The following is a 142,025-nucleotide window of genomic DNA, read 5'->3' as shown; positions in this document are numbered from 1 at the left end:
GGGGATGCTATGAAATTCAAAGTGAGATCCTGATATCACCAGCCTCAGTCTCTCCCAAAGGGAAAAACAAAAGCAGCTTTGAAGAAGGTAAAAATGATACAGACTTTGCATATGAACCATTTAGGAAAACAGATAAATACAATGAGATTCACCTTGAAACCATTTTAGGTCATTACAGGGTCATTTTCTTCAAGCCATTTTACTCCTCTATTGTTTTTCACTAACAACCTTTTTATCTTAAAGTCTCCTAGAGATAGGGAGGTCCCAGTCGGCTGCTCCTCTACTGTACAGAGATGGGTATCTAACCAATGCTTCAAAGAGTAAGTTTCTCCTGAGGCACAGGAACTCCTTTTTCAGCAGGAACACTAACCTTTGAAACACTATGGAACCATTTAACAAATTATCATTTCAATGGACTCAGTGGAGTCCTAATGGCCTGGAAGCACAGCCCTAACCAAGGGCTAGCCACCTAGAGAAAATTCAGAGAAGGAAATCTGCCCCTATTAGAATAATGGTGAAATATAACGTATTAAATACCCTGAAGGAGAAGTGCCAGGTCAATTTCTCCACCATTTTCCTTGAACTTTCCTTTCCGGAAATAAAAAATGCTGAACATGTAGGAAGGAGAAAAAAAGTTTTAAGAAATGTTTATGCCAACTGCCTGGAGATCCAGTGGTTAGATTCTGAGCTTTCACTGCCAAGGGCACAGGTTTCATCCCTGGTTGGGGAAGTAAGATCCCACAAGCCATGTGGCACAGCCCCTTACCACCACCCCCCACCACCACCACCACAAAAAAGTCTGATAATTTATAAAATCTCTTTCAAGTCTTGGTTATAGGGTAAATTAAAATTTTTCTTTCACATTTTCCCCCAGTTTAAAGCACTTCTACTCCCTACCTCTGTCTAAATTGGTCTTCCATTAAAAAAAGAAAAAAGGCTCCCCAAGATAAAATTACTTGTAAGAAATTTGAAGATTGTGGCCACAACCTACTAGAAAATAATCACTGCCTTAGGCAGACTGTGAAATTTTGTCATGAATTGAGAGCCTCTGACCATTTTTAAGACATCTCTCTGTTCTGGGATCCTAATACTAATTTAGTAGAAACTGTTTTAGTACTAACAGATACCCAAAAATATCTCCTTAAAGCAATATGGCCTCCCCTCATTTTTTCCTTTTTTTTTTTTTTTGCTTTTGTTTTCCTTCCCCAAAGGTAATGAGTTACCCATACCAAATATTTCCATGTTGTTTGCCATCAGCCTAATCTTCATAGGAAATGCCAAGGTTTTTGCATCTCCCCCAAATATGGCAATATCCAAAAGGCTGACCAATATGTGAAGACACTTCCCAGATTCCCACAAGAACATCTGTACAAAGGCATCAATATAAAACACCAATTGTGCCCATTTTAATGAATCCAATGAAAAGCTATTTTGTGAATTGGTGCTGAATTACTAAAATAATTCTTCACTTTTTGATTTTAAAAATTTTACTTTTAATTACAGAATATTGTTAGAATAATACAGATGTAGATAGACACTAGTATAACTGTGACCAATACCAGAAGGAAAACTGTGCTACATACTTAACTTGTTCACTCACTCTCCACAATCATAGAAAACAGGCACGATGTGTTCAGGGTATGTGCAGAAGCAGCCAGACTTGGGAGCAGAAGGCATGCAGAAAGCTTTAGCAAAGAGAGACTGATGCATAACTTTACACAGAGTTCAACGCAGCAAATGGGCAACAACTGGCAGCAAGAGAGGAGATAGAGCTGGTCTGGCCCTCTGCCCTTTTAACTTTCCAACTGGAGTGTACATGTCTGGAGAGAAGGCTGGGGCACTTAGAAACCAAAAGCAGCAGAAGGAACAGGCTAGGGATAAGGTAGGAGAATAGGGAAGGAAAAGCGGGTAAAATACAGTTAGGTCATGGAGATGATGTCTTCTCTGGCCACTCTGAAGCTAATGCCCCTAGCAGCTCACAGAAACAACAGAAGTTTGATATTCATTAAAACCATCAGCAACACTGATATGGGGAAAAGACACGTTTGAGTTTAGTCATCAAGAACATGTAAGTCATTCAACAATTAAAATATGAATATCCACAGCTAGATTTTGTATAGAACAAAGAACATGCTCCCTGCCCAATTCTGTATTTAAATAGGAGTGCCAACAGAAAGATATCTACTTTGCGGATTATTTCATTGTTACGTCTGAGGTTGTGTTATTGCAAAGGATGCAGACCCGCAGGGCAGTAGGTCACAGGAAATCACTATAGTACACGACCCAGGAAAGACCACTGGCTCTTTTAACACCAAGTCCCAAAGAGTTATGGCAAAAGTTTTTCAAATGTTACAACACTCACAATAAAGCACAGTATTTGGGGCAGACTCAAAACATAATATTCCTTACTCTAGCCCCCATTCCTGGACATCGATTCCCTCCCACTCCCACCCCCAAATGCTTGGATAAGCATCAACATTCAGGATATTTAATTCCTATTTGAGCTGAGATAAGGAGAACTGACATTACTGGCTTAAATTGGGTCAACACTGACATAAACCACTTAAATTTGTAAGCTGAGAGAATGGAAATACATTCCTATCTAGGTTTATTAATTCCTTGTGACTAGGGCAAAGAGATCATTCAGTCTGAGACTACGACAATCAACCTATTTGGTAATTATCTCCAACAGACTAATACATATAAACAAGTGCTTGGTTCTATAGAGATCTTTCAGGAGAGTGCACACAAGAGCACTAGTGTTTAAATTTTTTTCATAAAGAATGAACAAAAGGACATTTCTCACATTGGAGTTATGTCAGTTTTTCTGTCACATGATCAATATCACCCAAGAGCATGCTAATTCAGTGTGAATTAAGTTTCTGCTATTGGAAAAAACAAAAGAATACACGTTTCACTGTACATACACATGCCCTTATGCAAGCTAAGATAAACACTGGGATGTGGCCCTTATCAAATCCTAGAGTTAGCAGTATAGGGAGAATTGATCTTAAAGGGTAGAGGGGAAAGAACACAGAAATAACCTGATTCCTTGGGAAGGAACTCTATGCTTCCTTCCCCAGTCAATTCCACTTGCTCCTTACACTCCACCATCACTTATGGTCCTACCTTTCCTTGAAGATTTTCCCTACAATATTCCCTACAGTGATCCCCAAAGAAAATTCATAAATTCTGATCAATGGCAATAACAACAGTGGGCATCTCTTGCTAAAATCACCACTGTTGATGAGTCCTTGGTCCCCAAATCTGTGTCTCACTTTTCCTTTCAATCTGAATCTTCAGTTAGCTTTCACAAAGAGGAAAGCTTTAAAAAAAGTTAATTAGAAACAATGAGGAGAAAAGTAATGATCATTGCCTTCACCGTGCAGAATCCTGCTCTCAGGAAGATAGAAAGATACAAATGCATGAGCAACTCAAGGAGAAAGCCCTTTGAAGGGAAGATGTGTGTGCCCAGCTACTATGATGGTGAGTGAATAGGTGTGGCAATTCAGGTAGTCTCTGGTTGTTTTGTTCCAAAGCAGCTGTGACCACCCTATCACAGTTCAACATTTCTCCTAGTATAGCTGTTTGGGTCAAGGATGGGAGAAATTACTTTGAAAGATTTACTCCATTTCCAGGCCTGAGCATTTACCAGCATTTATCACCTGGTCTTCAGATTTCCAGTTATTTGTGATTTTGATGAAATAATTCGTTAGTATTGGGTGAATACAAATCACTATTTTGGAAGAGGGAATAATATTCCCAAAGCCATGGGTCAGAATTTCAAGTGGCTTGTCTTCTGTGATGTTTTAAATGGCAACCAACAGCAAAGAAAGTCAGTATAGTAAGAGAAGCTTCAGTCTTGAGAGAGCTCTTTGATATCAAATGCAATTGTACCTTCAAATGAATCATTTCCCAGTCATAATTACAGGACTTAGTCAGTGTGCACTCTCTTATGTTTAATAAGAGCTGAGCTCCGGCTGAAACTCTTCTCACATTCTGTACATTCATAAGGCTTTTCTCCCGTATGAACTCTTTGATGTGTGATGAGGTTGGAGCTCTGGGTGAATCCTTTACCACACTGCACACACTCATAGGGTTTCTCTCCTGTGTGGGTTCTCTGGTGTTTAATCAGGTCCGACCTTTCACCAAAGCTTCGCCAACACTCATTGCACTCGTAGGGCTTCTCTCCAGTGTGAATTTTCTGGTGTGTGATGAGGTGAGAGCTCCGGCTGAAGCTTTTCCCACAGGCATTACATTCATATGGCTTTTCCCCAGTGTGGGTTCTCTGGTGCTGAACCAAGTGTGAGATGCGGCTGAAATTCTCCCCACATTCATTACAGTGGTATGGCTTTTCCCCTGTGTGAGCTCTGCGATGGCGCACGAGGTCAGAGTTCTGACTGAAATTCTTCCCACACTCATCACACTTGTAGGGTCTCTCCCCCGTGTGGACACGATAGTGTTTGATGAGATCAGATCTCTCACTGAAGCCTCGCCCGCATTCATTACATTCATAAGGCTTCTCACCTGTGTGGGTCCTCTGGTGCTGAGCTAGGTGAGAGCTCCGGCTGAAGCTTTTCCCACACTCCTCACACTCGTAGGGTTTTTCCCCACTGTGGGTCCTTTGGTGCTGGATGAGGTGAGACAGCCGGCAGAAACTCTTCCCACACTCATTACATTTGTGAGGCTTTTCTCCAGTGTGTATTGTCTGATGCTGAATGAGGTGAGAGCTTCTTCCAAAACTTTTCCCACATTCATTACAGTCATAGGGCCTCTCCCCAGTGTGTGTTCTTTGATGTTGAATAAGGTGGGAACTTCGACTGAAGCCCTTCCCACATTCATAACACTTATAGGGTCTGTCACCCGTGTGAGTTTTCTGATGCCGATTAAGGTCTGAGATCTGACTAAAGGCCTTTCCACAATGAGAACATATATGATATCGGATGCTTGTGTGGACTTCTTTGTGGACAAGCAGATCTGTAACTTGTTGGAGAGGATAGCTTACCCACTCTTCTGCCGTTAAATCTCCCCATTGTCTTTCTGATCTATCCCTGTTGTCAAAGGCCTCTTCACTTTCAGGATTTTCCTCAGTATTACCAACAGGTCTTTCAGATGCAGCCTCAAATTCTACATCTTCACTGATCTCTTGCTTTGGATTCACCTCGTTTTCACTCCTGATTTCAAAATCTGTAATAAAGGTAAAGAATATTATTGGTAAACACACACAAAAATGATCTACTGTGTGCTGGGCATTGTGCTAAGTTCTTTATGTGAATTACCTCAACCAGCTTGAGCACCAGACATCATAATGCTGCTGCTGCCGCTAAGTCGCTTCAGTTGTGTCCAACTCTGTGCGACCACAGAGACGGCAGCCCACCAGGCTCCCCCATCCCTGGGATTCTCCAGGCAAGAACACTGGAGTGGGTTGTCATTTCCTTCTCCAATGCGTGAAAGTGAAAAGTGAAAGTGAAGTTGCTCAGTCGTGTCTGACTCTTAGGGACCCCATAGACTGCAGCCACCAGGCTCCTCCGTCCATGGGATTTTCCAGGCAAGAGTACTGGAGTGGGGTGCCATTGCCTCCTCCGGGCATCATGATGATTTCTACTTTATGAATGAGAAATCCAAGGTCCACAGAAGTGGTTCACAAACGGTTACAAAGTAGTAAATGGTGAAGCTAAGATACAAATCCAGGTGTCTGATAAAAGTTAATGCTTTGTATCACTACAGTTAATGGTTCTTTATTCAAATTATATACATTCCTGGTATTTCAAAAGAAAAAAACCAGAAATAGAAAATATAAAAGATTCTAGGGACTTCCCTGGTGGTCCAGTGGTTAAGACTTCAAGCTCCTAATGCAGGGGGCCAGGGTTTGATCCCTGGTTAGGGAACTAGATCCCACATGCTGTCACTAAAACCATTTGCCACAACTAAGACCCAACACAGCCAAATAAACAAATAAATATATATATATATATAAGAAAATATAAGACTCTAAATTAGAACTTCTAAAAGCCAAGAGCCTAGATATTTTGCATGTGAATGCATGTGTGTATATATGATATGTTCTTAACTTGTCAAGTCTTCATCATTAGCATTATTTAGTATATACTAAGCACCTACTAGGGGAAAAAATGGACTTACTGGGTTAGCATGGAAAAAAACAGATTTTTATCAATCTATATCAAGTCTCAACTGACAAGAAAAATGACTGCCAAATGTTACTTGCTACTTTTCAGTGGCTTTTTTTTTGTACTTTTTTTTCTCCTGCCTCACCATGCAGCTTTTGGGATCTTAGTTCCCCAATCAGGAATTGAACCCACACCCTCTGCATTGGAAGAACACAGTCTTAAGCACTGGACTGCCAGGGAAGTCCCCCTCACTGGCCTTTTAATGTAAACAGAAGTGAGACAGTTGGAGAAGGCAAAAAAGATGCCTGGCTCAGAATACTCTTGGCATTGACTAGGTAAAGACTTTAAAAGAAAATCAGAATACACAAAGTCACTATGTATAAGAAACTTTCTACTAGTCACTACGTTTCCAAGTTGTGTCTCTTGGTACACTTTTTAGAAAGAGGTTACTAGGTATTCTGGGGGAAAAAGGTCCATGGATAAATTAGTTTGGTAAATGGTACATACAACATCCTCTTCTCAGAAATTCAAAATGCCCTGATACCAGATTATAGGTTCTGAGGAGTCTGAAGGTAAAGAAGTCTTGTAAACATTATTTAACCTATTCCCAAACTTATTTGGGCAAGAAACTTGCTTTTTTTTTTTTTTTTTTTTTGGTGTTTCCATCTTTCCAACAAGCATTCCTTGGGGTGGACAACTGACATATACATTCACATTTCTTTAAGATTCTCATTTCTTGTTTTTGTTGGATTAAGTGGAATACTTGGGTTCCTGACTACAACAGATCTGGGTAGATAGCGTCATTTCTAGCTGCATTTCTAAAGGAAGGATCCATGAAAGCTGAGACATCAGAGTGAGTCCAGGTTAAATAGGAAACCCTTCAGAGTTGCCATTTGTTTGTTAAAAGCTATGGGGATAAAGCTTTCAGAAAAAGAAATAATCCTAATGAATGGCAGATAACCTAGTGAACCATACACGGTTGCTAACTTCTGTCAATCCTAACAGGAGACAAAGTGAGTCAAAAGACTGTTTGGCTCAAGAACAGTTTATTCTAGTTGCACCCAGACAAAAGAGTATCTCAGAGAAACGACAGGTTTGCAGGCCATTAAAGAAAATTAGCTTCCCTCTTTAATAGAATTTGTGATCTCATTTAGTTCAGGATTCTCCTGGAAGAGCATCTGACACACTCAAAATCTATGATCAACTCTGAAACATCTCTAGACAACTACCTACTCTGGATAAATAAAGGACCTGAGGCAAAGCTAGGGCTCTGAAGCCAAAACAAACACAAAAAGGTGGCTTTTGCCCTCCTGTCAACCTCGGTCAGCACCCCTTCATCTTCTAGTAAAAGCACCATTTACAGGGGCATTTATAACCTGGCAAGTACCATTATGTCAGACCTGTTTGGTCAGTGATCTGTACAAACAGGCTGGAGAATGGCAAATGATTCAGGGCGCAAGAAATCTTGAGTGTTTCTAAAATGTGCAGAAACAATCTTTCATCCTAGACGGTATGACCTTGATATTCCCTCACTCAAAGATCTGCCTGAGGGCTCAGCCCAGGCCAAAATCCAATTAGGTGCTTTAAAAATCAAGTAACTAGTTTGTGTTGAAAGAGCTAAGGCATTTTTGATAGTCTCAAAAAACATGGGGTGGAGAAAGACAGAGAATTCTTACCTAATGAGACAACATTTCCATAATTCTCCTGCATAACGTCCCTGTAAATGTCCCTTTGTGTAGGGTCCAGAGGTCTCCATTCTTCGCGGGTGAGGTACATGGCCATATCTTCAAATGTCACAGGTGCCTGAAATCACACATTGCTTCCTCAATACTTGGTATCTAGGAAGTTAGTACCAATTTTTCTTCTTGAAATGAGAGACATGGCTGGAATTGTTGAGAAGGCAAAAGGCGTTAGGTCTGATATGTAGAGTCCAAAGGAGAAATAAGTAAGCAACAAAGAGATGTGGTTCAGGAGAGAGCAATTCATGAGCAGATTGCTTTGGTCCCATGGCCGGACACATGGAGCATCTACATCATTCCATACCTTTACCTACCACGTTCCTCTTTTCTTGGAGTATCTTCCTCGGGCTAGTGAAATCCTACTATTCCTTAAAACCCTGTTCAAGCACCAGCTGTTCGTCAGTGCCCGCCTCCCCGCCCCCCCCCCCCCCCGCCTCGCCTATTCCGCTGCTCTGCTCCACTCCTCCCTCCCTCACCTCAGAGAGAATACTCCCACTTATTGGTTCCCACAGCACCTTGCTCCTACAGAAAATAGTGCTTTTATCACGCTAGTCTCATGGCTAACTGGATGCATCTGTCTTCCTACAGATTGTGACCAAACAGGGAGGGCACATTCCATCCATCTTTGTCTCCCTAGTATTGAAAGGCAAACAGCAGGTGTTCAATAAATGCTTGTTTGTGGCTATACTGCCCTGATACTGGATCTCTGGAGGCAGAATGGCAAAGCAAGCGAATTACTAATCCCAGGGAATTTCCCACAGGGATTTGCAGAGCAAAGAAACGCGGGGACGAGGTGGTTAAGCATAGGCAGGGTCCAAGAAGCCACCCCCGGCTTACCTGGGACCCAGCCATGAGCAGGGTGGCTGCCATCTCGGGCTCAAGGATTCGCCTCCCAGGAGAGAGAGCAGGAAAAGCAGCTAGCAGACAGCGCTAAAGGAGGAGAAAAGCAGGGCGTGAGGCACAGAAACAGGCCCTGCCCACTCCCCAGGGCTGGAGTTCTGGCCGCCCAGGCGGGTGGGGAGGGCCCTGAACCCGGGCCGGGTCACTCTCCTCCCTGACCCTCAAACTCGACCCGCCCTCTGTGTCTCCGCCACCAAGGGGTGGAAGCTGCCAGAATTTAATAAGACAACCCCCTGGCTCGGTCCCTCCCGGACCCGGGGGTCAAGCCGACGCTCTCTCAGGGAGGAGGCTCAGCCCAGCCCACAGAACGCCTCTGCTCCTCCATGTCGAGGCTGGGCCCTTTCCGGCAGCTGCCTAGGCCAATCAGCGAGCGAAGCTCCCAAAGCGCTCTGCCAATTAGATGCCGAGTATTAGGCCCGCCTCTCCTAGCCCGGCAGAGCCCCTTTAGCGCGCCTGCGCCCGTCCCCGTGGCCTGTCGGGAGTTGGAGTTCCACTCTGTCGTACAAAGGCCAGTCAAGAGGCCAAAAGCCACGGAGGGAAAGAACAAAAGGGTGAAGAAAAAAAGCGCGTCCTCCTAGCCAGGGCGGAGTGTCTTTCACTTTCTTCTCTTGGAGAGCGCAGTCGGATTAAGCCAGAGAGGTTGCCCTGCTTCTCCTCAGACCCCTAGAAGTTTATCTTGAGTCGAGCTTAAGTTAAGCTTAACTGCGACATCGAGCCTTATACAGTACAGGTGGTGGCCTGTGTTGGGTTCCTCTGGGATTAGCTCTCATCTGACGACCCCGGCCTGAGAGGAAAGCAGCAGCCGCCCACTCCCCAGGGGAGACTCAGCGGCCGCGCTGGAACTTTGAGCTCCACCCACGCACTACATCTCCCAGCAGCCACCGCGGCATTCTCACACTGCTGTGCAGACTACAACTCCCAGGAGGCACCGCGCAGCCCGTCCGCGGGAGAGTGAGGTCCGCGGCAGGGCCCGGCTGGGTCTCGGCTCCATCGCTGTTAACCCTGTAGGGGTGTCCGACCGCGTCCTTCTAAAACGGGCTCCCCTTGAGGGGCCGGCTGAGTTAAGCCTAGCGGAGGGGAGGCAAAAGCCGAAGCGGAGTCAGAAGAGAGGGTGGGGCATAGGGTGCGTAAGGTGGAGCGAGCCGCGCCCCGGGGTTCGGAAAGTCTGTCCTTATTATCCCCGAGGGCTTGCCTGATAAAAGAGTTCCTGGCGGCCTCCCGCCTCGATGGGATCGTGGGCCTCTAACGGCCTAAGCCCAACGGGCTCTCAGGATGTTAGCAGCCCCTGACCGACTGAAGTCAGGAAGCCGAAAACCCGAATTGGGAACCAACAGACTCACCTCCTGGCCCACGAAAGATGTGTTTGGTCTCCGGCTTCAAAAGATCCAAGAGGCCTCAAAACAGATTTCAAATCCGCAGGCAGAGTTCTCTTGAGACTGCACACGTTTGGAAAGATTCTAGGAATCACCGGCAGATCCTGGATATCTTAGATCTGCAGGTAGATCTCGATCCGTAGACATGCAGGCGAAGCCCAGAGATGGTAGGCGGTTCCCAAAGACACAGAATTCCCGAAACATCAGACTGAGGCAGCTCAGGGAAACCACAGGCTCCTAGGCAGATCTCCGAGACCACAGCAGCTAGCCAAGAAATACCACCAGCAGCTAAGCTGCATTCAACTGGAGCTCTTCCGAACGGAAGGACTTGTAGCCTTCCCTTTCCCCAGCCAGGATGAGAAAATGAGACAATGGAAGCGGAGCACTAGGGAGAGCAGGCATTCTGCGCGAAGGAGAGCTCCGAGCTCGCTGTAGCCTTGGAGAGGGAAGTGATGGAAAAAGAATATAGCAGCTTATTAGGGACTCCCACCCTCTTCAAGTTATAAATATCCTCAGAACCTTGGCCACGTGCCCAGAAGCCTGTTGTCTCTAACTGTACAGGAGACTTCTCTGCCTGGGCTGGGAAAGGGGCTTTGCTTTTGTTTTGCAGATATGTCCACCCACCAAGTGACTTGAATTTTTTTCATCAAACGTGACTCTAGGCTACGCTTTTATTAGTGAGTGTCCTGCTCCCAGTGCCCAGTTATTTATGGCTAATTAATCAAGTGTTTAAAAAGAACTCAGGACCCTACCCAGCCAGGAGGCAGACTCTCCCACTCCCCACTCTACACTGCCAACTGTGAGGTAAGAAACTTTTAGATACCACAGAATTGTACCATCCCTCCCCCATCTAAAATTAATATGGGAACCACACACACAAAAAAATAGAATCGTAGAGGATCCCCAAGAGGTGGTGTCCTGAGTGGGAAGTGTGTGGGCATCAAGGTCAGACAGACCTAGGTTGGAATCCAGGCTGCGTATCCTTTGGAAAGTCATTTAATCACTCCAGGCCCACTTCCCTTTCTGGTGAAATTGGATAATCCGTACCTAAGGTGGTGGTGAGCAGTAAGATGATTTAAAGCACTCCATAGAGAGAGAGCGCTCAGATGATCATTGATATTACTATTAATCCTGCCTTTGGTGGCAGGAGACTTTCAGAAAGCCTGTGGATATTTTCACTGGCTCAGAACATCTGGGAAGTCAGAGTGGCTAGATAGCTTTGGAGATCTGCTGGTGACCTTATTATCCAGAGTGTTTCAGTGAAAATCCAGAGGGAGCTGACAGTTGAGTCAGTTTGTTGAGTTCAAGAGAACGGGCATATTGAGCCAAGTAGAGCAGAAGTATTTGGGGCTACCAAAAACCTGGCAAGGTGAGGCATCATGCTCCCAGGGAAAGCTCTGGGACAAGGAAGAGAGGTCAGCTCAGAGTTTGCAGGTTTCTAACTGGGCTGAAGGTGAGGTGAGTGCCCGAGCCCCTCGGCTCAGTTGGGGCTCCCTTTTCATCCCTTCTCTGACAGATTGCTTTGTAAACTTTCTTAGGCCTTTTCTTTCCCCTTGTTCCAGAGCTTTAAGTCCTTCTTTGTCCTCTCGCTGTCATTTCTTTTATTCCTTAGGCCTGCCTGGGGGCAGGACGACTCTCCAAGCCCAGCTTGGCTGCTTGCCTCCTCCTATGAGTAAGTGCTTTTCTTTTTTCACCTGGGACCCTCCAGAGGGTTGAGAAGAAGGGGGGCTGAGAGTGAGTGCGTTTGGTCCCCCTGGGGGGTGGGCAGTGGGAAAGGCGGGGAGGAAAGACTCTGGGTGAGGGGTTTCCGGTTGCAGCCTTCAGCTGGACTCTGAGGGTTGGGGTCACTGGAGAAGGAGATGGCTTCCTGCCCCATTGTTCAGGACTTCATTGTTTTCATGAATACTACTGTGGGTGGGTTTTCGGTAACTAACTTGGAAAGCTGTGTTCCTTCCCATTTTTCAGCATACAATCAGCGCCTACTGTGTGCAGAGGCAGCAGCACAGCCTGCCACTGGAGAAGGGGGCCAGGTGAGCAGTTTCATCAGGGTCTCCAATTTAGGCTTTTGACAATGTCTCCAAATGGGGTTTTACATTATGTCACATCCACTGATCAATCTGATCAAAAAGCCTCCTTACATATCCTGAAGCTTGTTTCTTATTAACAGACCACTGTGCCTACTGAGCACTATAAATTGTTATATCTTAATAAGTCTTGCATATATAATGTATAAATATAATATATGATTTATATAAATATATAATATAAAATAGTATATTTCTTATGTTTAATAAATCATATTTATTAATATATTTTAATAAATCATAATTATCTTGTGAGCAGCACAATTATAATTTTTTTTATTTGGAAGTATTCATCTGCTAGACATTGAAAAAGATGCCTCAATATTTGTGATCTTGTTATCTCATTTTGAAATATACCAGGAACATTAAAAAAATAAGAATCAGTGATCCGAAATCCTCTTTATCCCTGCTCAGAGCAGAGATGAAGCCTCATCTTAGCACAAGGAGCTGGGAGCGTGGGGGACACACTGAGTTACAGACGGTCACTTCAGTCCAGATGCGAGAGCACCCCAATGAGCTAACTAGTCTGCGCCAAAGAGAGACGGACTCAGAGCTTGGGGAGGTGGGTAGGGGAGGAGTCTTCACAGAGGAGGCAAAGGAGCTGGCTCGCAGAAACCAGAAACCGTAGGAGTCTTGGAGGTGGAGAACGAGGGGAGAGAAAGCATTCCAGTCTTCCAGAACAGCATGTGCGCAGTCACGGAGGCGTGAAAAGACAGAGTGTGTTTCAGAATGGTCAGGATTGGGTATGGCTGGAGGGAAGAACGTGGGGGTGGAGTGGCAGGGGAAGGAAGCAGAGCAGGCACGGTCTCTTATGTCCCTTTGCCTGCCCGCCTGTCTGCCTCTGGCTCTGACTGTGGCTCAGCAATGCTGGTGAGGAGGTGCAGATGGGATGGGGGGTGGACTGGGGTGAGCACAGCAGATTGACTCTGCAGGAGGCGAGGAGGGTGATGGGGACTGGGAAGCTCTTTCTGACCTCATGCATTTCAGCTGGTTTTCTCCTGAGACTGTCAACACTTTGAAAAAATGTAAACAATTGCATTAAAAATGTGCCACAGGCTTATTTAGTATTGTTTACTCTATTGACAGGCATCAGGGCTGATTCCACATTTACAGTGTATCTTTCTCATAGCAGCTTGGCGCTGGGAGATAGGACACTACCCCTCAGTGACTGCAAGGCTTCCGTGAGGATTACACGTGAGAACGGCTGCAAAACGCAGGGGCCCAGAGGAGGGCCCTGGCACACAGTGGCCACGATGGTTATGGGGGAAGTAAACGCATCACAGATGCTGTCTGAGGTGAAACCGTACTTCAGAATGACTCAGAGTATGCATGGGGCCCCGAGTTCAAGTCCAGATTGTGTCTCCTAGAAGCAGATTACTCTCTGAACCTTGGTTTTCTTGGTCTGTAAAACCAGTACAATAATACAATACACAGAGACATAAAGTAGAATAGGGCTTGTTAGGGATTAGGGAAGGAGGAAATGGGGAATTGTTTAATAGGTATAGAAGTTTAGTTTTGCGAAATGAAAAGTTTTGGAGATTGGCTGCACAATAGTGTGAATATTCTTGACATTACTGGACTCTATGTACACTTAAAAATGATTAAGATGGCTAATTTTTTGTTATGTGCATTTCCCCACAATTTTTTGTTTTTGCACACAACTTCATTTAAAACCCACCAGTTCTCAACCCACAAGTTTAAAAAAAAAGTATAATAATAGAAACCTAGTTTAGTGGGGTCTGAGGGTTAGTTGAGACAATATAAAGTACCGCTCTCCCACCCCCCGCCCCATATTCATACCAATAGCTAATATTCACTAACTGGGTGCTTTGTGTCAGGTGTAATTCTAATGAATGCTCACAACAACCCTATGAGCTCACTGTTACTATTTCCATCATTTTACAAATGAAGGATGAAGGCATGGCATTTACATAATGTGCCCAAGATACTCAGCTAGTAAATGCTCAATAATTAATAGATTATATTGACAGTGTCATACAAAGAAATTATCTTTGTCATGGTAGAATACAGTGTAAAAATTATTAGCATTTCATAGTACTGTAGAAATTCTGAGGAACCATAATATTTCAGCCAGGGGATCAGAGAAGACTTCGTAGAAGACATGAGCCTCGAAGAAAGCATAAGATTTGGACTGGGATGGGGGTGGGGTCAAAATAGGCAGCCACAGTTTGGAAGGTCAGTCAGATTTGCAAGAACAGGACAAATACCTCCCTTAGGCTGGCTGTAGCATAAGAGTCAGCAAGGGTGGAAGATAAACCACTAAAGACAGGCAGGCGGAGAGGAACTTTTAAAGTCAGACCAAGGACAGCTGGTGAAAATCCACTGAAAATGACTGAGGGAATGATGCTTAGAGGCATGCATGGCTCATGCAGGTAAGGTAGGGGGTGTATTTTTATTTTTATGGCCATACTGCACAGCCTGTGGGATCTTAGTTCCCTCTCCAGGGATCGAACCTGTGCCCCCTGGATTGGAAGCTCGGAGTCTTAACCTCTGGACTGCCAGGGAAGTCCGGGTAGGGAGTGTTTTGAGTTGGGAGTGTTTTGAGTTGAGTATGAGGCCTTTGCATCAATCAAAAAAAAAAAAACCACCTGAGAGAAAACGTTGATGGTGGCAGTGGAGAGAAGGATTGGGGAAGGGAGACTCTAGAACTGATAACTGATAAGATGAAGAAGACAAGGGGAGAGGGTCAAAGATGGTTCTAAGTAAGGAAACAGTTGACAAACAGAAAAGAGAAGACAGGATTTAAGAAAGAGAAGATGTGAACTCAGTTTGTGATGGACTGGACTGAGAGGGCCAGTGGGGTACTTGGAGGAGATAACCAGATAGGCACTTGGAGACTTAAGTCTCAAGCTCAAAAAAAAAGAAAAAAAGGGACCCCCAGCTCTAAGACCGAATTTGGCAGTCTGGATGAGACTACTAAGACTTTTCTATAGTATTTCAGGTTTCTGTAACGCTTGAAATCATCTAAACTGATTGTAGGATCTTGACTGTTTTTCAAGGTCTTTTGGCCCTAGCATTCCTGGTGAGCCTGTCTGTTGCTTCTGTTTCCCCTAAGGTCATCCTTCCCCTCCCCCCCCCACCCAAAGGTAGCATTCTCTGCCCCTAGGAAGCCTTCGGGGGAGGCAGAGTTAATACTAACTCCCTTGCAGCTCACACTCTCTTCATCTTCGAAATTAGGGAGGGCATGGGGTTAAACCATGCAGTCATGAAATTAAAAGACGCTTACTCCTTGGAAGAAAAGTTATGACCAACTTAGATAGCATATTCAAAAGCAGGGACATTACCGACTAAGGTCCGCCTAGTCAAGGCTATCATTTTTCCTGTGGTCATATATGGATGTGAGAGTTGGACTGTGAAGAAAGCTGAGCACCGAAGAATTGATGCTTTTGAACTGTGGTGTTGGAGAAGACTCTTCAGAGTCCCTTGGACTGCAAGGAGATCCAACGAGTCCATTCTGAAGATCAACCCTGGGATTTCTTTGGAGGGAATGATGCTGAAGCTGCAACTCCAGTACTTTGGCCACCTCATGCGAAGAGTTGACTCATTGGAAAAGACTGATGCTGGGAGGGATTGGGGGCAGGAGGAGAAAGGGACGACCGAGGATGAGATGGCTGGATGGCATCACGGACTCAATGGACATGAGTCTGAATGAACTCCGGGAGATGGTGATGAACAGGGAGGCCTGGCGTGCTGCAATTCATGGGGTCGCAAAGAGTCGGACACGACTGAGCGACTGAACTGAACTGGGGTTAAACCATGTGTTCCCGACAACAGTGAATGCAAAGCCCACGTGATAAAGAGCACAGCTTGACCAGTGTGGCTGGGGCACAGAGGGTCAAGGATTGGCCAAGGCCAGCACTGCAGGACCTTGTAGGCTCTGCCACAAGCAGTGGGAAAACATGGAGGGCTGTAAAGGGGGGTGATGGAGAAGGGGGCTGCAACATGATCAGACTTGCAGTTTCAAAAAGCCTATTCTGGTCAGTGCAGTGGAGAGCGTGAATTGGAGGGGGTCCCGAGTGGACACAGGAAGACTGGTTGGGAAGGTCCTGATGCCTGCTGACCGACAGTCTCTGAGGCCTATTCATGCTTTCCTGTGTCCTCCTGTGAACGTGGATGTGAACTGCATAGATGTGGGAACTGGAGACTTGTTGTTCTGTTGTTTACTCTGACTCATCTCCTTTGTAAACAGTAAGGTTATTCAGGGTGGAGACTCAGTTTTGTGTTTTTTCCTTTGCTGTAAATCCCTGTGACACCAGAAGCACAATGGATATTCAGATGGAGAAGTCAGTGCTGAAGATCGCCCAGGCTGCCATCTTTAAATAGCCCCAGAGTAACGTTTATTGACATTATTATGTCAATAGTGGTTGATATTTTGGTCTGCATTTTTTGTTGTTGTTTAATCCATTTTGGGGAGGGGTGATCTACTGAGTCCTTATTTTCCCAATGGGAGCTTTGACCAGGTGATTTCTGTGTCCTTTTGACATACTTCCATCATCCACTGAGTATTCCCTTGCCTGCTATTTTTTAAAAATTATGTATTAAAACAATTTATGTGTTTTTACTTTTGGCTGCACTGAGTCTTTGTTACTGTGCTCAGTCTTTCTCTAGTTGTGGTGAGTGGGGGCTACTCTTTGTTGTGGTGCGTGGGCTTTTATTTATTTATTTTGGCTGTGCTGGGTCTTCCTTGCTGCTCTGGCTTTACTTTTGGAGAGCGGGGCTCCTCTCCAGTTGCAGTGTGCGGGGTCTCCTTCTGGTGGCTTCTCTTGGTGCAGGGCCCCAGCTCTAGGGCTCCTGGGCTTCAGTAGCTGGGCACGTGGGCTCCATAGTTGTGGCGCACAGGCTTAGTTGCCCCATGGCATGTGGAATCTTCCCAAATCAGGGATCAAACCTAAGGGATCGAACCCATGTCTCCTGCATTGGCGGGGAGGTTCTTTACCACTGAGCCACGAGGGAAGCCCTCTGCTTTTGATTTCTAGACATTTGGAGGGAGGCTTAAGATATTGCAGAGAAAAGTCTAGATATCTCAACCATGACTACTCAAAGTGTGGTTGGTGGAATCACCTGGGAGCTTATTGGAAATGAAAAAAATCTCAGGATCCACCCCAGACCCACTGAATCAAAATATCTGTATTTTAGCATGATCCTCAGGGGATTCCCACCCTTATTACAGTTGAAGAAGTACCTGGGTATCTTAAGCAACATTGCTCTGCCTTCCTGCAGGTAATATCCATACCTCAGGCATGTATCACATGCCATCATCCCATCTGGTGTGGAGTCTGTGTCTGTGGGTTTCTTTCCCTGCCAGGCTGAGGGTTCCTGGAAGGTAGGGGCAGAGCACTGTGTTTGGCCCTGCATCTCTCATAGCCTCGAGCACAATGACAGGAAGCAGAAGACCAGAGTTTCAGTCTTGGATCTGATATTTATGAGCTTTGGGTATTGTATCTTCTGTGAGTGAATTTTCCATCTTCCCAAAGGACCCATCCCACATCTGACTAAAAAGCTGGAGATGGTGGCTGTACACAGTTTATTTACAGGCTTCATCTATAGGAAGAGGCGGTTGGATAGAAAGAGGAAAGTGATAATAAATTCCAGAGTGGATGATGCCAGGGCACATAAGAAACGTGAGCTGAAGTTACCCCAAAAAAGCTGCCCTGAGAGTGAGCCCCAAGGCAGATGGACATGCTATGAAGCAGGCACTAGGCCCACTCCCATTTTTAACGAGTAAGCAAATGACTCAGAGGTTAAGGGACTTGCCCAGGCTCCCAGGAGTTCCCAAGCTTCTGCATGCTCAGTCGTTAAGTGGTGTCCTACTTTTTGCGACCCCAGGGACTATAGCCTGCCAAGCTCCTCTGACAGTGGGATTTCCCAGGCAAGAATACTGGAGTGGACTGCCGTTTCCTTCTCCAGGGGATCTTCCTGACCCAGGGATCGAAGCTGTGTATCCTGCATTGGCAGGTGGATTCTTTACCACTGAGCCACCCGGGAAGCCTCTTTTTGCTTCACAAGCTCTTACGAGTTAGCTATTTCAGGAAACAAGTGTCCAGGAGGCTCAGCCCAGGGCCGCTGGAAGGCCAGGGACAGTGAGAGACTGAGACTCAGGACAGATGCACAGACCTGCTCCCAGGGCTTTTTCAGAAGCTTCCAGCTTTGCCTCAAGTTTCCTATTGGCTTAAAAAGCAAGCCAGCTTCATCGTGGGAGAAGCACAACAGGGGCCTTGTGCCCTGCAGACTTCCTCTGTAGCTCAGACCACAACAGAGCGGTGAGGAACGCATTGCCTGGGCCTGGATGTATTCCAAGGCTCAGGATCTCCCAGGGGCCGCCAAACTCAGGCACTGCTTCTTCACTCAGAAACCCTGAGCTCAAGATGATGTATGGCCTGCCTAGAGGGACCAGGTCTGGAGTCCTCAGAGCCCTGCCCCCAGATCAGCTAGGAACAGGGAAGACCAGAGCATTTGAGAAGAGATGAGGGGGGGGAAGAGATCTTCCTACACCGTGTGGAAGTCATGTCTGCCTTAGCCAAATGTGATGCCGTGTGCCAACTGTTCCGCACGTGTGACTCACAGTGGAGTGGGTAAGATCTGAGTCAGTCTGGTATTTTTCAACTCAGAAAAGGCTGAGAGGTTCAGATGTGAGGGAAGGGACTCAAAGCAAAGGTCTGCCAGCTACTGTCAAATACTGCACCTTAGCTCTGGGGCTCTGAAGTCTTGAGTTTCCGCAAGAGGTCTGTCCACATGGGCTTAGAATCACACCCCAGTTAGCCTCCCCCATTAGCCGGTGCCCATCAATGTGCTCCTGCTGTACTCTGCTCAGCTGTGTCCAACCCTTTGTGACCCCATTGACTGAAGCCCACCAGGCTCCTCTGTCTGCGGAATTTTCCAGGCAACAATACTGGAGTGGGTTGCCATTTCCTCCTCCAGCAGATCTTCCCAACCCAGGGATCGAACCCGCGTCTCCTGCAACTCCTGAATCAAAAGGGGGATTCTTTACCTACTGAGTCACCTGGGAAGCCCATCCCTATTGATAAATGATTATTAATTTGCAAAAGAATTCTCCCTCTGGTCCCTAATGCCCCATTCAGAGTTCAGCATCTCTCTTCATTTTAATTTTTATTTTTCTCCAGTTTACGAAGGGCTTGGTGGTTTCTCTCTGTTCTTCCTCACCTTGTTCACTGAAATCCCGGTTGGTGGTTCTGTCAGCAGAACTACAAAACCAAGAAGGCAACAGCGTTTTAGAACTTTCTTTGCACCACTCAAAGAGGGTAAAGGCACGTGGAGGGGATGTGAAAGGGGAGGTGGGGTCTGGAGCCACGCAGGATTGTGTTCATTCACTCAGTGTCTAACTCTGTGACCCCGTAGACTATAGCCCGCCAGGCTCCTCAGTCCATGGGATTTTTCAGGCAACACTGGAGTGGGTTGCCGTTTCCTCCTCCAGGGGATCTTCCCAGCCCAGGGATCGAACCTGCGTCTCCTGCGTTGGCAGGCAGATTCTTTACCTCTGAGCCACCTGGGAAGCCTGGAGCCACACAGACCAGTCCAGATCCCCGCCCTGTCACTATTAGTGGTGCAACCCTGAACAGATCACTCATCTGTAAAATGGGACCATAGTGCCGATCCGTGAAGAAAAAGATAATCAAGCAATGAATGGAAATTTGATGCCGGACATGTGGTGGGCTCTCAATTTATGGTCAGAAACATCACCATGATTATTACTCATAGCTTGGTTAGACAGTAGGCATCCCACAGGGCAGCGGACACTACTTCGAAATTTTGTCCGAAGCCACGTAGCTGCCACCTCTAGTGGGACCTGCCTCTCCAACTTCCAAATTCCAGTTTCTCTCTGGGAATCAGGGAGGAGGAGCTGGGTTTGGAGCATGTATAATGTCTTTTTCCCAACAGTAACACTCACAAAAGCTCCTATTTATTGAGCAGTTACTCTGGGCTAACCAGTATTAACATATATTAACTCATTTCCTCCTCATAGTTACCCTGTGAGATAAGCACCATTATAATACTTGCATTTTCACAGGGAAAGAAGCAGTTCAGACAGGTTAAATGACTCGCAAGTTCCCATAATACTAACAGGTAACAACTGAATAATAAGAATGGTGGTTTCTATGTAGCAGGCACATATATGCTCAGGACTTTTTTGTGTGGTTGTACAGGTTGTTCACAAGAGAGCCTCCCCACAGGAGCAGGTTTGGGCTGAAACTCCATCCCTGCTGTTTCCCAAGTTCTGGACCCAAGTGCAAGGCTACATCTATCTGGAGGAAGAACACCTTTCCCTAATTTGACAAAGATACCATTTAAGCTGTCAGAGGCCCTGTTAATTTTTTACATGTATTACCTTCTCTAATCCTCAAAATAGCTCTGTGGGCTATATTCCTACCCTTATTTTATGGATGAGGAAATCCAGGCCTAGAGAGTTCAGGGCACTTGGCAAAGTCACTTTGTGAGTGATAAAGCTAGGATTTGAGCCTGATACCCAAGCCCGTGCTTGAAACCAGTAGGCCATTATCCTGGCTTCACCTCTTAAGTGCTCAACAGGTGAATGAAAGAAGAAAATACATAATCATCTGACTTTTACCCTAAAAAAACATGGCAGTTCTTATGAGGCCCCAGGGCCATCAAGGCCCTTCATAAAGTCATAGAAAGGTCAATCGATCAGGAATTTGGAGCACTGTCTTTCCGTGCTCCAAACCCTGAGACTTTATGCTCGTTAACCATTTCAATAGCTAATTTCCTCATCTCAAAGTGAGAGTAATATTATGAAGAAACATTTCTCGTAGTTGCTGCAAAGCATGTGTGTGTATGTGATAGTCTTCATAATCAGCCCGGGAGAAAGGTGTTAGCATCACCCTTTAGCTCAGGGAGGTGGGTGACATGCTCAGGGTCACACAGCGAGTAGGGCAGAGTGGAGACGGAAACCAGGGCTCCTGACTCCCAGCCTCATGCTCAGTCCTTGCTAAGTACCTTACAACCTACTGGCTGCTCGGTGACCCAGACCTCACACAGCACGCATGCAAATCAGATGGCACTGGAAGGGGACGTTAATCATGTGACCACACTCGGTGGTTCAGAAGATGAGGTGGGAAAGAGCACTCCAGGAGCAGCCTTTGCTTGGCTCCCATGCCTGAAACAAAACTGCCGCTTTTGTGGGTGCTGGGGCTGCCTGGGTTACAGCCTGGGGTAATGTAAGGCTTTTCCAGAGCTGCCTTAGGAGGGGAGGATGACCTGGGTGCATTTGAGAGCAGTGCCCGTTTGACAGGGCTCAGTCGTCCCCACCTCCCTGGCTGTGACTGGGCTCAAAGGAAATAGCATCTGTGGAAGCACTTTGCAGAGAGGTGTGGTCCAAGTGCAGAGGGCTATTGTTTTTCCTTCCCACCCCCCCGCTCCCTGCAACCCCTGGGATCTCAGGAGGCTGATTCCATCTGTGTTCAAATGACAGACTTGCCCATCCTGTGATAAAATGCCGGCTACTGTCCCCACCCTGGCTGGGTGCTTTCCAAAACGAAAACACGCACACACGTGTCCTCTGGCCTTGCCTTCCCAACAATGCACCACTATCTCCAGCTCTGCAGACCTGCTCTGTGCAGGCTGGCAAAACCGCCCCCCGCCAGCCCCCATTTGGGGCTGTGGGCCTACTACTTCTTAAGTGGGGCAGCTCCTGAGGATGACAGGGGAGGAAGAAAGATACAGACATACAGACCTTCCAGCGATTGCCACACTCGTTGCATAAGACAAAGGTAGTCATGGGCTCATCAGCGCTGCGTGTCTGCACCTGAGAGAAAAGAGAGCGGGACCACTCGTGACATCACCCCCCTGCTCTTGGACCTGCCATGGCTCCCACTATAGAAGTAGGTCAAATCGCAGAGGTGGGCACCGTTATTCCCACACCACTTTGGCAGTGCCCTCATCACTGAGCATTCCACTGGGTGTGCATATATTTTCCTCTCTCCTCGCAGGCCTGTCGGCTCCCTTCAAGTATCTCACTGGCTCAGCCTGACCTCTGCACTCTTCTTGTTGATCGTTCTGAACTGACTGATCTCTCTTCTCTTGCTTCAAGACTCATCTCCTACAGGAAAAATGAACACATCCTATTGGATGTACCTCTCGGATCAGAACGGAGCTGGAAGCACGCTTAGGGATCATTCCATTTCTTCTTCATTTTACAGGTGGAAGAACGGAAGCCCGGAGAGGAAAGAGGATTTGAAGGTCATGGGGGATATTCAGTGTTGTTTTCTGGTCTCTTATCCTTTTAACTAGACCCTCCAGGTGCAGAAACCAGGTCTGCCCCAGCAAATCCCGGGCATTTCTGGATTTAACAACTGCTGTTCTGATTTTCTGCAGCCCACCCTGGACGGCTATGACATGTAGCAAGTTGTGGCTTTGCAGACTCTTAGCTGTGAATGGTGTCAGCTGGTGTCTGTGGGGTGGGAGGGAGTCCCTGGCTAATGAGCATGCCCAGCTGCGGGCCAGGAGGACACAGCACAACACGGCCTTGTCACTGCAGAGCAATGACACCCCAGGAGAGAGAACTCTGCAGAGAGCAGGAACCTGCACACACATCTTTGGATTCCGGCATGGGAATTCTCCAAGGGACTCCTGGAAGGCAGGGCTGACTACTGTATTTCTGCTGCAGCCACATGTCCCCAGGGGCTTGCTTGACAAGCAGATGGGGGAATGAATAGAGTTCTAGAATAACAGAGCACTAATCCAAATCCAAGAATATTGGTGCCTCAAGGGCATGTGTAACCCAGAAACAGGAGGCCAGGCCAGGGCAGTGGTCTTCACCCTCAGGGCTCAGGGCTCAGGCCCTTAGGCTTTACCACCAAGTTGGCTGGACTGGAAGCAGAAAGGTCTGGATCTGGGCTTATTATTCTCTCTGCCACTAACCCTCTTTGCCGCTTTAGACAAAGCCTGTCCCCTCTGGACCTCAGTCTCCCTGTGTGTGAAGTGAGGAAGCAGAGTTTTTATTGCCAAGTTCTCTTCCAACCATCTGTGACTCTGCAGAAGTTCTGTGCCCCCTGTAGGTCTGGTCCTTCTTATGCTGGCTGCAGGACAGATCTGGTCGCACCTCACATAGATCTGGGTGCTTCTCTCTGAGTGCTTCTCTCTGCATCTTTTCTAGAAGCCACAGATGTATCATGCTGGTGAACCAAGACGTGCCCCTCTCCGCAGCCTAGCGTTACAGCCCCTTCTCCCTGCTGGCTTGTCCCTCAGCTCTTTCTGGTCCCCCGACCCCACGCCATACCTGGTTATAGGTGCAGTTCTTCTTTTTGCATTTGCTGCACTGGAAGAGGTCGGTGGTGGTGCCGCCTGTCTTGGCCATCTGGTGCTCACGGATGGCCTCTTGGGTCATGGCGTTCCTCAGTTCCCTCAGCTCATCACTGGCCATTTCCTGGAGAAAAAGGAGTGTGCCCTTCAGGGCTAGGGAGCCCCCAGGAGCCCTACCCCACACCTGGGTTTCATGGAGCTTGAACAGAGGGAAGGGGACATTCTGGACTGGAGGGAAGCCTGGCCCTGTCCTGGCTGGGGCAAGGCTTTACCAGAGGAGTCCCCATTCTGCCTCTGGGTGGCAGGTCAAACCCCGGGCTCTGACCAGGCCAAGTACAGTAGGGCAAGTATGGGAGAACACAAGACAGACAGCGTCCGCCCAGAGTCAACGATCTCGTACATTTCCTCAGCTCTGGCGCTCACAGCGCCAGCCAAGGACCTCAGGAACCTGCCTGAACCTTCCTGCTTAAGCTTATTTGACCACTGACCCTGTGATCTGTGATGTTCCCCTTGTCCTTCCAGGCTGGACTTGACTGAAAGCCTGTCTGAGCTGTGATCACTGTTCAGCCAGGCCAATCTGCCTGGTGGGAACCTTGGCCTCAACTCTCTATAACTTACTGCGGCTACCCCACCCAAGCAGGACCTGAGGCTCCTGAGGTTCACACCACTGACTGCTCAACTGTGATTGCATCATGGAACATCTTTTTCTATAACGTTCCTATAGAATAGAGCCTCCCATCTCTTGTCAGCTCCCTGTAGACACCCAGTCTCTGCATTATTCAGGCCTTCCCCTTTTGTTTTGTCTATCTCCCTAGACATCTGACTTGCCTTGACCTTCTTCCAGAAGAGAGGGAGACACTCAAGCTGGAGAGAGCTCTAGTTAGCCTTGGTTTAGGGGGAGGAAGATGGCTGAAGCCAATTTCTTTTTTTTGGCTTCAGCACATAGCATGTAGAATCTTAGTTTCCTGCCCAGGGATGGAACCCATGCTCCCTGAAGTGGAAGTGTGGAGTGCTAACCACTGGACTGCCAGGGAATTCCCAGAACCTAATGTTAAAAGAGAATCTGGGGAGTTCCTTGGTGGTCCACTGGTTAGGACTTGGTGCTTTCACTGCTGTGGACAAGGTTCATTCCTCGGGAAGCTGAGATCCTACACACCTTGTGGCATTTACCAAATTTAAAAAAAAAAAAAAAAAGGAGGATTTGGCACTGGCTAAACATTTTAATTACTACCATTTAGCCTGACCCCTTAAACCGTGGAGAACAGAGTTGGCACAGAGGTCAAACAATTTTTGTGTGCTGATTTCTGCATTATAACCAATTGTGTTTCCTGATAAAATGCAGATTCCTATGAATCCAAAACTCTAGGGCAGGCCCAGGAATATGCATTTTTACTACTGCCCCCAAGTTATCCTGTGTACACGAATGCTTAACTCCTACTGTGTCAAATGCAAGGACTAGGTCCTAACCAATGGCAGGGGTATATACAAAACAAGTCATCATGCTCAGTTGTATCTGACTCTTTGCAACCCCGCAGATCGTAGCCTGCCAGGCTCTTCTGTCCCTAGGATTTCCCAGGTAAGAAAACTGGAATGGGTTGCCATTTCCTTCTCCAGAGGCTCTTTCCAGCCCAGGGATCGAACCCACAGTTCCTGCAGCTCCTGCCTGCAGGTGGATTCTTTCCTGCTGAGCCACTGGGAAAGCCCACAAGTCAACCTCAGGCTATATCAGCAAAAAGCAGCTGACTTTAATGTTGGGGGATTTCCAGAGCATAATATATTTGTTCTTTCAAAGTGTATTGGATATGAATCTCTTGAATGCCTTTCATAGCACTGACATGCTGGTGAACTGGCTTTGGCCACAGCAGGTGGCTGATTTGTAGCATCTACCAATTTCCATGGTGTAAACAATCCCACCACAGCCTTTCAAGCTACGAATGTGAGGTAACTGAACGCAGAGTTGGGAACAGCTACACACAATCGTCTCTCTGGAGCTGGGAGGCACAGACAGTCCACCACCGCCCCTAAGCCCTGTGGACTAAGATAAGATTTGGTTCCTGTCTCCAGGTAATGATATCTAGTCAAAGAGCCAAGCATTCACCCAAGATTGCAAGAGAGTGTTGTTGTTCAGTTGCTCAGTGGTGTCTGACTCTGTGACCCCATGGACTGCAGCACACCAGGCTTCCCTGTCCTTCACTACTTCTAGAGTTGGCTCAGACTCGTCCATTGAGTCGGTGATGCCATCCAACCATGTCATCCTCTGTCATCCCCTTCTCCTCCTGCCCTCAATCTTTCCCAGCATTAGGGTCTTTGGAACTAAAGCAAAGGCCTGCAAAGTGCAGGGAAAGCCTGACTAGTGGCTAACTGCCTGGGGGCAGGGAGGCTCATTAAAGAAATTGACACCTTCACCAGACTTGAAAGATAAGCACAACTTCCCAAGGGGCATGGCACATTCCAGAGGAAGAAAATAATAGATGTGGGAGATCAGAGGACAAGACTAACATGTTTGGGGAAGGGTATTTGGGGTGGGTTCAAGGTGAGGAATGTGGCAGACCAGGCCAGGGTCAGACTGTTCCAGCTAAGAAACAGAACAGGAAATCAACAAAACTTCAATTAAAAGAGAGAGAGAGAACAGGAAAAAAAAAGTCTACCCACTCACCAATCCATTTACTTATCTTTGCCTGCCTTATTTAGGAAGCACATCAAAGACACATGGAGTCAGTACAGTTCAGTTCAGTTCAGTCGCTCAGTTGTGTCCAACTCTTTGTGAGCCCATGAATCGCAGCACACCAGGCCTCCCTGTCCATCACCAACTCCCGGACTTCACTCAGGCTCACATCCATCGAGTCAGTGATGCCATCCAGCCATCTCATCTTCTGTCGTCCCCTTCTCCTCCTGCCCCCAGTCCCTCCCAGCATCAGGGTCTTTTCCATGAGTCAACTCTTCACATGAGGTGGCCAAAGTACTGGAGTTTCAGCTTTAGCATCATTCCTTCCAAAGAAATCCCAGGGTTGATCTCCTTCAGAATGGACTGGTTGGATCTCCTTGCAGTCCAAGGGACTCTCAAGAGTCTTCTCCAACACCACAGTTCAAAAGCATCAATTCTTCGGCACTCAGCCTTCTTCACAGTCCAACTCTCACATCCATACATGACCACAGGAAAAATGATAGCCTTGACCAGACTGACCTTAGCCGGCAAAGTAATGTCTCTGCTTTTCAAGATGCTGTCTAGGTTGGTCATAACTTTTCTTCCAAGGAGTAGGCGTCTTTTAACTTCATGGCTGCAGTCACCATCTGCAGTGATTTTGGAGCCCCCAAAAATAAAGTCTGACACTGTTTCCACTGTTTCCCCATCTATTTCCCATGAAGTGATGAGACTGGATGCTATGATCTTCGTTTTCTGAATGTTGAGCTTTAAGCCAACTTTTTCGCTCTCCTCTTTCACTTTCATCAAGAGGCTTTTTAGTTCCTCTTCACTTTCTGCCATAAGGGTGGTGTCATCTGCATATCTGAGGTTATTGATGTTTCTCCCGGAAATCTTGGTTCCACCTTGTGTTTCTTCCAGTCCAGCATTTCTCATGATGTACTCTGTATAGAAGTTAAATAAGCAGAGTGACAATATACAGCCTTGACGTACTCCTTTTCCTATTTGGAACCAGTCTGTTGTTCCATGTCCAGTTCTAACTGTTGCTTCCAGACCTGCATACAGGTTTCTCAAGAGGCAGGTCAGGTGGTCTGGTATGCCCATTTCTTGAAGAATTTTCCACAGTTTATTGTGATCCACACAGTCAAAGGCTTTGGCATAGTCAATAAAGCAGAAATAGATGTTTTTCTGCAACTCTCTTGCTTTTTCCATGGTCCAGCGGATGTTGGCAATTTGATCTCTGGTTCCTCTGCCTTTTCTAAAACCAGCTTGAACATCAGGAAGTTCACAGTTCACATATTGCTGAAGCCTGGCTTGGAGAATTTTGAGCATTACTTTACTAGCATGTGAGATGAGTGCAATTGTGTGGTAGTTTGAGCATTCTTTGGCATTGCCTTTCTTTGGGATTGGAATGAAAACTGACCTTTTCCAGTCCTGTGGCCACTGCTGAGTTTTCCAAATTTGCTGGCATATTGAGTGCAGCACTTTCACAGCATCATCTTTCAGGATTTGAAATAGCTCCACTGGAATTCCATCACCCCCACTAGCTTTGTTCATAGTGATGCTTTCTAAGGCCCACTTGACTTCACATTCCAGGATGTCTGGCTCTAGATGAGTGATCACACCATCGTGATTATCTGGGTCGTGAAGATGTTTTTTGTACAGTTCTTCTGTGTATTCTTGCCACCTCTTCTTAATATCTTAATATCTTCTGTTAGGTCCAGACCATTTCTGTCCTTTGAGCCCATCTTTGCGTGAAATGTTCCCTTGGTATCTCTAATTTTCTTGAAGAGATCTCTAGTCTTTCCCATTCTGTTGTCTTCCTCGATTTCTTTGCATTGATCTCTGAAGAAGACTTTCTTATCTCTTCTTGCTATTCTTTGGAACTCTGCATTCAGATGCTTATATATTTCCTTTTCTCCTTTGCCTTTTGCCTCTCGTCTTTTCACAGCTATTTGTAAGGCCTCCCCAGACAGCCATTTTGCTTTTTTGCATTTCTTTTCCATGGGGTTGGTCTTGATCCCTGTCTCCTGTACAATGTCACGAACCTCATTCCATTGTTCATCAGGCACTCTATCTATCAGATCTAGGCCCTTAAATTTATTTCTCACTTCCAGTGTATAATCATAAGGGATTTGATTTAGGTCATACCTGAATGGTCTAGCGGTTTTCCCTACTTTCTTCAATTTGAGTCTGAATTTGGCAATAAGGAGTTCATGATCTGAGCCACAGTCAGCTCCTGGTCTTGTTTTTGTTGACTGTATAGAGCTTCTCCATCTTTGGCACAGAATATAATCAATCTGATTTCAGTGTTGACCATCTGGTGATGTCCATGTGTAGAGTCTTCTCTTGTGTTGTTGGAAGAGGGTGTTTGCTATGACCAGTGCATTTTCTTGGCAAAACTCTATTAGTCTTTGCCCTGCTTCATTCCGCATTCCAAGGCCAAATTTGCCTGTTACTCCAGATGTTTCTTGACTTCCTACTTTTGCATTCCAATCCCCTGTAATGAAAAGGACATATTTTTGGGTTGTTAGTTCTAAAAGGTCTTGCTGGTCTTCATAGAACCGTTCAACTTCAGCTTCTTCAGCGTTACTAGTTGGGGCATAGACTTGGATTACTGTGATACTGAATGGTTTGCCCTGGAAATGAACAGAGATCATTCTGTCATTTTTGAGATTGCATCCAAGTACTACATTTTGCACTCTTTTGTTGACCATGATGGCTACTCCATTTCTTCTGAGGGTTTCCTGCCCGCAGTAGTAGATATAATGGTCATCTGAGTTAAATTCACCCATTCCAGTCCATTTTAGTTCGCTGATTCCTAGAATGTGGACGTTCACTCTTGCCATCTCTTGTTTGACCACTTCCAATTTGCCTTGATTCATGGGCCTGACATTCCAGGTTCCTATGCAATATTGCTCTTTACAGCATCGGACCTTGCTTCTATCACCAGTCACATCCACAGCTGGGTATTGTTTTTGCTTTGGCTCCATCCCTTCATTCTTTCTAGAGTTATTTCTCCCCTGATCTCCAGTATCATGTTGGGCACCTACTGACCTGGGGAGTTCCTCTTTCAGCATCCTATCATTTTGCCTTTTCATACTGTTCATGGGGTTCTCAAGGCAAGAATACTGAAGTGGTTTGCCATTCCCTTCTCCAGTGGACCACATTCTGTCAGACCTCTCCACCATGACCCACCCGTCTTGGGAGTCAGTACAGTAATATGAAAAATAAGGTTGAAAATGAGGGGAGTAAGCGATGATACTGGATCTTCAGGTCACCTACAAGGTGAATTTGAAACATATTTGTTGAGCACTTAAGACACAGCAGGCACTGGCCTTGATGCTGGGAGCAGACAAAACCCCTCTCCCTGCAGGCTGTCAATGTATCCACTCAACAGTTCTAACAGGTATCTCAGAATCCACCCCGTTCTCTGAACCACCTGGATGTGAGAGGAAAAGCCAGACGAAGGAAGCATGAGGGCATCAGGTGGACCAGGAAAGAGATATAGAAAGGGAGTTAGGGAGACCCAGGAGGCAGAGAGGGATGGCCAGTCACACATGGGGATCCACTTCGCCAGGCTCTCTCTGATGGGAGCCCCTGTCTTCTGAGCCACAGCATAGCAGGCAGCCCAACCCCAAGCTGTTATTTTTCTTATTGGAGCAACAATGGTCCTGTTCAGTTCATTTCAGTTGCTCAGTCGTGTCTGACTCTTTGCAACCCCAGGGACTGCAGCATGCCAGGCCTCCCTATCAGTCACAAACTCCCAGAGTTTACTCAGCCTCATGTCCATCAAGTCGGTGATGCCATCCAACCATCTCATCTTCTGTCATCCCCTTCTCCTGTCCTCAATCTTTCCCAGCATCAGGGTCTTTTCCAGTGAGTCAGTTCTTTGCATCAGATGGCCAAAGTAATGGAGTTTCAGCTTCAATATCAGTCCCTCCAAGGACTGATCTTCAGAATGAACTGGTTGGATCTCCTTGCAGTCCAAGAGACTCTCAAGAGTCTTCTCCAACACCACAGTTCAAAAGTATCAATTCCTCAGCACTCAGCTTTATTTGCAGTCCAAGCTGTTATTTTTCTTATTGGAGCAAAAATGATCCTGTATTTCATTATTTTATTTTGGCTGTGGTAGGTCTTCGTTGTCACGAAGGCTTTTCTCCAGTTGTGGTGAGTGAGGGCTACTCTCCCATTGTGGTGCCTGGGCTTCTCATTGCAGTGGCTTCTCTTGCTGCAGGCCATGGGCTCTAGGGCGCACACAGGATTCAGTAGTTGCGGTTCCTGGGCCCTAGGGCACAGGCTCAATAGTTGTGGCCCGCAGGCTTAGCTGCTCCTCAGCCTGAGGGAGCTTCCCGGATTAGGGATCAAACCCATGGCTTCTGCATTGCAGGTGGGTTCTTTACCACTGAGCCACCAGGGAAGCCCCGATCCTCTATTTCTTATAGAAATTTCCTGCCTAGAGTAGAAGCTGACCCCAAGAAGAAGGCCCCCTGGACCTCTGTTCCCTGGGTTGCTGGCAGGGGCCCTTCGGTGGCTGGCACTGGCAGTCCCTGGGGAGGCCTGGTGTGGTCCTGGCTTGCTGTCCTTGGCCTGGTCAGCCTCTTCTTGGGCCTGTTGATCACCTGATTCTCTTGCCCTGTTCTAGCGAATAGTCCTTGGATGGGGCCAGAGTTGGCTGGTTACTTTGCTGAGACTTCTGGAGCCTTTGTCCTAGTTCAGGCACCCAGCTCTGTCCCAGCCTCTGGCTTCTGGGAACTTGCCAGGCTTGGCTCACACTCACGTCTACACCTTGCTGTTGGTTTTCCAGGGCTGGTTTCCCAATGTCTCTGCAACCGCCTGTAAGACACTCTGATGATAGCATTCTTATGATACACTCACACACAGAGGCAAAGGGACCCCAGAGCCACAGAGTGAGAGACAGACGGAAACGCAGGCTGGGTTCCCATTTAAGTTGCAGCGCCACCTCACAAGGAAAGAGGATACTGTTAAGCCAAGTTGCATGTGTAACCCTCGGTATATGTTGTTAGTGGCCAAAAAAGATATTTTAAACTAAGCAAAAAGTTAATGCTTGTTCACCTGAGCCAGGTTTCCCATTTTTATCCTAAAGCTGGGGTCGGGGGGGGGGGGGCTTCCCTTGTGGCTCAGCTGGTAAAGAATCTGCCTGCAATGCAGGAGATGGGTTGGATCCCTGGGTCAGGAAGATCCCCTGCAGAAAGGTATGGAAAACCATTCCAAAATTCTTGTCTGGAAAATTCCATGGACAGAGGAGCCTGGCGGGCTACAGTCCATGGGGTTGCAGAGGAAGACACGACTGAGCGACTGAGCAAGCACAGCACACGTTATATAGCACATACACCACATACCTACGCACACTATATCAACTACACATACCACACATCCATACCACCTCACACATGCCACATACCCACCCCACACACACGCACTACGCCTCCAACACCAAACACACGGAGGCACATTCAGACTCCAAGACACGTCCCTGCCCCTTCTCTGGGGCTCTTGGATTTAGTGGCACTTTAGCTATGCCGTCGCTGTGTGCTTTCAGGGAATCCCCTGAGTGCTGGCAGCAAAGAGCTACTCATACCTGAGGGTGTGCAAAGGTCTTTCCGAGACAGACTCTGAAACAAACAGATCTGGGATCAAATCCTCATCATCACTTATGAGTTGAGTGTGGCCTCAGTTTTCTCAGCCATAAAGTGGGGATAATGTTTCACTGTGATGAGGGTTACATGAATTGGCTGGTGAACGGGCCTCAGTTTGGTTCAGTTCGGCCGCTCAGTCGTATCCGACTCTGCGACCCCACGGACTGTAGCAAGCCAGGCTTCCCCAACTATCACCAACTTCTGGAGCTTGCTCAAACTCCTGTCCATCAAATGGGCCTGGCATATACTAATTCTGGGGAGGGCTTTACTTGTCTTAACCTTTCAAACACTTTAAGTGAAGTCGCTCAGTCATGTCTGATTCTTTGCAACCCTCTGGACTATAGCCCACCAGGCTCCTCCGTCCATGGAATTCTCCAGGCAAGAATACTGGAGTGGGTGGCCATTTCCTTCTCCAGGTGATCTTCCCAACCCAGGGATCGAACTCAGGTCTCCCGCATTGCAGGCAGACGCTTTAACCTCTGAGCCACCAGGGAAGCCCCTTTAAACACTTTACATGTGTTAACTCATTCTGTCCTTCATGAGATAGCTGTTATTCCCAATTTACAGATGAGAAAACTGAGGCATAGAGCGGTTAAGTGGCTGGTCTAAGATCACATAGCTCAGTGGCAGAGGCAGAAGTCAAACCAGGGCAGTTTGGTGCAGGCCCCGAGCTTCTAACCACTGCACATACTCCTTCAAACAGGCTTGTTCCCTTTTCCTTCCCTTACTGACCCCTTCCCTCTGGGTCAATCCTTCCCTCCTATTAAGTTCCCACAGTGGCTCTATCATGGCAGCCACCACCTCTGAATGAAACATATCTGTATACATGTCTGCTGTGCTCCATAGAGTCAGGGGCTCCAATTCAGGCTTGGGCCCAGAGCTGGGGAATGAGATGCAGGATTGAACGAGGCAGAAGAGGGAGGCAGATCACAAAGCAGGGAGGAGGGACTTCCCTGGAGGCCCAGTCATTAAGAAGCTGCCTTCCTATGTGGGGGATGCTTGCTCCTTGGAAGAAAAGCTATGACCAACCTAGACAGCATATTAAAAAGCAGAGACATTACTTTGCCAACAAAGGTCCGTCTGGTCAAAGCTATGGTTTTTCCAGTGGTCATGTATGGATGTGAGAGTTGGACTATAAAGAAAGCTGAGCACTGAAGAATTGATGCTTTTGAACTGTGGCGTTGGAGAAGACTCTTGAGAGTCCCTTGGACTGCAAGGAGATGCAACCAGTCCATCCTAAAGGAGATCCTAAAGCTGAAGCTTCAATACTTTGGCCACCTGATGCGATGAGCCCACTCACTGGAAAAGACCCTGATGCTGGGAAATATTGAAGGCAGGAGGAGAAGGGGGAAAGAGAAGAGGAGATGGTTGGATAGTGTTACCGACTCAATGGACATTGGTTTGAGCGAGCTATGGCAGACAGTGAAGGACAGGGAAGCCTGGCGTGCTGCAGTCCATGAGGTCGCAAAGAGTCAGACACAGCTGAGCAACTGAACAAGACCAACATGCGGCGGGTGCAGGTGAAGGGGAACTAAGACCCCACGTGCCACAGAGCAACAGCCCGTGCGCCGCCTTTGCACTGCAATGAAGACCTGGCGCAGCCAAAACAGAAACAAACGAAATAAAGTAGGGAGGGGCACATGCTCTGAGGCTGAACAGTTTGGCTCCTGGCATCACCCTTTTCTGGCTGTTCGCACAGGCAAATCAGTGAAATCCTCTGAACTTCAGTGTCCCCACCGGTAAGACTGGAGATGGTAAACATTTCTACCTCTGTCGGTGTGAAGCTAAACTGGCCCATGTGCCTGAAACGATGAGTGCAATTCTGAATACCTGGTAGCTGTGTTCACTGTTCTGACAGTCCAGAGGCCCTGAGGGATGGGGCGTCCGAGATGGTCCCTAGCTAAGGTAGCCCCTGGCTCATCGCTGCGTCACAAGCCTCTGCCTCTCAGCCTCAGGCAAGACTGGACGCCCCGGCCCCGCCCTCACCTCCGCAGTCATCTTGGCAATGAGCCCCGCGGAGATGGCGCCGCTGAGCACGTTCCGCCGCAGGCCGGGGTTCCTGGGGTCCTTGAGGTTGCTGATGCGGCTGCGCACGCGGTTCCGGTACTTCATGTCTGTGCTCTTGAGCTCCTGGTAGATATGTGACACAGTCAAGGGCCAGCCAGCCACTCAGAGAGGGGCCCGGGGGGACGGGGAGCCAGTCCCTGAAGCCTGAGGAGCCCCAAGGCCACCTCTCCCTTTCCCTGGACGTGGCTCGCCCCACGTGCCCGAGTGAGTACCCCCAACTGGGACAGGAGTCAGGCCCCTTCACGGCCTCTGACTGCCCAAGTCAGGGTCCTCACGCGGGCATCTGGGATCAGCTACATATCGGGGACAGGAAACAGCCTTCAAGGTGAGATCGGGTCATCACAAGCAATGCGGGGCCAGGGACCCCAGGAATGGGCAGTCTGGGTTTGTCTGAGCCGCCTGTGTGACCGCAGGTGAGCCCATGACCTCTTTGTGCCTCTGCTTCCCTCTCCGTAAAATACAGGTTGTCATGAGGATTCCCTGAGCTAAGCTGCACGCTGCAGTAGCGTGGTGTTTGGGGCGTTTCAAATGCTCAACCTTTAGGGGCTAAGATGATAGTGATGACGATGACCCCCTAGTTTGGAAGAGCTCCTGGGTACTTTTAAGTCCAGCTGTCAGAGGAAAACATCAGATTGGGTGCCACGTGTCTAAGGCTCTAGGAAGTATTACAATAAAGAACGCATTGGCTTTTGTTTCATCTGGTGTTCCCAGCATATTAAAACACAGACCAGCCTCCCTTTCCCCTCTTTTTCTCTAGGAATACTTATCACGGAACGCACTTTGGGAATTGCTGGTCAGTTACTTTGCTCATTAACAGATGAGGAAGCTGAGGCTCAGAAAGGGTACAGGCCCTTGCTCAAGGTCACAGGGCACATTCCCGGCAGAGGCAGGGCTGGAAGCCAGACTCTCTCCTGACGGTAACACTCTCCTCTCCACTCACCCGGCAGGAAGTCACCCCTGGCCACCGACCACAGGGAGTTCTCTGTCCAGAAGCTGCATCCCAGACGGGCCTCCTCCCTCCGCCTCCTCCCTCCTCCAGAGGAGCTCAGGGAACACAGCCGCATTTTCTTGGCCTCCGCGAAGCCAAGAAGAATCAGGAAAATGAAGCCTTTTCTGGGAAAACCCCTATATATACGAGAAAGCAGCTGTGGGGAATGTGGAGAAGCAGACACAGCTGGTTAGCTCCAAGTGGTGGGAGGGAAGGTGGTGGTATTTATTTTTTCTGTCTTCTTGTTTGTATAGTACAATAAAATGTGAGAAGGAAGAATATGCTCTCATGCACTTGAAAGCCCCAGTATTTGTTTAAAAATCTTCTGCGTTTGGGATCCTTGGAAGTGGAGATGTGCTTGATAAGCGGGGACAGCAGGGCTGAGGATCCTTTCGTCCGCCTCTTCCTGAGTCTGCCTCCTTTCATCAAGGTTGCAGAGGAGGATGAGGTGGAGCAGACCCGGGCATCACTGACCTCCCGCCCCCACTGACCTCCTCCCCACCCCGACATGAGCACCTGTGAGCCCCACGGCTGCCATGTTCATCCAGGGTCACTCCAAAGAGGTCCTACCTTTGTTAAGACATGGAAATTCAAGCCCCCAACTCTTCCTCCCTCTGACCTCCCATCACCTATGAACAAAGAGCTGAAGGGTTGTTGGTGCAGCTCTGATGCCCTTTCCTTCAGAAGAGGGTCATTCAGAGGACGGAAGGCCAGCAGCGGAGGCCATGCACTAGGTCATCCACCTTTTGTCTCTAACCAGGCTTGAAGGTGGAGGGACCTTCTCAGAGGGACAACTGTTCGGGAAAAACAAAGATGAAGCTCGTGATAGTTCTGATGCCTCGAGTTCTGTGTTCCTGAATTAATTAGAAATTTTGAAAGGGAACTTGAACAGGTATGAGATTAGTTCAAGAAGTGCTGGTTAATAACTAAATGATGGTGGAGGGGAACTCCCAGGAGATGTGTTGGAGGCTATTAGGGTGGTCCTTAGGCAAGAGATAGAGGGAAGCAAATCTGTTTTCTGAGACTGGCCCCTGTACCTTCCCTGACCTGCTGAGCCCCTAGGTAGAGCCCAGAGGCCAGGAAAGGGCCTCAGTGGGACACTCACACCCCTGTTCCCTGGGGAGTCCGTCCCCACCCTCCACACTTCTTTGATATGCAAAGATTTGTCTCCAGTAAAAGGAATTCTATGCATTCACTCAGTGGGGCACGGTGTGGAGGCCTTTTTTCCTCAAGACAGAAATCTTGGGACTTCCCTGGTTGTTCAGTGGTTAGAACACCATGTTTCCAGTGCAGGGGTCCTGGGTTCTATTCCTGATTGGGGAACTAAGATCCAGCAAGCTCAAGGCATTGCTAAAACAAAACAACAAGTAAGTGTTAGTAAGCAACCCCTGGTCACTCAGTCTCGTCCAGCTCTGCGACGACCCCACGGACCGTAGCCTTCTAGGCTCCTCTGCCGTGGGACTTTCCAGGCAAGACAACAGAAAAAGCAACAAAAACCTTTCAGTTCAATTGACCAGACCACACAGCAGTCATCTCCTCTGTCTACACAAGGCTGCTTTCAGATGGTGGGAGCATGGGGTATAGGGGAAGAACTCAGGACATGGAATCCAAAGACTAAGGTTTTCAGTTCAGCTTTGACACTCAGTAGTTCCTGAGCCTCAGTTGCCTCATCTGTCAACTGGGAACAACAGCCCCTGCCTCACAGAGATTGTTGTAAGTGTTAACAGAGGCTGTTGTTGTTCAGCTACTATGTCTTGTCTGACTCTTGGTGACCCCATGAAGCTCGCCAGGCTTCACTATCCTTCACTATCCCCTGGAGTTTGCTCAAACTCAGGTCCACTGAGTCAGTGATGCCAACCAACCATCTCATCCTCCATCATCCCCTTCTCCTCCTGCCCTCAATCTTTCCCAACATCAGGGTCTTTTCCAGCAAGTCAGCTCTTCACATCAGGTGGCCAAAGTACTGGAGCTTCAGCTTCAGCATCAGTCTTTCCAATGAATATTCAGGACTGATTTTCTTTAGTATTGACTGCTTTGATCTCCTTGCTGTCCAAGGAACTCTCAAGAGTCTTCTCCAGCACCATAATTCAAAAACATCAATTATTTGATGCTCAGTCTTCTTTATGGTCCAACTCTCACATCCATACATGACTACTGGAAAAACCATAGCTTTGACTATAAGGACCTTTGTTGGCAAAGTGATGTCTCTGCTTTTTAATATGCTGCCTAGGTTTGTCATAGCTTTTCTTCCAAGAAGCAAGCGTCTTTTAATTTCATGGCTGCAGTCACCATCCTCAGTGATTCTGGAGCTCAAGAAAATAAAGTCTGCCACTGTTTTCACTTTTTTACCTGATGCCATGATCTTCATTTTTTGAATGTTGAGATTTAAGTCAGCTTTCTCACTCTCCTCTTTCACCTTCATCAAGAGACTCTTTAGTTCCTCCTCGCTTTCTGCCATTAGGGTGGTGTCATCTGCATATCTGAGGTTTTGATATTTCTCCCGGCAATCTACAGAGGTAGAAAGTGTCGACTGACCAAGATACAGAGCCTGGTACATACTTGGGGGGTCAAAGACGGGAGTTGTTATCTTCAGAGGATGAAGAAAGGGAAGGCTGAAAGTGAGGAATGCTGTCCTCTCTTTCTGTCTCACCTCCTCGATGATGTCACAACCCAGACCTGTCAAGACACAGCCTCTCTGAGCCCTCGGGTTCTTTTTATTTTGGGCTGTTTTTTTTGGCTGTTACAGCTTGCGGGATCTTGGTTCCCTGATGAGGGACTGAACCCAGGCCCCTGGCAGTGAAAGCGTGGAGTCCTAACCACTGGATGTTTAGGGAAGTCCCAACCCTCAGGTTCTAGAGTCACACTTCCTGGGTTCAAATCTCAATTCTGCCAGTACTATTAGCTGATGAGTCTTGGCGAGGACTTAGCTGCTCTGAGCCTCAGTTAACCTCACCTGTAAAATGAGGGAACCTTCCCTGTGAGATTGCTCTCCACATGAAATGAGGTGCTGCTTCTAAACAGCCTAGCCCACTCCCTGTCCTGGATGCCTTGCATTTGGGACACCTGCTGCTGGACAGTTTAGGCACCACAGCCCTGGCACAGCTCAAGGATATGATCTTCAATTTCTGATGCCATCTTGTCACAGTTGACTCCATAGTCCTTGTAATCATCTAAAAGAGATTTGGGAAACACAGGCATCAGTTGAAGATGATCTTGGCAGTGAAGCCTGTTTGAATAGGGGACTCTAGCATCTTGTACCACTTTCGTGGTGTGGAGAAAAGCCACCTCTCCCAGATCTTGGGGAGCCCTTCCCTCCCCGGTCACTGGTTCAGGCTCTCTCACCATCCGCCTTCAGAGCCGCAGAGAGCATCTCCACACACTTGTCCCGGACGGAGTCCCCCGTGAGATAGCAGGGCGCCAGGAGGCAGACGGAGGGGGCGAACGTGGGGCTCGAGGGGCTGCTGGGTGTTCTGGGGGTCTCCGCTTTTGATTTGCTGCTGTTTGATCTAAGGATGACAACCAGTAACAGACATGTTGACAACAAGGGAATAAAGCATTTTGTTGAGCACCAGTGTTTTCATGGATTATCTCCTTTAATCCTCATAAAAACTCTATGAGGAAGGTGCTGTTTTAGGCACTTGACATGGATCATCTCATTTAATCCTCCGAGGTTGGTACTATACTTATCCCCACTTTAGAGTTGTATTTTAAAGTGTGTTTTAGAGAGAGAGAGAGAGATGTGCACATCAGGAAACCAGTAGAACCAGAATTGAAACCCAGGTGGGTGAACCCTGGTACCCAGGCACTCAGCCAACCACTGTGCTCTGCTGAGAGGTTGGAGAGCACCTTACGATGCCAATAACGCTATCATCCACGATGCTAGCTGCTCTCTCTTATCTGCTCTCATAGAACCATCTGTTTACTCATTTGATAAATATTAGGCATCTATTCTCCAGGTACTGTGCTGAGAACAAGGGATAAAGCAGACAAGTCAGAAAAGTTCCCTCACTCAAGGAGCTATATAGTCCAGTGAAAAATGAATTTACCACCACTGAATCAGCTTTCACCATGTGCCAGGAACTGTGCGAGGACCTTTAGGAGCATTTTCTAATTTGGTCCTCAGAGCAGTCCTTGGAGGTAGATACTGTAATCACCACCATTTGCAGATGAAGAAACAAGAGAGAGATCTGCCTGAAGTTACGTCGCTAAGATTTGAACCCAGATCAATCTGATTCCAATGTCTGTGCTCTTAACTCCTATGATACACCACCTAAGAGTCATCCCGTTTTGGTTTTGGCTTAAAAGGCCACAAACATATGCACTGGAGGGATAACCGTGCTTCCTAGTCAGCTCAGGCTGCCATAATAAAATACTATAGACTACATGACTTAGCAGCAATTCATTTCTCACAGTCCTGGAGACTGGAAAGTCCAAGATCAAGGTGTCTGTTAATCTGGTTTCTGGCCAGAGCTCTCTTCCAGGCTTTATATAGCCACCTTCTTGTTAAGCCCTCACATGGTGGAAAAAGAGCAAGTGAGTTCTGAGGTGTCTTTTCACTTCAGTTCAGTTGCTCAGTCGTGTCCAACTCTTTGCGACCCCATGAACTGCCGTCACCAAATCCTGGAATCCACCCAAACCCATGTCCATTGTGTCGGTGATGCCATCCAATCATCTCATCCTCTGTCGTCCCCTTCTCCTCCTGCCCTCAATCTTTCCCAGCATCAGGGTCTTTTCCAATGAGTCAGCTCTTCGCATCAGGTGGCCAAAGTATTGGAGTTTCAGCTTCAAGATCAGTCCCTCCAATGAACACCCAGGACTGATCTCCTTTACGGACATTAAGCCTACTGGATCAAGGCTCCATCCTTATGACCTTACTTAACCTTAATTACCTCTCTAAAGGCCCTATGTCCAAATACAGTCACATTGGGGGGTTGGGATTTTAACATATGAATTCTGGGGAATCACAGACATTCAAACAGTAACATCATTTCAAAAACATTTTTTTTTTGGCTGCACAGCATGGCATGCAGGATCTTAGTTCCCCAACTAGGGATTGAATCTGCACTCCCCTGCAGTGGAAGCTCAGAGTCTTAACCACAGACTGCCAGGGAAGTCTTATCACCAGGTTAATAGCAATTATCTCTTTTAGATGGGATTACAGGAGATTTTCATTTTCTTCTTTCACATACGTATTTTCTAAGTCTGCTTAAAGAACATATCTACTTTTGTCATGAGAGACACCTTTTTTTTTGGTTTGTAATATTTGACAATCATGAGTGGTCCCTCTGTGCTGATGGCTCAGACAGGAAATTTCCCGTCTTCCTGTTCTCCAGTAAAAGCGGAGGCAACCTGAGTGTCCAGGGCTTCCCAGGTGGCGTGATGGGAAAGCCACCCACCAATGCAGGTTTAATCCCTGAGTCGGGAAGATCCGTTGGAGAAGGAAATGGCAACCCACTCTGGTATTCTTGCCTGGAGAATCCCACGGACAGAGGAGCCTGGCGGGCTACAGTCCACAGGGTCACAGAGAGTCGGACAGGACTGAGTGACAGCGCTCACACACAACCTGAGTGTCTGTCCATCAATAGATGAGTGTACAAGCAAACTGTGGTATGTAATACAGCAGACGATCATTCAGCTATAAAAGGAACAGAATCCTGAAACATGCTACAACTTTGAAGACATTATGATGAGTGAAATAAGCCAAATGCAAAAGGACAAATACTGTAAGCTTCCACTCATATGAAGTCATACAAAGTCCCTAGGGCAGTCAAATTCATACAGGCAGAATGCAGAAAGGTGTTGGGGGGAAGGGAGAATGGAGAGTTATTGTTTAATTGGAAGGAAAGTTATGACCAACCTAGACAGCATATTAAAAAGCAGAGACATCACTTTGCCAACAAAGGTCCGTCTAGTCAAGGCTATGGTTTTTCCAGTGGTCATGTATGGATGTGAGAGTTGGACTGTAAAGAATGCTGAGAGCCGAAGAATTGATGGTTTTGAACAGTGGTGTTGGAGAAGACTCTTGAGAGTCCTTTGGACTGCAGGGAGATCAACCAGTCCATCCTAAAGGAGATCAGTCCTAGGTGTTCATTGGAGGGACTGATGTTGAAGCTGAAACTCCAATACTTTGGCCACCTGATGTGAAGAGCTGACTCACTGGAAAAGACCCTGATGCTGGGAAAGATTGAGGGCAGGAGGAGAAGGGGACGACAGAGGATGGGATGGCTGGATGGCATCATCAACTCAATGATGACATGGGTGTGGGTGGACTCCGGGAGTTGGTGATGGACAGGGAGGCCTGGCGTGCTGCAGTTCATGGGGTCGTGAAGAGTCGGACACGACTGGGCGCCTGGACTGCACTGAACTGACAATTTTAGTTTCGAATGATGGAAAAAGTTCTGGAAGGTGGTGATGGATGTATAACAATGTCAGCATACTTAATACTAGTGATTTGTACACTTACAAATGATTGAAACGGGTAAATTTTATGTTATATATATTTTACCACAATCAAAAAATCTGTATAGTAAGTTCAATGAATAAGAGCAGCCAGAAACCCTGAAATAAGTGATGGCAACGAATCTGTTTTAAATACTGGGTTGGCCAATAAGTTCATCAGGTTTTTCTATAAGACAGAGCTGAGAAATCCGAACGAACTTTTTGGTCTCACACTGCAGACAAAAAAAAAAAAAAAAAGGTTAAAGTGGGGAATTCTTTGGTGGTCCAGACTTTAAGGACTTTGCACCTTTACTGCTGAGGGTGCGGATTCAATCCCTGGTCTGGGAACTGAAATCCCACAGGCTTCGTGATGGCCCAAAAAAAGGGCGGTGGGTTTGAAATGGTAAACTTTGTTATATATACTACTTTGAAGTGAAAGTCGCTCAGTCATGTCTCTTTGCTACCCCGTGGACTATATAGTCCGTGGAATTCTCCAGGCCAGAATAGTGGAGTGGGTAGCCTTTCCCTTCTCCAGATATACTACTTTACCACTATATGAAAAAAAGAGTGAAGTGCTGATGCATGTAACGAAAGAAACCAGGCCGAGGCTCAGACTCCAACCGCTTGTTGGTCCCTTTCGGTTCCAGTGAACAGGTGCTGGGGGATGCAATGGGAGCATCACCTAGCTTCCTGGTGGTGCCCCAGGCCAATTGGCATTAGCATGTCAGGCCTTCCTGAGCGGCATAAGAAAGGTCAAACAGGTCATACTACAGTGTAATTTGGCCCAAGAAATTCAGCAAAGGATGGGGCCCGGAGTTAGCCACCAGAGGAGTGGATGGGAAAATGAATTCTTGGGAGAAATTTGTGGACGCGTGGAAGTTCATGGTTTGTATGGGCAGGACTGAGGGGCTCGGGGCAGCTGAAGGAGGAGAGTGAGGGAGATGGGGAAAAAGGATTTCTGGCCAGACTCTGGGGTGTGTTAAAGATGCTAGTAACAAAAGCCATCATTTACTGCCTGTTTGCTATTTATTCCACTCCATAACCCTGAGAGTCATAAGTAACTGGCCCCATTTTACATATCAGAGGATGGAGAGATAACTGTACCGCATTCTCCTTTCAGAGCTGTTTCCACACTACTCTTGGGGCGGGTGCCAGTCAAGACCTCTCTGCCTTCTTCTCTTGGCTCTTCCCACTCTCCTCTTGCAGTAACCCATCAGGATCTGCCAGTCAGCCCTCATGCTTCCAAGGAAAAACTGACTCATCAGTTGAAGAAGTGAGTCACTTCTACTCCACCACACTGACCCCTTGTGGAAGGGCCCAAAGGACTGCTGTTTCCCAAAACTCCAAGGGGCACCATCCTCATTGTCACCTGGGTATCTCTTAAAGTTCTACAGTGCACAACCTGGGCAGCTGTCCTAGGCAGCTCTGGAGATATGGATGTACTTCTTTCTTTCAGGAAAATGGTGCTGGACTTCTCAAAGGTCAAGCCCAAGAAATTCTGTCTGGGAGTGAGGCTGGCTGAGTAGCCCAAGCTTCCCAGTGTTAAAAAACCTGGGGTGGGACTTCCCTGGTGGTTTAGTGGTTAAGAATCAGCCTGCTAAGACAGGAGACACAGATTTGATCTCTGCTCCAGGAAGATTCTACATACCGAGGGACAACTAAGCCTGTGAGCTACAACTACTGAAGCCCCAGAGCCTGTGCTGGGCAACAAGAGAAGCCATTGCAATAAGAAGCCCATGCACCGCAACTAGCGCTCCATAACCAGAGAAAGCCAGCACGCAGCAACGAAGACCCAGCACACCCCAAAATAAACAAATAAAATTTTAAAACCTGGGGTGACAAGATAATCCCATTGTTCAGTGTGAATTCTGCCATCCACCTCCTTGTCCCCCAACTCCTGCTGTTTTGGACTGACCTTGACACGGGGGACTCTTGTCACCATGGATACCCTTGGGCCGCTGGGAGTTTTGTGTTCTCTGGAGCCTTGAGGTTCCTAAAGGTGTCTCAGTGCTGCCACAGAGTGGGGTGATCTGAGGAGGGAAGGCTCTGCCCTCTTAAGGTTTATTTTATTTATTTATTTTTTGCCTTGCTGCAGAGTTTGCAGGATCTTAGTTCCCCAACTGGGGACCGAACTCAGACTCACGGCATTGGAAGTCCTGAATCCTAACCACTGGATGGCCAGGTAACTCCCAAGGTGTACATTTTGAATTCCCCCAAATTTTGTCCAAATGGATTCCCTAGTTTTATTATTTTTTTTAAATTCAGTTTGAACTTCACCATTCTAGATTAATTCACCCTGGATTTTGCCCAGCTCTGCCTCACAACTGGTGGCCTGGGAGGAGAGCACAGAGACGGAGAAGCTGAGATCCAAGCGGGCCTGTCCTGGAGTCAGATTCCAGCAGGAGTAAAGGTATGGGTGAGGGAAGGCGGGGAAGGGGGTAAACTCGAGTCTAAGAGGCTGCCTGCAAACCAAAATGAATCTTCCCACACTCAGTCCTGGCCACTGGGCTCTCACCTGCATGACCACAGTAGACCCCAAGCTGCTCTCCCTGCCCCCTCAACAATCTACAAAAACCCACAGCTGATGCCATCACTCCCCGGCTTCTGATTCTCTAACAGCTTCCAATCATTTCCAGCATAAAGTCAAACTCCTCACCATGGCCTCCTATCGTCCCCCCAACATCTGGCCGTGGCCTCCCCTACTGACTTAATGTCACACCTCACTCCCCTCACAGGTCACTGAAGCCCAACCCCCCTGCACTGCTGCTTTCTGTTTCTTAAGCACACCCATCACTCCCACCACAGGGCTGGTCCCCCTCCTCCTGGAAGGCCCTTCCTCCTGCAGATTTTCTTATGATGGGTCCTTTCCTGCCAGTCAGGTCTCAGCTCCAATGTCACATCCTCAGGGATGCCTTCCTGGACCATCCCAGCCAAGCCAACTCTCTGCCCTGGAACTCTCCAGCACATGACCCAATTTCTTTCATCCACAGCACTTATCCAATCTGTAATTAACTTGTGTTTATAAATACTGTCTGCCTCCATCTCCAGGTTACAGGTTCCAGAGTACCAGGACCCCATCTGCAGGTTCACCACTGTCTTCCAGCACCTGTGACAAGCCCCTAGGTTGACACCTGATGAATCTTTGTCAAATGAATGAACAGATGACGAATTGAGGGAGTGGGCCACAGAAGTGAAAGGCACATCCAGGGGTCTAACAGCGCTGACTTGGGCAGGGGATAGGTCCTCTTTGGGAAACCAGCTGCCCAACTGCACTGGGATTAACAGAGGGCCCTTTGAGCCAGCATCAGTCAACTCCCACAGCCTGGACCAACCCATCTCCTACAGCTGGGACGGAGCCCTGATTCTTCCTGGTGTTGCCCCTCACGGGCCTGTGTGCGCATCACCACATCCTCAGTGTCTAAGACTCACCAGTGGGGAGCCAGGAAGGGAGGAGTCAACAGCATACTGCTTGGAAGGAGGCATAATAATGTTAACAAAAGTTGTCAATTTTGAGGGTAGTATATTCATGAAGAGGCCAGGCTCCAGAGGAGAAGGGGGCAACAGAGGATGACACAGTCACACAGCATCACCTCTACTGGATGATATGGTTAGACAGACTCAATGGACATGAGTCTGACCAAACCCCAGGAGACAGTGAAGGACAGGGGAGCCTGGCATGCTGCCGTCCACGTCCTTGCAGAGTCAGACACGACTTAGTGGCTGAACAACAACAACAGGCTCCAGGGCCAGACTCACAGATTCAACATCTGATACCACCTCTTTGTAGCTATTTGACCTAGGATGAGTTCCTTAACTTCTAGGTGCCTCAGTTTTCTCATATGTAAATAGAACAACAGTGCTCACCTTAGAGAGTTGCTTAGAAGATTAAAGCATCTAAGAGAATTCCAGCAACAGACTATTAGATGATAATTTACACGGATGGCCACATTAAGTGTGAGCATTCTTACTAAACACTGCGCATCCACTGAGCACCCATTTGGTTTAGGGATGGTGCTAAGCACTGCATTACCTCATTTGAGTCTCACAGTGACCTTGTGGGGGTCACAGTTATCCCCATCTTACAGTTCAAGAGACTGAGGCTCAGAGAGCTGAATTTACGTACTCAAGGTTATCCAACTTGCAAATGGCAGAGACAGACCACACATCTAGGTCTGTCTGCCTTCCAAATTCTTTTCAACACATCTCACTGTTCCTCTAAAAGGTGGAGAGCTTTCCAGAGTCCCCTTTCCTGGGCCAGGCTGGGCTGCCTGTTGCATTTCCCCCCTCACCTCCCTGGCGGGCACTCCCAGCCGTGGTCCCTCCTCTTGGAGAGGCGCTGGCTGGCTGGCTGGGATTCGTGTCTGGGTGGCGAATCAGGCAGCCAGGCTCATTTTGTTTTCAGTGCACGTGAGTGGGAACCATGCCAAACTGCAGAGAGGGCATTGTGGGCGGGGGTGGGGGGGTTGGATTTGTCAACTGCTTCCTTCTGCTCCCTGGATGCACCAGGGCCAGCACCAGCCTGTGGTCTGACATCACCAAGCTCTGAAAAAATCCTCACCAGCCAGGTCTGAGCAGAGGCACCTGGAGGCCGGTCTTGCTGCTCCCCTGCGCCACCTCGAGGGCATTTCGGTTACTTGCACCACCAAGCCTGCCGAAACTGCTCGGGTGAAAGCTGGCCAAGTGCAACCCTCTCTGTCACAAGGGTGCCCTTCGCAGTCTGTCTCCTGGTAGTCCTGCTATAGTTCCTCAAGCCCCATGCTCACTCATACCGCCACACTTCTACACGTGCCATTCCCTCCGCCTAGGATGCCCTCTACTGGGTGGTGGTCTACCAGGCAATCCATCTTTCAGTTCTCAGCACAAATACTCTCTCTTCCTTGAAGTCTCCTTTGACTTCTCCAGTCATGTTGAGACACTGTGTTCTCATTATGCGTTAAGAGCTTCAAAAAACAAGCATTTTGGTGTCTCCTTGCTTCACTTTGGAGGTCACAAACTGATGGGCTACACATGAGTTTTGTCTGAGCTACTGAGTCTTAGGAAAATAGGAATATGTTGCTAATACATAAAACTGGGCATTTCTTAGGAAAATCTAGTTGGCCAGCTTTCCTTAAAAAATTGGAAGGGATGGCATGCTGGGTGTCATATCCGTAAAGCAAACACCAGCTGGGGCTGGGTAGTGGGTGCCCCCTTCAGACGGGCAGGTATTCTCCACTAGTCACCCAGTGTGTCCACATGCCCTTGACCCCTGGAAGACGTTGAGTTTGTAAGGGGGTGCTTAACAAATGTGCTTGCTGGGAAACTTCCCTGGTCTTCCAGTGGCTGAGACGCCTCGCTCCCCATGCAAGGGGGCCCAGGTTCGATCCCAGGTCAGGGAACTAGATCTCACATGCAGAAACTAAAGATCGTGCATGCTGCGACGAAGATCAAAGACCCTGCATGCCACAACTAAGACTCAGTGCAGCTAAAAATAAAATATTTAACAAACAAAACCAAATGCGCTGGCTTAATGAATGAATGCATGCATGAGCAGATGAGTGAATGAATGGAAGACAAAGATGAAATGGAGGTGAAGAGGGCAGGGAACAGTCTGAGTGGTGGATAAAGTGAGCTTACAAGCTTGCTTCTCTCCCTCTGGGGTGCCACCCCCAATACTGAACCAGCAGGAAATGGCACAGCTGTTGGAAGGAAAACATACTCTGCCTGACCAACCCTCAGAGAAAGAAGGCATTACGGGAGGGAGCCAAGAGGCTCCCAGGCCACAGGGCAAAGGAAGGAGAGGAGCCTGAAGGTATAAACCCTGACACAAATGTCCAATGTGCTTATTACGGCATCAAACCCAGAAACTGGTTACTGGCCAGCGTTTCACTTTTGGATAAGACAGTCCTTCTCGACGCAGGCTGTCCTTCACATTCAGTCCTTCTCGACGCAGAGCTGTCCCTCACATTCTGGGACACCTAGCATCCCTGGCTGCTGCCTACTAAATGCCAACAGTGCCCCTCCCTAGCCTCCCATTTTTACAATTCAGTATAGACTGTGTCCCTTGGGCAAAAATCCATATGCCAAAGCCTTAACTCCCAGTGTGATAGTATCTGGAGGTGGGGCCTTTGAGAGATTATTAGGTTTAGATGAGGTCAAGAGGGTGAAGTTCCATGATGGGATTAATGTCCTTAGAAGAATAAGAGAGACCACAGGGAATTCCCTGGTGATTAGGACTCCAGGCTTCTACTGTAGGAGGCACAGGTTTATCCCTGGTAGGTAGAACTGAGATCCCACATGCCGCATGGTACAGCTGAAAAAAAAAGAAAAAAAAGGAAGAGAGACCAGAGCGTGAAATCTCCCTCTTTCTCTGTCCCTCTCAGTCCTGTGTAGACACAGTGAGAAGGGGGCTGTCTGAAAACCAGGAAGTTCAGTTCAGTTCAGTCGCTCAGTCGTGTCCAACTCTCTGTGACCCCATGGACTGCAGTACGACAGGCTTTCCTGTCCATCAACTTCCGGAGTTTGCTCAAATTCAAGTCCATCGCGTCAGTGATGCCATCTAACCATCTCATCCTCTGTCGTCCCCTTCTCCTCCTGCCTTCAATCTTTCCCAACATCAGGGTCTTTTCCAGTGAGTCAGCTCTTGCCATCAGGTGGCCAAAGTATTGGAGCTTCAGCTTCAGCATCAATCCTTCCAATGAATATTCAGGACTGATTAGTTTAGAACCAAGAACTGTGCTGGAGCCTCAATTCCGAGGCATCGCCTGTGGCAGGCAATCGGCCACAGAACTCTCTTCTTCCTTGGTAGGAGGCAGCCTCAGATTCGTGCTCCAAGCAGAGAGCCTCTACTCATCGGCTGGGGCTGGCACTCAGCTGCCATGGTGGGGATGCTCAGCACAGCTGCCCCATCAACATCCCAGGCCTGCTTAATCTTCATAAAACCTTAAATGACCTAATTTGTGCCTCCTTTTTTCTTTCCAGTGTCAGTCTGACTGGCGCATGCGTGCTTAGTTGCTTCAGTGGTGTCTGACTCTCTGCGACCCCATGGACCACGGCCTGCCAGGCTCCTCTGTTCATGGGATTCTCCAGGCAAGAATACTGGAGTGGGTTGCCATTTTCTTCTCCAAATCTGACCTAGTCTTACTGGTACATTAGGCCTAAAAGATTGAGAGCAGGAGGAAAGGGGAGCGACAGAGGATGAGATGGTTGGATGGCATCACTGACTCAATGGACACGAGACTGAGCAAACTCCGAGAGCTGGTGAGGGACAGGGAGGCCTGGCGTGCTGCAGACCCTGGGGCTGGAAAGAGTCGGACATGACTGAGCAACTAAACAACAAAAAAGCCCAAAAGAACTGGGCAGCTTCGAAACATACTCCCCTAGAAGTCAACCCCCTTACCGCTCCTTCCAGTCCCCCGAGCATCCAATGTGGCCCATGGATCCTAACCATTTGCCTTGATCCACCTCTAAGCCACCTCCTGGCCTGGCCTGCTCTCTCTTTGCTCTGGTTCTTCTGCTCTGACCTCTGACCTCCCTCCTGGGCCACAGCGCGCACTCCTCTACCCACAGTCTCTCCTTGGTGATCTCACCCAGGTTAGTGGCTTCAAATGCGACCTACACATTAACAACTAAAATCTGTGTTTCCAGCCCAGGCCTCCTTCCTGAATTCCAGACTGGCATAACCTACTGCATATTCAATTTCTTCACCCGAGTGGTTTGTACACCCCTAAATCCAACATATCCAGACCTGACCCCTTGGTCTGCCACCTCAAGCCCAACCGACACAGAGTCTTCCCCATGCCAGTTCACGGTATCTCCATCCTCACAGACACTCACATGAAAAGTCCTGGAGGCATCCTGACACTTACTCTTCTCTTGTACTCCACATCCAATCTGTTAGGACATCCTGATAGCTCTCCTTTCAAAATATATCCAGGGTCAGGACTTCCCTGGTGGTCCGGTGGTTAAGACTCCAGCTTCCACTGCAGGGGGCATGGGTTTGATCCCTGGTTGGGGAACTAAGATCCCACATGATGCAGGGTGCGGCCCCCCTAAAACATATACCCAGGGTCTCCCACTTCTCCCCACCTCCATGCTGTCACTCTGATCCAAGCCACCCTCACATCTTCCCTGAATTATCGAAACAGCCTCCTAGCTGGTCTCTCTGCTTCTGTCTGTGGCCCTGACAACCTAGCACAGCAGCAAGAGGGATTCTGATCAATTCACTCACAGAATTCCCACGCTCAGTACTCTCCAGGGGTTCCTGTTTCACACCATCTTCCAACTCCCACCTTCACTTATTCACTCCAGACCCACTGGCCACCTCACTGCTCCCTGACCCTGCCAGGCACACTCCCACTTGCAGGCCTTCTGTTTGGAATGACCCCAATGTCTGTCCGGCTAACTCCTCATTTCTTTCATGTTTTTGCTTGCAGGTCAGCTCTTCAATGAGGGCTCTCCTGAGCACTGCAGTGACCCCCCCTCTCCAACCTGCCAGTGCAGGCAGATGGAAGAGAGGTGGGTTCGATCTCCAGATTGGGAAGATCCCCTGGAGAAAGGCATGGCAACCCACCCCAGTATTCTTGCCTGGAGAATTCCACGGACAGAGGAGCCTGGAGGGCTACAGGCCATGGGGTCGCAAAGAGTTGGATACGACTAAGCGATTAAACAACAATATTTACTTTTCATATGTATTACCAGTTTCCCCCATTAGAATATGGGACTTCCCTGATAGCTCAGTTGGTAAAGAATCTGCCTGCAATGCAGGAGACCCTGATTCGATTACTGGGTTGGGAATATCCCCTGGAGAAGGGAAAGACTACCCACTCCAGTATTCTGGCCTGGAGAATTCCACGGACTGTATAGTCCATGAGGTCACAAAGAGTTGGACACGACTGAGTGACTTTCACTTTCACCCATTAGAATAAAGGCCTCATGCCCTAGAGGATTTTGTCTCTTTTGTTCCCTGCTATATCCTCGGCACCTAGAATACTTCTTGGCACACAGTAGGCCCTCAATAAATATTTGATGAATGAGTGACATGATAATTCAGGGTTGATACCAGTTCTGCCCCCAACCCAGAGATCCCAATCCAGGTACAGGCTCTCAAGACCTGTTTCACTGGGTTCAACTTGACTTTGAGAATGTTCCCCAGACAGCAATGGGATAACAGCGATTGGTCAGGCACCCCAGTGAAGGAACCATACCTCGGATTCAGAGGCCTCCCCCACCACCCTTACTGCATGGGTTCTAGGAATTGGAGTCAATGCAACATAGGAAGCTTCCTCCTTTACCCTGCCTCGGGATTCCTCCAGTAAGACAGAGCGACACACACACATGGTGAACAGGACTTCTGGGGTGCAGAGGTCCACAGCTTCCTTTACCTTTCCATCGATGGTCTTTTTGGAGAGGAGGTGGCTGAAGACTTGGAGTCCACAGAGTCTCTCCTGAAAGGAAGAGGAAGTGGAGATGAGATGCTTTGGTCGATGAGCATCAGTGCTGGCCTAGAGAGATCAGAGTCCGGGGAGGAAGCATCCCGGAGCCAGGCCTGCTGGGTTGGGGATGACGAAGTCCACCTGGACCCCAGCTGCCTGGCATGGGGAGCCCCAGGAGGTGCTGGCTGGTCCTCTTCACTTGCCCACTATCAAATGAGGTAATAGGAGGGAAGGAGACCAAGATCTGCCAAGCACCAAACACGTGTCAGATGTGGTCCATGTATTACTAATTACTAATAACTAATTATCAGCAGGCCCTTCCTCCTTGCTGTCAGGCAGGCCTTGGCTAGCTGGAACCAATGGACTGAACTCCTCGGATGATCACTTCTCATGATGAGTCGGAGTAAATCAGCCTCAGCCTCCCCTGTGGGTACCTTAAGAGGAGGGGAGGAGGAGGTGGGCCTCAGAGCTGCAAGAACAGGGTTTAAAATGGCAAGTGAGAAAGGAGGGTGCAAACTTAGATGCATACTGTGTCTGAGACGAGGCAAGAGGACTAATGCCTAGGAGAAGAAAAGATGAAAAGGAAATACACCCAAATGCTGAGTGACTGAAGTCGCTCGGTCGTATCCGACTCTTTGCAACCCCATGGACTGTAGCCTATCAGGCTGCTCTGTCCATGGGATTCTCCAGGCAAGAATACTGGAGTGGGTTGCCATTTCCTTCTCTATTTTTGAAAGTTGCTCAGTCATGCCCGACTCTTTGTGATACCATGGACTATACAGTCCATGGAATTCTCCATGCCCGAATACTGGAGTGGGTAGCCCTTCCCTTCTGCAGGGGATCTTCCCAACCCAGGGATCAAACCCTAGTCTCCCGCATTGCAGGCAGATTCTTTACCAACTGAGCTATGAAAGTGAGGTCGCTGACTCTTTGCGACCCCATGGACTGTAGCCTATCAGGCTCCTCCGTCCATGGGATTTTCCAGGCAAGAGTGCTGGAGTGGATTGCCATTTCCTTCTCCAGGGGATCTTCCTCACCCAGGAATCGAACTCAGGTCTCCTGCATTGCAGGCAGATGCTTTACTGTCTGAGCCACCAGGGAAGGAAGGCCATAACCAAATGCTGCTGCTGCTAAGTCGCTTCAGTTGTGTCCGACTATGTGCGACCCCATAGACGGCAGCCCACCAGGCTCCCCCGTCCCTGGGATTCTCCAGGCAAGAACACTGGAGTGGGCAACCAAGTGCTAGCCGTAGTTATATCAGGGTGATGGGATTAGAAGTGAAAAATCCACCCCCCCCCACCCCCGCCGCCCCATTCTATGAAATACATGTAGCTACAATCTTTTTAGGGCTTCCCATGGCGGCAGAGCGGTAAAGAATCCACCTGCCAATGCAGGAGATGCAAGAGCCTCGGGTAAGAACCCTGGGTCGGGAAGACTCCCTGGAGTAGGACACAGCAACCCACTGCAGTATTCTTGCCTGGAAAACTCCACGGGCAGAGAAGCCTGGGTGGGCTACAGTCCATGGCCTCAAAAAGAGTCAGACACGGCTGAGCACACCTACACACATCCTTTTTACTGTATAGGATGTGTTTCCCCCTTTCATAATTTTTGTCACATTAATCTGCTTGTAAATTGTAACTCCTATTCCCCATGTCACTTACCCAGCTCTCTCTTTTTCCCCTTTAGGTCATTTATTTGTTTATTTTCGGCTGCCCTGGGTCTTCGCTGCTGCACTCGGGCTTTCTCTAGATGCAGTGAGCAGGGGCTGCTCTGGAGTTGCGGTGCGCGGGCTTCTCCCGGCAGTGGCTTCTCTTATCAGTGAGCACAGGCTCCAGGGCTGCGGGCTCTGTAGTTGCGGTGCATGGATGGGCATGTGGGATCTGCCTGGGCCAGGGATCACACCCACGCCCCCTGCACTGGCAGGCAGACTCTCAACCAGTGGGCCCCCAGGGAAGTCCCCAGTTCTCCTTTTTAATTCCAGCGTAGGTGTCACCGTCTAACAGACCACATAATTTGCTTACTTATTTTATGCTTTGTCCAAGCAACCTACCGTGTAAATTTCACAAGAGCAGAATATGATGGGCTTGGTTCCCTGTGGTGGACGCTGTCTATGCCAAGTCCCTATCATCCCTTGGGCACTCCTCCCAAATGCACTGGGACCCAAGGACTTCCTTCTCCAAGATCCCCTGGGGCTCTCCTTGTGCCAGCCAGCGCCAGCAGGCCGATGGGCAGAAATCACAGGGGAGTTAACAACGCCAGGAGCAGCCCTCAACCACACACGTGGGAATAAATGGGCAAGTACTCCAGCTTCCTCGGCCCTCTAGCGGATCAACTGAGGTGTGTCCTCCACCATCTCCAGCAGGATTTTAGCCCTGGCTTCCCTTGTAGCTCAGTTGGTAAAGAATCTGCCTACAATGCAGGAGACCTGGGTTCAATTCTTGGATTGGGGAGATCCCCTGGAGAAGGAAATGGCCACCCACTCCAGTATGCTTGCCTGGAGAATCCCATGGACAGAGGTACCTGGCAGACTACAGTCCATGGGGTCACAAGAGTCACGACTTAGTGATTCAACCACAACCACTCAGGGCAGTAACCTGCTCAGGATCACACCCTGTGCCGGTTCCCCTCCCTTACCTGTCTCACTTCCTCTCTCCTCTGTCTGCATTTCCTGAAATCACTTCCCAAATAAACCTCCTGCACTTAAATCCATGTCTCAGGGTTTGCTTCTGGGAAGCCCAATCTAATATACTCAACTCGACTGACTTTGCCTAAGTGAACAGAACAGTGCCTGCCACAGAGTAGGTGCTCTATGAATATTTGTTGCTAAAGGCTGTGAAGTCAAACAGTAAAGAAATGATTTTTAGAAAATGTGGAAAAAGACACTTCCCCAGGGGTAAGATCGTTTACGTTTAAGATCCTTCCCTCGTCTTTTGCTCCATGCATGCAAACATACATGACATTTACCACTCTAAAAAGGGAGGCGGTGACATGCTTCCCAGGTGGCGTAGTGGTAAAGAATCCAAGAGAATGCAAGAGATATGGTTTCAAGCCCTGGGTCAGGCAGATCCCCTGGAGAAGGAAATGACAACCCACTCTTGTATTCTTGCCTGGACAGAAGTCTGGCGGGCTACAGTCCAAGGGACTGCAAAGACTCGGACACAGCCGAGCGGTGGAGCAGTGCACAGAGCACAGGCCAGGGACATGAGCTGAAATCCCAGCCCTGCCCCTGGGCAGGCCATCTTCTTTGAGCATCAGCTCCTTCATCTGTCAAATGCTGGGAAAAGGACCTGTGTTTGTGGGCTGGCTAGAAGGAAGACCAGATCATTAACATCCCTACCGCAGTTCCCACCACGAAGAACTCAGTGCTCCCTAATCCTAGGTAGCTGATTTCTTCTTTTCCAGGTAATAATAAGGCTCTTGCATGGATTTCCAGCTCCCATCTCAACCTCCATGTGGCCTGGGGGACACCAGGTGAGAAAGTTTCAGGTGCCAGCTCTTAACGATCCTATGGACCTCTGCCCCAGCTTAAACACAGGGGGAGGCAGCAGAGAGGGAGAGGGGCAGAGACCTTCCTTTGCATGTCCCCTCCAGCCCCACACTGGGCCCTGGGAGCTCCTCTGTGGGGTCCCCCCCTGACTGCCCCACGGGGATGGACAGGTGCAGGCAGAGCTGGGAGCAGAGATTCTTGCAGTGGGAGAAAGGAGGGGAGACATGAGTCTCTCCGCTCCCTGGGACTCCCCATTTTCTGGCCTTTCCTCATTGCTTTTTAGAACAAACCAGAAAAATTCTGCCATTTTTGCGAAGGATCATTATGAAAACTATTCAGGAACATGAAAAAAAATGCCTAGAATACATTAGAAAGATAAATAAACAGGGATGTAATTGTCCCTTGTGTCTACAGGAATGGTAAAATTATGTAAGTAGATCAGGACTAGAAGGGAAGAGGAAGAAAATACAAGCTGTTTCTTTTTTCAGAAGCGGCACATTGTGGAGAAATATTTTTAATTCTTATTTTAAATTTTAGTAATGTGGTTACAGTGTTTGTATAATAATGCAGTAATAGTATTTATATATGATAATAGTCAATTAAGAAAATTAAAAGGAAAGGAATTTCACCAATGGAACTGAAATAGGACCCCTGTCCACTGGATTCTCCCAGCAAGCTAGGGGGACAACCACCCCACTCTCTGCTCAGCCATGGAAACAACTTCATCTCATAGCTCCAGCTGTGAAAAGTGAGCTGGCATCAACAATTTTACACCCCAGGATGCTGTTAAATGTAAAATGCTGGTTATAAAACAGTATTATAGTGTGATTCTAATTTTCTAAGAAAATATAACTCTCTCTCTCTCTCTCTATATATATATATATATATATATACACACACACACATATATTCTTAAAAAGATGAGAAAGATATACATCAAGATGTTAACAGTGATCATTTCTGTTATTTCCTTCTTGTATTTGACTTTCTAAACTTTTTACTCTAAATGTGACTCACTGTTGGAATAAATATATGATGTGACAAGGCTACAAAATAGTATATGGAGTTTAATTCCATTTTATTAATACAATAAGTATTTCATGGGTAGGTGCACAGGAAAAATCCTAGAAGGCTATATACATATATACACATATAGGGAAAGGCAACCCACTCCAGTACTCTTGCCTGGAAAATCCCATGAACAGAGGAGCCTGGGAAGCTGCAGTCCATGGGGTTGCAAAGAGTCAGACACGACTGAGCGACTTCACTTATCACTTATTTATAGTTATATAAATTTTAGGGCTTCCCAGGTGGCTCACTGATAAAGAATCTGCCTGCCAACGGGTTTGATCCCTGGGTTGGGAAGATCCCCTGAAGGAAATGGCAACCCATCCAGTATTCCTGCCTGGAGAATTCCATGGACTGAGAAGACTGGTGGGCTACAGTCCATGGGGGTCATGAAGAGGGGACACAACTGAGGGACTGAGCTCTGCATATAAACCTTATATATCATGAGATAATGACGTTCATTTTTCAGGTCACAACAGTGAATCTCAGAGTCTAAGGATGTAAGTGATCAAGTTCAGCCTAGAAATTTGCTTTCTGCTTTCCAACGGTCTCCTCGCCCACACCTGTCGTCTCGGTAGGCCTTTAAAGGAGATCCCTTTGCTGATCATTTGGTGGGATTTGGGGACAGAACTAAAGGAAACATCTGTGCCCAAGCTGCCATCTGTACCCAGGTGTCTATACTCCCTGTTCCACAGACTAGCCCCATATCCCATTTGCTCTCCTCGCCCAACACTTCAGCCTCTAGCCTTTCAACTGTATGTCACAAGATCCTAGTCCTTCATTTATTTGCCAAGGTACTCAGCACCAAACTTCCCTGGTAGCTCAGATGGTGAAGAATCTGCCTGCAATGAAGGAGACCCAAATTCGATCCTGGGTGGGGAAGATTCCCCTGGAGAAGGGAATGATGACCCACTCCAGTATTCCTACCTGGAGAATCCCATGGACAGAGGAGTCCAGTGGGCTACAGTCCATAGGGTCACAAAGAATTGGACACAACTGAGAAACTAACACTCTTACTTTCAGAACCAAACAGGTGCTCCAGACATGGCTAGACCAGCCAGAGCATGGATTTTCCACAGGGGGTTGCACTGATACAGCTGGGCCTGGCAACGCTCAGGAAATGCTCACTCCATGCTAGGCATGGGGGATCACAGGATCCCTGGAGGCCAACCTTTTAATCCCTTTGGGAAAACCAAACACACCATGTGAAACATTAAATGCCAAGGACCATTTCTCCAACTGGGATATGATTGCAAAAGTGGCCGAATGAAAGGAATAGAACATTCAGAAGATTCCAAGCTGACAAGTACTGCATCTTAAAAAGCAGACTACAGAATTGATGGTAACTATAGAAAACAGAGAAAAACAGAGACCAAAATATTAGCAGTGATTCTTTTGGGGTGGTGGGAATGTGATTTTTTCATACTTTTAAAATATCTTCCATTATTTCTACAACAGATTTGTTTATTTATTTTTGGCTACTCGGGGTCTTTGCTGCTGGGTACGGGCTTTCTCTAGGCGAGGTGGGCGGGGGCTCCTCTCCAGTCGCAGTGTGCAGGCTTCTCACTGTGGCGGCTTCTCTTGTTGCCAAGCATAAGCTCCACAGCACAAGGACTTCAGTATTTGCAACACGTGTGCTCAGCAGTTGTAGCACATGTGCTCAGTGGTTGCGGGTTGTGGGTTCTAGAGCTCAAACTCAGTACTTGTGGTGCACAGGCTTAGTTGCCCTGAGGCATGTGGAATCTTAGTACCCAGACCAGGGATCGAACTCAAGCCCTCTGCATTGCAAGGCAGATTCTCAACCCCTGGACCTCCCTCCGGGGAAGTCCCAGAATTACAGTACTTTCAAAAATTAATTAAGGGTGATAAAAATATGTTATAGGGCTTCCCTGGTAGTCCACTGGTTAAGACTCCACCTGCCGATGCGGGGGACATGGGTTCGATCCCTGGCCGCAGAAGATTGGGACCAGAACAACGAAGCCCCGTGTGCCACAGCTACTGAGCCTGCGCCCTAGAGGCTGAGGTCTGCAGCTAGTGAAGCGCCTGTGCCGAGAGCCCGCGCTCCACAACAAGAGAAGTCACCGCCGAGAGAAGCCCGCGCGCCATAGCCACAGCGCTGCCCCCACGTGCTGCAAGTAGAGAAAGCCCACGCACAGCAACAGACCCAGTGTAGCCAAAAAAAAATTAATTAAGTAAATACAATTTTTAAAGGTTTAAAATGTTGGTATATCACAAGCCCTATTGTCTGTAATGACCTAGTACCATCGGATACTATTCAGGGTCATCTAGTCTCATTCCCTTATCTATTAGATGACCTCCTCCCGAAGGATTAAGTGATCTGACTAGTCATGTAGGGAACAGGTAGGACCTACTAATGCGTCCATGAAGGCTTTTATCTACCGTCATGGACAAGGCCGTTTGGGCTGATCAGCAAGTCATGCGCCGGGACGTCTCTGGTGGTCCAGTGGCTAAGACTCCGTGCTCCCAATGCAGGGGCCTTGGGTTCAAATCCTGACCAGGGAACTAGATCCCATATGCTGCCATGAAGACCCGGCACAGCTAGACAAATAAATATTTTTTAAAAGTCATGCATTTTTGGAGACCCTGGTGGGGTGGGCAAGGGGGAACAGACAAAGAGCTGAGACCTCAGCAGAGGTGTGGGGGTCTGACAAAGACGGGCTCCCACTCTGTTACATAATGGCTGTGTGACCCTGGGAAAGGCCCTGCTCCCCAGTCTTCAGCTTCCTTATCGCTGAAGGCCATTTTGACTAAAAAGCCAGCAAAATATGCCTTCTCTGTGCACAAGTAAGTTCCCAGCCCCATTCACCTGGAACCCTGACGAACGTGGACCGTCAAGCGGTATTCCTAGGTGACACTGCGTCTAGAGCAAATGAGCCCTGACTGGTAACCTCTGTCTAGACGGGAATGGACTATGAATAACTATCAATGATTTATGGAAAAACCTCAGCTTGAGGCTACCCTGAGTGCTGTGAATCTTGTAACTGGTCATTGCCCTTGCTGGAATCCTGGAGACCTGGTTTATGGGACTTACAATTGGAGGATGTGATGTGAGTTCCCGCCCTCGGAGGTCTCATTCTTTGTACCTGGGAATGTCATCCGGGTGGGCAGGGGAATAGCTCTGGACACAGCCTGGTCCCTATGACAAGGGTCCCCAACCTCCAGGATCTAAGGACTGCTGACCTGAGGTAGAGCTGATGTAACAATAATGGAAATTAAAGTGCACAGTAAATGTGATGTGCTTGCATCATCCGGAAACCATCCTCCTCACCCCTCCTGCCACCCCACCACCCACGGAAAAATTGTCTTCCATGACACCGGCCCCTGGTGCCAACAAAGGTTGGGGACCACTGCCCTCTGAGAAGTCTTGGTGATGAGAAACACCTTGGTGATGAGAAGCTGCCCTGCTGGCACACTGCCTCTCCTGTCCCTGCATCCTTCGAGGTGAAGCCCCACCAGGGACGGCCTGTTTGAATCTCGTGAGTCAGTCTGGCGGGGCCAAGAAGGCCCCCAGAGCGGGCACTGTAGAGGGAAATAACAATACCCACCTCCTGGTGTGTGAAGACGAAAAGATGGTCTATAAACAGAAGTGCTGTCAGAGGACATGTTGAGCGTCAGCCCCCTCTCGCCATCCCAGAACAAGTACCTGTCTTTGGGCTCTTCCACCCGTTTTTTCCTTGGTGGAGAAAGACTTGTCTCTGGCTTCCAATCCGAACAGTCAAGCCCTTTTTCCTTTTTCTTGGCTTTTACTCTTTCCTCTCTTTTTTCTCCTTTGGGGGTTGCTGGGGAGTCTAAAAACAGAATCATGACATTGTTCTCAACTCACTCTGTCTCAGCCAAACCCTAGACTCTGGGGGAGAAAGGAGCGAAGGGCAGGGACTGGGGCAGCCTCACCCCTCTCCCAACAAATGCACATTTACACACAAATGCACATACAATGTGCACATGTGGGTGCAAGCTCAAGCTCACCAAGGGGACAGAAAGACATCTCTGCACACCAATGTGTACATACAGATGTGTACACACACATGAAGCACAGAGAAACACACACATAGGGCCACAGACACGAAAGCTCGCCCGTCTACAAACCCCACATTTGTGGAGTAGACAAACCCCGGCACTGCCACTGGGGGTCGTAGCTGAGTCATCAACAGCCACACTCTGGGCACCTGCTCTAAGCCAGCACCCAGGTGCGGGGAGAAACACTCGGCCCCGGGGACCCTGCCCCCTCACCCAGCAGCTGCTTCCAGTTCCTGATGAGGACTTTGGCCAAGGCCACCACCTCCTTGTTGGAGCAGTGCTTGCGGACCCCGTTCACGGCGACTCCAATCCTGGTGGTCTGCAAAGGGAGAAGGTCAGGAGCCAGCCTGGGAAGGCAAGACCTGCTCCAGGGCACCCATCCCCTTGCCCTGGCCCAGGCTCCCCAGGGCTTCAGCCTGGAACTGTGGCTGAGGTTATCACCCTGACTTTATAACAGACCTGCTGCCCTGAGAGAGGTCAGTGCCCAAGGCCCGGCCCCCCACCTGCAGGGGTAACTGCAGCTTTGAAGTAAAGCTGGGGTGGTGGTGGTGGCGGCCACAGGCCTGGCTGGTGCCCAGGACTCCTCCCTGTTCTCTGCCCTCTGGTGTCCTGGAGTTCAAATTTCAGCCTAAGACACAACTCTGGCTACTTTACAGCTTGGGTATGTGCTAACTTTTCAGGGCCAAGAGCTTCTGGTAGAGTTTTGGAGGCCACATGGGTAACACATGGAAAATGCAAAAACGAGGGGGCTTTCACCTCTCCCTGAGACGCTGGCCTCCTGGATCCCAGAGACCTCAGGTCTTGGGAACTTAGGGATTCAAAGAAAGTGGGTCAGTCTTGTCCCCAGACCCAGAGGGCCCCAAGAGCTCAGAAAGCTTCCGTTGCCATCTGCAGGCTTCTGTTCCCACACCTGGAGCACCTCAAGATGCCCCCTGCTGCCTTCCCTTCAGAAATCCCTCCCAGACCCCCTCCTGGGAGGGTTCCCCATGAGGGTCTTTCCTTCCTGCACAAGGTCGCCCTCCTGCCGCCGGCACTGCCCCGGGGGCTGCCCATCGCCACCCACCTGGAGCAGCTGGATGGACATCTGCCAGCTGTCGAGCTTCTTCAGGAGGTCCAGGGCCCCTTCCTGTGGGAGGCCACAAGGGGAGGGCTGAAGCCTGTGGGGTCTGCCGGGCCCCTCTCTGACCATCGCGCAGTCTTGGTGGGAGGGAGGGCAGCAAGAGGTAAGGAAGGCGGCTATTCCAGTGACAGATCCAGGCAGACAAGCAGTCAAAGGAGAGGCGAGGAAGAGGACGATAGAAGCACCAGCTTCCGCCCCAAACCAGCTCTCTGACTTCACCTGAGGCCACCCATTTGGGTTCCAGCCCGTCTGAGCAGGGTCCAGCCTTACCCACTCACCCTGACCCCCTGACCCTGCTGTTCTTCTACTGGGAATGCTCTCTCCTTCCCCATCTCTTCCTCTAAAGTTAATTACCTCATGGTTCACCTTCACTTCCCAACCGTGACCTTCTGTAGGTTGAGGACTGCAGTTTTTATTTTATTTTTTTCAAAACAGCTTTATTGGGGTATAACTGACATACAATAAACCACACATATTATAAGCTACAATTTGGTGAGTTTTGACATAATATGTACATCCATGAAGCTATCGCCACAATCAAGATAAGAACATAGTCAGGGAGTTCCCTGGTGGTCCAGGGGTTAGGACTCTGCTTCTACTGCAGGGAACATAGGTTCAATTCCTGCTTGGGGAAATAAGATCCTGCAAGCTGTACAGCGCAGCCCAAAACAAACATAGCATCCCTGACATTTTCCTTGCGCCCCTTGGTAATCTACCCCTCTCTGCACCCCCAACCCCAGGCACCACTATTCTACTTTCTTGCATTTTTAAGGATCTCACGGAATGTGACTGTAAAGGACCTTTTTGGCTGGCTTCTTCGCTCGGTGTTGCCATGCTGAGGTTCCGTGCCCACGGCTGCGCAGAGCCACAGCTCCTTTCTGTTACTGGGTTGTTTGCCGCCGTGGGCAGAGGCCACAGTTTGTTGGTCCATTCACCTGTGAATGGCACTGTGCGGCAGTTTCCGATTTGGGGCTGCTGCAAATGAAGCGGCTGGGAACATTCGAGTTTTTATGAAGATAGGTACTTTTCTTTTCTCTTGGGTAGAGAGGACTGTGTAATCTCTGAGACCTCTGGGTTCAGCACACAGCCCAGTGCTCCCTGAGTGAATGAATAAAGCGGAAAGCAGAAGCGGGAAGGGGAAGACGGAGGAGAAGACAAGAGACACAGGTGTGGAACCTGCTGGTTGCCAGGCCCTGAACCACCCCGTCCTCTTTCGGTCTTCTCTGTCTTCCCACCCACTTCCTAGAAGCCAGCCCCAGCCTCCTGTCCTGAAGTCAGGCCCCTGGGAAGCACCAGCTGACCGTGTCCTGTATGCTTGTGCCCTGGCCCCACTGTGCAGTGCCAGCTGCCAACCCCTACCCTACCAGGCTCCCTGGGTCACGTCCCCCAACTGCCCTCTGTCAGTCCTCAGCCTCCCTTAGAACTTGGGTTCATAGTATGTTTCAGAGGAATGACTTGCGGATGTGTGTGCATGGGAACTTGTGAGCATATAACTCTGCATGTACTACCAATTAAAGGCTTATTATCTGCCGGTTCTAAATATTTTACATGCATGATCTCTGACTCTCGAAATGATTCTGTGAGATAGGTCCTATTACTATTCTCATTTTAAAAGAATCAAGATCCCATTTTCACAGAAGAGAAATCCAAGAAACAGAAGTGAATTTTTGCTCAGTGTTATAAAGAACTGAGCTAGGATTCAAACCTTTTGGGTTTGACCCACTATACAACCGTGCAAGTAGGTACGGACATGGGTCTGGCGATACGTCTGCGGTCATGAAATATCAACATGGGTAAGTGCAGTGGTATGTTGGTAAATGTTTAACAGCAGGTTCTCAAAGGAAAAAATTGATTTGTAGTGTTTGTCAGTTTCCGTGGCGTCCATATTCTCCCTACAGCAATGTCAAGCTAGACTAAGCTGTCACTGAATTGAAGGAGACATTGGGAAGAAATGAGTGATACAGACCATATTGATATGCTGTGCTGTACTTGGTCTCTCAGTCGTATCTGACTCTTTGTGACCCCATGGACTGTAGCCCACCAGCCTCCTCTGTCCATGGGGATTCTCCAGGCAAGAACACTGGAGTGGAGTGCCACGCCCTCCTTTAAGGGATCTTCCCAACCCAGGGAGCAAACCCAGGTCTTCTGCACTGCAGGTGGATTCTTTACCATCTGAGCCACCAGGGAAGCCCACGAATACTAGAGTGGGTACCCTATACCTTCTCCAGGGGATCTTCCCGACCCAGGAATTGAACTGGGGTCTCCTGCATTGCAGGTGGATTCTTTACTAGCTGAGCTACCAGGGAAGCCCCATATTGATACAATACAGTATAATAAATAGCCTCCAGACCATAGATGACAGAAAAAAGTAATAAAATAATAAGGAAGTGATGACTCTGGAGTACTTATGACATTTGTTTTTAACATAATTGTAAGCCTATGGTTTAATGTTAAAAACAATTCCTGTACTTAACAACTGGCTTGCAAAATCCCTGAAAGTTCAACAATCAACATTAAGCCAGTTCCAGCTCACCACTGGGTGTGTGCCTGTGTATGTCACACTGTATATATAACTGGGTCATGTTGGAGAACAGCCGTGCGTGCCGGTTGTAGCTGAACTCACAACGCCATGGGCAAATGTTGCCAGGCACGTCTTCTGGCATGCACGTATGGGACATGCAGCCAGCAGTATCTCCAGTTCAGGTGGGGAGCTGCTGTGTGTATGCAGCTCAGAGGACTGGGCTGATGGAAAAGTCCATTCAGGTTTTTCCAAAAAAGCTGGCATGGAAGCTCGAACGAACTTTTTGGCCAACCCAATATAATGTGTCTATTTGTCTTTGTGGGATGACGTCTGTGTCACAACCCGCCTGGACACGTAAGTGCAGCTGTTTGCTACATTTATAGCTTTGCACGTCAGGGCACAGCTTATGGTGCACACGCACACGTTTACACATGTATACAGTTGTCTTTGTGTCTTTTTCTGAAAATATAATGGTCAGTGTGTCAGTCATGTCAGGGTCAGTAACCACATCTGTCATGCGTTATTTATGTTCACAGTTGCTCGTTTAACCACATGGTGTGTGGCTGCATGTAGCTATGTCTATGTGTGTGATTGTGTGGCATTTTGCTGTATGATTGAGGCTGCTACAGAAGGTATGTGCTTACAGCATCTGACAAAAGCCCTAAGTTGCTGGGACTTCAGTAATTGGCAGTAAATCCCGGGTCTGAGCTGCAACGTGGAAGATCCGTCTTCTTACAGGAAGTGTGTCCTCCCCCTAACCACCACTGGGCGGGCCCACTTTGGCTCCCAGAGCAGGCCCCACCTTTCTAGGTTACATGCCCAGAGCTCTGTGCCCACCCAGATGCTGCCAAGAACCCAGGCGCAGACGTGGCTGCAGACTGGCTCTGTGCTCCAGGGACCCTGTGGCCAGACTTGCATCTTTCCTGGAGAGAGCTCTGAGTACTTCCACAGGATTCCTTGCCAAAGGACACTACTTCTTCTTCCCATTTCACAGAAGAAGAAATCCAGGGCTAGAGAGAGAAAGCAGAGTGGTGGGTCTAGAGCCATAAAAGGAGTGAGGGGAGGCCAGGGCAGGTCCCTTCCTCCTTAGCCACTCTGCCTCGTCTCAGGTCTCCTAAGCTTCCCACTCTTGCCCTCTCACCAAGAGGCCTAGAATCTCCTGGCCCAAGTTGGGGGTCAGCAACCGGCAGGGCAGGGACAACTTGTCTGATTGAGGTGGAATCTGGTTCAGGAGACCCAGGCTGGGGTTTGCCATGCCCAGCTGAGTCTGATGACTTGAGGCTCAGTTTCACTGACTTTGGAGCATCCTGGAATGGAGACTCCTTAAAACCTGCAGGTTTCTGCATTTCTTCTGGCTGAGCAAAAGCACGTGTCACTCTCTGAGCCTTCCCAAGCGCCAGCCCAGATCATCCTAAGGGTTTCAGCGTCTTCCACCCTCGCCATCACCAGCAGAGACAAAAAAAAACCCATTGACAATCCTTCCCAGGAGGTAGGTCATCTCATCTCACAGATGAAGAAATTGAGGCTCTGGTCTTCAGATGGACACCAACTCAATACTGTCCATGTCTTACTCGAGGGCTCCCTGTCATCCCATGGATCCAGCAACCCCTCCCTTGTCCCTGCTCTAAAGGCCCCCTTAGGGTCCGGCCCTTTCCTGAGCTTCTAAGATTACAGAGTGTGTTGGATATTCAAGTCCTGCTTCCGCAGGTGCCCCTGGATGGCAGAAGGAGGAGGGTTCTGGGACAGTGTCTAAGGGGAGGGGGGACCGCCTGCCAGGCTACCCTCCCCTCTCACCCGACTCTGGGTGAGTCCCAGCCCTCCCTGTCCCAAGGCCAAGTTTGCTCGGCTAGGAATCGAGCTGCAGCCAACTTGAGGCAAAGATCACGGGAAGGATCAAATATTAACTTCAAGCCGGGCACTGAGCGCTCAGGGATCCGCAGGTAGGGCTGCCATCCCTGATTCTTCTCAACCTCCCGGCTCCGCTGTCCCCGCCGCCGCCGTCCCCGCCCCCAGCCCTGGCCGCCAGCCGGTCCCCGTTTCCCCCGCCCGGCGGGCCCCGTGGGCGCAGCGGCTGCGCCCGACACCTGTTAGGCCCCCGCCCGGGGCCCGGGCCCCACCCCGCGGCCAAGGAAAGCGAGAGTGGCCAACAGCTCCTGGGGCCTCGTGCGGCTGCGGGAACCCAGGCCCTTGGCTCTTTCTGGGCCAGCTCCACTCCCGGGATGCGGGGTACACACGGCTCAGCACCCCTCATCAGCTCAAGTTTCTTCCCACTTCTCGGGTCACCCAGGAGTCCTTCCCACCCCTATCTCCGGGTCCCCATTCCCGCGGTCGCCAATGCTCCCCCCGGGCTTTTGCACACGCAGAGTCCAGAGGCTCCGAAAGTCCTTTACCAGCTCCTGTCTCCCATTCTTTCCCGGGCCCCCCACGACCTACGCACAACCTACCCGGGGGCCCCCAACCCTGCAGGTCCAGACGGACGTGCACAAGAAGCCTTCGGGTCTTCGGGGGCTGGCTCGGTGCTCCCCCACCCGACGCCCCCCACACCTCATCCCCGGCGCCACGCACACGCCCACCCTGAGATGCCAATCTTCCCCCCCGGGGCGCGGAGCCCGGCCCCAGCCGCGCCTTCCTCGGGTCCCCGAGTCCCTCGCGCGCGCCTCCCGGGCGCCTGGCCAGCACGCGCCCCCGGGACTCCTCGGGCTCTCACGCGCCGCGCCTGTCCCGGGGCGGGGGGCGGGGGTTGCAGCCCGAACTCTGCAGCCTCACCGTCTTCTTCCTGGCCACCATCTTCTCCAGCTTCTTGGCGATCTTTAGCAGCTCCTCTTCCTGGCCCATGTTGGCCCGCGACGCCCGGCGGGGCTAGGGGCTCAGGGGCCACAGCCGGGCTGCGGGGGGTGCCGGAGGCGTAAAAAGGCAGAGGGCGCGCCAGCCGCGCGGGCCCCAAACACACACGACACACACGCCCGGCGGGGGCGGGGCTCCCCCCACACCCCCCCACCCCTCTGCCGCGGGCCTCCCGACGTGGGGGAGGGGCGGCGTGCACTAAATATAGACTTCAAGGACTCGCCCGGGCAAAGATTGCCCGCGCCAGCCAGCCCGGCCTCCCTGGGAGAGGGACAAGGCTGCGAGAGCCCGGCGGGTCCTGGAGGGGCGGGGTGGGGGTCCTGGAGCGGAAGGAAGATTTGGGAAGGAGGGCGCTCCGGAGAGTGGGGGCGGCCGTCGAGGCGAGGAGGGCTCCTCTCTGCAACCTCTGCAGCTCAAACCCGGAGCACCTAGTTCGCGCCGATGCCCAGGTGGAGGCAATTTTGTATACTCGAATCCCCTTATTTTTACATGATCGTGAAATCCAGTTCTGGCCCATCTCCGTGCTCACTCATTGGTGCACACGGCCTGCGCACATGTGTGCGTATCCAGGGCCACCGTGGCCTTCAGTTTTGTTTGTTGAAGCGAGGTTTTGCGTTTCTGGTCCGGGTGAGGGCTTGGGAGATCCCTAAGTGCGCCCGACTTGGAGAACTTTGGATCCAGATGCGTGAGTGCCCTTTATTTATTCAGGGTCTGCACGCTGCCTCCCCAAGGAGATTGGGTCTGGAAACAAATTTGTGCCCCCACAGCTGTGCACACGTCTCTGTTCCTGTGGAAGGACCCTTCCAGGGCCCCCAGCAGACCCACATCCCTCCCTAAAGGAGTGAGTTTAATTGATAGAAAATGATCTATGCGTGTGTGCAGTGTGTGTGTGAGAGTGTTTATGGGCCTGGAGGGGAGTCAGGGAAAATGGTTCACAGTGTGTGGGGTGTGGGGAGTTGTAGCTGGAGGTGTTCAAGGGAAATATCCAGACTTTCCTGAGAGAACCTTAGAGAACGGATGACAGAGGGACTCATCTGGCTTCTGATGACAAACTGAAATTAAAATACGTGATCATAGTTCAGGCATACAAATGTGGAGTTGGGTAGCCACTGAGGATCCGATATCAGACACATCTCTGTGCCGTTCAACACTTGAACTTTCAGGACTTCCCTGGCAGTCCAGTAGTTCAGACTCTGCTTTCACTGTAGGGGCATGGGTTCGATCCTTGGTTGGGGAACTAAAATCTCATACACCACATACTGTGCAGCCAAATAGAAAAAAAAAAAAGATTAAACAAAACCCTTAAGCTCTCTTTGAGCTGTACCAGCTCCAAGAACATCACCAGAGTGCTCAGAACAATACCTGCCAGCTGCAAACCTTTTTGTCTCAAGGTCTCCCCTTATTATGCAACCATTTTGGACCGCAACCAATCTTTACTTCATAAGCACCTTTACTTCTGGTTAGCTGCAATTGTAATTCCTGATAAACAGCTCATGTAACTGACTATAACTTTGCCATTTTCTCCTTTATACGCCCGCCCCATTTTGAAGTCCTGCAGAACACAATTCATGCACTTCTCCAGGACTACAGAGCTAATAAAACCCAAATAAACAAACTTTTTTCCCAATCAAGTCTCCATTTCTAAAATTGGGCTAAAACTTCCAAGCAAGCTTGAGGCAGTCTCTGGGTAAGAAAAACCTACAAATATGGACACCGTCACTTCTGTGTTATCACAACTAGGGTGAGGGTCAGGAGGAAGTACAGGATACTTTACAGACATATCTAAGGGGTTTTATACCATTTGGCACGTCATGTTCTCTGAAGAAATGACATTCAAACTTTGGGCAGATGTGCTCAGTGGGAGGTGGGGGGTCGGAGGAGAGGGTTGGAATAGAGAAGAGGGACTTCCCTGGTGGTCCAGTGGCTAAGACTGTGCTTCCAGTGCAGGGGCCAGGTTCGATCCCTGGTCAGGGAGCTAGATCCCACATGCCACAAGTGAAAAAATCCCCCATGGTGAAATGAAGATCAAAGATCCTGAGTTGCCACCACTAAGACCCGACTCTTTGTGACTCCATGGACTGTAGCCCACCAGGCTCCTCTGTCCATGGAATTCTCCAGGCAAGAATACTGGACCCAGCACAGCCAAATAGATAAATGTTAAAGAAAAAAGAGAGAGAACAAGAAACATTCATTCATACATGTATTTATTGAGCGCCTACTAGGTGCCATGCACTTTTAGCCTTGAACATCCTGAGAAGTACAAATCAATTCTGCTGGAATTCCAAATGTGCAAAACTTATGGAAGGGAGAGTGTTTGGCCTGTCAGGGTTAAAGAAACTGAGAAACTGGCGTGGCCACAGCACAGAGGTGACAGGGGTGTGCAGAGGGGGAGCGGCCTGATCATAAAAAGCACTATCAGCCACTTTTAGGGTTTATCAACCCAAGCAAGCCCCTCTGGGTTGAACAGACAGCTGTCTGCAATTACTTACGACTGGTCTTTTCAAAAAAGCATACAACTCCCACTGTGAATTAAGTGACATCAAAAGAAGCCAAGACTTTCATCAGGGCTTGAACGGACGCTAAGAAAACATCAAGTCCTATTCTTTCTTTGTACAGATGGGAAGACTGAAAGCCAGTGAGGCCTAGGATTGCACTGTTTAACTGTTATCAGTCGGTACCCACTACTTCCCCTCTGCCTACCCATCCACCTTGGAGGTCAGGTCAGTTCAGTCACTCAGTTGTGTCCGACTCTTTGCAACCCCATGGACTGACCTCAAGGCCTCCCTGTCCATCACCAACTCCCAGAGTTTACTCAAACTCATGTCCATTGAGTCAGTGATGCCATCCAACCATCTCATCCTCTGTCGTCCCCTTCTCTTCCCGCCTTCAATCTTTCCCAGCATCACAGTCTTTTCAAATGAGTCAGTTCTTTGGATCAGGTTCCTAAACACATCTCTGACAGCTTCCTGCATCTGACTGAAGGCTTCAGAGCAGCCTGGAAGTTGAGAATTAAGAACTGGCACTCCTAGAAAGGACCCCTGAACCAGCAAGAGACTAGAGTTGGGGGTAAATACACCAGTTCTTCAGTCTCCATGGGACAACTTGAAGGCATGTTCTAATTAATACAATCTGTCACAGGTTCCCTTCTTTTCTCACGGTGGTAACTCATTAACACACCCTTTACTGCTTTTTTTCCTTCTTTTTAAAAATATGCATTTATTTAGGGGACTTCCCTGGTGGTCCAGTGGCTAAAACTCTGTGTTCCCAATGCAGGGGGCCAGGGTTCGATCCCTGGTTAGGGAACTAGATCCCACATGCCTCAACTAAGACACAGTGCAGCTAAAGAAATAAATATTTTAAAATATATTTCTCTATTTATTTGGCTGCCTTGGGTCTTAGTTGCGGCATGTGGGATCTCCGTTGGGGCATGCGGGCTTCTCTGTAGTCACTTCTCTCTAGTTGCGCACGGGCTCACCGGTTGTAGCGCGAATGCTTAGCTGCTCTGCAGCACGTGGGATCTTAGTTCCCCAACCAGGGGTGGAATCCGCACCCCCTGCCTTGGATGGCAGATTCTTGACCACCGGCCCATCAGGGAAGCCCCTCCTTCGCTGTTTTTTGACCTTCTGTTTCACATCCCTGCTCCCTCACTGTGCTTCCTGGGACCATCTCACAGATAAACTACCCTCTCCAAGCCTTGTCTCAGGGGAGATGAAGTCAAGGCAGGGACTGCAGCACAGCTACACTGCAGGTCTCCAGACTCCCAGCCCAGTGCTCTCCCTCACACCGTGGTTTCCCAGCCTCGGCACTATCAACATTGTGGAAATTCATTGTTTTGATGGGCTGGCCTGTGGACTGAAGGATGCTGAGCAGCAGCCCTGAACGCTAGCCGCTAGATGCCAGTATCACCTTCCAGTCGGGAACAGTAAAAGATGTCTTTGCCTTGTCATATGGCCTTGGGGGGAGAATCACTGGTTGCCATCTACTGCTCCGCACCCGGCTGTCCCTTTCCAAGTCGAGAGCAAGAATTCCAAGCCCTAAGAATCTCTCCCCTGCTCTATGGCTCCTCAGAGCACATAAATGATACCACTGAAATTTACTCCAAAAAATCCTTTATTAGAGATGAATGAAATAATAACAGATCTGAGATGAATAAAGCCAGTCACTGGGGGCTCTGAAGACAACCCCGCTCCTGTGGGATCACAGACTGGCCAGGTCTCCAGGGTAAACAGCCCAGCCTCCCTGGCCAGGCTGCCACGTTGGCCACTGGCATCTTCCAGGCTCCCTCACTCATCCCGGTCCGTCCCTGCCAGGACTCAGTGCCTAGCCCCTACAGAACTGATGTGTTAAGAGACTGATGATGGCGTAGGTGTATCTGTTTTCCAGTATGGGCCTGAAAGTGATGGTGGGATTTCTGATGCTAGGAAGCAGAACCTCTAAGTCTCCACCCTCCATTTCTATCACTCTCTTCTTTCTTGACCCTTTGCTTCCCCTGAGACTGGAAGGCTCCTGAGCTGACTGAGATAAACAGGAGGGAAGTGATGATAATCATCCTAGACCACGCCTGTCCTTCTGGCTAAATCAAGGAGAGCAGGCAAACTGGGGGCGAGCCCTACCCTACCTCCTGGCTGGGGATCTAGCAGAGGTCCCTCAGAAGGAGTGATATTTAGAATATTTATTTAACAGCCAGTACAGCATGGGCATTGACCAACCGGATGGATGCAGGCTGAGCCAGCTGATTTGTCAGTCTGCCCCTGAGCCCAGAACCATCCTCTGGAATAGCCCTGCCCATTCCCAAGCCTAACTCTTGGGACCAGCTGCTGGGAAAGGGACCTCAGCTGCAGGACCTGTATCTTATTCCTGTGGCCTCTGCAGTGCCTGGCCCAGGAATGGACAAAGAGCCAGAACTCAGTCAAAGAATACTAGGCTAATGAATGGCTGAGAAGACAGTCCCTAGTCTGGCAGAATCCCTGGCCTACAGAATGATGAAGGTGGGCCACAGTCCCCCAGACTGATGGAAGAAACACTGCTCTGATGAAAGATTTAGGGTTCTGCAGCTGGAGCTAAGTCAGGAGCACTAGGGTTCCAGACATAGGGTTCCCTTGTCCCTGGCAGGTATGAGATAGAGGAAAACAAACCACTGTCGGCCCTAACACAGAGGGCCCAGTGTTCCTGGCAGGGGCATGGGCTCATGGCAGGGAGGAAGGCCAGCCACAGAGGCACAAGGGACAGAAAGAACAAGACGCCAGGGCATGAACACCTCAGCTCCTCAGTCTTATGGGCTGAAGTCCTAGCTCTGAATGCTGGGGTTCAGCACAAGGGTGGTTCAGGCATGCAAGGGCCAGCAAGGAGCTAGTCCTGCAAAAGCTGCACAGAACTTGGCAGGAGAACCCCAGTCCTCGAGCCATCTCCTTCAGGGAAGCCGACCTGGGAAGAAAAGGATGAAAATTGGTATCTTCTAAGCACTGCAGATGGTGATTGCAGCCATGAAATTAAAAGACGCCTACTCCTTGGAAGAAAAGTTATGACCAACCTAGATAGTACATTCAAAAGCAGAGACATTACTTTGCCAACTAAGGTCTGTCTAGTCAAGGCTATGGTTTTTCCTGTGGTCATGTATGGATATGAGAGTTGGACTGTGAAGAAGGCTGAGCGCCAAAGAATTGATTCTTTTGAACTGTGGTGTTGGAGAAGACTCTTGAGAGTCCCTTGGACTGCAAGGAGATCCAACCAGTCCATTCTAAAGGAGATCAGCCCTGGGATTTCTTTGGAAGGAATGATGCTAAAGCTGAAACTCCAGTACTTTGGCCACCTCATGCGAAGAGTTGACTCATTGGAAAAGACTCTGACACTTGGAGGGATTGGGGGCAGGAGGAGAAGGGGACGACAAAGGATGAGATGGCTGGATGGCATCACTGACTCGATGGACATGAGTCTGAGTGAACTCTGGGAGTTGGTGATGGACAGGGAGGCCTGGCGTGCTGCGATTCATGGGGTCGCAAAGAGTTGGACACGACTGAGTGACTGAACTGAACTGAAGCACTGGGAAGGGCAACCCAGTCCAGTACTCTTGCCTGGAGAATCCCACAGACAGAGGAGCCTGGCAGGCTACAGTCCATAGGGTGACAAAGAGTCAGACACGACTGAAGTGACTTGGCACGCACACAAGCACTTATTATATCCCAGCTGTTTATCTCACTCAAACAGTTCTGTTGTAGGTAAATGAAATTATTGTGAATGAAATATCTGATTTTAGAGAACAAAACTGAGGCTTGAAGAAATGAAACACCACTTCTCCAAGGCCTCCACACACCAAAGCCCAGGTCCTTATTCTCACATCTCAACAACGGGCATCAAGCGGGTAATGGACGATGGTGGCCATAGACACACATTCGTGACTGGTGCCTGCCTTTGGTGGACTGAGGATGATGATTCCTCAGAGACCCCCAGTTCCTCCCATCCATTACTCTCAAAACATACAACTGATGCCATCCCTGGCGAATCCCCAGGGGAACTAGGAACAGAGATGGCTTCCTTCTTGGCATGCTTGCCTCTGTCCTCTGCCCACCCCCAGGCTCCTCATCTAAAGATGTGTGATTGTTCGAGACTCTGTGATTCAGCAGGGAGAAGCTGGATTAGGGATGACAGCTTACAAGAGGATGATAGCACATCCTTGAATGCCTAGAAGTTTCAGCAGATTCCAGGAGACTCCTGTACAAGGGGAGAGTCTGGCAAACCAAGGGCTGGTACCATAATCCTACCCTAATCCTAATCTGCCACCCTAATCCTACCTTATCTGCAGGGAAGCAGTGCCTCTTCTCAGCCATCAGGCTGGCTGACACTGCTTTGCTTATCCTCCCCTGGGGAGCAGCTAGAACTTGGGCTTCGCCACCTCTGCCGTCTCTCAAGGCCTCCGCTCTCCCCAGCTTCACCCATCAAGGGCTGCAGCAGGGGAGGAGGAGCACGAGGACAGGGACTGGCCAAACAAAGGCTGCCCCCGATGCTGGAGAGAGATCTCCCCCCCCCGACTACACTCACCCTTGGCCAACTCTGCCTCCCAGGCACCCTGTTGTGCATGCGTGCCTGCTCAGTCATGTCCAACTCTCTGCAACCCCATGGACTGTAAGCCCACCAGGCTCCTCTGTCCATGGGATTCTCCAGGCAAGAATACTGGAGTGGGTTGCCATTTCCTACTCCAGGGAATCTACCCAACCCAGGGATAGAACCCACATCTCCTGCATTGGCAGATGAATTCTTTGGCACTTCATCACTTGGGAAGCCCAGGCACCCTGTCACCATCCTGCAAATCACATGTCCTACCCTCACGTTCCTTCTGGGTACAGGCTGCCGGGCTGAGGGACACTCTTCCAGGCTCCGCCCCCCCGCCGATAGGAGCGCGTGCTCTCGGAGCTGGAAGACAGGGAAAGACTAACGTGACCCCCGTGCCCAGAGAGCCCCTTGGAGTTGGGGGGAAAGGCTCAGGGAGAGAGCGAGGCTGGGGGCTTGGGATGGCTGGGTAGACAGTCCATGAGGCCCCAGGCCAAGTCCATCACAGGCCTCAGAGGCCTGGAACTGACCTCCACACTGGAAATTTCCCCATGTCTATTCCCCAAACTCCAAACTGAAGGGTCTGCAAGGAAGGGAAGACTGGATCCTGGGTTGGAGGTGGGGACAGAGTGAAGACCCCACTGTGAGCCCCCAGAACAAGTACACAGGAAGGACGAGGCCTTCGCTCTTCCAGCCTGAGCCCCAGACTCGGGAGCAGATGTGTGAAGGGGGAAGAGATCCAGCCACCCTCCACTTAAGGTCTAGCGTTTCCACATTGTTCATGGGCCTCAGAGCTGGGAGGCATCTCAGGCTTTAGGCAGGCACCCTTTACAGGTGGGGAAGTAAATGAAGGCTCAGGGAGGTCTGGAGACTTGGCTACATTGCATAGCCGGGCTTTCACCAACCTGAACCTGACCGGGGGATACATCTCTGCAGGAGAGGTTCCAGATGTCAGGCTGGGGCGGGAAGGGCCTGGGGGCTCGCAGGGGCCCTCTTCAGAGCTGGGTAGGGTTTCGTTGGGACCCCCAGGTTCCACGGGGCTTGTGAGGCTGGAGGAGGAGGAGGCTGGGCTGCTCAGGTTCTCAGAGGCCCCAAGGGACTCTGAGCTCAGGCTGGGAATTTCAGAACGATCTGAAATCAGAAGTGATAAAGCCTGTCTTCATCACTTACACAAGGAACTTTTGACCCTGGGGATCTATCACAGTTCTCTCCCAATTCCCAAACCCCACCCGCCACCTCTCCAGCACTTAACTCTTCCCCATCATGCTTCAGTGTCATGGCTCACGCTGTTCAGTTTTGCTTCTGCTCACACCCTCTCCTCAATCTGGACTCTCCTGCTCATCCTTCAGGCGCAGCTCTGATGCTTCCCCTTCCAGGAAGCCTGCCTAACCCTCGCACCAATCCCAACAGGATCGGCTCCCTTCCTCTCCTGAGTTCCCAAAACAAGCTTATTCATTCATTCAACCAACAGTTCTTGACAACAGCCAGGCACTGTGCTAGGTGCTGGAGAAATAGTCAGCAAAGCTTGCTTCCTTCCTTTCGGGATTTATGTTCTACGTCACACTATGCCTTAGATTATAATGAGCTAGCTTCCAGTTTTTATCTCCCTCTCTAGACTGTGTCTCAGTAGACCCCAAGGGACTTGAGATACAGTGGATGCTCAAAACATTCTTCCCTCTCTTTTAAGTGAAGCACTGAAGAATCTGGAATAAGACATACCTGGGTTTGAAGCCCACATCAGGGCTTAGCTGTGGGATCTTGGGCATGTTACTTAACATCTCCCTGCCTTTACCTGTAAGGGGGAGATGATAACCCCTACCTGCCAGGTGATGGTGAGGATAACATGGACTAACATAGCACTCTTAGCTCAGTCCCCCAGTACATAGCAGGCCCTCAATGAATGGCATGAGAGCATTTTTTCTGGGCAACCAACCATACCTCCACTGGCATGTCCCACACGCCCATGGGCCATGGTCCGAGAAGGGTTTTTGACCGGCAAAGGTGGGGGGCAATCCTCACTCTGGCTCTTAGGGGCAGCTGGTCCCAGGCTGGTGATGGTCTCATAGGTCTTGTTGCTGATGTCCAGCCTCCCACTGGTCCAGCGGGCCTGGGCTGGGGGCTTCAGTGCACAGCGCTGCTGGGGAAAAATTGTGATAGGGAAGATGGCCTTGGTTCCCCACACTCAGCCCTGCCCCTCCTCACATCAGGGCCCATCTGACTCTTCCCTTGGGCTGTCTGGAGACCCGAGAGGCTGGGACGCACCTTCTCTTCCTCATCCTCCTCACTGTCAGAGCCAGGCTCTGTGGAAATTCCCCAGGGGTAGTCCAAGTGCAAGGGGAAGGTGAGGGTCCCAGCCTGGGCCTGCTCCAGCTGCCAAACACAAAGCCTTTGTAGTTCAGAAGGCCGTGGGCTCGGTGGAGAGAGAGGAGGGCTCAGGGGCTCCCTCTCCTTCCCTAGATCTCACCAGGTTCTCACACTCCTTGTGCTGCTTCTTCCTGGCTATGTCCAGAGCCGTCTCTCCTGCGTCATTCACTGGGAGGGATAAAGGCAGCGGTCATGGTTAGGGTTAAAGAGGCATTATAGCATAGAGGTTAAGATGAGTCTTAGAATCAAAATTGTCTAGGTTTTAATCCTGGCTCTGCTACCTCATGGCTGTGTGACCTTGGAGAAGTGACTTAACCTCTCTGGGCCTTAACTGTCTCATCTATAAAATGAGTATGATACCAACTACTGATGAGGTTGTTGTAAGGATTAAATTAGTTAACGGACATAGAAAAACCCTGGCACATTATCAGGTACACATTAAACAGTAAACACATTAAACAGTAACTATTACAAGCACTATTATTCAGATTTAGTTAATGTTTATTTGACTAGGTACTTTCAGAAACATTTTATTTTATCCTTTTAGCACATCTACTAAGTCAGTGATTTCATTCCCATTTTACAGATGAAGAAGCTAAGGTTCAAGAGATGAACAGACAAACTCCAACATCACAAAGGTGGTCAGAAGCAAGCCAGGATTAGAACCCAAGTCTATCTGCAAAGTCCATTTGCAGTGCTTGGACTCTGTAAGTGCTCTGTGTCTGGGAATAAGGCAGGAAGTCCCCCACGAGGGGCAGTCAGGAATGGGGGGTTGATGGAGGAGTTGTTGGAGCCCCACCTGTGGCCACTGAGGCTCTCCCTTTCAGCAGCAGCTTGAGGCAGTCGAGCTGGTTGTAGAGAGCAGCGCAGTGGAGGGCGCTGTTCCCATCAGCAGCCTTGGCATCCAGGTGACCACTGCGGGTGTTGGGGGGTCAGGGAGGCAGGGAGGTAGGAAGGGAACAGATAGGTGAGGGGGTCAGCGTCAGAGGCAAAAGAGGGAGAGCAAGGGAGGGAGGAGATGGGGAAAAGAGAAAGGAAAGGGGAGCATGAGGAGGTGGGCAGGCAAGCAGGAAGGTTCTCACCCATTTTGGATGATGAAATCCACCAGGGGCAGGGAGGCCTGGTTGGCAACTCTGACAGCCAGGTGCAGGGCGAGCTCTCCAGGTGCCTGAATACACGTCCACACCTCTGAGTTTCCCCCGGTTCACCTGCCCCCGCAACATTACCCTCTTGAACCCTTGCTGCCCCCTGACACCTCCAGATATGAGAGTGCCAGAACCCTGGTGAGAGGAGACTGAATGGGGAAACCTCAGGTTCCAGAGTGGGGTGCAAGGCCATTCCTTCACTCCTTCCTTCAGCGGTTCTACCTCCTCCTCCCCCAGGAGAAGGTGTTTCCCAAACTTGGTTCTTGGCCCTGCACTCCTCTCTCTGCTCATCCCTCTCATGACCCCCAAGACGGCAAATAACCTTGAGCTTTCGGCTATCATTTGCACGGAAGTTGCTCCAAATTCTTACCCTAAGAAAGTGCTGCACCCACTCTGGCCCCTGAACAGCTCCACCAAGATATCAGGCAGAAGGCTCAAAGACAAGGCACCCAATTTCTGATGCCCAATCAGTGTCCATTTAATCTTTCAAAAGTCTGTGTTATCCTTTCCTTCCCAGCTCACGTGATATTTGTTACTAGAGTCACCAATGCGATGGCCTTCCCCTTCTCTGATCTCACCACCCCTACCCATTTCTAAGGCTTTTCCAAAAAAAAAAAAAAGAAAGAAAAGATTCTATCATTTATTGCACATATATTATGCACCAGGCCCTTTCATACATGACTTAATTCTCACCTCAACCCTGTGGGTGCTATCATTAACCTTTTTACAGATGAGGGGAAAAAGAGACTTAGAGAAGTTAAGTAACCTGCTCAGGAGCACACAGCTAGGAAAAGACAGAGCCAGGATCTGGCCTCAAGGTTGCCTGACTGAAGCTGTGCTCTCTCCCATTTACCCCTCTGATGGGCAGGGTTTGAGCAGATGTCAGAGGTGGGGCACGGGCTTCTCTGGTGGCTCAGATGGCAAAGAAGCCACCTGCCAAAGCAGGAGAGCTGGGTTTGATCCCTGGGTTGGAAAGATCCCCTGGAGAAGGGAATGGCAGCCCACTCCAGTATTCTGGCCTAGACAATTCCATGGACAGAGAAGCCTGGTGGGCTTGAGTCTATGGGGTTGCAGAGTCGGACACAACTGAATGATTAACACATACATACACACACATACACACACATAGGTGGGGACAGCAGGGAGTAATAGCCAGTCCTGGAGGAGGACAGGGTGTGCTAAAATGGTCCTTAGAGAAGGTTCTCACCTGCCCCTCGGGCCCTGGCAGTGGCTGTCCAAAGTCCTGCCCATTAACAAAGGCCTCCAGCACAGACAGGAGATCCCGGTTGCAAATGGCTGTCCAGAGTCTCTGAGGCTCGGGGGTGGACCTCCGGGCAAACCTGTGTTCCACATACTTGGCCACAATATAGTCCCTGCGGGTGCTCCTGCCAAAAATAACCGCAGGATGTCAGAGCAAGGACTGTTTCCACCCAGCTGACCCTTGAGACCATCCCGCATGTCCTGGACCCTTCCAGACTGGAGGCTCCTCTCTTTCCCCAGGCTTCTCCCTGGGCTCTGGGGAAGTAGAATTTCTCCGGCCGGCATCCGCCCCCATCTGAGAATCTCCTTACATGTCACTCTCCGCTGAGGGTTTAGGGCTGCCGTGCGAGGGCAGCTGGGCCTCCATGACCTCATTGAAGCGAGTGTTTCCGATGTTCAGGGCCAGCTGGGTTCGCGGGGAAAGTGATGGAATTGAGACCTGGAGCTTAGGACAGCACCCACCCCTGGAGGACTGAGCCTCCAGAGGTCCCGCCCCTCAGCCTCCCTCCTGGTCCAGGCCCCGCTCCTGACCATCCTCTTTCGTGCTTGTCTGGGTCCTGGCCCCAAATCGGCGGGCCTCAGCCAACCCCACAAGCTCCAGCGGAGCTGAGCCAACCGGCCCAAGCCCCGCCCTCTAACCAGGCCACGCCCCAAACCCCATCTGGCCCCGCCCCGCCCTTACCAACAACTCCGAGGGGCCCAGCAGGTCCAAGGTAAGGGACTGCATGCGTGAGAAGCGCACGCCCAGCTCACGGTGGACGCCCGAGCACTGGATGCAGGTGAGCACGCCCAGGTTGGTGCTGAGCCAAGTGGGGTCTGCAAAATAGAGCCACTCGTGCCTTAGAGGCGTGGGCCCCGCCCCTCTGCTTCCACCCGCTTCTCCTCGCCCAGCGGCACCTGCAGCCCCGCAGTCACCCAGCCGCACCTGCAGCCCCGCAGTCGCAGCACTGGCCATTCCCGGGCCTGCTCTTGACCTCGGCGATGAGCAGTTTCGTCAGGTCCTGGGGCTCCCCGTCCAGCCCGGCGGCTCCCCAGGGCCCCGAGCCGCTGCCAGGCTCCCCAAGGAAGGCACTGCTCAAGGCTTCGTCCTTGCTGTTCTGCAGCACAGACACCCACCTGCAGAGCCGGGCGGGCCACAGCGTGGGGATGACGCCGCCGGTGATGGGGGGCTTCTGCATCAGGGCTGGAGGCTGCCTCCCTCACCCCCACCCCGAGGCTGGCCATGGAGGGCACTCACGCCTCACACTCATGTTCGTCCTCCGCCTGGAAGTGGTACGTCCTGTTGTCTGCGGGGAGAGGAGAGGTTGTCTGGGCCACAGGGATCCTGCTGGCCTTACTTACCTCCCTGGGCCCAGGAGGGTCTCATCCCAAGTGCTGGGTCCAGAGGGAGCTCTTGTCCCCATGGGGCCAGGCTGGGTTAGGCTACCAAGGGAGGGTGATGACAGTGGCCAGCAGAGGGGGCAGTTTCTCAGCATCCCCTTCAAAGTCCAATTCCAAGAAGGCCCCTCTGTGTGAACCCGCTTCCAGGGGCAGGCGCCGTTTCCCAGGGCACAAGACCCCCCCTCGGCCCACAAGCAGAGTATCCTCTGAACCTACAACCACCTTCCCACTCAGCCCCAGGTCCACAGCCTCCCTTCTGGTCTTCCTGGCCTGTCCCCCACCCCACCCCCTAGCCTGCACCAGCTGCCAGATGGCTGGGCCCCAGGTTCTGCCCTAATCACGCTATTTCACTGCTCCGAGGCCTCCTATGGCTCCCTCCTTCCAGGAAAGAAGGTCCAAATCTTTAAGAGGTATTCCCAGGGACTTCCCTGGTGACCCCAATGGCTAAGAATCCATGCTCCCAAAGCAGGAAGCCCAGATTCGAGCCCTGGTCAGGGAACTAGATCCCATATGCCGCAACTAAGATCTGGCACAGCCAAATAATTACAATAAATAAATTAAAAAAGAGAAACTCCCAGTCTTCATCTCCCACTGCTCCTGTGTGAACCCTGCACCCTGGCTAAACTGGTGGGTCCACCCTCCTGTTTCCATGCCTTTCACCACACCTGGTCCTGTTTCCTGAAATGTCCTTCCCTAGACTTGACATTCTGGGTTCTTCAAGGTCAGACTCTAGCGCTCTCTTCTCCCAGCAGCCTTTCCTGATCCCCCCAGGCAGGGCAGGACTTCTGTCCTCTAATCTCTGAGGGGGCCCTATCTGCACCTCTCTTCTGGACACTCCCCATCCCCTTGCAGTCCTGGGTCTCTACATTACACCTGGCCAGGTAGAGCTCCCCAAGGACCAGATCTAGGGCTTTCTCAGCCTGTGCAAGCCCCCGTGAGATGCCTGTCACCAAAGACTCCTAACGATGAAAATGGAACATTTTTAAGTAATATTAATTTTGAAAGCCAAATTACCCAAATCCATTTAAATATGTTTTACAGAAATAATCATATTCAGAGTGGTGTATGGATATATTCTGGGCTTCGTTGATGGCTCAGTGGTAAAGAACTGCCTGCCAATGCAGGAGATGAGGGTTCGATCCCTGGGTGGGGAAGATTCCCTGGAGAAGGAAATGACAACCCACTCCAGTATTCTTGTCTAGGAAATCCCACGGACAGAGGAGCCTGGTGGGCTACAGTCCATGCGGTCAGAAAACAATTTAGTGCCTAAGCACGCATGCATGCATGTGGGTGCATTTTAACCTTTAATGTGATGTAGGGTGAAACCTTTAAATAGCCTGTCCAGGGCTTAAAGAGTTGTATGCCTGTAGTAGGCTATTTGATAAACACTTGGGGCTTCCCCAGAAGCTCAGCGGTAAAGAATCCACCTGCAGTGCAGGAGACCCTGGTTCGATTCCTGGGTCCGGAAGATCCCCTGGAAAAGGGATAGGCTAGCCCCACTCCAGTATTCTTGGACTTCCCTGGTGGCGTAAAGAATCTGTCTGCAATGCGGGAGACCTGGGTTCGATCCCTGGGTTGGTAAGATCCCCTAGAGAAGGGCAAGAGTAACCACTCTAGTATTCTGGTCTGGAGAATTCTAGGGTCACAAAGAGTCAGACACAACTGAGCAACTTTCACTTTCACTTGTGGAATTGGACACAGACCCCTAATTGGAGCCTCCCAGGACTGACTGGTCTCTTAGAGAAGCCTTGGCCAGTTGAGGTGTAGGGGGCAGGGACTACTCACGGGTCACCAGGTCGAAGCACTTTTTCTCCTCGGGGTTTGGCCTTACTTGGCATGTTAGCAGGGTCAGCTTCACTGGGGGCCGGTTTATCTGTGGGAAGTTGCGGATGGAGGATGTACAGTTACCGTCTGGGCCTCCCAGACTCTTAGGCCTCAGTTTCCCAATCTGTTAAATGGACATAATAATCGTGTTCCAGTTAATGTCTCCCCTCTCCCAGCACCTCAAGGATGTGGAGGATGGAACAAGACCAGCTTGGGGGCTTTGGAGCCCATCCTTCCTCCTGCAGGGGGTCTCCAGCTCCCTGGATCCAGGTTTGCATCTTAGAGGGAGGACTTGCCACCTGTCTGTTCTGAACATCAGGAGGAGAGGACCCATCATGCCCTGAGACCCCCATCCTCCAGGCCTCACCGTGCTGTGTGAGATGGTCAGGCAGCCATACTTGACTCCACACTTCCTTTTCTGCCAGACTCTTCGAATTCTAGGGCCCAGAGGGATAGAGACCATCACCCAGGGCTCACATTAGGTGTGAACATGTCAGTGAACAGGGTCCTGGACCAGGTCTCCGACCCCACCTGTATGACCTCCAGTCCCACTTCTTTACCTTTTCTGTCCCCTGACTCTGACCCCTATACTCCTCACTCCCTGGCTCCCTTCTGATGAAGGAGGCACAGCCCTGCCCTTAGAAAGCTCCCAGTCAGAGAGGGGAAACAGCCCCACTCTCTGAGAATCTTTATTCTAAAGGGGACCATGCGATCTTGGTCCTCTGAGAGCTTCCAGTCTGATGGAAGAGACACAGCTTGCAACCTTAGGGAGCTCCTAGTCTGAGAGAAGGAATAGGCTCTTGACCACAAGAGATGAATTATGATTAAAGACAAAGCAAGATAAACACTGAGACTCCCAAAATAAGATGGACTTTCCAGGTGGCACTAATGTTAAAGAACCCGCCTGCCAATACAGGAGATATAAGAGACGCGGGTTCAATCCCTGGGTAGGGAAGATCCCCTGCAGGGGAGCATGGCTACCCACTCCTGTATTCTGGTCTGGAGAAGTCCATGGACAGAGGAGCCAGGCGGGCTACAGTCCACAGGATTGCAAAGAGTTGGACACGACTGAAGCAACTCAGCTTGCGAAATAAAATGAGCAAATCCATAGTCAAAGCTACTTAACACTTTTCCTATAAGAGGTAAATATTAACTGGTTTAACCAAGTTATTTTTCTCTGATAAAAACTGATTAGTTAGTAAAAAAAAAAATAAAAATAAAAATAAAAATAATGAATGGATCCCATGCAGGCTTTTGCATTTACAGCCTGATTTTTGTTTTTCACACAAGGGAACAAGGCACAGCCCACATTTTCGTGTCCAGGCATATTTAGTATATTACAACGGTTAAAAGTGAGGCCATGGAGACTGCCCAAAAAGTATTTGGCGCTGCTATTCTTCTTTACATTAAGAACTGCAACGTTCAGCAGAAGTTCATGAGCCCAGGATTCTGATGATTTTGCACTGCAGCATGGAGAGCCCTGGAACCCTCAATAAATAATAGGAACAAGCCCTTCAGGCACCTCCCTCAACCCTATCATTTACTGTCTGTGTGGCTTCGGGCAAGCTACTTGAGCTCTCTGAGTCACTTACCCATCACTTTTCTTGTACAAAAAGCCAACCTTCTCTGTCCCAAACTGCTTGTTGCCTTGGTGCTGGTGGATGCTGTAGCCACCTCCCGAGTTCTTCCGGCTCAGACTCTCCTGTTGCTTGGACACGTGAAGGAGACCTCAGGGCATGTGGGGCAAAGAGCCCCGTTCTGCAGGGTTCTCGCTCAGGGAGACCTTTTCAAGGGGACCCTGCGGGGTCTTCCTTTCTCTCCCTCTCTCCAGGGTGGGCCTGGGAAGGGGTGGGCACTTGTTCGGGGATGATTTGGGGGCTGACCTCTCTGCTCTCGAGCTGCAGCGTCCCTCGGAGGGAGTCCCGGAGCTGGGTCAGCTTCTGTAGCTCCTCCTCCTGGGCTTGACGCAGCTATGGGATGAAGGGCAGGACCCGGTTATCAGCTGGCAGTTGTGCCAGGCACGGAGCTCATGCCCAGAGCAGCAGGGCAGCAGCCTCACTCTCTCGGTAGGAGCCAGCTCTTCCACAGCCACAGATTTTCCCAGGAGGACAGGGGGCTCAACCACACGCTTGGGGGTGAAGCCCGACTTACTGTGTGTACCGAGACTGCCAGCTTCTCGATGAAGGGAGACAGGCTCTGAGCTGCCTTCAAGCCATCTTGGAAAAAGCTGAGTTTGAGGCCAAGCATGGGACCAGAGAGAGAGACGAAAATGAGAGATTATGTATGAGAAAAGGTGCTCTAAAGATCCCAGGGCACCTGGTGGGTAGTACAGTGTGATGGTCCAGATCCCGTTTTCTAGCTATGTGATCTTAGTAAATCTGAGCCTCAGTTTTCACATCTGTAAAATGGGAATAATATCAGTAGCTGCTCACAGGGGGTTGGCAAGTACTTAGTGGCTGATACTTGGTGAACAATCAATAAAGAGCAGCTGCAAAAAGCGTTACCAATGATATATATTCACACATAGAAACTTCGAAGGTCTCCCAGACACTGGGGATGACCCTGTTCTGGGTTGCCTGAAGAGTTAAGGAGCAAGAGACTGTGGGGCTATGGGTGGGACACGGGGGGAACCTACTTGTGCTGAGCGTGGAAGAATTTGATGAGGCTCTGCAGGAAATCAGGACCTTGCTTCATCTGGCTCTCCCCGGCTTTCAGCAGATACTGGGGAGAGGGCAGGGAAAAGTGTGTGACGTGAGCAAGACGGAATCCTGGGGACAAGAGGCTGCTGTCTTCATCCCGGGCTAATCTTTCTGGCCAAGACTGAACCTGGGTGACATCTCAAGGGCCATCTGGCAAGGACCTGGGCTAAGACTGTGACTGGCCCCAAGGGTTCAGGGATGTAGACTGGAAGACACATCCTACCCCACCCTCACCCTGGGGCCCGCCTCACCCTGGGGCCCCCCTTACCTCACACATGTGCAACTGGAAGACACGTCGCTCTCTCTGTGTGTCCTGGGCCACCTCCCCGGTACTCCCTCCTATCACCCTGGCCCGGTCCCTCTCCTTCTCCAGCCTGGCCCTAGACCCCAAGGAAAGAGAGGCCTGAACAACTCTCCCTAAGCCCCTGCATGTCCCACCATCCCTACATGCTGCTCTCTGCACGGGCACACGAGGATGAGGGGAACCCTCCTTTGTGCCAGCTGTTGGGGTACAGTGGTCAACAAGGTGGGTTCAGAGAATCTACAGGCTGGTAGACGGGACAGACATGGATCAAATCAGAGCCTTGCAGTGAGTGAGGGGAGAGTGAAATGGGCATCCGACCTCATCTGGCTGCTCAGGAAGCGATCCTGGAGCTGAGATCTGAAGTCTAAGGAAGCCAGGGCTGGGTGGGAGGATCAGACCATGTGACAGCCTGGAGGCAGGAGAGACGGGGTCACCGCAGGGAAGGAGGGAGGTGCTTCCAGGTGCCAGACTGCAGGGCCGGATTCAGACCATGCTGAGGTTCTTGGTCTTTGTCCCAAGAGCAATAGGAAGGAGTTAAAGGTTTCTAATGCAGGGAGGGGATGGGTTCCCATGGACCAGGTGGGATTGGGATTAGAGTTTGCTGGAAGGGATTTAGGACCAGGGGTGTTAGAAGGCACCACAAGGTGCCTTCATTCTTCTGAGCCAAGAGCTTCCACTTAGAGCTTAGAAAACCTTGATTCTTTTCTTTTGTAGGTCAAGAAAGAAAGCACTTCCTACCCTGTATCTGAGAGTAAGCTGGGCCTTCCCCTACTGTTCTCAGGGTTGGTGGTTTCCCCTGTTTGGGGTTGGGTGGAACTGTGGGCAAATAGTTTCCTGGAAATGCCACACCCATTAGACCACCCACTCCCAACCAGGAGAGTATTTCCACACTTGGGGTTGGACCCATGAGCCTGTGTGAAGGAGACAACCTGCCTAACAGTTTTGCTTCCAAGGGGGTGTCAAAGAAGACAGACATGGGACAACCTTACATCTGCATTACTTCCCCTCTCTAAGCCTCAGTCTCCACATCTGGAAAATGGGGCTGTTTATCTGTACCCAGATGAGATAAAGGATGCAAAAGACAACAGAGAAGACACGGCAGCTGGTATAGGCCTCTTTAGGCTGCAGTTCTTCCATCTATAAGGGGAGGAAGCAATGGCCTAGACTGAGTTCTCAGTCTTTAGTTCTAGGCTTTACTGACCTCAGACCTCTGGAATGGTGCTTATTTGCACAATCTGTCTCTGGAGACCTGAAGAGCAGTTTCTCAACCTTTGAACTACAGACATTTTAACCGGATACTTCTTGGATGTGGGGGCCATTCTGTGCATACAGGCTGTTTAGCAGTGTCCTGGACCCCTGCGCACTAGATGCCACCAGCATCTCCTTTGTTGTGACAACCAGAAATGTCTCCTGGGGGATAGGGTGGGGGCGCAAAATCACCCCTGGGTGAAAGCCACTGCTCTAAGAGCAGACTTTTGCAGGGTTTTTGGTGGGTTTGATTTTAATTTTCTTTGAAGTGGTGATTCTTCATTTCGCTAAAGCATCAGGGCAGATGCTTTTTTTGGGATCTGAAGTTGAGTGGCAGAGAGAGAGGCGATGGCCAGGCCTGAGCAATAATGAGCCTCGCGGCTCATGAAGCAGGACAGGGGACTGTGGGGGCAGAACAACTGGGAGAGGGCAAGGGGGGCTCCTGCCTTCACTGTTACCATGTCTGTAAACAGGGAAAATGAAAAAATAAGCTACATGTCTATCAATGGGAAGTGGGCAAATAAATTATGCTATGGCCACATATAGAGATATTATGCAGCCGTTAAAAAAAGATGGGGAATGCACTGACATGGAAAGCCTGCTCCAGAGTAAACGGACAAAAAGGAAGCCACAGTGCAGTAAAGCATCGTGTCCGACTCTTTGTGACCCCATGGACTCTACAGTCCCTGGAATTCTCCAGGCCAGAACACTGCAGTGGGGAGCCTTTCCCTTCTCCAGGGGATCTTCCCAACCCGGGGGTCGAACCCAGGTGTCCTGCATTGCAGGCGGATTCTTTACCAGCTGAGCCACGAGGGAAGCCCAGTACAGTGGCTAGAAATGTGGATTTTGGATTTATGGTAGCTCCCTTGCTTATTTAACCTTTATGCATCTTTCTAAACCTCACCTTCCCCATCTCCAAAAATAAGACGAATACTGCCTAGGTCTCCAATGATCTAACGCATTGGAAACATTTAGTACAGTCCCTGGTGTGTGGTAAGGCCCTCAATAAATGGCAGGACTATGATGCTGCTATTGACATTGACGATTAGAGTAATAACCTGGTGATTCCTTTAGATACTTTTTTTTTAGTGTATGGTGGGCTTCCCTGATAGCTCAGCTGGTAAAGAATCCACCTGCAGTGCGAGAGACCTGGGTTCAATCCCTGGGTTGGGAAGATCCCCTGGAGAAGGGAAAGGCTACCCACTCCAGTATTCTGGCCTGGAGAATTCCATGAACTGTATAGTCTATGGGGTCACAAACAGTCGGACATGACTGAGCAACTTTCACTCGCTCACTTCACTCACTTCCTATTTAGAGCTTCCCTGATAGCTCAGTTGGTAAAGAATCTGCCTACAACACAGGAGATCACGGTTCGAATTCTGGGTCGGGAAGATCCGCTGGAGAAGGGATAGGCTACCTACTCCAGTATTCTTGGGCTTCCCTTGTGGCTCAGCTCATAAAGAACCTGCCTGCAGTGTGGGAGACCTGGGGTTCTATTTCTGGGTTGGGAAGATCCCCGGACGAAGGGAAAGGCTACCCACTCCAGTATTCTGACCTGGAGAATTCCATGGACTGTATAGTCCATAGGGTTGCAAAGAATCGGACATGACTGAGTGACTTTCACTTCCAGTAAGTTGTTTTTTTTTTTTAATGCTGGGTCTAATGGAGATTAAAGGATAGAAGCTATTTAGTTCAGAATGAAGATAAGCGGTTAAGTATGATACAGAGCCTTGTGATTAATCATAGCTTTGTCCTTCAGCCTCAGCTATGGTAATTATAGAGATTTCCCTATAAAGTCTGATATAGTCACCCAAAATGACCCGAATCACCTCACACTAATAGCTGGGAGAGCTTTTATTGCAACACATACACCTCCACCCAGAAAATAACAAATTCCATTCCCTCCCTGTCCTCAAAGGATCACCAGTGTTTCTTAAACATTTCAAACCTTAAGAATATTTTTTATTTCCTTTGAATGGAGTTGCAGCAGGAGTAAAATAAAATAGTGAAAAGTGCTGAAATGCTAGTTACTCAGAAGACACAGACAACTGGAGAAGGGGAGCCCAGCCACTGTCTAAAAGGAACCGTCCACCTGCCAACCTGGCCCCCTGAACCACCTCTCCGGCGATGCCTTTTCCAATCACCCTTCTCTCCCCCTAAACAAAACCACTTGCCTCTTCTGCCGCCTCTGTGCTGATACCATCACTAGAGCACTTTTGCTTTGTATTTTCATTCTTTTGGGTCTTTCTTCTTCCTAACAAACCAGTGGGATCCACTAAGGCAGGGATTGTGGTGGTATTTTTTTCCACTCACTACTCAACCTAGAAATTGGGGATGACAGCCCCTTTCCCTTCCAAGAACAATCAAAACTGATAACTGATGTAAAGAGCTTATCATAGCAGTTAGCACAAAGGAAGCTCTTAAGGAAGTATTATTAGCTGCTGTTATTAATATTTATTTTGAAAAAGATTTATTTGGCTGCACTGGGTCTCAGTTGAAGCATGTGGAATCTCTAGTTGTGGAATGTGAGGTCTAGTTCCCTGACCAGGGATGGAACCCAAGCCCCATGCACTGGAAGCATGGAGTCTTAGCCACTGGGCCCCCAGGGAAGTCCCTTAATAATTATTTTTAAGCGATAATTTTGTGCTGTGTGCTCTGCTAGGCCCATCACACACTAAAGCAACAACCCCGTGAGGCAGGACTCATGACTTTTATTTTATAGACAAGGAGCCTGAGGCTGAAATGATAAGTGACTTGTCCAAGCCACACAGCCACTAAGAACTAGAGTTGAACCCAAGTCTGCCTGATGTCAGAGCCTTAGGGAGGGTCCTGGCAGCCAACACTGTGGCTCAGATTCATCCCATCCCTCCTTCCCTGGCTGGTCTGCCCCAGCTGGTGACAGTCACACTGTCTCTTCTGATAGATCACAGTCAGAAATATTTTACAGAAGGTGAAGCTGAGACCCAGAGAAGGGAGGTAATGGCTCAAGATCCCAGGCTGGTGGGGGAAATGCTAGGAGCAGAGGTCTGGGCTTCTGCCTCTCTACCCCGTGGTGTTATTCTGGCCCCCGCTCTGGCTCAGCAAGAGGGCAAATAAGAACGTGCTGAACTGCAGCGCCAGGGGCTGTCTGTGTACTGTCTGTTTCATCTCCACATCAACCCTGGAGAGTAATGTTGGCTCCATTTTTCAGATGAGGAAACAGCCCTGAAAATGAAATAGCCTAGGTAACTGTGTCCGCTGCCCAGGGCCTGGGATGCCTTTCTTAGCAGCCCCAGGTGGGGAGGGGACCCTCCTACAGGAACAACCAGTGTGTGGGAACCTGGTGGTGATCAGCAGATGTTATCAGGGCCCTGGGTCCTTGCTGCTGCTGCCCAGACTGGTTTGGTAAGAATGAAGTGCAATTACACAGCAACTTCTGGCTTGCTAATATCTAGCTACACCTGGAGCGCGCATAAAAGGAATGCACACAGTCACCTGTGCCCGGACATAATGGCTCAACCTACGTAACACGAGGAGACAGGAGGCTACGTGGAGTAACAGGAAGAGCACCAGACTCAGAAATCCCGGGGTCTAGCCTAGGCCCTGTTGATAACTCACTGCATAACCTCAGCCAAACCACTTTCCCCGTCGTTCCACAGGCTTTTCTTTAAATGGAACCTCACAGGCAAGATCAATATATCAGTCTGGTAAAGGCCCAGCTGCTTGGGGAGGTCAGCACTGCGTAGGGCTTATTCTATTTAGTAGATGGGAGGTCCCCAGTGTTTTTGGCACCAGGGACAGGTTTTGGGGGAGACAATTTTTCCACGGACCAGGGGTGGCGATGGTTTGGGGATGGTTCAAGTCCATTGCCTTTATTGTGCACTCTATTTCTGTTCTGTGGCAATCTCAGGATGTTCTGCCTTGATTTTAGGGTTAGGGTTTGCCCTCCCATGAGAACCTAATGACGCCGCTGATCTGATAGGAGGCAGAGCTCGGGTGGCAAAATGAACGATGGGGAACAGCTGTAAATAGAGGTGAAGTTTCACTCTCTTGCCTACCACTCATCTCCAGCTGCACAACCCAGTTCCTAACAGGACTGGTCCGTGGCCCAGGGGGTCGGGAACCCTTGTAGTAGATGATTTCCTGAAAGGCTGGGGGCTTAATCAAGGTAACTCGGGAAGACGAAGGTTATGTGATTCCCACATCATCAGAAAGAGAAAGGCCTTCCGCCTGCGTGTTCACACCCCTCCCCGGCCGCTGATGAGAACGGGCGGCCACGCCCATCACAGCCCCACACCCTCCAGCACCAGCTCTACACCCACAGCGGGGGCGCACTTGGAGACCCCGGTGGAGGAGCCGTTTCAGGCTTCCGTCAGACTCAGGGAGGTCCCCGTGGCGCCGGGAGCCTGAGGAACAAGAAAGCTCCAGGAACTACTTCTTGGAAAGATTCTACAGAAATGTGGGAGCAAGGATGTAGTTCCAAGGATGCCTCCAGAACAAGGGCAGATTAAATACACGGCGGGGGGTGCATATGTTGAGACACAGTGCACCCATTTAAGCGACATTATTGGACTTCCCTGGTGGTCTAGTGGTGAAGAATTCACCTGCCAATGCCTAGGACACAGGTTCGATCCCTGGTCCAGGAAGAGTCCACGTGCCACAGGGCGACTAAGTCTGTGGGCCACAGCTACCGAAGCCAGCACACCCTAAAGTCTGTGCTCCACAACAAGAGAAGCTACCGCAATGAGAGAGGAGCTTCCGCCTGCCACGACTGAAGGAAGCCCGAGGGCAGCGATGAAGATGCAGTGTGGCCAAAAATAATAAATAACAATAATGTAACATTGTATATAAAAATATGTAATGATGTAGAAAGATGGTCATGATGTATTTTTAAGCAAACCGCCCCCCCAGTATAATTATGATATTGGTTCTGTAAAAATAGTTCTTTATACACAGAAAAATGACTAGATAGATGTTAATACTTTAGGCTTAGAAATGAAGAGTCGAAACTTCCCTGGTGGTCCAGTGGCTAAGACTCCACACTGCCAATTTGAGGGCCTGCATTTGATCCCTGGTCAAGGAACTAGATCCTATATGCCACAACCAAGAGTTTGTATGCTGCAAACTCTTTAACCTGGCACAGTTAAATAAACAAATAAACAAAAATGAATGTCCAAAAAAGAAAGAAAAGAAATGAAGGCTCTTCTTCCGGGTTTTTGGTAGTTTCCTCCCCCCCCCCCCCCACATTTTTTGTTTGTTTTGGCCATGCCACACAGCTTGTGGGATCTTATTTCCTTGTGGGATCTTAGTTCCCCAACCAGGGATTGAACCTGGGTCATGGCAGTGAAAGCACGAGTCCTAACCACTGGACTCACCCAGGACCTCCCCCTCCTCCACTTGTTAAAAACGATGAAATGACAGTGCTACCCACACCATGGAAAAAAATTCTAACAAGAGAAAAGTACTAGATATCCCCCTGCAGGTCCCTAATCTTCTCCAAAGGATAACTTAAATTTTTTCCTCTTCTACTTCCCCATATTTTCCAAAGTTACGCATAATGAACACATATTGCTTTCCAAAAATGCAAGAGAAGCCAACGTTTCACAAAGAAGAGTAAACAGTGCCCTGAGGTTCAGTGGGCCCGGCTGGGCTGGGGAAGAGGGCTAGGGCCGGGACTTGGACAGAGTTTAGAAGGCAGAGCCCGAGGAGTCCCCACGCAGGCAGAGCTGGTCACTGGGGCACCTGGGACCACTTCTGTAGCCATAATGTCCCAGTAGCTAGTGAGAAACCTGGCTGGTGCACACAAGAGGCCTGGGTATGGCCTTTCCTCCTCTGTGTCCAACTAAATGCTTACAGATACTCCCTGGTGTTGCAGAAACAGGATCACCGAACATGAGTCCCAGGTCTGCCTCTGCCGAACTGTGTGGCCTTGGGCAAGTAACTTAACCTCTCTGAACCTCTAATTCCTCCTTTGATAACTGGGATACCAATATCTCCCTCAGAGGGCTGGGTGAATGTGAGGATGGATGTCTGGCACTTGGAGGTGTTCAGTAAATGGATGCTCCTTTCTGTCTCTCTACCCACGTTGGCACCACCAAGCAGAAGGGTCTCTGAGAGGAGCATCTTGGGGTCCTTTCACAATAGCTCCTCCTTGGTTGTCTCGTGGTCAAGCCCCCAGACTCCTTTCAAGGTCTGGGCATAAACCAGCCCCCTCCCGTAAACATTTCTGGAGAGCGAGATGCCATGTACTTCCGGGTGACACACCCTGGTGGCACCTGGGTTCTTCCCCACATCCAGCCTCCTGCTGCAGCAGAAGCATCACTCTCCCAGACAAACCACCCTGGCCACAGTCACTTACATTTTGGCCTCGTAGTCCTTCCATGCCTTCTCCAGCTGCTTCTTGGAATCCTGTAGTTCAGAAAAGAAAAGAAAAAAAACAACAATTTGCCTAAAGAAGGTCTTGGGGTCTGGAATCAACAGGACACTTTGCTACAATTAGGGGGACCCTGTGTTTGCAGGCCAAGAGCCACCCTCCAACCAGCCCATGTTCACATTAGCCCTGACTGCAAACCTCATCTGCAAAATAAACCCCACTGACCCCACTTCTCAGAGCAGAGGCCCTCCTGCCAACTGACCTCTTCCCACAGTTGAAAGTAATCAGTCTGAACTGGTAGGCTCAGGCCTAGGATATTGGGGCTGTTTGCCGGGGTGGGGGGTGGGGGGTCTGCCCTGAGTCCCTTCCTTAGAAGATGGAGATCACCATGAGGAAGAAGAGGGAGGATAAAGATCAGAATCCTTCCCCTAACTTTGTCCCACTGTTTTCTCCTGCCTGGTTCTAGCTCATCCTTTCAACAGGAAGGTACGGGTTGAGAGACATATGCACAGAGGCGATAAGAAGTCTACCCAAGGCCACACAGCAAGCCAGAGAGACCTGGCTGATCCCTGGCCTCTTGTGCCTGGGCCCCATCCAGCGGGCTGCTCACACCCTTCAGAACATTCAGCTCCGACATTCAAGGTGTCTCAGTCCGCCAGGTGAAAAAGCTGCTGGTCTGGTCTGGGTGGTTCCCAGGCTGGTGCTTAGCCAGGGGGGCATGGCTCCTCCCCTGGGCCTTCTGGAGCAGACTTCCCAGGGAGATTATCCTGTCACTTTCTTTGAGCTCCAGTTTGCCTCCAACCAGGGGCTGCCTGGTGCAGAGAGCACAGCAAGCATGGGGGAGGGGGGTGGCGGGGTTAGGGTCACTTTCTTTGAGCTCCGGTTTGCCTCCAGCCAGGGGCTGCCTGGTGCAGAGGGCATGGGGGGGCGGGGGGGTCAGGAGCCCTGACCTTACACTGGCTCCTCCACTGACCAGCTGGGTAGACTGTAAGCAGGTTATCAAACCCCTGAGCCTCAGTTTCCTCAACCACAAAATGGGCACGACAGCACCTACAGAACACACCTCAGGGGGCTGTTGTAAAATTCCATGAGCTATTTCCAAAAGGGCCCTGGCTCACCTAGGCTCACCCTAGACCTGGGCCCTGTTGTCTTCCCGGGGGGTCAATAATACAGGGACAGCACACCCACTGTGATGGAGAAGGAACTGGCACCCCACTCCAGTACTCTTGCATAGAGAATTCCCTGGACAGAGGAGCCTGGTGGGCTGCTATCCATGGGGTCTCACAGGACACGTGTCTCTTCAGCGGACATGACTGAAGCGACTTAGCAGCAGCAGTAGCAGCAGCAGCACACCCACCGTGACAGCTTCACCTGGCCTCCGTCCTCAGCCCAGCCCTGTCCCCCGCTATGGCCTCCTGCCTGCTCCCCTTCTCGCTCCGTCTCACCATCTCTAGGCACCCCTCCCCACATGGAAACTCACCTGTCGTCCGTCTCTCAGCTGCCCCTTCAACAGAGTGTCCAGGGGGAAAGAGACAATGTTGTTCAGGTTCTGAACCTGGAAGAAGCAGAGACCCCCATACCCCACCTTGAGCGAACGTCTGTCCAGCCCCACAGGGCTCAGGATACAGTGAAGCATCACCAGGACAGCACTGGGGTAAAGGAGGCAGGGGAGAGAAAGACAAGAAGGTGGAAGGGTACACGGGGTTGGCCGGTCGGCCTCTCGGGAAAGCTCTTGCCCTCCCCCGACTGATGGGCCTCGTGCCTCCACTGCCCGCTCCACTGCATCCACGGCCAGCCCTTCTCTGTTCCTTGGCCAGAGGGACACCCTCACGTCTCCTTTCTGACTCTCCGAGGTCCACCTGTGTGGCCCACCTGTTGTTTCTCCACTCCCTTTTAATGCGAGAACCCTTTCCCTATGGTCACGTGGAGTGAACATGGAGTCAGAGCTGACCAGAGTGCTCCATGGGGGGCCACTGTGATTGGCTCAGGAACAGGCACGTGACTCAAGCCAGCCAATCAGGATACTTTCTGGGACTTTTCTACCAGTCACGAGAGAAAGACTGTCTTTCTTCTGCAAGGTGTGAAGCTGGGCCTGCTGGGCCATCCTGCCCCTGGAGCAGAGACAGAGAGAAACCCTAAGAGAAAGAGAAGGAGCCTGAAACCAGCTGCACGCCTGGTCTTCCCATTACAGGGGTCAGTGAATTCTCTTTTTGAAAATCAACCTCGAGGGGCTTCCCTTGTGGCTCAGTGGTAAAGAATCCGCCTGCCGATGCAGGAAACACGAGTTAGACCCCTGATCCAGGAAGATCAGGCATTCCCCAGAGCAACTAACCTGTGCACCACAACTATTGAACCTGTGCTCCAGAGCCTGGGAGCCGCAACTCCTGAGCCCAGGTGCTGCAGGTACTGAAGCTCAAGTGCTCTGCAGCAAAAGTAGCCACTGCAATAAGACACCCAAGCACTGCAACTAGAGAAAAGCCAGCACGGCCAAAAATAAAATAATAATAAAATAAAACAAAAAATTAACCTGAGGAATTCCCTGGTGGTCCAATGGTTAGGACTCAGGGCTTTCACTGCCAGGGCCAGGTGGGCCCAGGTTCAATCCCTGGTCAGGGAACTAAGATCCCACAAGTCGTGTGGCATGACCAAAAGCAGTAAAAAAGATTGGAAGAGAGAAAAAAGACTTAAAAAAAAAAAAAGAACCTAGTTTGAGTTGAATTTCTGTCATTTGGCAACTCAAAACAGCGTATCTGAAATTTCAGCCCACCTTTCAAGATACAGCTCAAGTCTCCTCCTCCAGGAAGCCTTCCTGACTACTTCTTCCCATGGCCTGTGCTGATCTCCTCTTTTCTGAGCCATGGGAGTTCTAGGCCTCTGACCCAAACTGCTGGGTCCTTGAGTTTGTGCCACACTGTTGATCTTGCTTGGTGTCATCTCACACCTCAGTTTCCATCTCTTGGACTATATGGCTCTCCAAGACAGAGCCTGACTCTTCCCTGTGAACAGCGCCCACCACCAAGTAGACCCTCAACAAACATTAGTCTGACCAAAACAAGGGGAAGAGGAGTAAAGACAAAGGAGCCCCTGTTTACTGATTCAGTTGAACCCAAACACTGTTAAAGGCCTCTACTTGCAGGACAGGGTGCAAGGCAGTGCTACCCAGCGATAAAGTGATGACAGATGGCATTAGCTAACGTTTACTGAGTGCTTTCCCTGGAGCAGGCACTTGAGAAATCCTCATCACTGCTCTGTGATGTGGGGGCCATTGTTATCCCCATTTTATTTTAATTTTTAAAAACATTTATTTATTATTTGGCTTGCTGGGTCTTGGTTACAGCATGTGGGATCTAGCTTCCTGACCAGGGATAAAAACTTGGCTCTCTGCAATGGGAGCACGGAGTCTTATCCACTGGACCACCATGGAGGTCCCTTTCATTCCCCTGTTGCAGATGAGGCTCAAGCAGACTGAGTGACTTGCCCAGAGTCATGCACCTCGTGAGCAGCAAAGCAGGAACTCATGGCCCGAGTCTAAGCCTGATCACTAAGCAACTTGCCTTACAGAGATGATGTGGTCCTCGCCTGCCAGGGAAGGCCCTGGTGGGACTTCAGCCATGAAAGCCAGCCCTAAAGCTATGGAGCCTGGGGCGGGGAGAGGCGTTTTCCTGGTAGGCAGTACCAGCAGGCTAATTACGCTTGGATGCTAGGTTCAAATCCACCTGCGTGACCTCAGGTGAGGTACTTAACCTCACATACTAGTCTCCTAGCCTGTGCAGAGGGGACAATGGTAAAACCAAGCCCACAGAGCTGTGCGCCAGGGTGGATGTGGACACACATGAAGTACTGAGAGCCGTACTTATACCTGGGGAGAGCTGGGGTCTTGGGGTGGCCTCGAGGTGTGGACTTAGGGAACAAAGCCATCTCAGGAAGAAACCAGAGGCCACTGGACCACATGCAGGAGTGAGAGGTTTACTGAGAGGAGGCGCGTTCTAGGCTTTGAGGGCAAAGTAGGTGTGCTCGGGAAAGCAGAGTACAAAGCAGGTGAAGGAGAGGCAGTGGTGCAAAGACAGGAAGCAGAGCTGGCCTTCCCCTCTCTCAAGCCTCCTCCAGGGAGCCCTCCCTCACGTGGGCTCTTCCCCACCGTGAGACCTCTCGGCTCCTACGTGCTCACCACAGAGGAGGAGGAGGAAGGCAGGGAGGGAGAAAGGGGAGGGGAGACATCAACAAGAAATCAGAGAGGATGAAGAAAGCAAACGGGAGGTCAGAAGTGGAAAGGGACCTCAGGTCATGGGTCAGAGGTCAAGGGGGACTAGAGGTCAAGGGCAAGCTGAAAGAAGGATGGAAACCAGCCCTTTCCCAGTCAGAGTTTTAAGCCACAGATTAGATTTGCCCTGAGCCTGGGCTGAGGCCGACGGGGAGGTGCAGGGCCTCACCAGGTTCTTGAAGAGCGCAGCTACCTCGCGGGTGAACACGGCCAAGTTCAGGAAGCCGGTGGACAGCTCATGACTGTTCTGGGACAGGTGGCTGTTGCCCAAGGACTCCACGGCCTCTCGGTACTGCTCCTCGTTCTCGACGTGGCCTGTGGAGGCGCAGAGTTAGGTCCGGGCTGGGGCCGGGGACGGGGCTGCCTTGGCCAGGCTGCTACTGGTAGGCTCACTCACCCAGGCCGGAGCTTTGGATTGCACGCACAGCCTTCTTGATTCTCTGCAAGATGGCCTGGTCTCCTTCCAGCATCTGGAAGCAAATGTGGACAGAGGTTCAGGGACGCTTGGCTGGGAGGGCTGCCCAATTCTGTGATCCCGCCCTCCAAACACACACAGAATTTCCTCCCTAGGGGCCCCCTGCACCCTCACCAAACATAAACAGACCACCTTCCCTCACCCGGACCACACAGGAAGCCACGGGCCAGTCACACCCCTCCAGGAAGACTTGCGGGACAAGTAAAGGCAGTGATCCCAAGGCACGTGGCGTCGTGGGATATGCCAGGCTGGGTTTGAATGTCGACTCTGACACTAACTAATGTGTCAACCTAGACACACTATTCACTTCTTTGAGCCTCGGATGCCTGGTCTGCAAAATGAGGATGACACTACAGAGTTGCTGAGAGAGTGAATGGTTTGATGAATATATACATAAGACTTAGCAAAATACCAGAGGAAAGAATGTGGACATCTCTATAGTCTTATTTATTATTTTATTTGGCTGGGTTAAGTCTTAGTGGTGCCATGTGGGTAATTTTGTTGTATCACATGGGATCTTTCATTGCAGTGTGCCAGCTTCTCTCTAGTTGTGGTGAGCTGGCTTCTCTAGTTGGTGGTGCATGGATTTAGTTGTCCCGCGGCATGTGGGATCTTAGTTCCCCGACCTGGGACTGAACCCACATCCCCAGCATTGGAAGGCAGATTCAGAACCACTCGATTACCAAGGGAAGTCCCGACATCTCTATATTCTTGAAAGATTCAGCTGGGGAACACTTGTTCCCCATACCCTAGGCTCAATAAGCAGTCATGTGAGGATGAGGAGGAAGAGGCCAGGATACCAGTGGAGGGGGGGGATATGAGGAGGGTCGAGGGGACACTGAGCCCCCTATGGACAGAACTGGTGGGATGATGTCAGGCAACCCAACCCCAAAGTCCAGGGGTTGCAGAACAAACAGTCAGACTGTAGGGAAGCCAGAAGATGTGATGGGAAGAAACAGGAGTCACATTTTCCTGGGGGCTCAACCCAGATGGAAACCTCCCAGACACACTCCTGTTTTAGTGGGGTAGAGAAATTGCCAGTCTCATGAAACCCTCATGAAATGCAGAGTCAAGTGGGAAATGACAGAATTAGGGCTGCAAAGGGCCCACAGATCCATAGGTGAGGAAAACAAGGCCAAGAGAGGGAGGGAGTCTTGCCCAGAGTCAAAGAGTGGGGCAACGTCTGAGCTGGGCTTTCTGCGGGTGCCCTGGGACAGTGCTCCATCCACACATGACGGCCCCATCTTGATCCCAGGCCCCATACGTTTCTTCCAGTGACTAAAATGGAATCAAAATGTGATCTCCAAAGAGTTACTTCAATGTGACAAGGGTTAGCAAACATATTTGGAATGGTATCTGCAAAGATTTTAAATGAAACTCATAGGACATGCAAGGGACAGATCTTGGAGGCAGTGGAGTGTTCTGGAAGCCTTGGGGCTGTGGGAAGCCTCTGGAGGGAGAGGGGTCTGGTCTTGAAGTGCAGTTCCACTGCACAGATGCTGTGTGACTTTGGTCAAGCTCCTCTTCTTTCCAAGCTCTCTGATCAGCTGTTTGTAAAATGCAGGAAATAATGCCTACCTCTCAGGACCATTATGAGGATTGTACGTATGAGATGATGCACATAAAGGGTTTAGTTTGGGTTTCCCTGATAGTTTAGTTGGTTAAGAATCTGCCTGCAATGCAGGAGACCCTGGTTGGGAAGATCCCCTGGAGAAAGGATAGGCTATCCACTCCAGTATTCTTGGGCTTCCCTTGTGGCTCAGCTAGTAAAGAATCCACCCACAATGCGGGAGACCTGGGTTCGATCCCTAGGTTGGGGAGATCCCCTGGAGAAGAGAAAGCCTACCCACTTCAGTATTCTGGCCTGGAGAATTCCATGGACTATTCAGTCCATGGAGTCACAAAGAGTCGGACACAACTGAGTGACTTTCACTTTGGTGGGAAGCACAGAGTGTGTCCTCAATGAACAGTCAGCAGTTGCTCTGATGCTAGAAAGTACCCATCAAATTCTAGGTACTTTTCCTCCAGGTAATATAAACCTAATGGTCTCTTTCCCGAGTATGGCCTTGAGATAACTTTCATGTCTGGGACCAGTAGAGGCCCACCTAGGGCTGAAGAAAGAAAGAAAGCTGAGGAATAAGGGAGACTGGGAGAGGAGGCCATAACTGATTCAGCTAAAGAACTAAAACACTTCTACTTGAGAGACAAAGACAAGAGGAGAGAACGCAGACAGGTCTGTAGTTCCTGAAGACGCAGGCTGGGAAACACGTGTTAGCCAAAGTCCTTGATTCCCCGAAAAGGGAAAGATAAGAGCTGATTAATGTAAGGAACTGGGACTTCACTCCAAAAGACAGTGCAGGTTAAAGATATGGCAAATAGAAGGGGAAAAAGTGAAAACAGTGACAGATTTTCTTTTCCTGGGCTCCAAAATCACTGAGGATGGTGACTGCAGCCATGAAATTAAAAGACGCTTGTTCCTTGGAAGGAAAGCTATGACAAACCTAGACAGCATGTTAAAAAACACAGACATCACTTTGCCGACAGTCAAAGCTGTGGTTTTTCCAGTAGTCATGTATGGGTGTGACAGCTGGACCATAAAGAATGCTGAAAATAGTGAATCAGTTGCTCAGTCATGTCCAACTCTCTGCAACCCCAAGGACTGTAAGCCCACCAGGCTCCTTTGTCCAACAGAATCTCCAGACAGGAATACCGGAATGGGTTGCTATTCCCTTCTCCAGGGGATCTGCCCGACCCAGGGATCGAACCTGGGTCTCCTGCATTGCAGGCAGACTCTTTACTATTTGAGCCACAGGGAAGCCCCTAGAGAAGGCTGAGCACCAATAAATTGATGTTTTCAAACTGTAGTGCTGGAGAAGACTCTTGAGAGTCTCTTGGACAGCAAGGAGATCAAACCAGTCAATTTTAAAGGAAATTGACCCTGAATATTTATTGGAAGGACTGATGCTGAAGCTGAAGCTCCAAATACTTTGGCCACCTGATGCAAAGAGCTGACTCACTGGAAAAGACCCTGATGCTGGGAAAGACTAAAGGCAAAAGGAGAAGGGGGAGGCAGAGGATGAGATAGTTAGATAGCATCATCAACTCAATGGACATGAATTTCAGCAAACTCTGGGAGACAGTGAAGGACAGGGAAGCATGGCATGCTAGCAGTCCATAGGGTGGCAAAGAGTCAGATGCCACTTACTGACTGAACAACAGCAAAGATATACACAGATTTCAAAGAGATTTAGAAAACTCCCTAGAAGGCAGATCATGTGCCAAGCACACAGAAGGTGCTCAGTAACTGTTTATCTAAATGAGTGATGGTTTGCAAAGCCCTGGGACACAGACCTGAGCGGTCTACGTCCATGCTGTAGCTACTCTGGGGAGTCTTCCTATTCCCTGACACATATTCTCTGACAAGCTCTCTACAGGTGGGCCCTTGCTGCCTTGTTTGTTCTTGTCATAGCTGACGGGACCAAGGTGGACACCTGGCCCAAGCCGGGCCAATCAGATTCTCTTTCCAAGAAATTTGGAATCAGCTCTGGAAAGCTTGAACTTCCCTGGTGGCTCAGATGGTAAAGCATCTGCCTACAACGCAGGAGACCCGGGTTCAATCCCTGGGTCAGGAAGATCTCCTGGAGAAGGAAATGGCACCCCACTCCAGTATTCTTGCCTGGAAAATCCCACAGACGGAGGAGCCCGGTAGGCTACAGTCCGTGGGGTCACAAAGAATTGGACACGACTGAGCAACTTCACTTTTACTTTTTCACTTTCTGGAAAGCTAGATAATTGACTGGAAGTGTTAAGCTGGGACACCTTCCCTACCATGGGCAAAGGGAAAAGAACAAAGTAGATGTGTAGAAAGAAGGAAACAAGACCCACCCTGCCATAGAGAGGCACAAGAAAAGAGCTGCCCTGGTTTCCGACAACTTTCCAGGTCGTTCACTCTCAGAGGCCCTTCCATACTTCCTGTCTTTGGGCCTCCATGAAATACCCCCAAATCTACCCAACAAATTCCCTTGACAGCTCAAACTAGTTTAAGAGGGTCTGTCTTCCCTGCAGTAGACTAGATGCTACTGGTTGGCTCTCAACCCATTCTCTTTTCTTCCTTTAGCAATTAGAACCCTGATTTTTCAAATGGCCACTTGGCCAGTCACAATAAAGACTACACTTCCCAGGTTACCTTGCCACTAAATGTGGTCACGTGACAGAGTTCTGACCAGTGGTATGTAACGGATATTTCATGTTAGTTTTCAGCAAGTATTTTTCAAAAGGAAGGGAGGAACCACACACCTATTAGAATGACCAGAACCCAACACACTGACAACACCAAATGCTGGTGAGGAAGTGGAGCCACAGGAACTCTCACACATTGCTTGTAGGCATGCAAAACAGCACAGCCACTTTGGAAGACAGTTTCACAGTTTCCTACAAAACCAGACAGACATTTACCATATGATCCAGCAACTGCTCTCCTTGGTATTTACTCAAATGAGTCGAAACTTATTTCCACTTAAAGACTTGCACATGGATGTTTATAGCAACTTTATTCATCACTGTCGAAACTTGGAAGACAGTGGTCTACTATTTAGCGCTGAAAAGAAACGAGCTATCATGCTCACTTCGGCAGCATATGCACTAAATTGGAACGATACAGAGAAGATTAGCATGGCCCCTGCGCAAGGATGACACGCAGATTTGTGAGGTGTTCCATATATTGTCATGTTGGTGCATGGCAAAAACCAATCACAATACTGTAAAGTAATTATCCTCCAATTAAAATAATTTTTTTTAAAGAGGAAAAAAATAGAAATACTAACATTTTCACGAGTCAAGGAAATTGAAAATAGGACAATAAAAAGTCAAGAAAACATTAAAAAAGAATTAGCTGTCAAGCCACAAAAGACATAAAGGAAACTTAAAAGGAAAGAACCCCATCTAAAAAGGCTATATACTATATGATTCCAAGTATATAACTTTCTGGAAAACGCAAAACTATGGAAACTGTAAAAAGTCAGTGGTTGCCAGGGGTTGGAGGGAAGGAGAGTGGGTAGAGCACAAAGGAGTTTTACGCAGTGAAACTATTCTGCATGATGCCATGCTAGTGGGCACATCTCACTACACAGCTGTCCAAACCCACAGAATGTTCCCCATCAAGAGAGAACCTTAATGCAAACTGTGGACTTTGGGTGATAATGGTGTGCAAGTGCAGGGCCACTGACGATAACCAATGTTCCGTGCTAGCGTGGGATGGTGATGGTAGCGGGGGAGGCCGTGCATGTGTAGGGCCAGGGGTATATGGGAACTCTCTATACTTTCCACTCAGTTCTGCTGTGAATCTAAAACTGCTCTAAGAAATAAAGAAAAAAGAATTAATTAAAGAAAAAAAGAAAGGAAGGGGTGATCTCTGTCATGCGTGTGTATGATCAGTTATGTCTCTTTGTGACCCCTTGGAGTGTAGCCCACCAGGCTCCTCTGCCCATGGGATTTCCCAGGCAAGAATACTGGCGTAGGTTGCCATTTCTTATTCCAGGGGATCTTTCCGACCCAGGGATCGAACCCACATCTCTTCCATCTGCTACATTGGCAGGTGGATTCTTTACCAGCTGGGAAGCCCATTTTTAAGGAGGAAATTCTGCTCATAGCCTGGGAATGGGATGGGATTTGGAGAAAGGCACAGAGGTTTCTGGAACTCCGGTAACGAGGCTACCATAGTATGAGTCACAAGCTGAGATCCTAGCCCCAGTCTCCTGGAGACTATCTCCCTGGTTGACACTAGCCCAGCAACATCCCCCCTTCTTTAAAATAGGAGAAAGATAATATCATATGGGGAAAAAAATCCACTCTCCACTTAGCTCACAGAGTCACTGTGAGGCTCAGATGAGACTGCAGACACAACAGCATGTGCCAAGGCTTGAGGCATTTGGAAAATATGAGCATGATTTTTACTGTGGTTTGCTTTCTGCCTCTGTATGAGATCAGCCCTCCTTCCTCATTCCTGTGACTGGATAGGTTAGGAAAAGACAAAAATTAGCCTCTGGACTCAAGGAGGTCTATTTAATCCCCAAGTCAGTGATTCTCCAAGTGGGGTCAGCAGCATCACATCAGCTGAGAACTTGTTAGAAATGCAAATTCTTCAGCTGAATCAGAAAATCTGGAGGTGGAGTCCAGCAATGTGTGTTTCAACAAGCCCTCCAGGTGATTCCAGGTGATTCAGACACACGCTAAAGTTTGGGGATCACTGGTTTAATTCTACCTTTCAGAGATGCAGTAAATCATCATGGCTAAAATTACGAGGCTGGCCCCAAACTACCCGGTCTTGAATTCTAGCTCCATTTAGATATTTGCTATGTGACCTCTCTGTGCCTCAATTTCCCTATTTATGAAATGAGGATGATAATAGTTTTTACTACGTAGGGTTATTGGGGAAATGAACCCACATAGGTAAAATGCTTAGAAAACTATTATTTGATTGATAATAATATTATCCATTTCAAAATGAAACTGAATTTGATTGAGGATTTCTCAACTTTCCTTGAGCTAATTGAAGATACCTCCCCCAACCCATGAGCCTGCTCAGCAAGATGTGGGAACCACGGTGCCGAAGGGACCACAGTGCAATCTCTGCCACTGGGCAGCCACAGAGTCCAAGGTGTTACACGTCCTGAGTGCCTGAGGAAGCGTTCTGGGCCAGGCTCTTACTTGTCACTCTTCCAGCCACCCTCTGAGGTAGGCATCACCATCTGCATTTTGTAGATGAAAATGCCAGGGGAAGGAGCATGTCCAGGTTTGTCCAGGTCACATAACATGCAGAGCAGCAGAGTCATAATTTAAACCCAGGTCTGGCCAAGTGCAGCGCCAATGTTCTTTCATTACGAGCAAGCAGCCCCACTGAGACACGGCTCCTTTGATCCTGGGGCTGGATCTGCCTTTGAGCCTGAATCTCAGCTCAAGCATTTTTATCATATCCCCTCAACATCCCCTCAACACAGGAAGGGAGGAGGGAGCGACAGAGGGAGACCTGTCCAAAGAAAAGGAAGTTGACGGTAGTGGCTGGGCCCCCACTGCAAATACTCCAGAGCTGTCCTGCTGCTGCTGCTGCTGCTAAGTCGCATCAGTCGTGTCCGACTCTGTGCGACCCCGTAGACGACAGCCCACCAGGCACCCCCGTCCCTGGGATTCTCCAGGCAAGAACACTGGAGTGGGTTGCCATTTCCTTCTCCAAGGCATGAAAGTGAAAAGTGAAAGCGAAGTCGCTCAGTCGTGTCCGACTCTTGGCGACCCCATGGACTGCAGCCCACCAGGCTCCTCTGTCCATGGGATTTTCCAGGCAAGAGCACTGGAGTGGGGTGCCATCGCCTTCTCTGAGGGCTGTCCTACTAGAGAGGAAACAGATCGGTTGACGTTGGCCCTGACCTGGACTGACAGGTAGAAGTTAGAGAGACAGAAACAGACATCAGCTCAGAGGAAGAAGTTCCTAAGGAAGAATAAGCTGCCCTGGAAGGCGTGAGCTGGAAGTACTCAGGGGCTTCGGGTGGTAGAGTGTGGCTCAGATTTTGAATCAACAGGGATGGCCATTTAGATTTCTCTCAAAGCTAAGAGTTCATGCAAGAGTCTGGGCAGGCACTGGGCAAAGGGAGGCGAAACTCAGAGTTCTGGGGACATGTCTGAACTCAGAAAATCAACTGGAGTCCTTCAGGCAGCCTTGCCTGGCTGGGCTTGGACAAAGTCTGAATTCCAGTTGGTGATACAGCTCCATGTTGCCCCCCACCCCACCCCAGACATACACACACACACACACACAGACACCCCACACACACACCCACACACACACTGCAGCAAAAGTCCATAGATGGCAGCACTAGGGCTGTGCCCAGCTTCCCTGCTTGGAAGGGCCTTCTGCATGTCCCCTTCCTGGGTCAGGATTCATCAATGGGAGCCATTCTTCGGGCCTGTGGTTTCTCAGAACCAGCTGAGGTAACCATGGCGACCCAATCCAGGGGGCAGAGCTGGTAAAGCTAAGGCCTTGGGAGCTGCAGATTAAATTTCACCATTGGACATTCATTCCTTTGGACTATTATAATACAGGGCATAGGCACGTCTTCTGTGGGATTTCATGACCGCTGGGGCCATGATTAATCCACCACAGTATCTTCCCCACTGACTGGCTTTGTTTCATCATTCTGTTAAGGCAGTTCTTCAGGCAGCCTCTACCTATCAAACTATAATTGGCACAGGAGATGAAAACCATTTTCTACCTTTGCCTTGGACCATGATGTCGTCCCTTGAGAGACTAAATCACAGAATATGGGAGATAATCTAACATTATCTCCTCATTTTACAGACTGCAAACCAAAAGCTCAGGTGAGTTTCTGGCCCCAGCTCTCACTGGAAATGCAGACAAACTAAGGAAAGACTAAATCCAAAACTTGCACAGGGCTTTACAGTTTGCAAAGCAATTTGACATCCACCCTTTAAGACTCATAACATCCCGATAAGGCAGGTATTGCTTTTATTCCCATCTGGCTGATGTCAGTGAGGCTCAGAGAGGTGAAGAAAGTTGCCTGAGCTCACACAGCCAGAAAGTGGCAGAGACCGACCTGGGACCCAAACTGGAGCCTGTGTGCCGTAACTAGAGAGTCCAAGCAATGAAAGATCCCGCGTGACCTGACGCAGTCAATTAAATAAATTAATAATTTTTTTAAAAATGGGAATGATAGTCACTCCTGCTTCAGCCACTTTCCATTGGGATTTGGATCATAAGAACTGGCTAAGTTTGTAGCCCTTGCAAATGTGAGCTGTCCTGTTCATATCATGCTCTAAGTTTGCTTTTGCTCACCCACCTGCCCAACCAGCAGATCCAGAGAAAGGCAGGGAGCCCCACAGGGCCCTTCATGGGTGGCCAGCAAGGAGGGGCAAGGGTGGGACTGGGAAGTATTTGCTAGCATCCCACCTCCAGGCAATCCCAGCTCAGTTCTACTCCCCGAACAGCATCTACTCTGGGACCTCAAATCTGAAGGCTGCCCCTCTCTGCCCAGTGGGGCCGAGGTAGGGGCTGGGGTAAGTTCTCCAACAGAGTTGCCGATACACAGTGGGGGCTTGTCCACACATACTGAGTGTCCAGCTGTGCTCTGCCTGACTGTGCAAGTGCTGGGGAGAGGAGGTCAGGCCAAACGTAGATAAGGATGTGCCCAGACAAGGGCTGAGGTGGCCTGGATGAGGCTGGAACAGAAGAGATGCCTGTTGGGCGGAAGAGGGCACAGGAGCGCCCACCCTACCCTGGGATGAAGCAGTGCTCTACCAGAGCCTTGAAAAGATGAGGAGACATTTGTGGAAAAAAGCAGGATGGGAAGACAACTCTAAGAGGGGAGAGGGTACTTCCTGGTGGTCCAGTGGCTAAGACTCTGTGCTCCGAGTGCAGGGGGCCTGGGTTTGGTCCCTGGTCAGGGAACTAGATCCCACAGGCTACAGCTAAAGATCTCACATGCTGCAATGAAGATCGAAGGTCCCCTGCGCCTCAAGGAAGAACCGGCACAGCCCAATTAATTCATTAAAAAAAAAAAAAAAGAGGGGCGAGGCGCCTTGGCAAAGTCCCTGGGTTGAAGCGTCAGCACATTTGGGGAACGGCCTGGAACTTATGTGGCAGGCACTTACCAGGCTGAGTGGGGAAGTGGCGAGTAGTGAGGCTTCAGGCTAAGTGGGACCCTGCGTGACCCACTGGGAGCCCATGTTCCTAGTGAGAAGCCAGGGGATGGTTTTACATTACCGCCACGTGCCAGGCTTCTTCTAAGAACGTGACAGAGTCTGCGTTATTTCACGCAATCCTGTCAACATCCCCAGAAAGTTTTACAGATGAGGAACCTGAGGCCCGAGGAAGTTATGGCATTTGTCCAGCTCACATAGCCGGTAAGTGGTGTGACTGGACTCAGGCCCAGGCTATTGGGCTTCAGAATCCATGCATTTAACCCAAACCACGAGTGATGGGGAGGTCCCGCAGAGTTCTGAACAAGAGAAGAGTGACCCGATAAATTCTCATGGTAGATGGGACTTCCTTGTGGTTCAGTGGTTAGGACTCCATGCTACCACTGCAGAGGGCATGGGTTCAACCCCTGGTCAGGGAACTAAGATCTTGCAAGCCGCACGACTCAGCCAAAGAAAAAAAAAATTATTGTGGTAGAAAGATTGACTCAGGGACGCATCTGCACACCCAGGCTCAAGTGGGAGAAAAGGGGTGCAACCTTGAACCTCAGGCTTGACTAGGTGATGGGACAGCACAGCCCAGCCTGGCCCAAAGCAGATCACCAACAGGAAACACTTGGGTTCCAAGCTCCCAGGAGGATCTACTTACATGAATCCAGCCACCACCCCCACTTATGGAATGCTGGCTTATTTCTGTTTCCTTGTTTATTCCTGTGAGGTAGTTAATATCCTCCCCATTTTACAGATGAGGAAACCGAGGCTGGGGGAAGTGAGGCAATTGGCTCAGAGTCCTGTAAGTAGCGCCCTCTGCTCCAGAGCCTTCTCTCACTTGTACCCCTCTCTGAGCCCCACTCAGCTCTGTAAGGATGGCTGTGAAGATTATTAATAAATTAGGTCATGGTTTTTCTAACGGTGGATGTCAGGCATCTTTGGAAGCAATGCAGAAACATTTTTAGGGAAAGGAGTGGGGGCACTGAATTTTAGGCTCAATTCTGCCATCAGCCCCTCTGTATCCCTCTGAGCAAATTCCTTTCTCCATCTGTGCCTCAGTTTCCCCACCTGCAGACATGGCCCTTTCTGGTCAAAGCTCCAGGACTCAGAGCTGAGTTAAGCATCTTCAGTAAGGCTTCCCTAAGCTTGGCCACCAGCACGAGCGTGCATGCGTGCTAGGTCGGCTTTGGTCTTGTCTGACTCTTTGCAACCTCATGGACAGTATCTCGCCAGGCTCCTCTGTCCACGGGATTCTCCAGGCAAGAATACTGGAGTGGGTTGCCATGCCCTCCTCCAGGAGATCTTCCCAGCCCAGAGATCGAACCTGTGTCTCTTACATCTCCTTCATTGGCAGATGAGTTTTTTTTTTTTTTTTTTTTACCACTAGCACCACCTACCTGGGAAGCCCCACCAGCAGGAGCAAATGTCTCCAAATGGTTTTCATCTGGATTATCCCCCATCCCCAGCACCTGAGCATCCAGGCTGGGACGGTCCGGAGGAGGGGCTCCACTGCCAGCCCAGGTCTGCCCCGGCCCTTGCTGTGACCTCGAGCAGTCAGTCTCCTTCCCTCCCTAGGCCGACTCCTTGTCTGGAACGAGGGGCTGGGCGGTGACATGGAAGGCTCCTGCCAGCTCCAACATTTATTATTTCAGGGTCCCTCAGTCTCTCGCTGTTTTCCTTCCTGCGCTGCTGGAGACTGTGGCTGGCCGTGTGCCCCCACGGTCGGGCTCCTGAAGCCGTCTCCCCATCCCGGGCACCCAGCCAGCCCTGCCAACTCAGCCTCATGAGCTGCCCCTTGCAGGGTGGTGGGATGGGAAGCGGGGTTGGGGTTGGGGGGGAAGAGGGGTTGCAGGAAGGGAGCCGCACCCTTTGTGTGCACCGAGGCCTCCACAAACCCCAAGTTTCCTGGCTGGGATTTTCCTCGGGAGACTGCTCGGCAGAGATGAGCTAAGACAGCAAGAACTCTGCCCGAGGATTGCTGTAGATTCCCATCTGACCTCTGGCTCCGAGCCCTGAATTCCACCCCACCCTGAGGAGAATGCAGCCTGTCCCCGGGACAGGGCAGCAGGGCCCCATGCCTCCCGTCCTCTGGGGTCTCTGGGTGGGCCTGGGTGAATCCTTCCCTGCCCCCACCTGACGGTCACCACGAACCCCTTGAACCCCGGTCCTCCCCAGGTCTGCAGTCTCCTCAGTGTGTCTGGCTGTTTCCAGCTGCTAGACCTTTCGCCATGCTGTCTAGCAAACATTCCATCCTTTCCCACTCAGCTTACAGGTCATTGCCCCCCACCAAAACAGAACTGACTTTATGCCACCCCAGGCCCACCGCAGGCTTCTATCAGAGCAATCGTGGCCCTAATTTACCACTTCTGACTCTCTACGGGCACTGAAAACACTAAAAGGGCAAGGATAAGAATTTGCCAGCAGGTGGTGGGGGTGGTTGGGGTGGGGGGAGCACCGGGGTTTGATCCTGGTGTCGGGGAACTAAGATCCCACATGCCTGGAGCTACTAAGGTTGCCACAACTAGAGTGCCTATTTGCTGCAACTACCGAACGGGCGCTCTAGAGACTGTGCTCTCTGATGAGAAGCCTGCGGCGCTGCAATGAAGACCCAGGGCCGCCAGAATTTTAAAAAAATCAATTAATTACAAGAGGAGGGCAAGGGTGGGCTCATTTGCTTTCATATCCACAGCACCCAGCACAGGGCCTGGCACGTGAGCAGCAGTAAATCTTCGTGGAATGAATGAATGAGTAAATGAATAGTAGCAGGGCCCTATGGAAACACAGAAAAGGCAACAGGGGTTAAGTACTCAGGACATCACACTGTTCTGAGGGCCAAATTCTAGTTCTAATTCTCTTAGCTGTGTGACCTGGGGCAAGTGACTCAGTTTCTCTGAGCCTCCATGTCCTTATCTGTTCAAAGGGATAAAAATAGCTCTTATCTAAGACTGAATGCCAACAGGCATTTAAGCACCTAGCCCAGTGTCAGGCACACAGGGAGGGCTGTATGACAGCCAGCAAGAAGATAGCAGACATCTCTGCATGCCCAGGGCCTGAGACACAACCCCAGTTTATCAGGGGAAAGACCTGGAGTGCTTAAAAAAATAAGGGAGCCGGAGCCTCACTTCATGCTTAACATCCTGTTAAGTCAGAGTCCCCGGGGGAGTGAGAGGTGAGGCACTCCCATGTGCTCATGTCCAAATAACTGGCTTGGCCACTTACTGCTAGCAGAGTTGCCCAATGTATCAAAAATAAATACAGGACACGCAGTTACATTAGAATTTCATATAATCAGTGAATAATTCTTAGTGTAAGTAAGCTGCAAATATTGCAGGCACATCCTGTATACGTGCTTTGGCAATTCTGCTTCCTGGGCTATTTCATCTCTCTGTGCCTCTGATGGGGATTACAAGAGTTAATATGTACATGAGAAATGCTTGTAACGTTGCCAGGAGGGTATGGAAGAACCTTGAAACATTAAGCTAACTGAAAGAAGCCAGATACAAAAGTCCATATACTGTAGGATTCCACTGAAGTGAAATGTTTGGAATAGGCAGATCCATGGAGACTGACAGTTGCCAGAGGCTGGAGGGAGTCACAGTGGGGAGTGACTTCTAGTGAGCACAATATTTCTTTTTTGGCCTGATGGAAATGTTCTAGAATTCGACAGTGGCAATTATTGCACAACCCTGTGAATAAAGACTGCTGAACAGTACATTTTAGAATGATTAAAATGGTGTATTTTGTATCATAAGAACTTTATCTCTATTAAAAAAAAAAAAAACTATCTATCTAAAAGCAACCCAGGGGATTGTGATGTGCAGCCAGGACTGAGAATGGAGACGGCTCTCAACAAATGCTTGATGTGGAAAGAAATGGATGGGAGAGAGCAAAGGGCAGAGCTGAGGGGACACCCCGTCTCGTCCAGAATCAGGCTCAGCTACTCATTCCCGGACACTTGCAAGGTACACAAGATTTCTCATTTTGCTCCAGTGCCAGAACTACACAATTTTAGTGCTTACTCACAGTAATTACCTCATGCCTATTGCAATGACCTTCCCCTTTTCTCTGTGGTTACTAATCTACTTAACTATTCTATAAGCAGGGATACTTGTGTTTTCAGTAAAAGAGAATTTTTAAAAATTAAGTATCTATTATGTTCCAGGTAGATGCTAGAGGCTTTATATGTAATCCCCTCAAAAAAGCCCCATAAGACAGTTATCATCACCCTGATTTGCAGATGGGGAAACTGAGGTTCAGACCATTCCAGTCATGTGCCTGAGGTTACATAACCCATAAGAATTCAAACCCAAGTCTGCTTGACTTCAGTTACAGGACTCCCTCCTTGGATCTCAGCCACACCGCTTTATGCTGTGGGCTGTCAGTCATCTTTCCATGGGCATGAGTTCTTCTCCCTCCCAGGTGGGTACCTTGTCACGTCTATGCCTTCAGAGACTACCATTTTAACACAGCAGATGTTCAACAAATAGTGTTTAACGAGTAACAAACCTTAAGTGAGCACACGCACAGCTCACCATAATAGTTTTCACTCTGACTGCCCATCAGAGTTGCCTGGGGAACTTCTGACTGTTCCCTTGCCCAAGTCTCACCACTGGGAGATTCTGATTTGTAGGTCTGGGTGGAGCCAACAACATCTGAAGTTCTTGAAAGCTCAAAGTCAAAACCAAGCCCAGTTAGAAAACTTTTAGCAGGGACTTCTCTGGCAGTCCAGGGGTTAACACACTGTGCTTCCAAACCAAGGGGTGCTGGTTTGATTCCTGCTTGGTGAATTAAGATCTCACATGCCATGCAGTGCAGCCAAAAAAAATAAAATAATTTTTAAAAAAGAAAACCTTTAGCAGCTGTTCCCAGCTTAGCCTCCTGTACCTTCACAGTGAGGCCCACTCCCAAAGTTCCCAGGACAAAGGGGGCCCAAAGCCCTGCCCCAGAGTCTAGGGAACTCACTGTGCCCCTGTGGGCTTCACTGCTGCATATACTCTGAGCCTATCAAAGGAATCTTCTGGCAAAGATATCTGAGGACTATACTACCAAACTGACTTTGCAGAAAGCATTTCCCTTCTACTCAGACCTAAAACTCCAGTTTCTGTCCCCAAAACTGCCTGTGTCACCTTGGTGGCCAGAAACAGCTGAATACCAAGCAAGGAGGTTGGGCCCAAAGACTGAAATTTGGGGAGACAAGGAGACTTTGCAAGACTGGGCTTGAGGCTCACACTCCAGGAGGACCCTGTGTCCTCGTGCAGAGGCAGCCTGGAGTGGGAAGAGGCTGGGCTCAGACAGAGCCGGGTTCTAAATCTGGCCTGGAAAACCCTCTTGGCCCAGGTCCCTGGTTAGCATCCCATGTCTCTACTTCCCTTCTCAGGAAAATTTCTCATCTGTCTCCCCCTCAAATTAGTCCAAGCCGGTGTGGAGGGGAAAACAGCACTAAGGTCACTTAAGGTGACCTTAAAATAGCACTTAAGGTCACCAATGACCTCCAAGTTGCCAAGGTTAGGAGTCATGGCTCTGTCATTTTCTTATTTGACCTCTGGACATCTGACAGAGCTGAGCATTGCTCCTTCATCAAAACTTTCCTCCCCTGGCTTCTGAGGCACTGTACTCTCTTGATTTCCTTCCTTCCTCCCTGGCAGCTCCTCTATCTCCCTTATTAACTACTCTTCCCATCCTAACCTGTCAGACCTGGAGCTCCCCAGAGCTTGAGCCCAGACTGTCTCCATTCCTCTCCCTAGGTGATCTTATCTACTCCCACTTCTTTAAGCACTAAATGCACTAAATGCATTAAATGCAATAAACACATTATGTAGTTCATAGACCACCTACATGAGCATCTCCTTGGGCTGCTGATTAAGATGCAGATTCCCAGACATTCTCCTCCAGGCTGGTGAACCAGCCAAGGACATTTCTCATTTCTGCCAGACTGGTATCTAAATCTCTTTCCTACACCTGGGAAATTACTTGCTACCCAGGCCTCAGCAGAGCTTGCCTTCTACAAAAGCTGCCGAGACCAAATTAATGATTTCCAGACTCCCTTGAAGCTAGGGAACAGGAATGCAGGAGCTAGGCTTGGCCAATCAGAGGCACTCAACGCAGACTTTGAATCAGGAGCAGAGAGAGTGGAAGATCATTCTGATACTGATGGCAAAATTGCACACCAAGGAGATCAAGCCAGTCAATCCGAAAGGAAGTCAACCCTGAATATCATTGGAAGGACTGATGCTGAAGCCCCAATACTTTGGCCAACTGATGCAAAGAGCCAACTCATTGGAAAAGATCCTGATGCTGGGAAAGATTGAGGGCAGGAGGAGAAGTGGGCGACAGAGGATGAGATGGCTGGATGGCATCACTGACTCAACGGCCATGAGTTTGAGCAAACTCCGGGAGATAGTGAAGGACAGGGCAGCATCACATACTGCAGTCTATAGCGTCGCAGAGTCTGACACGACTGAGCGACTGAATAACACCACCAACGGTGAAAGTACCCAGTCCCCAGGGGACAGCGGCGGCACAAGCTGCGGCATTTAATGCATGTCAGCAGTGTCCTCGCCAAACTGGCTCAGGAGAGTGGCTTGGCTGAGATCCCGTCTGCTGCCTTGCCCCAGTTCTCCAGCTTCCCAGAAATCCTGTGAACTACTGAATATTCCCTTTCAGTGAACTTCTTTTCTGTTTAAATCAGCTCAGGTTGGTTTCTGTTACTTGCAATAAGAAGGCTAAGTAAGAAACAGCTATTCAATAGGACTCTGGGAATGATGCCAGGTGATGCTTACACAGATCCAAGTCTGAAACCCATTATCTCAATGCTGTGTGTGTCTGTTAGTCACTCAGTCGTGTCCAATTCTTTGCGATCCCATGGACGATAGCCCACCAGACTCCTCTGTCCATGGAATTTTTCAGGCAAGGATATTGGAGTGGGTTGCCATTTCCTTCTCCAGGGGATCTTCCCCACTCAGGGATCGAATCCAGGTCTCCTGCATTGCAGGCAGATGCTTTACCATCTGAGCTACTAGGGAAGCCCATCTCAATGCTGACAACTCTCAGATGTGTATCTCCTGCCTAGTCCTTTGACGTTCAAATGAATATATCTAAATGTCTTCTTGACTTCTCCACTTGAATGCTTCAAAAACCTATAAGATGTAAAAACAGAATTCTTGACTACCCTCCAAACCTGTTCCTGTCTCAGATTTCTCTTCCTAGGAAGGGGCAATGGCATTCTTTTGTTAGGAATTTGGGAACCATTCTTGACCACTCTCCACATGCACTCCATCAACAAATCCTGCTGTTGCTACTTATAAAATCCTTCTAGAATCTGCCCACTTCTCCACCAACCACAGCCCCAACCACTGCTCCCCACAACCACCATCGTCTCTTCCATGAACAACTGCCAACAGCCTCCCTGGGTCTTCTCCCGACTCCTCCCATCTCGTCTCCATGCAGCAGCTGATAACGATCTTTCTAAAATATAAGTTGAGGGGGACTTCCCTGGTGGTTCAGTGGCTAAGACTCCTTGCTCCCAATGCAGGAGGGCCCTGGTTCAATCCCTGGTCAGGGAACTAGATCCCACATGGAGCAACTAAGAGTTCGCATGCTGCAACTAAGACCCAGGGCAGCCAGATAAATAAATAAATATTAAAGGAAGCAAATATTAAAAAGAAATAAATAAAAAATATAAATTGGGTCATGTTGCTTGCCTGTAAAATAAATAAAATCCAGACTTGCCACCAGGGCCTACAGCCTTGAAGATCATCTGGCCCTTGCTTCCCAAACTCATCTGGGGTGGATCTCCCATTTGCCAGGCTATGCTTCTGTTCCTCTGGCCTTCTTTCAGTATCATAAACACTTTAGGTTCTTTACCGACTCAGATGTTCCCTAAGGTGTTCCCTCCAACTAGAGCACCCTCACCCCATTATTCTCTATTAATGCTCCTTTTCAGGTTTCTTCTTTTCATTGTTATTCTGCTGATATTTTCTGAGCTCCTACTATGGTGCTATGGTCAACACTAGGGATCCAGTGGTGAGAGAGGTTCTTGTCTCATGGAAGTCAAAATCTAGTGAAAAATCAGATTTCAATAAAGTAATTACGCAAGTAAATGTAAAATGTATCTAGGATGTATGCTGCCAAAGACAGCGACACAGGGCTGTTAGGGAGAACAGGGCCAGAGCGAAAGTGGAAAGACAAGTTAGGAGGCCAGTGCAGCATTCCAGGGGAGAGGTGACAGTGACGGGGACCAGGGTCGCGATGTAGAGAAGCAGACAGAGATGCTTAGAAGTGAACACTAATTACCTTTAGTGATGAAGGACATGGAGCTTCTGGCTTGTGTAACAGAAGAGAGGGAAGGACCTTTCTCTGAAAAGGGAAAACTGGAAGGGCTAGCCTGGGGCAGAAGTTGTGACGTGGCTTTGGACACACTGACCAAGTGAAAGTGAAACAGCCATGTGAGCAGCTGGACATGAAGGTCTGGGCTGCTGGGGCTGCTGCTAAGTCGCTTCAGTCGTGTCCAACTCTGTGCGACCCCATGGACGGCAGCCCACCAGGCTCCCCCGTCCCTGGGATTCTCCAGGCAAGAACACTGGAGTGGGTTGCCATTTCCTTCTCCAATGCATGAAAGTGAAAAGTGAAAGTGAAGTTGCTCAGTCATGTCTGACTAGTAGCGACCCCATGGACTGCAGCCTACCAGGCTCCTCTGTCCATGGAATTTTCCAGGCAAGAGTACTGGAGTGGGGTGCCATTGCCTTCTCCGGGGTCTGGGCTAAAGGTACACATATGTGAGCCAGCTGAAGCCAGAACACTGAACCCATGTGTATGGATGAGACTGCCTGCAGAGATGAGGACCCAGAACCAAGCCTCAGGGCAGGCCTAGACAGGGAGGAGGAGCCTCCATGACATTTATGACAGGTGCAATTACTGACCTACTTACTGTCTGTCTTCCCCAGGAGACTATAAGCTCAGTAGAGCAGAGACTGTGTCTCTCTTAATGAGTAATGTGTCTACCCAGGGCCTAATGTAAGGCCTGGCATGGAGCAGTTTCCCTGCACGATGTTGGCCACTGTCACTCAGCAGCGACAACCTCATCCAATCCTTAGACAACATGACTGGTCGACTTGTCTCTGCTGTCCAGCAAAAAGCCCAAATGCCTAAATGACACTCAAGACCCTCCAAGTCATGCTGCACACCTCAGCTCACCATCTTTTTAATTGCACCACGGCTGAGTTTTCCAAACTGGGGTTCCTCTTCACCTGGATAACCAGAGGCAGAAAACAGGATGAACACAGCGCCTCTCCCTGGAGCCTAGACTGTGCCAAACGGATTGCCATGGACAAGTAGGGGTGAGGGTGGGGACTTTCCAGGTCCTGCTCCTCTTCTCTGAGAAGTGTCTCCTCCCACAGTGTAGGTCTCCATGGCTGTGTTTCCCTGCCTGGGTCTATCCCTTCATGACCTCTGCTGATGAAACCAGGGGCGGAGACCCAGATTCTGGAACCAGTCCGGAAGGTTGGTGGCCCAGCCCACCAACCTACCAGGAACTTGGAAGTGGGACACAAGACTGGTTTGGTTGCCTTTAGAAGCTGGACCAGTGAGTTCACGTGAAGGTGGGGGCTAACGATGCCCGGCCTCCCGGAAGACTGTGTGATGCCCTTGGGGGCCTGGGTGATGATGAGTGAGCAAAAGCACTGCTCAGGGGTGCAGAAAGAAACAGAGGCCGGAGGCAGGGGGAAGGATGAAGCAGCTGCTTTTGCTCCTGACGACTTTGCAGCCTCAAGTGGGGCCTTGATGAGGCCTGGGTGAGGTCTACTGCTCCCCAGTACCACAAGGCATCTCTAATTCCTTAAAACAAGTTTCCCTTCAACATAGACTTGAGAGGCTTTCTGTTTCTTGCAAACAAAAAAATTCTCTACGATTACATAATTTCTACCATTTTTTTAAAAACAAAAATGTTATTATTTGGGTAAAACGAGTATTGACACATGACAAAGCAGAACGTAGAATTCACAAGAATACTGAGAATTAAGAATAAAATCCTTTCTAAAATTAGATTCAAAAACGCTTAAGGTACAAAGGAAAAGATGAATTTGACTCCAAGGAAACTTAAAACTATGCATTATAAGACACGATACTGATTTAGGTAAACATCCCTCTTCACCACCACCCCTTTACTGAGAACACATTTTCTCTGAGGACAGATACTGGGAAGCGTGCACATTTACACAGCAGTTACCTCTGGGGAGAGGACAGGAATCATGAGACATGGTCAGAGGTGACTGCAGCTTTTCTGTTGCCTTTAAATTTTTTAATTAAAAATCAGTATGTCTTTTGTTCAATGAAAACTTCATTAAATTTCCAAAAACATATACAAAACACAAGTGTATTTGTGGTGGACTGATTCATCCAAGACCCACTGTATGTTCATTGGTAGTTTAAGATACATGACATAGCGTGAAGTCTCAGCATTGTCATAGTGAGACTTAGTGGCTCACTACAAGTCATAGTGGCTTACTTGGTCCCTGAATATGCTTTCTTCCCATCTGTTTCCATATTCATTCACTTGTCCTCTCCACTTAGTGGAGTTCTTCCATCCTTCAAAACTCATCTGGGAAGTGTCAGCTCCTCCAGGAAGCTGTCCCTGACTACATCAGTCTCGCTCCCTGCCTTGCTCCACTGGTCTCATATGGCACTAACCATATCTTTCTCTGTGTACTCTGGATAGACTCCTGGGGCTCCACTTACCAGACAGCAAACCCGAGCAGCATGTTTATGTTCTTGGTGTCTAGCAGAGAAATAGCATGGAGAACGGACACAGAGCAGCCTTAAAGTCAGACAGATCCACAAGGTGACACAAGGCAACTACCTTAATCTCCCTGGGTCCATTTTCACCTGTATTACTGTGAATATCAGTGTAACAGTGGCCCAGGACAGGAAGAAGGTGGTTGATAGAATGATTATCTGTTTTAATACTCCCTTATATTTGAACAGTTTTAAATTAAAAACAAAAACGTTTACCAACCCAGAGAGGTAAGCAAGGAAGGATTATTAGACCCATCTTAAGGGTAAATAACTGAGGTTCAGAGAAATTACATAGGGACTTTAGAAGGAAAGCGAATAGGACCAAGGGTTAGAACATTTGTGTGGAAACGCTGATTTTTCCATTCCCCAGCTGTGGGTGCTTAGACAAGTCTACAATACTCTCTGGATATCAGTTTCCCCATCTTTTTTTTTTTTTCAGATTTATTTTTTAAATCCTATTTATTTTTTAATTGAAGGATAATTGTTTTACAGAATTTTGTTGTTTTCTGTCAAACACTGACAAGAATCAGCCATAGGTATACATGTGTCCCCTCCCCATCTTAAATGGGAGTTCCTAGGTGATCTTGACCTTCAAGCGCTTCTCAGCATTGATATTCTAGTTTCCTGTAACCTACCCAGGACCCTCCTTAGCAGGACAGCAAAAAAAGAGACTGCAAGTCCCAGGGCAGAGCCCTTAGTTACTCCCAGGAAACCAGCTGGAGGACTTGCTTTGAGAATCAGTCAAATTTTGATTCAGCCAAATGGAGCTTCAAGAATGGGGGTCAGTCATGCCCAGAACTGAGACTGGGGGAATGCCAGCATCAAACTGCATGTAAATATAAACACAAACGCAAAGCCAAACAGGAAACCTCAGGAAAGTCCAAAGGTCAGAGTCTAACTTTTGAGGCACTGACATGCTGAAGAGAAAAGCTGAATTTGGGTGTCAGAAACCTTTCTGGTGCAAAAATGAACACATGCATGCACCAAACTAAAGTCTCAAAGGCAAAGATTTGGATTTTGTCAGGCCTACACTGGAGCCAAGGCAGAGTCCTGACAGGAGCCTGCAGCGGCCTCCAGATCCATTCTGAGGACTCCCTCCCCCAGGCGCACACAGTGCTTACCCACACGGAGTCGGGCAAGACCAGATGCACAGGCATAAACGGGCATTTCTGTCCCTGGAGAAAGGTTCATAGTACAGCCCTTTCTCCAGATCCTGCTCTGATTTAACATATTAATGAACAACCCCAACAGGAGTATGAACTGTGAGAGCCCTAAGGATGCTGATCCCACTGACCTCTTCCAGGTCACAAAATGAAGCCAATCCTCTGGAGGCTCTCTCTCCTCAAGAGGAGGTTCTGGGCAGTTTCCCTGTATGCCTCCAGTAAAATACATCCTACATTCACAGGCGGTAAGTTCCAAGCTACTGGTTCTGCTCAAGGAAAGAAGCCAAAGGTCATCGCCCCTTCAAACAAGTACTGCCCCTCCCCCACTATGAGCAAGGCATTAGGCTAGGCTGGGGACAACAGAGGATGAGATGGTTGGATGGCATCACCAACTCAATGGACATGAGTTTGAGTAAGCTCTGGTAGTTGGTGATAGACAGGGAAGCCTGGTGTGCTGCAGTCCAAGGGGTCGTAAAGAGTCAGACATGAGTGAGAGACTGAACTGACTGAACTGTGAAAGACATGAGGACAAAAAGAGACCCAGCCCTGTCTAAAGAGGTCTGTCAATTAACCCTATAATCATTCCATTAATCAAAATGCATGCGTTACCTACGTGGCCTCATTTAATACCATAGTCCCATGAGGCAAACATTATTATCCCCATTTTACAGATGCCAAAAGTGGAGACACAAACAGATCAGGTCACATGCCCAAGCTCACACAGCTGGCAAACTGCGGAGCCAGAATTTGAACACAGGTCCACCGCCTTCCCCAAAGAGGATGATCTTTCCATAGTCCTCTATCATCACTACTCCAGGATGGGGGTTCAGACAGCAGGGGAGAGGAGAAGGAGGAGAGATTCCCCAAGACATTGGCCCAGAGTATGAGGAACTACTAATCTTTCTATCTGCTACACAGTAGGTGCTCAATATTCTCAGGGTGAAGGATGGAAGGTGAGAGCCACTTGAGGTCCAAAACGCCACCTAAATTCAGGGCATCTTCTGAAAGGGAGCTGCAAAAACACATTATTCTCCTTTGGCTCAAAGCCTCAGGGTGTCTGCCCTAGAATATTCCGGCAGAGGAGGCCCAGGAAAGTGCGGTGGGTCTGGAGAGAAGGAAAGAACTCCTCTGAGCAGGGGAATGGGGTGGGGCAGCCTGCAAAGGCTAAAGGAAAGGCCTGGGACGGCAGTGCTGGAAAAGACAAAGAGGAGAGGGGAGGGGAGAGGAGACTGTAAACTCCTGAACAGCCTGGCCAAGGTGAACCCCGGCTCCTGGCGCCTTCTCCTCCGCATTCATTCCACAACACCAGCCAAATCTCAGAACCAGCAGTCTAGGGGAGAGGGGGCCTCCCTGTTCCCAGGGAGAAGTTTCGTTCAGGACTGTGGCGGGAAGGTCGTCTTCCCAGAAAGGGAGTGACTTAGGGGACGAACTTGTGGGGCTCCAAAGATGAAAACCCAAACAGATGCTGTGAGGCGCTGAGCAAACCCACAAGCGACCCAGCTGCAGGTCATCAAGAACATTGTGGGTATGTCCCTCGACCTGGGAAGTCTGTCGTCGAGGTGACTGCGAGGCCCCCCAGATGGTTCCTCGCCCTCCGCCCCAGGCATTCGACGGGGAGGACCCAGATGTTAGAGATGCGCTCGGTTCTCAAAGATTTAGAGAAGGGGCAGGTTTCTGGGGCGCGGTAAGGACCGTCACTGCTCGGGTCACGCCTGTGAAGGTCAAGGAAAGGCCCTGCCCGGACCCCAGACCCCTCCCACCGCGGCCCTCTTCTCACCTCCTCCCGCGCCAGGGCTGCCCCACGGCACCGGGGCATCTTGGCGGCGAAGGCAGCAGCCCCGGCCGGGGAGCTGAGGTCCTCTGCCGTGACGGCCAGGAACTCGGCGACGCTGAGCTGCTCGGGCATGGCGGGCGCGAGGTGTGGGCGCCGGGGCTGCCGGAATGGGGCCGGGGGGCGCTTGCTGCACTGAGCGGGGCCGGCCTCTCCGCCAGCCGCGAGCGCAGTCCAGGACTCGGCGCGCCCCGCCCCCTCCGTGCCGCCCCGCCCCCTTCGCCTGGCACTGCCGCGTTCCCCTAAGCGTCCCGGGAGCCCCGACCTTTCCCACCCCGCCCGCTTCTCAGCCCGGCCCACAGCCTTCCAGCCTCTCTCTGCACCTTAGCCGGGACCGCGCGGGCTCGGCCCTCGCGGGGCTCCTCGGCCCCGCCCCTGGCCTCCCAGCCCCTGAGAACCCCGCCCCTGGCTTGCTGCCCCGCCCCCGGCCCATCGGCCCCGCCCCTGGCCTCCCGGCTCCTAAGAGCCCCGCCCCTGGCTCACTACCCCATCCCCGGTCCATCGACCCCGCCCCCTAGCCTCCCGGCTCCTGAGAACCCCGCCCCTGGCTCACTACCCCGCCCCCGGCCCATCGGCCCCGCCCCCTGGCCTCCCGACTCCTAAGAGCCCCGCCCCTGGCTCACTACCCCGCCCCCGGCCCATCGGCCCCGCCCCCTGGCCTCCCGGCTCCTGAAAACCCCGCCCCTGGCTCGCTGCCCCGCCCCCGGCTCGCGTCACCGCCCTTAGCCCCTCAGAGGGCTTCGAGTCCCCTCTCCGTGCGTCTCTGCCGGGTCCTTCGGCCTCCCTTAAAGCTACTCCGCCCGGCCTCCCTCTCGGCGCGTCCAGAGCTCCGCCCCTTTGTCGGGCTCCGGGGCCTCTGAACTTACCCTCCCTCCCAAAGCCCGGGACCCCATCTCCGCACCCCTCCTGAATGCACCCTGCGTCTTCTCTCCTGTCTGTTGGTTCTCAGCCCTCACGGTCTCACCCTTCAGCATTATCGCCACCTGGTCGGTCATCGCTCTCTCGAGCCCGGGATCGGAGGGCCCTCGGTGCCCTGCCTGCGCCCCGGATCGCACCACCCCTCCCTTGCCCCGCACACCAGTTTCTGGGCCTCTGCTCGGCCAGGACCGCCCACACCCGCCCCTTGGCTCTGTTCCCAACCGTGGACCGTGCCTCCGGGGTCTGTGTGTCTTGGTGACCTAGCTAGCTGTGATTTAAGGGAAAGTACGTCCCTTCTTGGAACCTCAGTTTCGTTCTCTGCAGAATGGGAAGTCTAATGCCACTTGGTTGTGATTTGGGCAGGAGGGAGCCTTACACGTGCGTGTACCCAACAGGCGCTCAGGAACTGGTTCCCCACTACCCCTTACCCAGCCCTCTCACCCACACCTTCATTCTTTCTGGGCTCACTCTCCTGCCTTTCACCGACTCACCATCCCGACCAGGCTCAAGACTACCACTCCTTCACAACCACTAAACTCTGCCTCTTGGGAAAGGACGTATATATTTGGGTGGATAAGGGATGGTGTTCAGGATAAAAATCCACTTAGGTTTAGTTCTGGAGCATGAGGTCCTCTAGAAAATATCAGGAAGCACTGCGCTGAAGAACATTGGCTTTGGAGTCAGATCTCAGTTCCCATCCTGGCACTGCTGTGGACCAAGCTGTACACAGCTGAGTGAATTGCTTGCTTCTCTAAGCTTGAATCTCCCCCCTTTTGAAATGATCTCACGGTATTTCACCCCACTACCTCATTGAGAAGATTATCTAGCTAGCCAGTAGTTGCAGCACATGGGCTCAGTAGCTGTGATGCATGAACTTTGTTGCTCCATGCTGCATGGAATCCTTTCGGATCAGGGATCAAACCTATGTCCCCCGCTTTGGCAGGCAGATCCCCATCCACTGAGCCACCAGGGAAATTCCTCTGGGTGTATCTTAAAAGTTGGACCCCTTGCTCTTTTCACTCCACCCAGGCTTCCTGGAAACCTTCATGCAACGCCAACAGCTCTCCTTACACCATTTATGTTGATGTCTTCTCTAGTCATTTCCTCTGTAACAAATTACCCCAAATTTGGCGGCTTAAAACAACACCTATTTATTCTCTTATAGTCCTAAAGGTCAGAAGTCTGAAGTTTACTGGACGGAAATCGAGGTATCAGCGGGGCCACACTCCCTCCAAAGGCTCTAGAGAAGAATTTGTTTCCTCACCTTCTCCTGCTTCTAGAACTACATTCCTTGCATTCTTTGGCCTGGGGCAAAGTTCGCATCTTAAAGGCCATCTTGCTTCTGTGTCATATTACCTTCTTTTCTGTGGTCAAATTTCCCTTGATCTCCATCTTATAAGCATGTTTATGGTTACATTTTTGGCCCATCCAGAGGATCTGGGATAACCTCCCCTCCTCAAGATCCTTAAATTAATCACATCTGCAAAATTCCTTTTGCCATAGACAATGACAGGTTCTAAGTATTAGGACCTGGGTATCTTTGGGGGCTGTTACTGAGCCTATCTTGCAAGACTCTTTCTCCAGCCTGGAACCTTCTCTGGCTTAAGATCTATGTATATAACCATTTACGGGATGGTTTCATGTGACTGCCTCACAGTCTGCGTGTCCAAAACTGAACTGGCCATCTTGTACCTCGCTCCTTCTCTCTCTGTCTTGGTGGAAGGCACCACTGTGCCCCCTGGAAGTCATACTCCCCATCTCCTTCCACCAGCCTTCACTCAGTCATTATCACTACTTCCTAAATGTCTCACAAACATGGTCACCTTCTCCATTTCCTGGCCAACACTAGTTCAGATCGCACCACCTCTCATCTCCTCACCAGTCTCTCTTCCCCTAGTCTTGCATATCTGGTCGGCTGCTCCCCTCCTTAGAATTCTCCAATGACCCCCATTGCTCTCTGAGTGAAAGCCAAACTTCTTCATGGCTATCTGGTCCTATATGATCTCTTGCTCCTGCCATTTACAGCCTTACCTCTCATCTCTCCTCGCCTGCCATGAACGGAAAAGAAAAGACAGTAGAAATTGAAGTCTCTCAGTCGTGTCTGACTCTTTGTGACCCCATGCACTGTAGCCTGCCAGCCTTCTCCATCCATGGGATTTTCCAGGCAAGAATACTGGGTTGCCATTTCCTTCTCCAGGGTATCTTCCTGACCCAGGGATTGAACCAGGGTCTCCCACACTGCAGGCAGATAGTTGAACATCTGAGCCACCAGGGAAACACAGCTCTCTCATTATTCTTCCCATAACATATCCCAGCCTCCTTTCAGCTGCTCAGATAAGATGTCAGTTCCTCCAGGAAGCCTTCCTTAATGTTTTTTCTGGGACTCCCACTGGACTCAGTACCCTTTGCCCCAGCACTTCTCAATGAAGGCAGTAGTCACCTATTTGATGGTCTGGGTCTCTGGCCCATTTATATATTGAACACTTACTATGTACTGGGGCTTCCCTCGTAGCTCAGTCAGTAAAGAATCTGCCTGTAATGTAGGAGACCCGGGTTTGATTCCTGAGTCAGGAAGATCCCCTGGAGAAGGAAATGGCAACCCGCTGTAATCATCTATTTGCTGGTCTGGGTTTCCGGCCCACTTATTTATTGAGCACTTACTATGTGCTCTGGTTTCCCTGGTGGCTCAGATGGTAAAGAGTCTGCCTGCAGTTTGGGAGACCCAGGTTCGATCCCTGGGTCAGGAAGATCCCCTGGAGAAGGAAATGGCAACCCACTGCAAAATCCCATGGATGGAGGAGCCTGGCAAGCTACAGTCCATGGGGCCGCAAAGAGTCAGAGATGACTGAGCGACTTCAGTTTCTACTTTCTTTCTACTATGTACTAGTGACAGAGCCAATGGCTATACAAGCAACACCTCACTCAATACCTACAACAACCCAAGGAAGTGGGAAACATTATTCTTCCTGTCTCTGTGTTAGAGATGGAAAAAACCAAGGCTTAGAGGGGTTGTTAATTTGTGTAAAGTCAGAATGAATGACCCACTTATTTTGGCTTCCCTGGTGGCTCAGAGGGTAAAGTGTCTGCTTGCAATGTGGGAGACCTGGGTTCGATCCCTGGGTTGGGAAGATCCCCTGGAGAAGGGAATAGCTACCCACTCCAGTACTCTTGCCTGGAAAATTCCATAGATGGAGGAGCCTGGTAGGCTACAGCCCATGGGATTGCAAAAAGGTGATCACCACTGAGCAACTTCACTCTCAGAATGAATGAATAATGTAACCAAGACTGCAACCCAGGTCTGCATGACTCCAGAGCTTTTGCTTTAGTTTTATTATTAATCACCAAACTATGCTACCTAACTAGAAAATATTGCCTCTTATAAATTAAGTAGATATACATGTTCCATATAGTCTCTCCTATAATTAAAACGTGACATCCCCCAGAGGCAGAATACGATCATAATGCCTTGCCGCTGAAACTGCTAAGTCGCTTCAGTCATGTCCGACTCTTCACGACCCCATGGACTGCAGCCCACCAGGTTCCTCCATCCATGGGATTTTCCAGGCAAGAGTACTGGAGTGGGTTGCCAACGCCTTCTCCAATAATACCTTGCAAGCTAACAAATTCCTCACTATTTTGTAAAGCAACCTCTTCAGTGTCAAATCCCCTACTAGATACTCAAACCAAGAGACATGTACTCTGAGGGTGGGTCACTTTCTGAAGTACAAGTTCTATTTCAAGACTTTTGGGAGAAAATGAGTAATAAATAATAAATAAATTATAGTATTATTTGGAAATAAGATAAACCCAGAGCAATATCAGGGTAGGTTAAAAATTTTATTTTGTTCAGGCCACACTGCACTGCATGTGGGATCTTAGTTCCCTGACCAGGGATTGAATGTGGGCCCCAGCAGTGCAAGCACTGAGCCCTAACAACTGGACCACCAGGGAACGTTTCAGTAAGTTTTAAAGGAAACATTTCCAGTTGCTGGAAATTTCCAGTTGCTTCTAGTTGTTTCTCCAGACCGCCCTACATAAACATTCACTTTACTAAGTCTATTTCAAGAAAAGAGTTTGAGATACACTACTTATAAAATCACTGTTTCTAGGTCCCTGGACCAACCTGTGTAAATTCAGCTCCCTGGAATTCACTTGTTCACTCAATAAACGTTTATCAAGCAGTTCTATGTGTACTCTTGAGTGAAAAATGAGGAGTGAGAAGGCTTTGGATACAAAGATGTGCAAGATAGGGAGCGATTCTCAGAGAACTTGTACTTAAAAATGCCCTTGAATAGATGTTATGGGAATTAGGAATGGGGAAGGGCAAAGAGTCCTTTGGTGTCTGGCTCAGGGAAGCTGGGGAGGCTTCAGAGAAGAAGGGGACCTGATCTGAGCCCTGAAGGATTTGAAGGAGTTGGGACAGAATGAGCAAAGACAGGGAAGAAAGTACAGAAAAGTCCGTTCCCATCAGCGTGGACACAGGCTGTGATACCTCCCATAAGAAAGCAAATCCTCTTGGATTCTAACTTCTCCCTCTAGCTGCTGCCCCATTTCTCTGCTCCTCTTTGCAGCTGAAGTCATTGAAAAGTCACCACTATATTCATAGTTAAGTATCCAATTCCTTTCTTCTGATATTTTTCTTTTCAATAAAATAATGCTTGGTTTTTATTTAAATATTATGTGAGCAATTCAATTACATTGGAATTTTCCCTAAGTTTCTAGGTTTGGGGTAATCTTTAGATGTTTGCTATCATATAATGCTTTCGAACTGTGGTGTTGGAAGAGACTCTTGAGAGTCCCTTGGACAGCAAGGAAATCAAACTAGTCAATCCTAAAGGAAATCAACCCTGAATATTCATTGGAATGACTGATGCGAAAGCTGTCAGTCAATACTTCGGGCACCTGTTTCAAAGAGCCAACTCACTGGAAAAGACTCTGACATTGGGAAAGACTGAGGGCAAGAGGAGCAGGGGGCAGCAGAGGGTGAAATGGTTGGATCGCATCATCGACTCAATGGGCATGAATTTGTGCAAACTCTGGGAGATAGTGAAGGCCAGGGAAGTCTGGCATGCTGCAGTCCACGGGGTCGCAAGAGTCAGACACGACTGAGCGACTGAAAAACAACAATCATATCATGCCCAAGATTATATTTATATTGAATTTATATAGAGGAGAAAAATGTAAGAATTCCAGCGTTTGATACACCTAATGCAAAACTCTCTTTTAGATTCACAACTTTTTAAACAGAACTTCTTAAGATAGCTTCTCTTTATCTATACCACCAGTAGTATAGAATCAGGAGTAATTGAGCATCAGCCTCATTGGATTGCTTTGCTTGGTTTTGGGTCATGGGCAAATTGCCATCTGTCAAGAGGAGACTCCAGCATGTTGCTGGGACTGAGCAGTGGGGAGGGTGAGAAGCGAGCTCACTGGGCAGAGGAGGACTTCAGGAAGGAGGCCACTCCTGAGCGCTACTATTCTGCTCCCTCTGACCAGGTTTTTGTTCTCACTAACCCCTGAAACTGTTCTCCAATGACCCTCAAACTTACAACTTCAGCCTGGACCTCTCCCCTGAACTCCAGGCACCTGTCTCCAACCACCTCCTTGACACTCCCCCCTGAAAATCTATTAGGGCATCTTGAGCTTAATGTGTCCGAAGCTGAACTCCGGATTTCCCTTCCCAAACCTTTCCCCCCACATCAGAAGACCCATTGGCTCTTCCTCAAAATAGATCTAGAATCCACCACCCCTCCCCTCTTCACTGCTACCAGCCTGATCCCGGCCACCATCATCTCTTGCCCACATTCCTTTGGGAGGCTTCGGATTGGTCTCTCTGCTTCCATCCTGGCTCCTCTACAGGTTGTTCTCAACAGAGCAGCAAGTGAGCCTTTAAAACATCGTGTCAGATTATGTAGTTTCACACCTCAAAACCCTCTAATGGCGTCTCATTTCACCCAGCCTAGACGCCAAGTCCTTGCATGGCTTGCAATTCTGTATAATCTCTCTCTCTGAGTTCATCCACTCTTCCCCATGTCCCCACCTCTGCTCCAGCCACATTGACTGCCTTGTTCCTTATTTTAAACTTTGATTGGAGTATAGCTCCTTTACAATGTTGTGTAAGTTTCTACCATACTGCAAAGTTGGATCAGCAATATATATACAGACATCCCCTTTTTTTTTGGATTTCCTTCCCATTTGGTCACCACAGAGCAATGAGCAGAGTTTCCTGTGCTGTACAGTAGGTTCTCATTAGTTACCTATTTTATACCTAGTAGTGTGTAAATGGAGAAGGCAATGGCACCCCACTCCAGTCCTCTTGCCTGGAAAATCCCATGGGGGGAGGAGCCTGGTGGGCTGCAGTCCATGGGGTCGCTAGGAGTCGGACACGACTGAGCGACTTCACTTTCACTTTTCACTTTCATGCATTGGAGAAGGAAATGGCAACCCAGTCCAGTGTTCTTGCCTGGAGAATCCCAGGGACGGGGGAGCCTGGTGGGCTGTCGTCTATGGGGTCGCACAGAGTCGGACACGACTGAAGTGACTTAGCAGCAGCAGCAGCAGTGTGTATATGACAATCCCAATCTCCCAATTCATCTCACGCCCTTTTCATGCCCCTGGTGTCCATACGTGCCTCTACATTTGTGTCTATTTCTGCTTTGCAAATAGGTTAATCTATACCGTTTTTCTAGATTCCACATGTTTGCGTTAATATATGATATTTATTCTTCTTTTTCTGACTTACTTCACTCTGTATGACAGTCTCAGGGCCATCCGTGTCTCTGCAGATGGCACAGCTTCATCCCTTTCTATGGCTGAGTGACATTGCCCTGTGTATACGGGCTACATCTTCTTTCTGCATTCCTCTGTTGATGGCCATTCACGTTGCTTCCGTGTCCTGGTTACTGTAAATAGTGCAGCAGTGAACACTGGGCTGCGTGCCTCTTTCTAAATTAGGGTTTTCTCTAGGGACGCCCTTGTTCCTTGAACGCACTAGGCACAGCCCTACCTCCAGACCTTTGCACTGGCTGCTCTTCCTGCCTAGAATGCTCTTCCACTGGACGTCAGTTCAGTTCAGCTTCAGCCGCTGAGTTGTGTCCGACTCTTTGCCACCCCATGAATCGCAGCAGGCCAGGCCTCCCTGTCCATCACCAACTCCCAGAGTTGACTCAAACTCAAGTCCATTGAGTCGGTGATGCCATCCAGCCATCTCATCCTGGGTCGTCCCCTTCTCCTCCTGCCCCCAATCCCTCCCAGCATCAGTCTTTTCCAATGAGTCAACTCTTCGCATGACGTGGCCAAAGTACTGGAGTTTCAGCTTTAGCATCATTCCTTCCAAAGAACACCCAGGGCTGATCTCCTTCAGAATGGACTGGTTGGAGCTCCTTGCAGTCCAAGGGACTCTCAAGAGTCTTCTCCAACCCCACAGTTCAAAAGCATCAATTCTTTGGCACTCAGCTTTCTTCACAGTCCAACTCTCACATCCATACATGACTACTGGAAAAACCATAGTGTTGACTAGACAGATCTTTGTTGGCAAAGTAACGTCTCCGCTTTTCAATATGCTATCTAGGTTGGTCATAACTTTCCTTTCAAGGAGTAAGCGTCTTTTAATTTCATGGCTGCAATCACCATCTGCAGTGATTTTGGAGCCCCCAAAAATAAAGTCTGACACTGTTTCCACTGTTTCTCATCTATTTCCCATGAAGTGATGGGACCAGATGCCATGATCTTAGTTTTCTGAATGTTGAGCTTTAAGCCAACATTTTCACTCTCCTCTTTCACTTTCATCAAGAGGCTTTTTAGTTCCTCTTCACTTTCTGCCATAAGGGTGGTGTCATCTGCATATCTGAGGTTATTGATATTTCCCCTGGCAATCTTGATTCCAGCTTGTGCTTCATCCAGCCCAGCGTTTCTCATGATGTACTCTTCATAGACGTTAAATAAGCAGGGTGACAATATACAGCCTTGACGTACTCCTTTTCCTATTTGGAACCAGTCTGTTGTTCCATGTCCAGTTCTAACTGTTGCTTCCTGACCTGCATACAGGTTTCTCTAGAGGCAGGTCAGGTGGTCTGGTATGCCCATCTCTTGAAGAATTTTCCACAGTTTATTGTGATCCACACAGTCAAAGGCTTTGGAATAGTCAATAAAGCAGAAATAGATGTTTTTCTGGAACTCTCTTGCTTTTTCCATGATCCAGCAGATGTTGGCAATTTGATCTCTGGTTCCGCTGCCTTTTCTAAAACTAGCTTGAACATCTGAAATTTCACAGTTCATGTACTGCTGAAGCCTGGCTTGGAGAATTTTGAGCATTACTTTACTAGCATGTGAGATGAGTGCAATCGTGCGGTAGTTTGAGCATTATTTGGCATTGCCTATCTTTGGGATTGGAATGAAAACGGACCTTTTCCAGTCCTCTGGCCACTGCTGAGTTTTCCAAATTTGCTGGCATATCGAGTGCAGCACTTTCACAGCATCATCTTTCAGGATTTGAAATAGCTCCACTGGAATTCCATCACCTCCACTAGCTTTGTTCATAGTGATGCTTTCTAAGGCCCACTTGACTTCACATTCCAGGATGTCTGGCTCTAGGTGAGTGATCACACCATCGTGATTATCTGGGTCATGAAGATCTTTTTTCTACAGTTCTTCTGTGTATTCTTGCCACCTCTTCTTAATACCTTCTGCTTCTGTTAGGCCCATACCATCTCTGTCCTTTATCGAGCCCATCTTTGCATGAAATATTCCCTTGGTATCTCTAATTTTCTTGAAGAGATCTCTAGTCTTTCCCATTCTGTTGTTTTCCTCTATTTCTTTGCACTGATCACTGAGGAAGGCTTTCTTATCTCTCCTTGCTATTCTTTGGAACTCTGCATTCAAATGGGTATATTTTTCTTTTTCTCCTTTGCTTTTCACTTCTCTTCTTTTCACAGCTATTTGTAAGGCCTCCTCAAACAGCCATTTTGCTTTTTTGCATTTCTTTTCCATGGGGATGGTCTTGATCCCTGTCTCCTGTACAATGTCATGAACCTCCGTCCATTGTTCATCAGGCACTCTATCAGATCTAGTCCTTTAAATCTATTTCTCACTTCTACTGTATAATCAAAAGGGATTTGATTTAGGTCATACCTGAATGGTCTAGTGGTTTTCCCCACTTTCTTCAATTTAAGTCTGAATTTGGCAATAAGTTCATGATCTGAGCCACAGTCAGCTCCCGGTCTTGTTTTTGCTGACTGTATAGAGCTTCTCCATCTTTGGCTAAAAGAATAGAATCAGTCTGATTTTGGTGTTGACCATCTGGTGATGTCCATGTGTAGAGCGTTCTCTTGTGTTGTTGGAAGAGGGTGTTTGCTACGACCAGTGCGTTCTCTTGGCAAAACTCTATTAGCCTTTGCCCTGATTCATTCCGTACTCCAAGGCCAAATTTGCCTGTTACTCCAGGTGTTTCTTGACTTTCTACTTTTGCATTCCAGTTCCTTATAATGAAAAGGACATCTCTTTTGGGTGCTTGTTCTAAAAGGTCTTGTAGGTCTTCATAGAACTGTTCAGCTTCTTCAGCGTTACTGGTTGGGGCATAGGCTTGGATTACTGTGATATTGAATGGTTTGCCTTGGAAACAAATGAACTCTTGGCACAGAGATCATTCTGTCGTTTTTGAGATTGCATTTCGGACTCTTTTGTTGACCGTAATGGCTACTCCATTTCTTCTAAGGGATTCCTGCCCACAGTAGTAGATATAATGGCCATCTGAGTTAAATTCACCCATTCCAGTCCATTTTAATTTGCCGATTCCTAGAATGTCGACGTTCACTCTTGCCATCTCCTGTTTGACCACTTCCAATTTGCCTTGATTCATGGACCTGACTTCCAGGTTCCTATGCAATATTGCTCTTTACAGCATCAGACCTTGCTTCTATCACCAGTCACATCCACAATCGTTTTTGCTTTGGGTATTGTTTTAGTCATGTCCAACTCTTTGTGACCCCCATGGACTGCAGCCCACCAGGCTCCTCCATGCATGGGATTCTCCAGGCAAGAATACTGAAGTGGGTTGCCATTTCCTTCTCCAATATTTAAGGATATGAAATAAAAATGAAAATAGTGTCAGCTATCCAATTTACTCAGTGTCTGAGCAACTTTACTTTCACTTTTCACTTTAATGCATTGGTAAAGGAAATGGCAACCCACTCCAGTGTTCTTGCCTGGAGAATCCCAGGGACAGTGGAGCCTGGTGGGCTGCCTTCTATGGGGTCACACAGAGTCGGACACGACTGAAGCCACTTAACAGCAGCAGCAGCAGCAGCAGGTACTTTTCTAAGCCTATTACATACAATAAGTCATAGAATGCTCTCAAGGGTGTGTGTCTGTGCTCAGCTGTGTCCACCTCTGTGCAATACCATGGACTGTAGCCTGCCAGGCTCCTCTGTCTACAGAACTTTCCAGGCAGGAATCCTGAAGCTGGTTGCCATTTCCTATTCTAGGGGATCTTCCCGACCCAGGGATTGAACCTGTACCTCTTGTGTCTTCTGCATTGACAGGCGAATTCTTGATCACCGCACCACCTGGGAAGCCCACTGTCAGAGGTAGGTACTGTTTTACCCCCATTTTCTAGAATGGGAAAGTAAGACAGGAAGCAGTAAAAAAATTTCCCCAAAGTTACAAGTGCAGAAGTGACAGGACCCGGGAACAAACGCAGGGACTGTGGCAGTGGACCAGTGTCCAGTGCCTGGGCTTCTATCTCCCAGCCTAGGTGAAAGCAGGCTCAGCTGGGGTAGATAACCAAGTCCAAATTATCTTCACCAACTTCCATGTTAGAGGAGGAGGATAGTCAGGGTCCTCCAGCCCTCTGCCCCTGCTCCAGCCAGAAGGGCCCCTGGCATCTTTGGCTGAAGCCCATCCAAGCAACCTGGAGTAGAGACTGTCATACAAAGTATTTCCTCAAGCCTGGTGAAGACAATCTTTGGAGACAGGCCTGGGTTTCCATCCTAGCTGTGCTCCTTTTTAGGATGGGGAAGCCTCTGTTTTCCAAATAGAAAATGGAAAGAGTAATGCCTGTCTATAGGGTTGTTGTGAGGATTAATGGAGAGCATACTCATAAAGTACATGCATGTAAGTGCTAAGTCGCTTCAGTCATGTCTGACTCGTTGCAACCCTATGGATTGTAGCCTGCCAGGCTCCTCTGTCCATGGGATTCTCCAGGCAAGAATACTGGAGTGGGTTTCCATTTCCTTCTCCAGGGGATCTTCCCGACCCAGGGATCGAACCCATGTGTCTTACATCTCCTGCACTGGGAGGTGTGTTCTTTACCAGTAGTGCCACCTGAGAAGCCCTCAAAAGGTACGCAAGACTGTAAACACTCAGGAAATGGTGATCGATCTTGTTATTCACCTTTGGTTGAAGAACAGAAAACTCCTTGCAGTTTTTTGGAGGTCTGTCTCTTAGCTCTAGATGTCGGAAGTCTGAAATGTGTCTTACTGGGCTAAAATCAAGATGTTGACTGGACTGTGTTCCTTCCAGAGGCTCTAAGAGAGAATCCCACTTCCTTCCCAGTTTTTAGAGGCCTTGGCTCCTTCCTCTGTCATCAGAGCCAGCATCTTAGCACCTTGAAATCTCTCATTGGTTCTGGCACTGACTCTTCTTCCTCTTTCACTTGTAAGGATGTTTGTGATTCCATTGGGGCCACCTAGATAATCCAGGATGCTCTCTCCATCCCAAGGTCAGCTGGTTAGCAACCTTAATTCCATCTCCAAGTTTAATTTCCACTTGCTATGTAACGTAGCATATTCATAGGCTCTGAGGAATAAGACATGGACATCTTTGGAAGCCCATTACTGTGCCTACCAGAGTTAAGAAAGAGAATGTTGTTGGGCAGTGACATACTGGGACTTTGAGCCATGAGTACAGCTGCACTCAAAAACCTACATGGCTCCCTGTGCCTGCAGGAAAGGGGCCAGGCCTCTCAGCCGGGCAGGGCCTTTCATCAGCTGGCCTCCATCCCATATATGAAGAGGCTCTCTCCCGTCTCCTTACCTGTGCTCCACCTGAGAGGCCTTGTCTTCCATGTATGATCATTAAAGTCCTTCCATTTCTCATCGCCAAGTTCAAATGTCATCTTTTCCATGAAACTTCTTCAGAACCCCCAGAATGACTCTTCCTCCTCGAACACAATTACAGAATGTCTGCACTGGAGTTTTTGTATATGTCCAGGTTTGGGTTTGCCCCTATCTTACTGTGGGCAGCTGAAGCACACAGACTGCTGTAGCAAAAGTCTGGGGTTTTCACATTTGAGTGTACATCAGAATCAGCTGGGTGGGGGGCTTGTTAGAATATCAATACAGGCTGCGGGGTCCAATACCCAGAATTTTGGATTCAGTAGATCTGCAGTGGGACCTGGTAGTCTGCATTTCTAACAGGTGTCCAGGTGACCCTGACGCTGCTGGTATGGGGAGTACACTTCGAGTATCTTAGGCTCAGACGCTGAGGTGATAGCACGAACCTAGACTTGGGCTCTGCTCTCAACTCTTCCTCTCACCGCATGACTTTAGATACATCCCTTGCCCTCTCTGAGCTCCTTTCTCATCTCTGAAAGGATTCTCTTCCCCCTCCATTGGATTGATGTAAGGAGTCACAGGCTTAGGACAATGCGATGCACCTTAATGGTACTGAATAGATGGCTTAGAATGCTACCTCTGTAATTTCCCTTTTCCGTGTGTTTTGAGTTCCTAGTGGGAGTTCAATAAAAATTTGTGAATTGGTTTTAGGGAAAACTGCTGACTTGGACCCTAATGAAAAACGCCAGCAAAATGAGAAGAGCTAAGATAGCCAAGTTGCATATGTCTGGGTCAAAGGAATGCTAAGTACCTTCACGCTGGTGAGCATTTTCACGCTGGTGAGGGTTTTCTTTCCATGCCCGATGACCACACAGGACAATAACAATCCTGTGTAGTGTCACAGTGGACTGCAGGTCAACTGTGTTCTAAGTTCATGGTTGTTATCCAACAAACACTTCCTGAGCACCTTCAAGGGGCCTCTGACTTGGCTCAGGGCATGTACTCCGTGAAGAAGACTCCTTGTGACTAGGACACTGCCTTCAGGCTTCCCTGAGGACCTAGTCCCTTAGGATGCCACACACACACACACGATGCCCCTCATGCTTCTCCTGCAGCAAGGCATCTTCTCCCAATTTACATTTGTCAGATACAAGTCTTACTCTTCATGGGAGAAAGGTTGTGTCTTTGTTTGCTCATCATCTGGCATTGTACGCACAAAGGAAATGTCCGAGATGAGAATGGAACCCTCGCATGCCAGTCAGGAGGCTGGGCACATGGTGGCTAAGACCGTAAGCTTTGGAGTTTGGTTGGCTGGATTCCAGTCCCATCCTTTGTCTCTCCTACCTCACTCTAGTCCCCACCCTGTCTACCATGTCGAGCTGTGTGACCTCAAACAAGTCACTTCGCCTCTCTGAGCTTCATTGGGCATAATAATACCTATTCTATAAGGGTTCGGCCTTCTGGCTAAGATCAAGTGGTGGCTCAGATGGAAAGCATCTGTCTACAATGTGGGAGACCTGGGTTCGATCCCTGGGTCGGGAAGTTCCCTGGAGAAGGAAACGGCAACCCACTCCAGTACTCTTGCCTAGAAAATCCCATGGACGGAGGAGCCTAGTGTCCATGGGGTCGCAAAGAGTTGGACACGACTGAGCGACTTCACTTTGGGGAGATTAAACCTGTCCTGAATGGTCTCATTAGGGAGAGTTCTTTCCCCAATTTCGGCTTTTGGCAGACTGGCCACCAGAGGGCGGTGGTCCCCATGATGGGAAATCAGCCTGCCTGGTGATCTGTGAGTCCTTTGAAGATACACACACACCACAGCCACTGGCCGACAAACGGGCACCCTGCTGGTCGCTCTCCTCTGCGGTCACTCGAGGACTGGCATGAGCCTGAGACCAGTGAACAGGCATTTGCTGGGACCTTCTACTCTTTCTACCCTAACCATGGAACCACCGGCCTTTTCTGAAGTGGTTCCTTCTGCTTGCTGTGCTTTGGCAAACGTCCTCTTCAGGTTCATCCCCACCTCTCTGCGTTCTTTCCTCCACAGAAAGGATTCATCTAGGCTCCCCAAACACTGTAGTCTCCTTGATGGTAGCATTTAAACGCATCATTAGATTACTTATGTGCAGTTTGACTAGATGTTAACAGTAAGGAGGCTTGGAGGTTTGCAGCCTGGGCTCTGTCACCTACTGTGTAACTGTGTGCACATTATCTAACCTTTCTGAGTTTCACTTTCCTCATATGTAAAAGTGGGACTAATAACAGTACTCAGCACATAGGGTTTTCCTGAAAACTACACAGCATTAAGAATGCAAAGCCCTGGTTTGATGACCAAATGAATGACCAAGTGAGTGAGTGCCTATTAAAACCCTTGGAGTTGTGAAAACTATAAAACATGATAAAGGAAAATTATTCAAAGAAATGGAAAGATATCTTATGCTCTTGGGTTAGAAGACTTAATATTGATAAAATGGTCATATTATTCAGAGCAATCTACAGATTTAATGCAATCTCTATCAATATATTCATGACATTTTTCACAGAAAAATTTTCCTAAAATTTATATGGAACCACAAAAGACCCAGAATTGTCAAAACAATCTGAGGAAAGAGAACAAAGCTGGAGGCTTAATCTTTCCAGACTTCAAACTATACTACAAAGCTACATCAAAACAGTGTGTAATCAAAACAGCGTGCTATTATGGCCAGCTCTAAGGATGTACCATACCCCACCAGACTCCGCTTCCATGGAATTTTCCAGGTAAGAATACTGGAGTGGGTGGGTTGACATTTCCTCCTCCAGAGGATCTTCCTGACCTAGCAATCAAACCCGCATCTCCTGCATTGCAGGCGGATTCTTACCAGTTGAGCTACCCGGGGAAGCCCCAAATGGGACCTGCTGCTACTGCTACTGCTGCTAAGTTGCTTCAGTCATGTCCGACTCTGTGCGACCCCATAGATGGCAGCCCACCAGGCTCCCCTGTCCCTGGGATTCTCCAGGCAAGAACACTGGAGTGGGTTGCCATTTCCCTCTCCAACACATGAAAGTGAAAAGTGAAAGTGAAGTCGCTCAGTCGTGTCTGACCCTCAGCGACCCCATGGACTGCAGCCTACCAGGCTCCTCCATCCATGGGATTTTCCAGGCAAGAGTGGGGTGCACTCAAGAACACTGGAGTGGGGTGCCACTGCCTTCTCCCAAATGGGACCTAAGTAAACTTAAAAACTTTAGCACAGGAAAGGAAACTATCAAAAAGACAACATATGAAATGGGAGAAAATATTTGCAAAGGAGGGCTTCTCTGGTGATCCAGTGGTTAAGCATCCACTTTGCAATGCAGGGGACACCGGTTCAATACCTGGTTGTGGAAGATGGGACAGCTAAGCCCATGCACCACAACCAAGCCTGAGCTCTGGAGCCTGTGAGCTGCAGCTCCTGAGACTGTGTGCTACAACTGCTGAAGCCTAGGCGTGGTAGAACCCGCGCTCCGCAACAAGAGAAGCCACTGGAACAGAATTCTCTTTCTAGGCACAGGCACAGCAACAAAGATCCAGCATGGCCCCAAATAAATGAATAAATATCTTAAAAATATTTGCAAAAGATATGATCAACAAAGGGTTAATATAAAAAAATACATCCACAGTTCATGCAACTCAGTATCAAGAAAGCAAACAACCCAATTTTTAAAAATGAGCAGAAGCCCGAAAGAGACATTTCTCCAAAGAAGACACAGAGATGGCCGACAGGCACGTGAAAAGATGCTCAGTATCACTAGTTATCAGAAAAATGCAAATCAAAACCACCTCATCCTGGTCAGAATGGCCATCATCAAAAAGTCTGCAAATAGAAAATGCTGGAGAGAGTGTGGAGGAAAAAGAACCCTCCTACACTGTTGGTGAGAATGTAACGGTGCAGCCGATATGGAGAACAGTGGAGAGGTTCTTTAAAAAACTAAAATTAGAGCTACTATATGATCCAGTAACCCTGCTCCTGAGTATGTATCTGGAAAAGATGAAAACCCTGATTCAAAGAGATACATTCACCCCAATGTTTATTAGCAGCACTCTACACAATAGTTATGGAGAAGGCAATGGCACCCCACTCCAGTACTCTTGCCTGGAAAACCCCATGGACGGAGGAGCCTAGTAGGCTGCAGTCCATGGGGTCGCGAAGAGTCGGACACGACTGAGCGACTAAACTTTGACTTTTCACTTTGATGCATTGGAGAAGGAAATGGCAACCCACTCCAGTGTTCTTGCCTGGAGAATCCCAGGGACGGGGGAGCCTGGTGGGCTGCCGTCTATGGGGTCGCACAGAGTCGGACACGACTGAAGCGACTTAGCAGCAGCAGCAGCAGCATACAATAGTTAAGACATGGAAACAACCCAAGTGCCCAACGACAGATGATGGATTTAAGAAGATGTGGTTTATGCACACAGTGGAATATTACTCAGCCCTAGCGCCACTGCAGCAACGTGGATGAACCCAGAGAATATTACACTTGGTGAGGTCAGACAGCGAAAGACAAATATTATATGATGTCACTTATACATGAAATCTAAAAGATAGTACAAATTAATCTATACACAAAACAGAAATAAAGTCACAGATATAGAAAACAAACTTACGGTTACCAAAGGGGAAAGGGAGGTGGGGAAGGATAAATTAGGATTAAACAAACAAGCCGACGGAGCTATAAGCTCCTCGGGAGTAGGAAAATTTTCCTTCTTTTTTACGTTGTGTAACACTTGAATCCCAGTGTGGGCATGTTGCCAGTACAGTGGTTTTCAAAGTAGGTTCCCCCCAACCAGCAGCCTTGGCATAACCTTAGCGCTTGTCAGAAATGCCCATTTTTAGGCCTTGCCTCTGACCTACTGAATCAGAAACTCTGGAGATGGGGCCCAGTAATTTGTGGTTTAGTCAGTCCTCCAGGTGATTTTATTCCACGTACAGTTTGTGACCTACTGGCCTAGGTCATTTAAGTGGATGTGGTGGTGGTATAGTCTCTTAAGTCGTATCTGACTCTTGCGACTCCAGAGGCTGTAGCCAGCCAGGCTCCTCTGATGTGGGATTCTCCAGGAAAGAATACTAGAGTGGGTTGCTGTGCCCTCATCCAGAGGATCTGCCCAACCAAGGATTCGAACCCAGTCACTTACATCTCTTGCATTGGCAGGCAGGTTCTTTACCACTAGCGCCACCTGGGAAACCCATTAAGTGGATGTACCAACCTGTAAAACTGGCTGTTTGAATTAGAATAGGCTGTAAGCTCCGTGAAAGCAGCAGGGGCCATGTTTTCCCTAGCACCTAGCAGATGCAGGCACATAGTAGGTGCTCAAAAATGTTTGTAAAATACATCAGTGAAAATCCTTTCCAGTTCTTCTTCTGTGTTTTAATTATTTTAAACCTTCTAAATTTCAGTTTTATCTGTCCTCTCTCCCGGGATGGATGGAAGGATCAAGAGGCAAATGAAATATGTGAATATACATAATCGAATAGTATTGTCATCAGAAATTCCCTAGAGAGGTCTGGACTTCTATCCCTGCTCTAAGCTAGAACTTCAGGAAGCTTAAGAGTTCTGCCGCAGACACATCTGCGAGGCCTTGTCCATCCATGGAATGAGGAAGCCTGCTCTTAAAACAGGTCAACACTCTTAACAAGGAAGGAGCAGTAGTTATGACCCCATCCTGGCACAAGGTGGATGGTCAATAAATGTCTGAAAAGTAAACAGCCCCCTGGAGACCAGAGTTACTTGCATGGATTTTTGAGCCATCAAATTGTTTTTTTTTTTTTTTTCTCCTTCTTGCCCTATTGCTTTGTCCAGGATTGCCAAGATGATGTTGAGTTGTAGGAGTAATAGCAGGTGTCTTTGTCTTGTTTCTGAGGTTTCATTGTTTTATGATATTTGCTGTGGGCTTCAGGTGGCACTAGTGGTAAAGAACCTGCCTGCTAATGCAGGAGACGAAAGAGACCTGGTTCCCTCCCTGGGTCGGGAAGATCCCTTAGAGGAGGGCATGGCAACCCACTCTAGTATTCTTGCCTGGACAATCTCTTGGACAGAGGAGCCTAGCGGGGTACAGTCCATAAGGTTGCAAAGAGTTGGACACGACTAAAGCGACTTAGCAGGCATGCACACATATTTGCTGTAGAATAGTAATTCCTGTATATTCTGATTTACCTATCAGGTGTCTAAAAATCATAAATGAGAGTTGATTTTTTCCTGCATTTTTCCTGTATCTATGGAGATGATCACATGGGTTTTCCTTTAATTTGTTAATGTGGGGGTTGCATAAATTGCTTTCTTTCCAATTTTCATGACAGGGGTTTGTATCATGTGTGGTGTGCGAACGGCACCCAACAATTCACAGGCACCTAAATATATCTGCTGAATAAATAAATGAGGAACAGATTCTTAGGAAAACTTCCTCAAAAGTTGCATTTCTAGCTCACATTGTGCACAAAAGAAAAGCTTGGAGTTTTGTAGCAAATTTGCTGATAACGTATTTGTGTGCCTGGATCAATCCAAGTTGGCTGTGAATTATTTTTATTTTGCAAGGGTATATTTAATTGGCTACTACATATTTAGGTGGAAAAAGAAATGGCAACCCACTTCAGTATTCTTGCCTGGAGAGTCCTGTGGACGGGGGAGCCTGGTGGGCTGCTGTCCATAGGGTCGCACAGAGTCGGACACGACTGAATGACTTAGCAGCAGCAGCAGCAATATATATTTAGGATTTGTGTCTCTACATTTGAGAGAATTCCTCTGGAATTTTCTTTTCTTGCATTGTCCTTTTTTGGTTTAGGGATCAAGGTTATCCTAGCCTCATAAAGCACATTGAATGATTTTGTCTCTCATTCTCTGAAAAATATGTTAAGTTCAAGATTAAGATTTAATAAAACTAAAAAAAAAAAAAAAGATTTAATAAAATTTGTAAACTCCTTCTGGCTCTGGCATCATTTGGAGTCAGAAACTCCTGAATGCCGATTCAAGCTAGTTAACGATTTGTATTTCTTCTTGAGCCAACTTGGGTAAATAGATTATTTTCTAGAAATGTGTTCCTTTAATATACATTTTCAGCTTTGCCTCTCATTGGCTGCATTACCTGGGAACTTTTTAAAATTAACAACTTTATTGAAGCATCTTTTACATAATCTAAATTTCACCTATTTCAGGTGTACAGTGCATTGATTTCTAGAAATTGTATCAAGTAACTGTAACTATTACCATAAATTTGCATCCACCTTATTTCCATTTGTAAAGCGATAGCTTTGTTGAGATATAATTCATAAACCACACAATTCAACTACTTGAAGTATACAATTCAATGGGCTTTAGGATATTCATGGAGCTGTACAACCATTACCACACCAATTTTAGAATATTTCCATGGCCCCCTCTCAATAAAGCCCTGTTCTCATTAGTAGTCACTCCTCTTCTCCCTTCTTTCAAAACCTTAAGCAGCTACTAATCTGCTTCCAGTCCCTAGATAGGCCTATTCCAGACATTCCATATAAATGAAATAGCATCCTGTCACCATTTATGTCTGGCTTCTTTCATTTAGCAGGCTTTCAAGGCTCACCTATGCTGCAGTATAAACCAGTAATTTCTGTCTTTTTATTTGCTAAATAATACTCCATTGCTATGGGCTTGGAGGCAATGGCAACCCACTCCAGTCCTCTTGCCTGGAAAATCCCATGGATGGAGGAGCCTGGTGGGCTGCAGTCCATGGGGTCGCTAAGAGTCGGACATGACTGAGTGACTTCATTTTCACTTTTCACTTTCATGCATTGGAGAAGGAAATGGCAACCCACTCTAGTGTTCTTGTCTGGAGAATCCCAGGGATGGGGGATCCTGATGGGCTGCCGTCTATGGGGTCACACAGAGTCGGACACGACTGAAGTGACTTAGCAGCAGCAGTAGCAGCTATGGGCTTCCCTGGTGGCTCAGATGGTAAAGAAGCCACCTGCAATGCAGGAGACCTGGGTTTGATCCCTGGGTCAGAAAGATCCCCTGGAGAAGGAAATGGCAACCCACTGCAGTATTCTTGCCTGGAAAATCCCATGGACTGAGGAGTCTGGCGGGCTATAGTCCATGGGGTCATAAAGAGTCACACATGACTGAAGCAACTTTGCACACACGCATTCCATGACTATATGAATATATTTTATTTATCCATTCATCAATTGGTAGACATTTGAGTTATTCCATTCTTGGATTATTATGAATAATTCTTCCATGAACATTTGTGTACAAGTTTTTGTGTGAATGTTCTCAATCCTCTTGGGTATATACCTGGGGGTAGCATTACTTGGGTTGCAGGGTGGGTTTATGTTTAAAGTTTTGAGGACCTGCCAGACTTTTCCCCACAGTGGTTGTATTATTTTACATTCTGACTAGCAGTGTACAAGGGTTACAATTTCTTTACATCCTCAGCTTTGTTATTAAATATTATCTTTTTGATTATTGCCATCCTAGTAGATATGAGGTGGTATCTTGTAGTTTTGATTTACATTTCCCTGGTGGGTGGCTAATGAGGTTGTGAATCTTTTCACATACTTAATGGCTATTTGTATATCTTCTTTGGAGAAAAGCCCATTCATATCCTTTATACATTTTTTTAGTTGGGTTTTATATATTTATTAAGTTTTAAGAGTTCATTCTGGGTTTCCTAAGTGGTGCTAGTGGTAAAGAACCCGTCTGCCGATGCAGGAGACATAAAGAGACCTGGGTTCAATCCCTGCATCAGGAAGATCCCCTGGAGGAAGAAATGGCAACCCACTCCAGTATTCTTGCCTGGAGAATCCCATGGACAGAGAAGCCTGGCAGGCTACAGTCCACAGGGTCCTAAAGAGTCAGACACGACTAAAGTGACTTAGCACGCACACGAGAGTTCCTTCTATATTCTAGATGTGGTGTGGTGTGGTTTAGTCGCTAAGTTGTGTCCGACTCTTGCAATCCTTCATGCATTGGAGGAAATGGCAACCCACTCGTGTTCTTGCCTGGAGAATCCCAGGGACAGGGGAGCCTGGTGGGCTGCCGTCTCTGGGGTCGCAGAGTTGGACACGACTGAAGCGACTCAGCAGCAGCAGCAGCAGCATGCTGCATGGGGCAGCCAAAAATTAAATAAAAATAAAAAAATTAGGACTTCTCTGGATTAGTGGAGGGGCATAGTTTGTCGAACTTTGCCTGCATTAGAATCACCTAGAGAGCTCATTAAGACAGACTCAAAGTCCCACTCTCTTGAGTTTCTTCTTATTCAGAAGGTCTAAGGTGGGGCCTGAGAATATACATTTCTTACAAGTTCCCAGGGAATGCTGGTTTGAGGGCCACACTTTGAGAACCACTGATACAGAGGATGGGATGGAGAAGAATGGGTTGCAGTGAGAGTATTAAGGAAGCTGCTGAAATAGCTCAGGTGAGAGGTGGTGGAG

General features: G+C 49.1%; 3 protein-coding genes, 1 long non-coding RNA gene and 1 other non-coding gene across 11 annotated transcripts; 2 read left to right on the top strand and 3 right to left on the bottom strand.

Moving 5' to 3' along the window:
• Positions 1-1,469: 1,469 nt before the first annotated feature.
• Positions 1,470-10,712, bottom strand: ZNF436 (zinc finger protein 436). Of its 5 annotated transcripts, none has more exons than XM_069579057.1 (4): positions 10,108-10,596; positions 8,705-8,797; positions 7,805-7,931; positions 1,470-5,187 (listed from the first exon to the last, which is right to left on the bottom strand). In XM_069579057.1, exons 2-4 carry the CDS (start codon positions 8,735-8,737, stop codon positions 3,935-3,937), a joined length of 1,413 nt encoding a protein of 470 aa, XP_069435158.1. In that variant the 5' UTR covers positions 8,738-8,797; positions 10,108-10,596; the 3' UTR covers positions 1,470-3,934. The 5 variants fall into 5 exon arrangements, with proteins under 5 accessions (XP_069435158.1, XP_069435162.1, XP_069435159.1 ...); XM_069579061.1 differs by having other exon boundaries at positions 7,805-8,011; positions 10,108-10,547; XM_069579058.1 differs by lacking the exon at positions 10,108-10,596 and adding an exon at positions 8,998-9,112.
• LOC138434405 (uncharacterized) lies at positions 9,698-15,115 on the top strand. 3 transcript variants are annotated; one of them, XR_011254768.1, is made up of 5 exons: positions 9,698-9,890; positions 10,803-10,944; positions 11,753-11,812; positions 12,106-12,170; positions 13,357-15,115. It is a non-coding gene; the product is annotated as an uncharacterized lncRNA (long non-coding RNA). The 3 variants fall into 3 exon arrangements; XR_011254767.1 differs by having other exon boundaries at positions 9,707-10,265; positions 13,354-15,115; XR_011254769.1 differs by having other exon boundaries at positions 9,744-9,890; positions 13,354-15,115.
• A 4,220-nt stretch (positions 15,116-19,335) lies between these two features.
• Positions 19,336-66,282, bottom strand: TCEA3 (transcription elongation factor A3). Its single transcript, XM_069579062.1, has 11 exons — positions 65,724-66,282; positions 60,380-60,442; positions 59,530-59,635; positions 58,943-59,087; positions 50,673-50,735; positions 38,218-38,381; positions 37,989-38,045; positions 33,807-33,961; positions 23,497-23,643; positions 21,952-22,023; positions 19,336-19,447 (listed from the first exon to the last, which is right to left on the bottom strand). Exons 1-11 carry the CDS (start codon positions 65,790-65,792, stop codon positions 19,439-19,441), a joined length of 1,050 nt encoding a protein of 349 aa, XP_069435163.1. The 5' UTR covers positions 65,793-66,282; the 3' UTR covers positions 19,336-19,438.
• A 3,611-nt stretch (positions 66,283-69,893) lies between these two features.
• ASAP3 (ArfGAP with SH3 domain, ankyrin repeat and PH domain 3) lies at positions 69,894-120,680 on the bottom strand. The gene is given in 27 exon segments (XM_069579056.1): positions 69,894-71,225; positions 73,119-73,177; positions 73,180-73,208; positions 73,751-73,976; positions 74,784-74,979; positions 75,108-75,215; positions 75,310-75,377; positions 76,009-76,124; positions 76,292-76,377; positions 77,562-77,739; positions 77,926-78,020; positions 78,297-78,430; positions 78,540-78,730; positions 78,852-78,900; positions 80,780-80,867; positions 81,186-81,255; positions 82,411-82,520; positions 82,702-82,788; positions 82,970-83,045; positions 83,454-83,539; positions 83,786-83,897; positions 91,407-91,456; positions 92,902-92,976; positions 95,852-95,997; positions 96,080-96,152; positions 119,579-119,734; positions 120,499-120,680. Coding segments are annotated over 27 exon segments (2,868 nt in total). The 5' UTR covers positions 120,628-120,680; the 3' UTR covers positions 69,894-71,150.
• Positions 100,775-100,880, top strand: LOC138434799 (U6 spliceosomal RNA). Its single transcript, XR_011254880.1, has one exon. It is a non-coding gene; the product is annotated as a U6 spliceosomal RNA (small nuclear RNA).
• Positions 120,681-142,025: the final 21,345 nt, after the last annotated feature.

Source organism: Ovis canadensis, chromosome 2, assembly GCF_042477335.2.
Source record: "Ovis canadensis isolate MfBH-ARS-UI-01 breed Bighorn chromosome 2, ARS-UI_OviCan_v2, whole genome shotgun sequence".
In the NCBI taxonomy this organism is placed as follows: domain Eukaryota; kingdom Metazoa; phylum Chordata; class Mammalia; order Artiodactyla; family Bovidae; genus Ovis; species Ovis canadensis.
Note: the sequence above shows the minus strand (reverse complement) of the source record. Positions and strands in the feature narration are given on the sequence as shown.

What these genes read in the sequence shown, in the direction of transcription:
- ZNF436 (XM_069579057.1), bottom strand. Translation starts at nt 8,737, where the DNA reads ATGGCAGCCACCCTGCTCATGGCTGGGTCCCAG. An exon ending in TGCTCATGGCTGGGTCCCAG is followed by an intron (nt 7,932 to 8,704) that starts GTAAGCCGGGGG and finishes GTGTGATTTCAG; the next exon opens with GCACCTGTGACATTTGAAGA. An exon ending in TGGAAATGTTGTCTCATTAG is followed by an intron (nt 5,188 to 7,804) that starts GTAAGAATTCTC and finishes CCTTTATTACAG; the next exon opens with ATTTTGAAATCAGGAGTGAA.
- TCEA3 (XM_069579062.1), bottom strand. Translation starts at nt 65,792, where the DNA reads ATGGGCCAGGAAGAGGAGCTGCTAAAGATCGCCAAGAAGCTGGAGAAG. An exon ending in GTGGAAGAGCCCAAAGACAG is followed by an intron (nt 50,736 to 58,942) that starts GTACTTGTTCTG and finishes TCTTCCTTTCAG; the next exon opens with GAGAGACTCTGTGGACTCCA. An exon ending in TTGCCAAGATGACTGCGGAG is followed by an intron (nt 23,644 to 33,806) that starts GTGAGGGCGGGG and finishes CTTTTTCTCCAG; the next exon opens with GAAATGGCCAGTGATGAGCT.